The sequence below is a fragment of the Oncorhynchus nerka genome, linkage group LG3 (assembly GCF_034236695.1).
Source record: "Oncorhynchus nerka isolate Pitt River linkage group LG3, Oner_Uvic_2.0, whole genome shotgun sequence".
Lineage (NCBI taxonomy): Eukaryota > Metazoa > Chordata > Actinopteri > Salmoniformes > Salmonidae > Oncorhynchus > Oncorhynchus nerka.
The window spans coordinates 72,028,313-72,172,491 of record NC_088398.1 but is presented as its reverse complement, the minus strand read 5'-3'; the positions used below and the strand labels follow the sequence as shown (position 1 = coordinate 72,172,491).

General features: G+C 44.7%; 3 protein-coding genes, 1 long non-coding RNA gene and 1 pseudogene across 5 annotated transcripts in view; 2 read left to right on the top strand and 3 right to left on the bottom strand.

The window, feature by feature from the left end:
- Positions 1–64,527: 64,527 nt before the first annotated feature.
- On the bottom strand, positions 64,528–82,203 carry LOC115118135 (transmembrane protein 182-like; annotated as a pseudogene).
- A 1,284-nt stretch (positions 82,204–83,487) lies between these two features.
- On the bottom strand, positions 83,488–85,391 carry LOC135568571 (uncharacterized). Its single transcript, XR_010462690.1, has 3 exons — positions 84,970–85,391; positions 84,631–84,790; positions 83,488–84,461 (listed from the first exon to the last, which is right to left on the bottom strand). It is a non-coding gene; the product is annotated as an uncharacterized LOC135568571 (long non-coding RNA).
- Positions 85,392–85,591: 200 nt separating this feature from the next.
- On the top strand, positions 85,592–96,734 carry LOC115118138 (major facilitator superfamily domain-containing protein 9-like). Of its 2 annotated transcripts, XM_029646676.2 has the most exons (6): positions 85,592–85,801; positions 88,771–88,858; positions 89,325–89,368; positions 90,033–90,162; positions 90,433–90,642; positions 93,607–96,734. In XM_029646676.2, exons 1-6 carry the CDS (start codon positions 85,715–85,717, stop codon positions 94,485–94,487), a joined length of 1,440 nt encoding a protein of 479 aa, XP_029502536.2. In that variant the 5' UTR covers positions 85,592–85,714; the 3' UTR covers positions 94,488–96,734. The 2 variants fall into 2 exon arrangements, with proteins under 2 accessions (XP_029502536.2, XP_064871434.1); XM_065015362.1 differs by lacking the exon at positions 85,592–85,801 and having other exon boundaries at positions 88,825–88,858; positions 90,038–90,162.
- A 594-nt stretch (positions 96,735–97,328) lies between these two features.
- On the bottom strand, positions 97,329–131,358 carry slc9a2 (solute carrier family 9 member 2). The gene is made up of 13 exons (XM_029646675.1): positions 130,717–131,358; positions 122,440–122,654; positions 121,605–121,853; positions 108,332–108,582; positions 107,901–108,118; positions 107,530–107,729; positions 107,357–107,446; positions 107,142–107,212; positions 105,859–106,026; positions 103,485–103,590; positions 101,651–101,767; positions 98,957–99,044; positions 97,329–98,839 (listed from the first exon to the last, which is right to left on the bottom strand). The coding sequence occupies exons 1-13, from the start codon at positions 130,994–130,996 to the stop codon at positions 98,403–98,405; spliced, it is 2,490 nt and encodes an 829-aa protein (XP_029502535.1). The 5' UTR covers positions 130,997–131,358; the 3' UTR covers positions 97,329–98,402.
- A 9,456-nt stretch (positions 131,359–140,814) lies between these two features.
- LOC115126122 (inositol polyphosphate-4-phosphatase type I A-like) overlaps positions 140,815–144,179 on the top strand; it is a 73,332-nt gene continuing 69,967 nt past the window's right edge. The window contains exon 1 of the mRNA XM_065015345.1: positions 140,815–141,756. Within this exon, the coding sequence (XP_064871417.1) occupies positions 141,695–141,756 (62 nt within the window). The 5' untranslated portion in view covers positions 140,815–141,694. The remainder of the gene's footprint in view (positions 141,757–144,179) is intronic.

The window sequence follows — 144,179 nt, the reverse complement described above, 5'->3', positions numbered from 1 at the left end:
TATATCTCTCTCTCCTTCGAGTCCTTTCTTTGTCTTCTACCAATGGGACATTTACTGTGACCACTTAGTCTCTCTCTATTTATCCCTTTCTCTCTCTCTCTCTCTCTCTCTCTCTCTGTCTGTCTGTCTGTCTGTCTGTCTGTCTGTCTGTCTGTCTGTCTGTCTGTCTGTCTGTCTGTCTGTCTGTCTGTCTGTCTGTCTGTCTGTCTGTCTGTCTGTCTGTCTCTCTCTCTCTCTCTCTGTCTGTCTCACTCTTTCCTCTCTCTTCATTCTCTCACCTTCATGCTCCTAGGGTCATGGCTATCTTGTTGGGTAGAACATAGACCACACCTTCCTCGTCAGCCCCAGCCCCACTCTGTAATGTCTGGAGCTTCTCTGCGACCACGGATATAACAACAGAATGGAGCTGTATTGTTTGGACAGTGTTTCTTATTAAAAAGGCCTCTCCTTTATATTCACACGGGTGCGTTCTCCGTCCCATAGCAGTGAGAGGCAATTATCCACATGACTAGTCTTGGAGCCAGAGGAACAAACGCAGTCTTTATCACAGAGCAATGGGAGTCCAGAGGAGCTCTCTGTATTTCTGTAGTCGTCAGCATTTCCATTATTAAAAGTAGACCAATACCCTTTCTTTCATTGTATTGACAAGCTGTGAGGAAAGTTCATAGTGAAAAGAAAGCCAGGTCATTCTTCAATTAGGGATAGTTGAATAAGTGCCCAACTTTGGAGAAACCGTCATATGTAGAGCCAAGAAAGCATCTCCACAGAAAAACACATTACAGAGAACTTCGTAGGCCTATAGGGAGTGTGGCTAACCCAATGTAGATCAGTAATGGTCAAATACTCCAGCCACCCAAGTCATAGACCGTGCTCTCTGTTACCGCACGGCAAGCAATACCGAAGTCTGGAACCAACAGGACCCGGAACAACTACTACCTTCAAGCCATAAGACTGCTAAATAGTTAGTCTGGGTATCTATTTGGTTAACTATTTAACTATCTGCAATGACCCCCCCCTTTTGCACTAACTCTTTTAACTCATCACATACACTGCTGCTACTGCTTATTAAATATCTACATATGTACCTCAATTACCTCGTACCCTTACACATCGACTCGGTACAGGTACCTTGTGTATATAGCCAAGTTATCATGGACTCGGTACTGGGATCTTGTGTATAGCGCCAAGTTATCATGGACTCGGTACTGGGATCTTGTGTATAGCGCCAAGTTATCATGGACTCGGTACTGGGATCTTGTGTATAGCACCAAGTTATCATGGACTCGGTACTGGGATCTTGTGTATAGCGCCAAGTTATCATGGACTCGGTACTGGGATCTTGTGTATAGCACCAAGTTATCATGGACTCGGTACAGGTACCTTGTGTATATAGCCAAGTTATCATGGACTCGGTACTGGGATCTTGTGTATAGCGCCAAGTTATCATGGACTCGGTACTGGGATCTTGTGTATAGCGCCAAGTTATCATGGACTCGGTACTGGGATCTTGTGTATAGCACCAAGTTATCATGGACTCGGTACTGGGATCTTGTGTATAGCACCAAGTTATCATGGACTCGGTACTGGGATCTTGTGTATAGCACCAAGTTATCATGGACTCGGTACTGGGATCTTGTGTATAGCACCAAGTTATCATGGACTCGGTACTGGGATCTTGTGTATAGCACCAAGTTATCATGGACTCGGTACTGGGATCTTGTGTATAGCACCAAGTTATCATGGACTCGGTACTGGGACCTCGCGTATAGCACCATGTTATCCTTACTCATTGTGTATTTATTCCTTGTGTTCTCTTTCTTTTAAAAAATGTTTCTCTCTGCATTGTTGGGAAGGGCCCGTAAGTAAGCCCTTCACTGTTAGTCTACATCTGTTTACAGAGCATGTTACAAATAAAATGTCATTTTCATTTTTATTTGTGGCATGATTGCTCTGTACTGCTCTGCTATCTTGGGAAAGATTCAACAGAGTCAATATAATAGGTCTAATAGATGTATGTGCCGACAAGCTAACAGGCCAATAAAGCTTTGCCTGGAGGAGACAGGGGACAGTTGATTAGCAGAAGGCTAGCTGTTAGTGGTTGCTAAATGATTGATGTATATTTTCACCTCTCTCACTCTTTCTACTGCTCTCTCTCTCTTGGGCTCCCAAGTAGCGCAGCAGTCTAAGGCACTGCATCTCAGTGCTAGACGTGTCACTGGTTCAAATCCAGGCTGTATCACAACTGGCTGTGATTGGCAGTCTCATAGGGCGATGCACAATTGGCCCAGCGTTGTCTGGAAAAAGTAATTTGTTCTTAACTGACTTGCCTAGTTAAATAAAGATTTTTCTCTCCCTACTCCCCTTTCTATTTACGTCACATTACAGAGCACTCTTAATTAACAGAGACATAAGCCCTACTCCAGCTCATTATCATGCCTGTTAAACAGCATTACACTTCACTGTGTATCCAACTTTTCTCTGTACAGTAGGTGACTGACATCCAAGACTGCCTCATACTGGACTGGCTGCAGGCAGTGTCCCCTCCCTCCCAGGATTGTCCTTGGGGAAATGCAGTGAGAAATCCTGAGTCATCCATATCCCCACTACGACTGCATGCAGACAGCCCAGCTGAGCTCTCAGATGAAGGGGTAAGGAGGAGGTGTTTGAACCCCCTGTCTACTGCCCCAGTGTGTGTGGGGGTACATATACAGTTGAAGTCGGAAGTTTACATACACCTTAGCCAAATACATTAAAACTCAGTTTCTTAGGTTTTTATTTTAGCTCCTTTTCTCCCCAATTTCGTGGTATCCAATTGTTAGTAATTACTATCTTGTCTCATCGCTACAACTCCCGTACGGGCTCGGGAGAGACAAAGGTCGAAAGCCATGCGTCCGCCGAAACCCAACCCAACCAAGCCGCACTGCTTCTTAACACAGCACGCCTCCAACCCGGAGTGCACCTGGCTACCTTGGTTAGCGCGCACATTTACATTTACATTTAAGTCATTTAGCAGACGCTCTTATCCAGAGCGACTTACAAATTGGTGCATTCACCTTATGACATCCAGTGGAACAGTAGTGCATCTAAATCTTTTAAGGGGGGTGAGAGGGATTACTTTATCCTATCCTAGGTATTCCTTAAAGAGGTGGGGTTTCAGGTGTCTCCGGAAGGTGGTGATTGACTCCGCTGTCCTGGCGTCGTGAGGGAGTTTGTTCCACCATTGGGGGGCCAGAGCAGCGAACAGTTTTGACTGGGCTGAGCGGGAACTGTACTTCCTCAGTGGTAGGGAGGCGAGCAGGCCAGAGGTGGATGAACGCAGTGCCCTTGTTTGGGTGTAGGGCCTGATCAGAGCCTGGAGGTACTGAGGTGCCGTTCCCCTCACAGCTCCGTAGGCAAGCACCATGGTCTTGTAGCGGATGCGAGCTTCAACTGGAAGCCAGTGGAGAGAGCGGAGGAGCGGGGTGACGTGAGAGAACTTGGGAAGGTTGAACACCAGACGGGCTGCGGCGTTCTGGATGAGTTGTAGGGGTTTAATGGCACAGGCAGGGAGCCCAGCCAACAGCGAGTTGCAGTAATCCAGACGGGAGATGACAAGTGCCTGGATTAGGACCTGCGCCGCTTCCTGTGTGAGGCAGGGTCATACTCTGCGGATGTTGTAGAGCATGAACCTACAGGAACGGGCCACCGCCTTGATGTTAGTTGAGAACGACAGGGTGTTGTCCAGGATCACGCCAAGGTTCTTAGCGCTCTGGGAGGAGGACACAATGGAGTTGTCAACCGTGATGGCGAGATCATGGAACGGGCAGTCCTTCCCGGGAGGAAGAGCAGCTCCGTCTTGCCGAGGTTCAGCTTGAGGTGGTGATCCGTCATCCACACTGATATGTCTGCCAGACATGCAGAGATGCGATTCGCCACCTGGTCATCAGAAGGGGAAAGGAGAAGATTAATTGTGTGTCGTCTGCATAGCAATGATAGGAGAGACCATGTGAGGTTATGACAGAGCCAAGTGACTTGGTGTATAGCGAGAATAGGAGAGGGCCTAGAACAGAGCCCTGGGGACACCAGTGGTGAGAGCACGTGGTGTGGAGACGGATTCTCGCCACGCCACCTGGTAGGAGCGACCTGTCAGGTAGGACGCAATCCAAGCGTGGGCCGCGCCGGAGATGCCCAACTCGGAGAGGGTGGAGAGGAGGATCTGATGGTTCACAGTATCGAAGGCAGCCGATAGGTCTAGAAGGATGAGAGCAGAGGAGAGAGAGTTAGCTTTAGCAGTGCGGAGCGCCTCCGTGATACAGAGAAGAGCAGTCTCAGTTGAATGACTAGTCTTGAAACATGACTGATTTGGATCAAGAAGGTCATTCTGAGAGAGATAGCGGGAGAGCTGGCCAAGGACGGCACGTTCAAGAGTTTTGGAGAGAAAAGAAAGAAGGGATACTGGTCTGTAGTTGTTGACATCGGAGGGATCGAGTGTAGGTTTTTTCAGAAGGGGTGCAACTCTCGCTCGCTTGAAGACGGAAGGGACGTAGCCAGCGGTCAGGGATGAGTTGATGAGCGAGGTGAGGTAAGGGAGAAGGTCTCCGGAAATGGTCTGGAGAAGAGAGGAGGGGACAGGGTCAAGCGGGCAGGTTGTTGGGCGGCCGGCCGTCACAAGACGCGAGATTTCATCTGGAGAGAGAGGGGAGAAAGAGGTCAGAGCACAGGGTAGGGCAGTGTGAGCAGAACCAGCGGTGTCGTTTGACTTAGCAAACGAGGATCGGATGTCGTCGATCTTCTTTTCAAAATGGTTGACGAAGTCATCTGCAGAGAGGGAGGGGGTGGGGGGAGGAGGATTCAGGAGGGAGGAGAAGGTTGCAAAGAGCTTCCTAGGGTTAGAGGCAGATGCTTGGAATTTAGAGTGGTAGAAAGTGGCTTTAGCAGCAGAGAGAGAAGAGGAAAATGTAGAGAGGAGGGAGTGAAAGGATGTCAGGTCCGCAGGGAGGCGAGTTTTCCTCCATTTCCGCTCGGCTGCCCGGAGCCCTGTTCTGTGAGCTCGCAATGAGTCGTCGAGCCACGGAGCGGGAGGGGAGGACCGAGCCGGCCTGGAGGATAGGGGACATAGAGAGTCAAAGGATGCAGAAAGGGAGGAGAGGAGGGTTGAGGAGGCAGAATCAGGAGATAGGTTGGAGAAGGTTTGAGCAGAGGGAAGAGATGATAGGATGGAAGAGGAGAGAGTAGCGGGGAGAGAGAGCGAAGGTTGGGACGGCGCGATACCATCCGAGTAGGGGCAGTGTGGGAAGTGTTGGATGAGAGCGAGAGGGAAAAGGATACAAGGTAGTGGTCGGAGACTTGGAGGAGTTGCAATGAGGTTAGTGGAAGAACAGCATCTAGTAAAGATGAGGTCGAGCGTATTTCCTGCCTTGTGAGTAGGGGGGAAGGTGAGAGGGTGAGGTCAAAAGAGGAGAGGAGTGGAAAGAAGGAGGCAGAGAGGAATGAGTCAAAGGTAGACGTGGGGAGGTTAAAGTCGCCCAGAACTGTGAGAGGTGAGCCGTCCTCAGGAAAGGAGCTTATCAAGGCATCAAGCTCATTGATGAACTCTCTGAGGGAACCTGGAGGGCGATAAATGATAAGGATGTTAAGCTTGAAAGGGCTGGTAACTGTGACAGCATGGAATTCAAAGGAGGCGATAGACAGATGGGTAAGGGGAGAAAGAGAGAATGACCACTTGGGAGAGATGAGGATCCCGGTGCCACCACCCCGCTGACCAGAAGCTCTCGGGGTGTGCGAGAACACGTGGGCAGACGAAGAGAGAGCAGTAGGAGTAGCAGTGTTGTCTGTGGTGATCCATGTTTCCGTCAGTGCCAAGAAGTCGAGGGACTGGAGGGAGGCATAGGCTGAGATGAACTCTGCCTTGTTGGCCGCAGATTGGCAGTTCCAGAGGCTACCGGAGACCTGGAACTCCACGTGGGTCGTGCGCGCTGGGACCACCAGATTAGGGTGGCCGCGGCCACGCGGTGTGGAGCGTTTGTATGGTCTGTGCAGAGAGGAGAGAACAGGGATAGACAGACACATAGTTGACAGGCTACACAAGAGGCTACGCTAATGCAAAGGAGATTGGAATGACAAGTGGACTACACGTCTCGAGTGTTCAGAAAGTTAAGCTTACGTAGCAAGAATCTTATTGACTAAAATGATTAAAATGATACAGTACTGCTGAAGTAGGCTAGCTGGCATTGGCTGCGTTGTTGACACTACACTAATCAAGTCGTTCCGTTGAGTGTAATAGTTTCTACTGTGCTGCTATTCGGGGCTAGCTGGCTAGCTAGCAGTGTTGATTACGTTACGTTGCGTTAAAAGAACGACAATAGCTGGCTAGCTAACCTAGGAAATCGCTCTAGACTACACAATTATCTTTGATACAAAGACGGCTATGTAGCTAGCTATGTAGCTAGCTACGATCAAACAAATCAAGCCGTTGTACTGTAATGAAATGAAATGAAAAACGTGATACTACCTGTGGAGCGAAGCAAAATGCGACCGGATTGTTGAGTGCAGAAGTTCTGTTCGGTAGACGTTGGCTAGCTGTTGGCTAGCTAGCAGAGTCTCCTACGTTAAGGACGACAAATAGCTGGCTAGCTAACCTCGGTAAATTAAGATAATCACTCTAAAACTACACACTCTAAACTACACAATTATCTTGGATACGAAGACAGCAAAGACAACTATGTAGCTAGCTAACACTACACTAATCAAGTCGTTCAGTTGAGTGTAATAGTTGTGCTGCTAATCGGTAGACGGTGGACTAGCTAACGGTGGACGTTAGCTAGCTGGCTAGCTGCAGGGCAGTGTAGACTGCGTTAGGACGACGAAATACGATAATTACGCAATTATCTATGATACAAAGACGGCTATGTAGCTAGCTAAGAAGAAATTGCTAAGATTAGACAAATCAAACCGTTGTACTATAATGAAATGTAATACTACCTGCGGACCGAGTGCAGATGCGACCGCTCGCTCCAACCCGGAAGCCACGCACTGCGCCCGGCCCGCCACAGGAGTCACTGGTGCCCGATGAGACAAGGATATCCCTACCGGCCAAACCCTCCCTAACCCGGACGACGCTAGGCCAATTGTGCGTCGTGCCGGCTGCGACAGAGCGCGAACCCAGAGTCTCTGGTGGCACAGCTAGCGCTGCGATGCAGTGCCCTAGACCACTGCGCCACCGGGGAGGCCCCTTAAACTCAGTTTTACATACACTCAATAAGTATTTGGTAGCATTGCCTTTAAATTGTTTAACTTGAGTCAAACGTTTCGGGTAGCCTTCCACAAACTTCCCACAATAAGTTGGGTGAATTTTGGCCCATTCCTCCTGACAGAGCAGGTGTAACTGAGTCAGGTTTGTAAGGCCTCCTTGCTCGCAAACACTTTTTGAGTTCTGTCCACACATGTTCCATAGGATTGAGGTCAGGGCTTTGTGATGGCCACTCCAATACCTTGACTTTGTTGTCCTTAAGCCATTTTACCACAACTTTGGAAGTATGCTTGGTGTCATTGTCCATTTGGAAGACCCATTTGCGACTAAGCTTTAACTTCCTGACTGATGTCTTGAGATGTTGCTTCAATTCATCCACATAATTTTCCTACCTCATGATGCCATCTATTTTGTGAAGTGCAACAGTCCCTCCTGCAGCAAAGCACCCCCATAACATGATGCTGCCACCCCTGTGCTTCACGGTTGGATTGGTGTTCTTCAGCTTGCAAGCCCCCCCCCCCTTTTTCCTCCAAACGTAACGATGGTCATTATGGCCAAACAGTTCCATTTTTGTTTCATCAGACCAGAGGACATTTCTCCAAAAAGTATGATCTTTGTCCCCATAAGCAGTTTCAAACCGTAGTCTGGCTTTTTTATGGCTGTTTTGGGGCAGTGGCTTCTTCCTTGCTGAGTGGTCTTTAAGGTTATGTCAATATAAGACTTGTTTTACTGTGGATATAGATACTTTTGTACCTGTTTCCTCCAGCATCTTCACAAGGTCCTTTGCTGTTGTTCTGGGAATGATTTGCGCTTTTCGCACAAAAGTATGTTCATCTCTAGGGGACAGAACGCATCTTGTTCCTGAGCGGTATGACAGCTGCGTGGTCCCATGGTGTTTATGCTTGTGTACTATAGTTTGTACGGATGAACGTGGTACCTTCAGGCGTTTGGAAATTGCTCCCAAGAATGAACCAGACTTGTGGAGGTCCACATTTTTAATTCAGAGCTCTTGGCTGATTTCTTTTTATTTTCCCATGATGTCAAGCATCATGGGAAGAGGCACTGAGTTTGAAGGTCGGCCTTGAAATACATCCACAGGTACACCTCCAATTGACTCAAATTATGTCAATTAGCCTATCAGAAGCTTATAAAGCCATGACATCATTTTCTGGAATTTTCCAAGCTGTTTAAAGGCACAGTCAACTTAGTGTATGTAAACTTTTGACCCACTGGAATTGTGATACAGTGAATTCTAAGTGAAATAATCTGTCTGTAAACAATTGTGGGAAAAATTACTTGCGTCATGCACAAAGTAGATGTCCTAACCGAGTTACCAAAACTATAGTTTGTTAGAATGGCATTAATGTATTATTTAGAGTCTAAGCTGTCTTTGTGTGTGATCACGTCTTGATGAAGAGAGAAACTTACTATAGAGGTTTTTTTATTTTCCTTTATGTACACAGAGGATGACTAAAACTTTGGATGTGTAACGGTTTTCTTCTGGGGAAAGAGAGGCGGACCAAAACGCAGCGTGGTTACTTGTAAACATCTTTAATAAAGATGAACAATGAACAATCTACAAAACAAGAAATGTGAAAAAACAAAACAGCCCTATCTGGTGCAACAAACACAGAGACAGGAACAATCACCCACAAAACCCAACACAAAACAGGCTACCTAAATATGGTTCCCAATCAGAGACAATGACTAACTGATTGAGAACCATATCAGGCCAAACATAGAAATAGACAAACCAGACACACAACATAGAATGCCCACCCAGCTCACGTCCTGACCAACACTAAAACAAGGAAAACACACACGAACGATGGTCAGAACGTGACAGGATGGATTAACATTTGACTACTGTACTCCAAAATAGTGTTGCTATCGGACGATGAACTGCTACAAGGCATTAATGTCATCGTGGGATTAAATGAGAGTTCACTCCAAAAATCGACGTTTTCAGACATTATTGAACCTGGAGAATGGTGTAATGTTTAGTGTCCACCTCTATGTTGTAGATTCAGCTTATATGCCTCTTTACTAAATTAATGAGGAAAATGAGCATCGTCTAATTTCATCAGCGCTTATCTTTTTCCATTGATTTGTGGTTGAGGCATATCAACAGCAGTATTAGACCACTAATAAATGATTGGCTCTGATAACTGGTCTTAATGATAATGACACTGTAGGTATTGATTGGGGACAACATCGTCTTACAGCCCTGTACCAGTCTGGTGAAGTGGCCAGGAGAAAACACTAATTGCCAGACAAGCTATGGCTAATATGATGGGGTCATGGGGACCTGTTTCTAAGTCATTCCCTAATTAGACTACATGCCCCCACACCATTCTCTCTCTCTCTCTCTCTATCAAACGAGCCATAGCTGATCCACCATTTAAATCATTACCAGAGCTAATGCACAGATGCCCAACAGAGTACAATATGCTGGACTGTCATGCTTTACATTCATTAGAGTTGCTGCCCTTACATAGGATTTCACTACTCTAATCCAAAACCTAGCCACTAGAGTGAAGAACAAATATCTGACCAAGGGTCAAATTCTTAAAAGAAAGTTGTTTAGAGCTCTTCAGCTAAATGTTTCATATTTTATATCTAATTCCCCAAATAGGTATTCAGCTCTCAACATCGTTGGGTAAGGACCAATTAAAATCATCACACAGACAAACTTTTAATGTATCACCAGTAATGAAATTGTGAATTTGATTAATTTCTTTCTTGTTAATTAAACAATGCATCTAATTATTCCAGCTCAAATAGACAGAGGCAAACTCAGAGTCAGTATCGCTGTGCAAGAGGGAGATATCTAACCTGAAAAACCTCTACTATGTCCTCCATCCTTAACCCCCTCCTCATATCTCTCTCTCCCTCCTCCTCCCCTTCCTCCACCTTGTTTTACCATTACTTTATTCATGGTGTCTTTTGTATGTTCTAATACCCACAACCACCCATTCCCATTACCCCCCCCCGATACATACACACCAAACCTCATCAATTCAGTTCTCTTTCATCCAGCCCATTCTTTAGAGATCCAATGGGTTTTTAGCTTTCAAGTAGATGTTGTTACGACCAGGTTGTATGACCTTTTGATTACAGCAAGACAGTTCTGATGCTGATAACATGATGTATTATCACTAGATAAAGGCCACTGTCTCGTCAGAATAAAACAACGGGCATCTCTTTCATTCTGTGGCCCTGTTGTTTCAAAAGCAGCTCCTAGTCCCACATTAATTAGACTCCTATTTGGTCGGCCGGGGAATGAATCGCCTGCTCTCTCCCTCTATTCTCTGGCTGGTGAAGAGTTAGCCACTCACATGAAAGACTGTTTGAAGATGACATTCATGCTAGGACACAGGGAGACTGGGGAGGCACTCAGGGCTCCATTCAATCTAACCTGCACTGCAAGAAATAACTTGGCTATATACACAGGGTTCCAGTACAGAGTCGATGTGCCGGGGTACAAAGTAATTGAGGTAGATATGTACATATAGGTAGGGATAAAGTGACTAGGCAACAGGATAGATATTAAACAGTTGCAGCACAGTTAGTGGAAAAAGGGTCAATAGTCCGAGTAGTAAATTAAACAGTAAAATATTTGAGTAAGATATGATGATGAAATGCTAAGTATATATGCTTATATGCTGATTATATTGTTTTGATGGCAGAAGCTGAACAAGACCTGCATAAAATGTTATTATGTACAGTAAAGTGGTGCAAAAGATTGAAAAAAATTAAGATAATGCATTTTAGAAAACCAGGTACTAAGAGAAGTGTTTTTCAGTTTTGTTTTGGTGAAGAAATGATTGAGTATACTAGCATTTTGTTATGAACATATGCCCTTTCTATTAGGCATATCTGCCAAACATAGCTCTTGGGGGAGTTATAGGAAAAACAAAAACACTCAAAGACATTGGTTATGCTACATATTCCAAACTGTATCAGACGTGTGTGTCCTGTTCTGAACTATTCAACAGGACTGCGAGGTGCTGAGAGGTATCTCAAAAACAAACGTGTCCATAACAGAGCAGTGACATATTTTTTTGGTATCCATAAGTTTGCGCCTATACTGGCAATAACTGGGGACATGGGCTGGGAACCCTGTGAGGTGAGATGGAAGGCGTGTATGACAATAACTGGGGACATGGGCTGGGAACCCTGTGAGGTGAGATGGAAGGCGTGTATGACAATAACTGGGGACATGGGCTGGGAACCCTGTGAGGTGAGATGGGGAACATGGGAACCCTGTGAGGTGAGATGGAAGGCGTGTATGACAATAACTGGGGACATGGGCTGGGAACCCTGTGAGGTGAGATGGAAGGTCTGTATGACAATAACTGGGGACATGGGAACCCTGTGAGGTGAGATGGAAGGCCTGTATGACAATAACTGGGGACATGGGCTGGGAACCCTGTGAGGTGAGATGGAAGGCCTGTATGACAATAACAGGGGACATGGGAACCCTGTGAGATGGAGGTGAGATGGGGACATGGGCTGGGAACCCTGTGTGAGATGGACAATAACAATAACTGGGGACATGGGCTGGGAACCCTGTGAGGTGAGATGGAAGGCCTGTATGACAATAACTGGGGACATGGGCTGGGAACCCTGTGAGGTGAGATGGAAGGCGTGTATGACAATAACTGGGGACATGGGCTGGGAACCCTGTGAGGTGAGATGGAAGGTGTGTATGACAATAACTGGGGACATGGGCTGGGAACCCTGTGAGGTGAGATGGAAGGCGTGTATGACAATAACTGGGGACATGGGCTGGGAACCCTGTGAGGTGAGATGGAAGGTCTGTATGACAATAACAGGGGACATGGGAACCCTGTGAGGTGAGATGGAAGGCGTGTATGACAATAACTGGGGACATGGGCTGGGAACCCTGTGAGGTGAGATGGAAGGTCTGTATGACAATAACTGGGGACATGGGAACCCTGTGAGGTGAGATGGAAGGCCTGTATGACAATAACTGGGGACATGGGCTGGGAACCCTGTGAGGTGAGATGGAAGGCCTGTATGACAATAACAGGGGACATGGGAACCCTGTGAGGTGAGATGGAAGGCGTGTATGACAATAACTGGGGACATGGGCTGGGAACCCTGTGAGGTGAGATGGAAGGCGTGTATGACAATAACTGGGGACATGGGCTGGGAACCCTGTGAGGTGAGATGGAAGGCGTGTATGACAATAACTGGGGACATGGGCTGGGAACCCTGTGAGGTGAGATGGAAGGTCTGTATGACAATAACTGGGGACATGGGAACCCTGTGAGGTGAGATGGAAGGCGTGTATGACAATAACTGGGGACATGGGCTGGGAACCCTGTGAGGTGAGATGGAAGGCCTGTATGACAATAACAGGGGACATGGGAACCCTGTGAGGTGAGATGGAAGGCGTGTATGACAATAACTGGGGACATGGGCTGGGAACCCTGTGAGGTGAGATGGAAGGCGTGTATGACAATAACTGGGGACATGGGCTGGAAACCCTGTGAGGTGAGATGGAAGGCGTGTATGACAATAACTGGGGACATGGGCTGGAAACCCTGTGAGGTGAGATGGAAGGCGTGTATGACAATAACTGGGGACATGGGCTGGAAACCCTGTGAGGTGAGATGGAAGGCGTGTATGACAATAACTGGGGACATGGGAACCCTGTGAGGTGAGATGGAAGGTGTCTATGACAATAACTGGGGACATGGGAACCCTGTGAGGTGAGATGGAAGGCGTGTATGACAATAACTGGGGACATGGGCTGGGAACCCTGTGAGGTGAGATGGAAGGCGTGTATGACAATAACTGGGGACATGGGCTGGGAACCCTGTGAGGTGAGATGGAAGGCGTGTATGACAATAACTGGGGACATGGGCTGGGAACCCTGTGAGGTGAGATGGAAGGCGTGTATGACAATAACTGGGGACATGGGCTGGGAACCCTGTGAGGTGAGATGGAAGGCGTGTATGACAATAACAGGGGACATGGGAACCCTGTGAGGTGAGATGGAAGGCGTGTATGACAATAACTGGGGACATGGGCTGGGAACCCTGTGAGGTGAGATGGAAGGCGTGTATGACAATAACTGGGGACATGGGCTGGGAACCCTGTGAGGTGAGATGGAAGGTCTGTATGACAATAACTGGGGACATGGGAACCCTGTGAGGTGAGATGGGACAATAACTGGGGACATGGGCTGGGAAGGTGAGATGGAAGGTCTGTATGACAATAACTGGGGACATGGGAACCCTGTGAGGTGAGATGGAAGGCCTGTATGACAATAACTGGGGACATGGGCTGGGAACCCTGTGAGGTGAGATGGAAGGCCTGTATGACAATAACAGGGGACATGGGAACCCTGTGAGGTGAGATGGAAGGCGTGTATGACAATAACTGGGGACATGGGCTGGGAACCCTGTGAGGTGAGATGGAAGGCGTGTATGACAATAACTGGGGACATGGGCTGGGAACCCTGTGAGGTGAGATGGAAGGCGTGTATGACAATAACTGGGGACATGGGCTGGGAACCCTGTGAGGTGAGATGGAAGGTCTGTATGACAATAACTGGGGACATGGGAACCCTGTGAGGTGAGATGGAAGGCGTGTATGACAATAACTGGGGACATGGGAACCCTGTGAGGTGAGATGGAAATGACCAGGGGACATGGGAACCCTGTGAGGTGAGATGGAAGGCGTGTATGACAATAACTGGGGACATGGGCTGGGAACCCTGTGAGGTGAGATGGAAGGCGTGTATGACAATAACTGGGGACATGGGGAAACCCTGTGAGGTGAGATGGAAGGCGTGTATGACAATAACTGGGGACATGGGCTGGAAACCCTGTGAGGTGAGATGGAAGGCGTGTATGACAATAACTGGGGACATGGGCTGGAAACCCTGTGAGGTGAGATGGAAGGCGTGTATGACAATAACTGGGGACATGGGAACCCTGTGAGGTGAGATGGAAGGTGTCTATGACAATAACTGGGGACATGGGAACCCTGTGAGGTGAGATGGAAGGCGTGTATGACAATAACTGGGGACATGGGCTGGGAACCCTGTGAGGTGAGATGGAAGGCGTGTATGACAATAACTGGGGACATGGGCTGGGAACCCTGTGAGGTGAGATGGAAGGCGTGTATGACAATAACTGGGGACATGGGCTGGGAACCCTGTGAGGTGAGATGGAAGGCGTGTATGACAATAACTGGGGACATGGGAACCCTGTGAGGTGAGATGGAAGGCGTGTATGACAATAACTGGGGACATGGGAACCCTGTGAGGTGAGATGGAAGGCGTGTATGACAATAACTGGGGACATGGGCTGGGAACCCTGTGAGGTGAGATGGAAGGCGTGTATGACAATAACTGGGGACATGGGCTGGGAACCCTGTGAGGTGAGATGGAAGGCCTGTATGACAATAACTGGGGACATAACTGAGGGACATAACTGGGGGCTGGGAACCCTGTGAGGTGAGATGGAAGACTGGAACTGGGGACATGGGAACCCTGTGAGGTGAGATGACAATAACTGGGGACATGGGAACCCTGTGAGGTGAGATGGAAGGCTGTATGACAATAACTGGGGACATGGGAACCCTGTGAGGTGAGATTTCGTGTATGACAATAACTGGGGACATGGGAACCCTGTGAGGTGAGATGGAAATGACAATAACTGGGGACATGGGCTGAAACCCTGTGAGGTGAGATGGAAGGCGTGTATGACAATAACATGGGCTGGAAACATGATTTACCCTGTGAGGTGAGATGGAAGGTCTATGACAATAATGACATGGGGATAACTGGGGACATGGGACAATAACTGGGAACCCTGTGAGGTGAGATGGAAGGCGTGTATGACAATAACTGGGGACATGGGCTGGGAACCCTGTGAGGTGAGATGGAAGGCGTGTTTGACAATATTAATGGGGTGAGGGAACCCTGGGGACATGGGTGAGATGGAAGGCGTGTATGACAATAATAACCTGTGAGGTGAGATGGAAGGAATGACAATAACTGGGGACTGGGAACCCTGTGAGGTGAGATGGAAGGCGTGTAATGACAATAAGATGGGGACATGGGCTGGGAACCCTGTGAGGTGAGATGGAAGGCGTGTATGACAATAACTGGGGACATGGGAACCCTGTGAGGTGAGATGGAAGGGGAAACCCTGGGGACATGGGAAGATGGATGGAAGGTGTATGACAATAACTGGGGACATGGGGTAAACCCTGTGAGGTGAGATGGAAGGGTGTATGACAATAACTGGGGACATGGGCTGGGAACCCTGTGAGGTGAGATGGAAGTATGACAATAACTGGGGACATGGGCTGGGAACCCTGTGAGGTGAGATGGAAGGTCTGTATGACAATAACTGGGGACATGGGAACCCTGTGAGGTGAGATGGAAGGCGTGTGACAATAACTGGGGACATGGGCTGGGAACCCTGTGAGGTGAGATGGAAGGACATGGGCTGGGAACCCTGTGAGGTGAGATGGAAGGCTGTATGACAATAACTGGGGACATGGGCTGGGAACCCTGTGAGGTGAGATGGAAGGCCTGTATGACAATAACTGGGGGGACTGGGAACCCTGTGAGGTGAGATGGAAGGCGTGTATGACAATAACTGGGGACATGGGCTGGGAACCCTGTGAGGTGAGATGGAAGGTCTGTATGACAATAATGGGGACATGGGAACCCTGTGAGGTGAGATGGAAGGCGTGTATGACAATAACTGGGGACATGGGCTGGGAACCCTGTGAGGTGAGATGGAAGGCGTGTATGACAATAACTGGGGACATGGGCTGGGAACCCTGTGAGGTGAGATGGCTGTAGACAATAACTGGGGACATGAACCCTGTGATAACTGGGGATAACTGGGACATGGGAACCCTGTGAGGTGAGATGGAAGGTCTGTATGACAATAACTGGGGACATGGGAACCCTGTGAGGTGAGATGGAACTGTATGACAATAACTGGGGACATGGGCTGGGAACCCTGTGAGGTGAGATGGAAGGCCTGTATGACAATAACAGGGGACATGGGAACCCTGTGAGATGGAGGTGAGATGGAAGGGAACCCTGTGAGGTGAGATGTATGACAATAACTGGGGACATGGGCTGGGAACCCTGTGAGGTGAGATGGAAGGCGTGTATGACAATAACTGGGGAACATGAATGCTGGAAACCCTGTGAGGTGAGATGGAAGGCGTGTATGACAATAACTGGGGACATGGGCTGGAAACCCTGTGAGGTCTGCAGGATGACAATAACTGGGGACATGGGCTGGAAACCCTTGAGGTGAGATCCTTCAATAACTGGGGACATGGGAACCCTGTGAGGTGAGATGGAAGGTGTCTATGACAATAACTGGGGACATTTGAGGTGAGATGGAAGGCGTGTATGACAATAACTGGGGACATGGGCTGGGAACCCTGTGAGGTGAGATGGAAGGCGTTTGACAATAACTGGGGACATGGGCTGGGAACCCTGTGAGGTGAGATGGAAGGCGTGTATGACAATAACTGGGGACATGGGCTGGGAACCCTGTGAGGTGAGATGGAAGGCGTGTATGACAATAACTGGGGACATGGGCTGGGAACCCTGTGAGGTGAGATTATGACAATAACAGGGGACATGGGAACCCTGTGAGGTGAGATGGAAGGCGTGTATGACAATAACTGGGGACATGGGCTGGGAACCCTGTGAGGTGAGATGGAAGGCGTGTATGACAATAACTGGGGACATGGGCTGGGAACCCTGTGAGGTGAGATGGAAGGTCTGTATGACAATAACTGGGGACATGGGAACCCTGTGAGGTGAGATGGAAGGCCTGTATGACAATAACTGGGGACATGGGCTGGGAACCCTGTGAGGTGAGATGGAAGGCCTGTATGACAATAACAGGGGACATGGGAACCCTGTGAGGTGAGATGGAAGGCGTGTATGACAATAACTGGGGACATGGGCTGGGAACCCTGTGAGGTGAGATGGAAGGCGTGTATGACAATAACTGGGGACATGGGCTGGGAACCCTGTGAGGTGAGATGGAAGGCGTGTATGACAATAACTGGGGACATGGGCTGGGAACCCTGTGAGGTGAGATGGAAGGTCTGTATGACAATAACTGGGGACATGGGAACCCTGTGAGGTGAGATGGAAGGCGTGTATGACAATAACTGGGGACATGGGCTGGGAACCCTGTGAGGTGAGATGGAAGGCCTGTATGACAATAACAGGGGACATGGGAACCCTGTGAGGTGAGATGGAAGGCGTGTATGACAATAACTGGGGACATGGGCTGGAAACCCTGTGAGGTGAGATGGAAAGCGTGTATGACAATAACTGGGGACATGGGCTGGAAACCCTGTGAGGTGAGATGGAAGGCGTGTATGACAATAACTGGGGACATGGGCTGGAAACCCTGTGAGGTGAGATGGAAGGCGTGTATGACAATAACTGGGGACATGGGAACCCTGTGAGGTGAGATGGAAGGTGTCTATGACAATAACTGGGGACATGGGAACCCTGTGAGGTGAGATGGAAGGCGTGTATGACAATAACTGGGGACATGGGCTGGGAACCCTGTGAGGTGAGATGGAAGGCGTGTATGACAATAACTGGGGACATGGGCTGGGAAACCTGTGAGGTGAGATGGAAGGCGTGTATGACAATAACTGGGGACATGGGAACCCTGTGAGGTGAGATGGAAGGTGTCTATGACAATAACTGGGGACATGGGAACCCTGTGAGGTGAGATGGAAGGCGTGTATGACAATAACTGGGGACATGGGCTGGGAACCCTGTGAGGTGAGATGGAAGGCGTGTATGACAATAACTGGGGACATGGGCTGGGAACCCTGTGAGGTGAGATGGAAGGCCTGTATGACAATAACAGGGGACATGGGCTGGGAACCCTGTGAGGTGAGATGGAAGGCGTGTATGACAATAACTGGGGACATGGGCTGGGAACCCTGTGAGGTGATATGGAAGGCGTGTATGACAATAACTGGGGACATGGGAACCCTGTGAGGTGAGATGGAAGGCGTGTATGACAATAACTGGGGACATGGGCTGGGAACCCTGTGAGGTGAGATGGAAGGCCTGTATGACAATAACAGGGGACATGGGAACCCTGTGAGGTGAGATGGAAGGCCTGTATGGTGAGACTTTGGAATAGACTGTTGGATATGCCTATTGCCAGAAACAGATGGAATCTTCCATAGGAGGAGCCTGGGCAATTGAAATGCCTGACCTTTTCTAACAGTCCGACTGTGAACAGCTGTACGAAAACCAAATTAAAGGAGACATATTTATTAAAAAACTATGGATGGTGCAATATGGAAAGAAATGGGTGGAGGAGATTAGACATAAACCCAAATTGGGAACCTTTTGTTTGATTTATGGTGAATTCGTGTGTGAGAGATATTATTTATAACCTACCTAGAACCAGGAGATCACTATGTGCACAGGTAAGATCAGGGATATTGCCCCTGCGTAATGAAACGGTCTAATTATGAAATGTTAGATGAAATACTATGTAAATCAGCCACGCCGGAGGGACTCTACTCACGCTGCGTGTTCACCCTGCTCGTTCCGCGGGTAAGCTAATGCTCCTACCACTATCTCTCCCAAGCATCTTAAGTAAAGTGCAGCCAGGATCCATACAGTGCGCAATTCTCCGCTTTCTGTTTATCGTATGTACTGGTGCATGTGTGTGTTGCTTTTCTGTGTTTACCATTTCACCGGCGAAGCTTGTTTTCGGGAGGCAGGTTGTGGGTTGTGTTTGCGAACTAATTTTAGCTCATAACAATCTTGTTGCATGGCCCAAAAAAATACACTTTTTTAAGCGTGTAGCATGGCTAATATGAGCTAATATTACAGAGGCGCAGAGCGGAAGAGGAATGCCTATCGAGCACTACATAATTAACTATCCGATCAACAAAAAGAGGTATATAAAGATATAATAGATCTGCAGGAAAATAACTTTTAAGTCCTTCCTGCAACTCTAACATGGATTCTACCAACTTTTTAAGGATGTAATTGAATTTAAACACAGTTTGGAGGAGAAATTTTCCAAAAGGAGACTTACGTCGAGAACCAATCGAGGCGCAATAACATTTTAATCTCATGGAATTGAAGACGTAAAGACTGAAATTTAGAGGATGAATAGGAATGGCACTTTCTTCCCTGATGGACGGCCAAGATCTACACTGCATACCTGAAGTATGATCAGTTGGTCATTCACCCCCTCCCCTCTCCTAGGCTTATGGCAAGTGACTTCGCTATAGTCGACTGATTTGACACACACACATGCACAAATATATATACTCTACTTTGTTCATGTGTTTCACCTAACCTCATGACGTAAAACACACATTGTTCTAAATGCCATAATCCTCTGAAGTCTTCAGTGGTGTTATGTGGACTGTGTCGATGTGCATTCCACAGGAAGTGCACCCCTATTGATAAAACTAACACAAATGTATGGTTGTATTGGACATGTGAGACATGTACTTCTATGTTTCTGTTCCACTCTCTGGATGATTCCCACTGTGTATCTCTCTAAGTTGAGCAGGATATCAACCCTTATAACATGGTCTTTAACCCATTAGATATTAACGAAGCCAAGGATATCAACACTGATAACATGGTCTTTAACCCATTAGATATTAACGAAGCCAAGGATATCAACCCTTATAACATGGTCTTTAACCCATTAGATATTAACGAAGCCAAGGATATCAACCCTTATAACATGGTCTTTAACCCATTAGATATTAACGAAGCCAAGGATATCAACACTGATAACATGGTCTTTAACCCATTAGATATTAACGAAGCCAAGGATATCAACCCTTATAACATGGTCTTTAACCCATTAGATATTAATGAAGCCAAGGATATCAACACTGATAACATGGTCTTTAAGCCATTAGATATTAACGAAGCCAAGGATATCAACACTGATAACATGGCCTTTAACCCATTAGATATTAACGAAGCCAAGGATATCAACACTGATATCATGGTCTTTAACCCATTAGATATTAACGAAGCCAAGGATATCAACACTGATAACATGGTCTTTAACCCATTAGATATTAACGAAGCCAAGGATATCAACACTGATAACATGGTCTTTAACCCATTAGATATTAACGAAGCCAAGGATATCAACCCTTATAACATGGTCTTTAACCCATTAGATATTAACGAAGCCAAGGATATCAACACTGATAACATAGCCTTTAACCCATTAGATATTAACGAAGCCAAGGATATCAACACTGATAACATGGTCTTTAACCCATTAGATATTAACGAAGCCAAGGATATCAACCCTTATAACATGGTCTTTAACCCATTAGATATTAACGAAGCCAAGGATATCAACCCTTATAACATGGTCTTTAACCCATTAGATATTAACGAAGCCAAGGATATCAACCCTTATAACATGGCCTTTAACCCATTAGATATTAACGAAGCCAAGGATATCAACACTGATAACATGGCCTTTAACCCATTAGATATTAACGAAGCCAAGGATATCAACACTGATAACATGGTCTTTAACCCATTAGATATTAACGAAGCCAAGGATATCAACACTGATAACATGGTCTTTAACCCATTAGATATTAACGAAGCCAAGGATATCAACCCTTATAACATGGTCTTTAACCCATTAGATATTAACGAAGCCAAGTATATCAACCCTTATAACATGGCCTTTAACCCATTAGATATTAACGAAGCCAAGGATATCAACACTGATAACATGGTCTTTAACCCATTAGATATTAACGAAGCCAAGGATATCAACCCTTATAACATGGTCTTTAACCCATTAGATATTAACGAAGCCAAGGATATCAACCCTTATAACATGGTCTTTAACCCATTAGATATTAACGAAGCCAAGGATATCAACACTGATAACATAGCCTTTAACCCATTAGATATTAACGAAGCCAAGGATATCAACCCTTATAACATGGTCTTTAACCCATTAGATATTAACGAAGCCAAGGATATCAACCCTTATAACATAGCCTTTAACCCATTAGATATTAACGAAGCCAAGGATATCAACACTGATAACATGGCCTTTAACCCATTAGATATTAACGAAGCCAAGTATATCAACACTGATAACATGGCCTTTAACCCATTAGATATTAACGAAGCCAAGTATATCAACACTGATAACATGGTCTTTAAACCATTAGATATTAACGAAGCCAAGGATATCAACCCTTATAACATGGCCTTTAACCCATTAGATATTAACGAAGCCAAGTATATCAACCCTTATAACATGGCCTTTAACCCATTAGATATTAACGAAGCCAAGGATATCAACACTGATAACATGGCCTTTAACCCATTAGATATTAACGAAGCCAAGTATATCAACACTGATAACATGGCCTTTAACCCATTAGATATTAACGAAGCCAAGTATATCAACACTGATAACATGGTCTTTAAACCATTAGATATTAACGAAGCCAAGTATATCAACACTGATAACATGGTCTTTAACCCATTAGATATTAACGAAGCCAAGGATATCAACACTGATAACATGGCCTTTAACCCATTAGATATTAACGAAGCCAAGGATATCAACCCTTATAACATGGCCTTTTAACCCATTAGATATTAACGAAGCCAAGGATATCAACCCTTATAACATGGTCTTTAACCCATTAGATATTAACGAAGCCAAGGATATCAACCCTTATAACATGGTCTTTAACCCATTAGATATTAACGAAGCCAAGGATATCAACCCTTATAACATGGTCTTTAACCCATTAGATATTAACGAAGCCAAGGATATCAACCCTTATAACATGGTCTTTAACCCATTAGATATTAACGAAGCCAAGGATATCAACCCTTATAACATGGTCTTTAACCCATTAGATATTAACGAAGCCAAGGATATCAACCCTGATAACATGGCCTTTAACCCATTAGATATTAACGAAGCCAAGGATATCAACCCTGATAACATGGCCTTTAACCCATTAGATATTAACGAAGCCAAGGATATCAACCCTTATAACATGGTCTCTAACCCATTAGATATTAACGAAGCCAAGGATATCAACACTGATAACATGGCCTTTAACCCATTAGATATTAACGAAGCCAAGGATATCAACACTGATAACATGGCCTTTAACCCATTAGATATTAACGAAGCCAAGGATATCAACACTGATAACATGGTCTTTAACCCATTAGATATTAACGAAGCCAAGGATATCAACACTGATAACATGGTCTTTAACCCATTAGATATTAACGAAGCCAAGGATATCAACCCTTATAACATGGTCTTTAACCCATTAGATATTAACGAAGCCATGGATATCAACACTGATAACATGGTCTTTAACCCATTAGATATTAACGAAGCCAAGGATATCAACACTGATAACATGGTCTTTAACCCATTAGATATTAACGAAGCCAAGTATATCAACACTGATAACATGGCCTTTAACCCATTAGATATTAACGAAGCCAAGTATATCAACCCTTATAACATGGTCTTTAACCCATTAGATATTAACGAAGCCATGGATATCAACACTGATAACATGGTCTTTAACCCATTAGATATTAACGAAGCCAAGGATATCAACACTGATAACATGGTCTTTAACCCATTAGATATTAACGAAGCCAAGGATATCAACACTGATAACATGGCCTTTAACCCATTAGATATTAACGAAGCCAAGTATATCAACACTGATAACATGGCCTTTAACCCATTAGATATTAACGAAGCCAAGTATATCAACCCTTATAACATGGTCTTTAAACCATTAGATATTAACGAAGCCAAGTATATCAACACTGATAACATGGTCTTTAACCCATTAGATATTAACGAAGCCAAGGATATCAACACTGATAACATGGCCTTTAACCCATTAGATATTAACGAAGCCAAGGATATCAACCCTTATAACATGGCCTTTAACCCATTAGATATTAACGAAGCCAAGGATATCAACCCTTATAACATGGTCTTTAACCCATTAGATATTAACGAAGTGACCGATAAATATAATGATTGTGTTGATCCAGATTGAAATTTGCTGAAATGAACCAGAGATGAGTCTATCTACTATAATGTTAAGACATTTAACGACCTCTATATCACTTCATCTAATTCCAATTCCAAGGCAAGTTTATATTTTCTATATCTTTCATTTGAACAATCGCAGTGTTCCATTTTGTTCATTATCTGTCGTCTCTCAGTCATGAATGTTCCATTGTTGCCCTTCCAGAAACAAGGTTGACTGAAGAGAGAACCAGGCTTTATGACACGTCTCCTTATCATGCTGTTCACCGCTGTAGAACAGTAGTTGTAGTGTCCATTTTCCTTCATACACATTTTCCATTATTTGTGAGAGGACCTCTCACTTTCATCTGATGACATTGATGTTGAATCTCTTTTCATAGAAATTCCCTCCTGTTGATTTTTTTGGTGGTAAAAAAGTGGTGATTGGATGCATCTATCAGCCACCCGATTCTGACATTGCTAGTTTTACTGATATCCTTGCATCACCCTGGGATTCATAATGAAGATAACATTTGTTTTCTATTGGGTGATTACATATTTAAAAGTGAGAACCACTCACTGACATCTGACTTTATGAGTGGTTTATACTCCAGCAATCTGTATCCCCTCATATATAAACCCACAGACTGACCAGCTCATCTGTATCCCCTCGTATATAAACCCACAGACTGACCAGTTCATCTGTATCCCCTCATATATAAACCCACAGACTGACCAGTTCATCTCATCTGTATCCCCTCATATATAAACCCACATACTGACCAGTTCATCTGTATCCCCTCATATATAAACCCACAGACTGACCAGTTCATCTGTATCCCCTCATATGTAAACCCACAGACTGACCAGTTAATCTGTATCCCCTCATATATAAACCCACAGACTGACCAGCTCATCTGTATCCCCTCATATATAAACCCACAGACTGACCAGCTCATCTGTATCCCCTCATATATAAACCTACAGACTGACCAGCTCATCTGTATCCCCTCATATATAAACCCACAGACTGACCAGTTCATCTCATCTGTATCCCCTCATATATAAACCCACATACTGACCAGTTCATCTGTATCCCCTCATATATAAACCCACAGACTGACCAGTTCATCTGTATCCCCTCATATGTAAACCCACAGACTGACCAGTTAATCTGTATCCCCTCATATATAAACCCACAGACTGACCAGTTCATCTGTATCCCCTCATATATAAACCCACAGACTGACCAGTTCATCTGTATCCCCTCACATATAAACCCACAGACTGACCAGTTCATCTGTATCCCCTCATATATAAACCCACAGACTGACCATCTCATCTGTATCCCCTCATATATAAACCCACAGACTGACCAGTTCATCTGTATCCCCTCATATATAAACCCACAGACTGACCAGTTCATCTGTATCCCCTCATATATAAACCCACAGACTGACCAGCTCATCTGTATCCCCTCATATATAAACCTACAGACTGACCAGTTCATCTGTATCCCCTCATATATAAACCCACAGACTGACCAGTTCATCTCATCTGTATCCCCTCATATATAAACCCACAGACTGACCAGTTCATCTGTATCCCCTCATATATAAACCCACAGACTGACCAGCTCATCTGTATCCCCTCATATATAAACCCACAGACTGACCATCTCATCTGTATCCCCTCATATATAAACCCACAGACTGACCATCTCATCTGTATCCCCTCATATATAAACCCACAGACTGACCAATTCATCTGTCACCCTTATTGAATAATGTGGCAAATACAGGTATACTTAATACTGACATTTCTCTTCTCTTTGGCAGCTGGAAATGAACAGATGGGAATGATTAGTAGCATTAAATATAGAATATTTAACAATAGTAATTGTGAGCGTAAGAGCGTCTGCTAAATGACTTAAATGTAAATGTAATGTAAATGAGCGCTTTAAAAAGTTGATTGATCATATTTTGTGGGAATGTTTTAATAATTAGGCCGATGTGGAGTCTGCTTACCAGACTTTTCTCACATCTTTCAATTCTTTATGTCACGGGTGTCATAAGAAGTGGACCAAAGTGCAGCGTGGTGGGCGTACATATTCCTCTTTATTAGAATGACGGTACCCCTCCCCCCAAAGGTGCGGACTCCGGCCGTAAAACCTGAACCTATAGGGGAGGGTCCGGGTGGGCATCCATCCGCGGCGGCTCTGGTGCGGGACGTAGACCCCGCTCCACCTCTGGCTCACCCCTCTTTGGTAGCACCTCTGGTGTGGGGACCCTCGCCGCCGACCCCGGACTGGGGAACCTCTCTGCGGGCCCCGGACTGGGGAACCTCTCTGCGGGCCCCGGACTGGGGACCCTCGTTGCTGGCCCGGACTGGGGACCGTCACTGCGGGCCACGGACTGAGCACCCTCGATGCAGGCCCCGAACTGGGCAACCTCGTTGCGGACCCCAGACTGGGCACCCTCGTTGCGGGCCCCAGACTGGGCATCCTCGTTGCGGGCCCCAGACTGGGCACCCTCGTTGCGGGGACTGGAGACCGTCGCTGGAGGCTCCGGACTGGAGACCGTCACTGCAGGCTCCGGACTGGAGGCGCCATGACTCCTCACTGGAGGCTTCGTGCCATGGATCTCACTGGAGGCTTCTTGCCATGGATCATCACTGGAGGCTTCGTGCCATGGATCATCACTGGAGGCTTCGTGCCAATGATCATCACTGGGCTGGAGAGACACACAGGAGGTCTGGTTCTGGGAGCGGGCACAGGATACACTGGGCCGAGGAGGCGCACTGGAGGTCTCGAGCGTAAAGCCTGCTCAACCCGTCCTGGCTGGATGGTTACTTTGGCCCGGCACGTGCGGGGCACAGGCACAGGACGCACTGGGCTGTGCAGACGCACCGGAGACACAGTGCGCAGAGCTGGCGCAGGATATCCTGGGCCGAAGAGATGCACTGGAGACCAGGCGCGCTGAGCCGGCCCATCCTTCCTGGCTGGATGCTCACTCTAGCCCGGGGAGCTGGGATGTAGCGCACCGGGCTGTGAACGCGCACTGGAGACACCGTGCGCTCCACCGCATAACACGGTGCCTGACCAGTACCACGCTTCTCCCCACAGTAAGCACGGGGAGTTGGCTCAGGTCTATAACCCGACTCCGCCAATCTCCCCGTGTGCCCCCCCCAAAAAAAAAATCTTGGGGGGGCTGCCTCTCCTTCTTCCTTGCTAGCTGTGTTCCCTCGTAATTATGGGCCCCTTTAACAGTTGCCTCCAACTTCCTGGCTGCTTCCACCTGTTCCCATGGAAGGCGATCCCTTCCGGCCAGGATCTCCTCCCATGTCCAGGATCCTTTGCCATCCAGGATGTCATCCCATGTCCAGGATCCTTTGCCATCCAGGATGTCATCCCATGTCCAGTCCTCCTTTTTACCACGCTGCTTGGTCCTTTTGTTGTGGGTAGTTCTGTCACGGGCGTCGTAAGAAGTGGACCAAAGTGTAGCGTGGTGAGCGTACATATTCCTCTTTATTAGAATGTCGCCAATAAACGATACAAAACTACCGTGAAGCTTAACAGGGCTATGATGCCTCTAACAAAGTTAACTACCCACACTGAAGGAGGGAAAAAGGGCTACCTAAGTATGATTCCCAATCAGAGACAACAATAGACAGCTGTCCCTGATTGAGAACCATACCCAGCCAAAACATAGAAATAAAGAAACATAGAAAACAAAACATAGAATGCCCACCCAAATCACACCCTGACCAAACCAAAGTAGAGACATAAAAAGGCTCTCTCAGGTAAGGGCGTAACACTGTATTTCACCACTGCTTTGCCTTAGTTCAACCACGTAAGAGAGTAACAGAAGGGGTCTGCAAACCTAACTGGTCTAAAAAAATCCACAGTTAAAAAAAAAAGTATGAAAAGTTTCTCACAAATCCTTCTCCCCTGTATTTTGCAAATTACAAAACGTATAAGAGCAAATATACTCACCTACTTCAGATATCCACAAAAATATATTTTATGAACAAATTCCAAGAATCCTGAAATAATATAAAGTCAACTTGGAAAATCATCAATCAACTATTGAAAAAGAAAAACACATCTACAACTATTCCATCTCAATTTATTGGAAATAAGAACTAAAGTGATCCTGATGTTATTTATTGTGAATTTAATAACTTTTTGGTAAATATTGGTTCCTCTCTGTCAAATAAAATAGAGAAAACAGAGGGAAATGCTTTGGATTACATTAAGGGACATTTCCTTTCTCTACTTCAGTTTGATCCTCCTGATGCAATGTAGGTGATGGAGGTAATTGGTAACTTAAAGATATTAGCAGCAGGTCAAGATGAGATTGGTGAAATCAGTGTCTTCCTCGATTACTGAGCGTCTAACGTATATCTTCGCCAAATCTATGCAAACTGCTATTGTTCCTAAAGATTTGAACATTTCCAAAGTTATCCGCCTCTGTACATTATCACCCAATATCTGTACTACCATGTTTTTCTAAAATCCTAGAAAAATTGGTGTATAAGAGAAATAGAGAATGAAATTCATTGGATCCTCTATTGCCCTTTATACCACGATATACGCTTGTCCTTGTTCCAGAAAGCCCACCAGATATACCCTGGCTTTATGAGGAGAAACTTAAATGTCTTTTTGTCCATTGTGTATTTCCATTAGCAGAATGTTTAGATCAAGCCTGGGATAAAAGAAAAAGGGCGACGTGTAATTCAATTATACAAATATTTAGCTCCTATATAGGAAATGGCACGTATGTATGTAGATTGTGTGTATCTTCTTGAATCTTCTCCTTTTGCCAGACTTTTATTATTCATTTTACTGCTCTCAGGATGTAATTATTACTTGGATAACCTTATTTACTATTAGGTATTGATTTGTTTTTCACTCTTTGTGCAGTCTGCACTGCACAGAACACCAGAATTATTATCACTGAATTAACACAGTGAATTATTGTAATTTTGTTGTAATTGTAACTGGCGATTTGACACGAAAATAAAAGATCATTCCTTCCCAGGGTCCTTAGCTTTGTGACTGGCTTGGAGGGCACTATGGTGTTGACTGCTGAGCTGTAGTCAATGAACAGCATTTTCACATAGCTGTTCCTTTTGTCCAGATGGAAAAAGGCAGTTTGGAGTGCAATAGAGATTCCATCATCTGTGGATCTGTTGGGGCGTATGCAAATTGGAGTGGGTGTCTGGGATGATGGTGTTGGTGTTGATGTGAGCCATGACCAGCCTTTCAAAGCCTTCCATGGCTACAGATGCGAGTGGTATGGGGCGATTGTCATTTAGGCAGGTTACCTTGGCGTTCTTGGGCACAGGGCCTATGGTGGTCTGCTTGGACCATGTAGATATTACAGACGGGGTCAGGTTGAAAATGTCAGGGAAGAGTACGAGTCCTAGAGGCGTAGAGAATTTCTTATAAGTGTCCAGATTACCAAAACCTGCGGACTCTCCTTCACTGCAGCCTACGTGAGTAAAACATTTAAACGTGTTAACCCTCGCAAGGCTGCAGGCCCAGACGGCATCCCCAGCCGCGTCCTCAGAGCATGCACAGACCAGCTTGCCTGGACATATTCAATCAATCCTTATCCCAGTCTGCTGTTCCCACATGCTTCAAGAGGGCCACCATTGTTCCTGTTCCCAAGAAAGCTAAGGTAACTGAGCTAAACGACTACCGTCCCGTAGCACTCACTTCCGTCATCATGAAGTGCTTCGAGAGACTAGTCAATGACCATATCACCTCCACCCTACCTGACACCCTAGACCCACTCCAATTTGCTTACCGCCCCAATTGGTCCACAGACAACGCAATCGCAACCACACTGCACACTTCCCTAACCCATCTGGACAAGAGGAATACCTATGTGAGAATGCTGTTCATCGACTACAGCTCAGCATTTAACACCATAGTACCTTCCAAACTCGTCATCAAGCTCGAGACCCTGGGTCTCGACCCCGCCCTGGACTTCCTGACGGGCCTCCCCCACGTGGTGAGAGTAGGTAACAACATCTCCACCCCACTGATCCTCAACACTGGGGCCCCACAAGGGTGCGTTCTGAGCCCTCTCCTGTACTCCCTGTTCACCCACGACTGCGTGGCCATGCACGCCTCCAACTCAATCATCAAGTTTGCGGATGACACTATAGTGGTAGGCTTGATTACCAACAACGACGAGACAGCCTACAGGGAGGAGGTGAGGGCCCTCGGAGTGTGGTGTCAGGAAAATAACCTCACACTCAACGTCAACAAAACAAAGGAGATGATTGTGGACTTCAGGAAACAGCAGAGGGAACACCCCCCTATCCACATCGACGGGACAGTAGTGGAGAGGGTAGAAAGTTTTATGTTCCTCGGCGTACACATCACGGACAAACTGAATTGGTCCACTCACACAGACAGTGTTGTGAAGAAGGCGCAGCAGCGCATCTTCAACCTCAGGAGGCTGAAGAAATTCGGCTTGTCACCAAAAGCACTCACTAAGTTCTACAGATGCCCGATCGAGAGCATCCCGTCGGGCTGTATCACCGCCTGGTACGGCAACTGCTCCGCCCACAACCGTAAGGCTCTCCAGAGGGTAGTGAGGTCTGCACAACGCATCACCGGGGGCAAACTACCTGCCCTCCAGGACACCTACACCACCCGATGTCACAGGAAGGCCATAAAGATCATCAAGGACAACAACCACCCGAGCCACTGCCTGTTCACCCCGCTATCATCCCGAAGGCGAGGTCAGTACAGGTGCATCAAAGCAGGGACCAAGAGACTGAAAAACAGCTTCTATCTCAAGGCCATCAGACTGTTAAACAGCCACCACTAACATTGAGTGGCTGCTGCCAACATACTGACTCAACTCCAGTAACTTTAATAATGGAAATTGATGGGAATTGATGTAAAAATGGAACACTAGCCACTTTAAACAATGCCACTTAATATAATGTTTACATTCCCTACATTACTCATCTCATATGTATATGTATATACTGTACTCTATACCATCTACTGCATCTTGCCATCTTTATGTAATACATGTATCACTAGCCACTTTAAACTAAGCCACTTTATGTTTATATACCCTACATTACTCATCTCATATGTATATACTGTACTCTATATCGTCTACTGCATCTTTATGTAATACATGTATCACTAGCCACTTTAAACTATGCCACTTTATGTTTATATACCCTACATTACTCATCTCATATACTGTACTCTATACCATCTACTGCATCTTGCCTATGCCGTTCTGTACCATTACTCATTCATATATCTTTATGTACATATTCTTTATCCCTTTACACTTGTGTGTATAAGGTAGTAGTTGTGGAATTGTTAGGTTAGATTACTCGTTGGTTATTACTGCATTGTCAGAACTAGAAGCACAAGCATTTCGCTACACTCGCTTTAACATCTGCTAACCATGTGTATGTGACAAATCAAATTTGATTCGATTTTTTTATTTGATTTGATTAGTGCCCCGCTCCTTGAAAGCGGTAGCTCTAGCCTTTAGCCTGTAATCCATGGCATCTAGTTGGAATATGTACGTCCGGTCACTGTGAGGACTTCATCGTTGATACACTTATTAATGACAGACGGGGTGAACTCCTCAATGCCATCGGATGAATCCTGGAACTTATTCCTGTCTGTGCAAACCAGTCCTGTAGCTTAGCATCCACTTAATCGAACCACTTCCATATTGAGTTTTTGCTTGTAAGCAAGAATGAAGTGGATAGAGTTATGGTCAGATTTGCCAAATAGAAGGCGAGGGAGAGCTTTGTATGCTTCTCTGTATGTGGAGTAAAGGTGATCTAGAGTTTTTCGCCTCTAGTTGCACAGGTGACATGCTGGTAGGTAAAACGGATTTCAGTTTTCCTGCATTAAAGTCACTGGCCACTAGGAGCACCGCCTCTGAGTGAGCATTTTCTTGTTTGTTTATGGCCCTATACAGCTTGTTGAGTGTGGTCTTAGTGCCAGCATCAGTTTGTGGTGGTAAATAGACAGCTAAGAAAAATATACATGAAAACTCTCTTGGTAAATAGTATGGTCTGCAGCTTATCATGAGGTTATCTAACTCAGGCAAGCAGAACCTCGAAACTTCCTTAATATTAGAAATTGCCCACCAAATAAAAAAACACACACCACCTCCCCTGAGCTTCCCCGACGCCACCTTTCTGTCCTGCTGATGTATAGAAAAACCAGCTAGATTTATATTTACTGTGTCTTTGTTCAGCGATGACTCTGAGAAACATAGGATATTACAGTTCTTCAGATCAGATTGATAGGATAGTCTTGAACAGAGCTCATCCAGATTATTCTCCATTGATTGCATGTTTGCCAATAGAATGGAGGGTAGAAGTGATTTATCCACTCTCCGACGTAGTCTTGTCAGGTATCCCAGCCTCTATGGTGCCGTCTCCTCCTTCTTCTAGAGTCAGGGATTTGGGGCTGGTCCGCGATAATCATTATGTCTTTCACCTCCGACTCATTGAAGTAGAAGTCCTCATCAAGGTTAGTGATAGCTGTTCTAATGTCCAGAAGCTCTTTTCGGTTATAGGAAACAATGGCGGAAACGTTATGAACAAATAAAGTTTTAGATCAGCAGAAAAAAATACACAAGATTTAACATAATTGGTCAGGAGACCATAAACCAGCCACTATTTCTCCAGCACCATCCTAGGTGGACTCCCTTTAACAGGGTAATGCTTCCAGTATTCAGTAAAACAAGAAGTTTGTGTGAGGGCAGTAGAATCATAGAATTAGAAATTAGAACCTAATCATTTAATCAGATCTTTATGAGTAAAATGCATCATCCAAAGGAGGTTTCAGGTAGGAGTTTGCCATGACACCGTGTTAAACAGTGTATGTGGGTCCTCCTGAGTGGCGCAGCGGTCTAAGGCTTTGTCACTACAGATCCTGGTTCAATCGCAGACCGGCCACATCCGGGAGACCAATGAGGCGCCGCACAAATGGCCCAGCGTAGTCCAGGTTAGGGGAGAGTTTGTCCGGCCGGGATGTCCTTGTCCCATCTCGCTCCAGCGACTCCTGTGGCGGGCCGTGCGCATACTCGCTGACACGGTCACCAGGTGTACAGTGTTTCCTCTGACACATTGGTGCGGCTGGCTTCCGGGTTAAGCGGGCATTGTGTCAAGAAGCAGTGCGGCTTCGCGGGGTCATGTTTTTCGGAGGATGCACGGCTCTCGACCTTTGCCTCTCTGGAGTCCGTACGGGAGTTGCAGCGATGGGACAAGACTTTAACTACCAATTAGATATATCACGAAATTGGGGATAAAAAATAAAGTGTACGTGAATGACTCACGTCGGAGAGTTACTTGATAGGATGCATAATCCTTTACTCCAGACATGTTCCAGGTCATGAGGTCCTGATTAGTCACTGATAATGCACCTGTGTAGATACTGTATGTGGCCTACTCGCGCCTTCTCTGGGTTTGCATTTCCATTACCTCAACACAGGCGACTTCTCTACACATGATGATAAGGTGATGTGAACCTATAAAACATTGTGAGATTCATTGATTTGAATGAGACACACTGGGCACATACTGGTTGAATCAATGTTGTTTCCACGTCATTTCATTGAAATGTGGGATTTACATTCAATTTGACGTCTGTGCCTAGTGGGGGGGGGGGGGGGATCTACTGTGTTTTGGATTTTATAATGGTTTTATACAGTATATAATATACAAATTGCTGAGTTCATTCTTGTGGTCATTCAACATTTAATTTAATTTTTGCTCTCTGAGAATCACTGAACCATGAGTTATATTGCCGTGGAGGTACAAAGACTAAAGCACAAAGCCCGCTGAATTTAAAAAGCAAATTCAATCACAATGCAGGTTAACCTTCAAGCTATAGTGTGTTTTGATTCACTGTTAAATATGCATTCAGAAGATGTATTGTTTAGCAGGGGGAAGATTGTAACTAATAAACTCCCCAATCTACGTTTTCATCCTATTTATCCCCTCTTTTACCTACACTCTTGTCAACGCTATGATTTAAAATCAGAACTATCCGTCATTTTGGCATATGAAACAAAAATAAATGAAGTCACGGTTTAAGCGTTTAGTGAAGGCTAAGAAAAGGACAAGACCATTGGTAACGCATACAGCTTAAAATGTAAAACTTTTTAAACGACTGTTTTTAGAGTAGTTATCGTTAAAAAAAGAATAATAATTTGATGTCATTGATGTTAGGTCACACAATTCATTTTTGTTTAGCTAGTGTACATTAACTTCACAAAGGAAAATAATAATCTATTTAAAAAATAAATAAACAATTTGAAGACCAATACTACAGTTGAACATTTTCTTAAATTCATACTCGTGTGAAACATGTAAAAGTTAGAGTAAAAGTTTCTCTTAGAGAAAATAGTGCAAAAGAAAAAAGGAAATAAAAATCAATAAGAAGTGCATCTAAAAACAGATCTTCATGCAGAAATGTCAATCACATTTTTAAAGAATTTATTCTATAAATAACTGCAATAATACAGTGAGTGTACAAAACATTAGGAACACCTGCTCTTTCCATGACATGGACTGACCATGGATGTCAAGCCAGGCTTCCCAAAAATATTTACCAATATATATTTTTTAAATCATTAAATAATTTTTAATTCGTCTCTCTGTCTTTCCTCATTTTCCTTCAATTCGCAAGAGGCTGAATGTAACTCACAGATTGAAGAATCAGAGCGAGCGAAACAGTGCCCCCTCTGTCTCTTTACGTGTAGGCCATCTATCTGATGCTGTCTGGTCCAAACGAGCATTTGGCCTCCCTTGTTAAAAAGGGAGGCCAAGCCAAACTGAGCATTGAGCTAAACTGATCTAAGGTCAGCTGTGAATGATCCTGACGCACCAAAATAAAGTGTCAAGGGAAGCCAGCTTGGATTTTGGCGTCACTCCTATCAAATCCCAGTGAGAACATACGTCATTGACAGAAAAACTTGAATTGTTGCATCTCATAGTGTTGTTGTCGTCTGGTGGCTAGCGAGCTAGCTAAAATTGTCCCTTTCCTAAATTAGCCTTGGATGGAGATAGGGATTTGGACTTTGTGGTTTTACTTAATTCTCCATATTGGCCAAGATAATAAGGGCAATTCTGGTCCGGCCATTAATTCATACATTGTTGTGCCCCTGGCCAGAGAAGTTCAATATGTAGCTAGATGTAGAAGGCTAATGTTAACTAGCTAACATTGCCAATGAATGGAAGTTAGGCTAGCGAGCAAACATTTTAGCCATGTAGCCAAAGACAACAAATCAAAGTGTGTACTGTATGACAGAGTGATAGACTGTTTCTTCAACATGAAAGAGAGGAGGATGGCATTGGCGTTCAAACATGTTATTCTACTTTCATGAACGCGCGCACACACAGAAATCAGAACCATGGAAAGCCACACACTTAGCTTACGTTGATTGAACTAAATTGTTTTTGGTATCTTTTAGTTGTCACTGTATTGTCACTGTATTGGACTAAGCAGAGGGGGTTCGATGATGTTGAAATGGTGCTGGAATAGTGGAGGCAGCTCCTGTTTTCTTTGCGACTTGCGGTAACTCTCTGTGGTTGTACTTTTTAACATTTTTTCAATAATTGTTTAGTGGTCCGAAATATTGTCTGAAACATTAACTTGCTTGTCCATGCTGTATGTCAGGTTACATGCATCTGTTACATGCAATATGCTTTGTGGACAGAGGTTGCTCTCCGGTTTTGTGATAAAACAAAGGTGTGGTTGATTTTCTCGTTCTTTAGGCCTATATGTCACGTTTGCAAGGCATATGAATCCACAGGTTATGGCTTCTCCAGTGATTTTACCCATGCATCTCTACTGCTGACCAAGTGAATCCAGGTGAAGCTTATTAATGTTACCTGTTAAATCCACTTCAATCAGTGTAGATGAAGGGGAGGAGACAGTTTAAAGAAGGATTTTTAAGCCTTGAGACAATTGAGACATGTATTGTAATAATTAACATCAAGGCGGTGGCCTGTTCTTGTAGGTTCATGCTCTACAACATCCGCAGAGTACGACCCTGCCTCACACAGGAAGCAGCGCAGGTCCTAATCCAGGCACTTGTCATCTCCCGTCTGGATTACTGCAACTCGCTGTTGGCTGGGCTCCCTGCCTGTGCCATTAAACCCCTACAACTCATCCAGAACGCCGCAGCCCGTCTGGTGTTCAACCTTCCCAAGTTCTCTCACGTCACCCCGCTCCTCCGCTCTCTCCACTGGCTTCCAGTTGAAGCTCGCATCCGCTACAAGACCATGGTGCTTGCCTACGGAGCTGTGAGGGGAACGGCACCTCAGTACCTCCAGGCTCTGATCAGGCCCTACACCCAAACAAGGGCACTGCGTTCATCCACCTCTGGCCTGCTCGCCTCCCTACCACTGAGGAAGTACAGTTCCCGCGCAGCCCAGTCAAAACTGTTCGCTGCTCTGGCCCCCCAATGGTGGAACAAACTCCCTCACGACGCCAGGACAGCGGAGTCAATCACCACCTTCCGGAGACACCTGAAACCCCACCTCTTTCAGGAATACCTAGGATAGGATAAAGTAATCCTTCTCACCCCCTTAAAAGATTTAGATGCACTATTGTAAAGTGGCTGTTCCACTGGATGTCTTAAGGTGAACGCACCAATTTGTAAGTCGCTCTGGATAAGAGCGTCTGCTAAATGACTTAAATGTAAATGTAATACTGTATGTGTGCCATTCAGAGGGTGAATGGGCAAGACAAAATATTTAAGTGCCTTTAAACGGGGTATGGTAGTAGGTGCCTGGCACCTGGTCTGAGTCAAGAATTCCAATGCAGCTGGGTTTTTCACACTAAACAGTTTCCCGTGTGTATCAAGAATGGTCCAACAACCAAATGACATCCAGCCAAGTTGACAAAACTGTGGGAAGGATTGGAGTCAACATGAGCCAGCATCCCTGTGGAACGCTTTCAACACCTTGTAGAGTCCACGCCCTGATAAATCGAGGCTTTTCTGTGCACATACGCCAGACAGAGACAGAGCAGGGGCCAGGAGACAAGAGTAATGGAGAAAGAGATAACCTATTGACTCTGGTTAAGTATAGTGCATCCTACAGGGAATAGGATGCCATTTGGGATTCATCCTAGGTGTGCCAGGAGGAGCAGGAGGCCAATGCGTTTCTCCCTCACACTGAGCTCCCTGCTTCTCTACCCATGATGCCTTGTGCCCATGCCAGGGTCTGTTCAGAACACAGTTGCCAAGGGCAACCCATTCACCCCTCTCCTCTCTGTCGAGCAGATGCCCCCTGGCCCGTCCCAGAGGCACAGATGTCGCCATGCCAACAAGCAGGTGTTCAACATTCAATTGGGCAGGCGTCAACGAGCGTGTGTGAGGAAACGGTCATTGTGGGGCATGGAGAAGATGTATTACACACATTCTATTCACCTGGACACACTGACAAAAACATGTGCCCTCTGATAGACAACGACACACACACAAACATCAACACACTCTTCAACAAGACACACCTGTATATATTATATCCAAAAGCTGGTCAGAACGAGTTTACTGATAGTTGAGGAATACAGCAGGAGATAACTATTCATACATTGTTATTCCTCCAGTTAGATTTCATTTTTAATTTGACCTTTATTTTACTAGGCAAGTCAGTTAAGAACAAATTCTTATTTTCAATGACGGCCTAGGAACAGTGGGTTAACTGCCTGTTCAGGGGCAGAACGACAGATTTGTACCTTGTCAGCTCGGGGATTCAAACTTGCAACCTTTCGGTTACTAGTCCAACGCTCTAACCACTAGGCTACCCTGCCGCCCCAGATACCAGAGGGGTGAAGGGAGGATTTTGTATGCACATATGAATCACACATGCACATGTCCCCCATGCACTGCTGCCTGGTGGCTGTTAGGAAATTGACTTGATGATTATTCATTTCATTCAGTGTGTTAATTAAATATTCTTTACCCTGAGAGCAATGGATCGAATCAACCACGATGGTGAACGGGAACTTCTAACGGGACCTGACAGATCTTTAAAAAAAATGTAAATAACGTAAAATAATGTTTATTTATCAATGCAGAAAAATTTCACAAACCCTTAACACATGTACCCCCACAGGCAGCTGACCGGCTTTCCTGCATGGCCTCCTAGTTTGGCTTGTCTGGATAGATGTTCTCTGTAAAAGTTTGTGAAAGCGAGGAGGACATATAGTTGGTGTTTGGAGTGGCTATGAATTATTTTCAATTGTTCGAATCAATTGTTCGAATCAGGTAGAACGTGTGCTCTTAGGAAACAATGGTCCTCCTGCAATACATTGAAAAACTCCCAAGTCAATTCCAGTATATTCTGTTAAAATGATGAAACTCAAAAAGGAGAAAGATCTGCGAATTCACCAGAGAGAGATTGAATGGTACATCTTGTGACTTGCAAAAAGTCTTAACTAAACAACTATCCAAATGTATAAATTAATATATGAACATATTAATTTATAATCTGCGGTTATGAGTTGCATTATGTGTTGACCCAACGAACATAAAGCTCAGGCTATTATTATACTTCAATTAATACTATTTGGCTTTACCATTGAAAACCAGTAAACTACATACTGTGTAACATATTTTACTTTCAAGAAATATCTATCCCACTTAGGGTCATGGGTATATTTGCAAGTCGACCCCTGCATTAAAACACTTCAGCTCCGAGGAGGAGATACCACTTGTAGTCTTTTGAGAGACAATGCAGGATTTGAATGGATTGTATTGGGAAGAAGACGTGAACGAGTGGATTGTCTACTACCCTTAGGTACTGCTCCAGTAAAGCCAACAAAGGAAAAGACCAACAACCAATACCTACAAGGACCTTCACCTCATCAGGTCTGTCTGTCTCTGTCTGTCTATTGCTGAAGATGCTCAGGATTGTTTCCTTTTGGAAGATCATTTATTTGGTTTGGTTTTCTCAGTTAATCAGGATGCTCAGGTGAACCTGTAGTCTGTCCCTGTTCTCTCCTCATGTCTGCTACCTCTTTTTCCTCCACACTCTCCCACTAATTCTTATACGAGTTGGAATGTGAAGAGAAGACAAAAAGAACCTCGCTCATAGGGATTTCTTCAAGTGATGTTAATAGCAGATTCACCAGTGGGCCTGTTCTGTTCTACAGTCCTGTACTGTATCTTAGTGACCCCCCCCCCCATAAAAAGCCTGAGTGTGTTGTTCTAACTTCAGAGAGATGTCACCTAGATTATCCACACTGTGTGACTCTCATGCCTGTACTGTATCTTAGTGACCCCCCCCATAAAAAGCCTGAGTGTGTTGTTCTAACTTCAGAGAGATGTCACCTAGATTATCCACACTGTGTGACTCTCATGCCTGTACTGTATCTTAGTGACCCCCCCCATAAAAAGCCTGAGTGTGTTGTTCTAACTTCAGAGAGATGTCACCTAGATTATCCACACTGTGTGACTCTCATGCCTGTACTGTATCTTAGTGACCCCCCCCATAAAAAGCCTGAGTGTGTTGTTCTAACTTCAGAGAGATGTCACCTAGATTATCCACACTGTGTGACTCTCATGCCTGTACTGTATCTTAGTGAGTGTGTTGTTCTAACCCCCCATAAAAAGCCTGAGTGTGTTGTTCTAACTTCAGAGAGATGTCACCTAGATTATCCACACTGTGTGACTCTCATGCCTGTACTGTATCTTAGTGACCCCCCCCATAAAAAGCCTGAGTGTGTTGTTCTAACTTCAGAGAGATGTCACCTAGATTATCCACACTGTGTGACTCTCATGCCTGTACTGATGTAGTTCAAGCATTAGTAATATGCCTGTTTTCTTTTGTTTAATTCCAATACATAATAAATAGTGATTTTCATAAATGTTACCCTAATGAGGTTAGAGTCGCATATGAAGTAACTCTTATGAATACACATGAAGAACAAAACAAAGAAAATGTTATGCATCTGAATAAACACATTAGAATTGTATATTTATGTAATAAAATATGCTAAACAGTGTTTGTCTGTGTATATATTTTTTTTATCCAATTTCGCAAGCTGACCTTACTGAGAATGATAGATGACAGCCTTGTGGAAGATTGCATTAATAAGCATGTAAACTATAAAGTCACAAAAAGAATGGTTCCGCGACTTGAACACGTAGAAGACAAACTGGATCCACAGTTGAAGGAATGAGAAATTATTTAGTTTGGGACCTAGTAGAAGAATGCCTCCATCAGACGGGAAAGACCGACGTTGCACTATGTAATATTTTCACATGTTCTCTGCTGTACAATGTGTGTGTAGTAGTAAAATCATTCAAATCCTTAAGAGAAAACAATATTGTTTCATTTTTCTCAGCAGTTGAAAAGATAACCATTATTAACAATATTTAACATCCTTGGAAACACGTTTTTGGGGGATTGGTTGTAAGATACAGTAGGCTATGTCATGTATTTATACAGCATAATCTTCAAACACCAAATCGTTAATTAAATGTTACAAACTGCACCTTTAAGCTTCAGTGCATCAAGCCTGTACCCCTGAACCCCAGCCCCACAACACTGAATAAAATAGTGTTATTTAAGTGTCATTTGAATATTCATGATTGTGGTTCAATGGCATGAATAACTGCTGGAAGGGAAACTAAGACCAAATCATGACTGAATAATGTCCCTCAGGCCCAAATAAGGAGATTTATTTGAACACTGAATTCTGGACTCTTCCATAGCTACAATATTAATACATGTTCTGTATGGATGAGCTTCACAAGGCAATGTATTTACTGATAATTAATAAAGGAGAATTAACAGATTACTCTGCAAATATTTGCCGACTACCTTTGCCATTTCTATATTTATAACAAGATGGCGTGTTGTAATGGAAAAAGCATATTTGATGATGAAAAACCAAACATACTTGCTTGTGTTGAAATAGCATCATGGAACTGTAATATATATATGAATATATAACGATATCCTGGTGGGATTAAAGGGGATGTGTGTAGTCTGTATACAGTATATAATAATGTACACTGCTCAAAAAAATAAAGGGAACACTAAAATAACACATCCTAGATCTGAATTAATGAAATATTCTTATTAAATACTTTTTTCTTTACATAGTTGAATGTGCTGACAACAAAACCACACAAAAATTATCAATGGAAATCAAATTTATCAACCCATGGAGGTCTGGATTTGGAGTCACACTCAAAATTAAAGTGGAAAACCACACTACAGGCTGATCCAACTTTGATGTAATGTCCTTAAAACAAGTCAAAATGAGCCTCAGTAGTGTGTGTGGCCTCCACGTGTCTGTATGACCTCCCAACAATGCCTGGGCATGCTCCTGATGAGGTGGCGGATGGTCTCCTGAGGGATCTCCTCCCAGACCTGGACTAAAGCATCCACCAAATCCTGGACAGTCTGTGGTGCAATGGAGGTGGATGGAGAGACATGATGTCCCAGATGTGCTCAATTGGATTCAGGTCTGGGGAACGGGCCGGTCAGTCCATAGCATACCTTCCTCTTGCAGGAACTGCTGACACACTCCAGCCACATGAGGTCTAGCATTGTCTTGCATTAGGAAGAACCCAGGGCCAACCACACCAGCATATGGTCTCACAAGGGGTCTGAGGATCTCATCTCGGTACCTAATGGCAGTCAGGCTACCTCTGGTGAGCACATGGAGGGCTGTGCGGCCCCCAAAGAAATGCCACCCCACACCATGACTGACCCACCGTCAAACCGGTCATGCTGGAGGATGTTGCAGGCAGCAGAACGTTCTCCACAGCGTCTCCAGACTCTGTCACGTTTGTCACATGTGCTCAGTGTGAACCTGCTTTCATCTGTGAAGAGCACAGGGTGCCAGTGGCGAATTTGCCAATCTTGGTGTTCTCTGGCAAATGCCAAACGTCCTGCACGGTGTTGGGCTGTAAGCACAACCCCCACCTGTGGACGTCGGGCCCTCATACCACCCTCATGGAGTCTGTTTCTGACCGTTTGAGCAGACACATGCACATTTGTGGCCTGCTGGAGGTCATTTTGCAGGGCTCTGGCAGTGCTCCTCCTGCTCCTCCTTGCACAAAGGCGGAGGTAGCGGTCCTGCTGCTGGGTTGTTGCCCTCCTACGGCCTCCTCCACATCTCCTGATGTACTGGCCTGTCTCCTGGTAGCACCTCCATGCTCTAGACACTACGCTGACAGACACAGCAAACCTTCTTGCCACAGCTCGCATTGATGTGCCATCCTGGATGAGCTGCACTACCTGAGCCACTTGTGTGGGTTGTAGACCATGCTACCACTAGAGTGAAAGCACCGCCAGCATTCAAAAGTGACCAAAACATCAGCCAGGAAGCATAGGAACTGAGAAGTGGTCCTTTATTGGGGGTGTCTTGCTAATTGCCTATAATTTCCACCTGTTGTCTATTCCATTTGCACAACAGCATGTGAAATTTATTGTCAATCAGTGTTGCTTCCTAAGTGGACAGTTTGATTTCACAGAAGTGTGAATGACTTGGAGTTACATTGTGTTGTTTAAGTGTTCCCTTTATTTTTTTGAGCAGTGTATAAATAACTACATAAGAGATGGGGAACTCATCTCCCAGACACAAGCAACTCTGTTCTGCCTCATTGGAGAGCAAGCAATGAGAGGATGATTGGCTTTTGTGAAATAGACTCCACAGTTAATCCATCAGAGACAAAGCATGTGAAACATATCCTAAAATACACATATTTCATTTGATTTTAAATCGTATACAAGTTTTAAACTCAGTGTTGGCAATTGAGGAGGAGGATGTTAGAACGAGGCTCTGTCCCTGCATTATCAATATATTCACTAATACTACTGCTACTACTACTGGTACTACTACTACTACTACTAGTACTACTATTATTACTGCTACTACCACTACTGGTACCACTACTGGTACTACTACTGGTACTGGTACTACTACTACTGATGGTACTGCTACTACTACAACTACTGGTACTGGTACTACTACTACTAATGCTACTACTGGTGTTACTATTACTACTACTACTAGTATTACTGCTGATACTACTGTTACTACTACTACTGTTATTACTACTACTACTACTACTTCTACCGGTACTACTACTACTGGTAATATTAATACTGCTACTGGTTTTACTACTGATGACACTACTACTACTGCTACTGGCGGTACTACTACTACTGGCACTACTACTATGCAGCTTGGCTCAGCAGACAGACAAACTGTTCTGAGATCATCGTTGAAAATATTAAGAGAACAAAATGGAACCCTCATTAACTAAATGGAGCTCACTCCATTAAACATGTAGATACACTGTTGGCCTATATGTCCATTTTGGCAGCAAATTAAAAGGAACTTCTGAGAGGTTATTATAGAAGACATTAGTTTCCTTTGAAGAGAGAGGCCTTAAGTTGGTGAAGAGGGCTATCCTCTACGGCTGCTCAGTAGCCCCATGTAGAGAATACATATGCTTGAAGAGAATAGACAAATTAAACCAAAGAATATACATAAAAAACTACATATGGTGGCTGGGTTTTTTCCATAATGAACTAATACAATGTGTTAGCAGCATTGGCATTGGCAGTATCATGAAAGATGTGTGTTTTCCATGTTTAAAATAGCTTTTATATTACTACTTTGAAAGTAAAATTTAGTTTGCGTTCTCATCGAAATGCTGGAATGTTACACCTTTTGTACCACCATGAAGGACTTGCCTGACGACTCAAGCTGAACCTTCCATTACTCTATTGTTCGCTACACCCTTCAGTCCAATGACACATTTTCAGAACACTGCCTTACCCACCTGTGTTCTGGCTCTGACCCAACACATCGGTTTCTTGGACCAATCAAAACAGTTACAATGTGTTTGCATTCTAGAAATCATGGGGAGGTACTCAAATTCAACCTCATTGAGGAGAAGAAACGAATGTAAGTGGGTGTGGCGTAGCTTTTGGCCGGAGTTTGGGTAGCCAGGCAAATGAGGGACCACCAGCCCTGCCTGAACGCCCCTGAGTTATGAGTCGTAGTAATTATACGACCCTGTGTTCTGAATTGTAAATTCTCACATTAACATAGGCCCATTGTCTATTCATTATTTCAAATGGAATGGGACATTATGTAAAACTATCTCTAAAGAAGAGTGCAGCCTGTAACAGGACATGCCATCTTGTTCATGCAATTCAAATGCATCCAGTGTCTGAGGGGAAAGTCATCAGATTTAAATGAAATCAGACGTTAATGTCTTCTGGGATTATGAGTTATTAGGATGATAATCTGTTTTAAGAGGCCTGGATGAGCCGTGAGGTGATAGTGCACGCTGGGAAATAGCAGTTTAGCTTTTTATTAACTTAAAACATTCCTAAAGATGTTCAAATAAATGCAGAAGTTTCTTGTTTGAGTCTGTTTTTACTATTCAGAATACATTGGAGAATCTTTGACTTCACCTCAATGAATCCCCATTGGTCAAGCAGCAGTCTAACAACTTTGACAGTTTAAAGTACCACTAGGCTACTGTTCCCCCCTTTCCCTCTCTCCCCCATTTCCCTCCTTTATAGTTTTTTACCTCTTGCCACCTCTACCCTTCACTTTCTCACCCCCTTAATTCCATCTCCTCCTCATCCCTTCACCCCGTTTTGCCATCACCCCCTCACATCTTATTCCCTCTCATCCTCAACCCCTCATCCCTTATCCACTCACCCTCAGCTCCTCACCTTACCACTTCCTCCCTCTCACATCCTCCCTCAACCTGCCATCCCCTCTACTCCTCTCCTCCTTCCTTCTTCCTTCCATCCATTTGCTGAGCACAGGTATTTGTTTAGGAATCTCGAGGTGGAAATTATATTCCATCTCCCTCACTCGCTATCATCACGCAATTATCATGGGCAACCATGCAGAACAGAGCTGAATTCAGTTGGGTCCCGCTCCGATGGCATTACTTTCTGCTAGGCCTGGTTGTGGAAGAATTGGCCTAGCACCTGCAGCACACACACACACACACACACACACATATGCACACACACACATATATATGCACGTACACACACACACATATGCACACACACACACACACACTGGCACGCATGCACACACAAACACATCTCGGAGATAAGGAGATAGAGAACTTTCTAGTTATGTTATCTTTTCTATACTTTCATTTAAACTAGGAAATCACATTTAGATAAATAATCTCTTTATCAAGAGAAAGCATGCACAGTAGGTTCTATATAAAACTCAGGACAATCCTTTTGGTCTCCATATTGTCACGTTCTGACCTTAGTTCTTTTATTATGTCTTTGTTTTAGTATGGTCAGGGCGTGAGTTGGGTGGGTTGTCTATGTTAGTTTTTCTATGATTTGCTATTTCTGTGTTTGGCCTGGTATGGTTCTCAATCAGAGGCAGCTGTCAATCATTGTCCCTGATTGTGAACCATATTTAGGGAGCCTGTTTTCTATTGTGTTGGGTGGGGGATTTCTTTCTGTTTTCTGTTGTTTGTCTGCACCAGCCAGAACTGGTTTCGGTCGTTTCTCTTTGTTATTTCCGTGTTCATTTAATAAATATGGACACATACCATGCTGCACCTTGGTCCTCACCTTCTTCCACCGACGACGGCCGTTACACATCACGTTTTACAGTTTTTTACAATCACTTTGGCACTAATTTCAGAACCTTGTGGTCATTTTTCAAAACTCAAAATGGTCATCACTTGTAACACAGGCTGTCCAATGTTCAAAACATTGCATAGTGCATTCATATCTGTAACGAAACCTTGCATTTGCAGAATCATTGGTTTAAATAACAAATTTATCATGAAATACCATAGGAACATTAATTTAGGTCACTCACACACAAGATACCGATAGTTTCACTGTGTAGTTGTTCGTCAACCGATCGCTGCCCGCACCCGCCCGACTAGCATCACTACTCTGGACAGTTCTGACTTAGAATATGTGGACAACTACAAATACCTAGGTGTCTGGCTAGACTGTAAACTCTCCTTCCAGACTCATATTAAACATCTCCAATCCAAAATTAAATCTAGAATCGGCTTCCTATTTCACAACGAAGCCTCCTTCACTCACGCTGCCAAACATACCCTAGTAAAACTGACTATCCTACCGATCCTCGACTTTGGCGATGTCATTTACAAAATAGCCTCCAACACTCTGCTCAGCAAACTGGATGCAGTCTATCACAGTGCCATCCGTTTTATCACCAAAGCCCCATATACTACACACCACTGCGATCTGTATGCTCTCGTATCTCACTGGTCATCCCCAAAGCCAACACATACTTTGGCCATCTTTCCTTCCAGTTCTCTGCTGCCAATGACTGGAACGAATTGCAAAAATCTCTGAAATTAGGGACTTATATCTCCCTCACTAACTTTAAGCATCAGCTATCTGAGCAGCTTACCGATCACTGCAGCTGTACACAGCTCATCTGTAAATAGCCCATCCAACTACCTACCTCATCAAAATATTATTTTTATAAACTTTTTTTGCTCTTTTGCACACCAGTATTTCTACTTGCACATCATCTGCTCATCTATCACTCCAGTGTTCATTTGCTAAATTGTATTTACTTTTCTACTACGGCCTATTTATTGCCTTACCACCTCACGCCATCTGCACACACGGTATATAGACTTTTTCTATTGTGTTATTGGCTGTATGTTTGTTTATTCCATGTGTAACTCTGTGTTGTTGTTTGTGTCGCACTGCTTTGCTTTATCTTGGCCAGGTCGCAGTTGGAAATGAGAACTTGTTCTCAACTGGCCTACCTGGTTAAATAGAGATGAAATTAAATGTAAAAATTAAAAGTACAATCATTAAGTATTGTAGTACAAAAATAGGTGACACATGTTTCATTATGTACTACACGTAAATACATCACGGTAAAAGGACTAGTAGAGAGAATACTACAGACACAGTGGAACCAAATCTGAAATGTATTGATGAAATACAATAAAATCGCAACAGGTTTCTTTGAATCAAAGCAAAAATAATTAGCTACAAAAAAGAAAAAAACTACAGTAAAACATCAACTGCATCTTGGGAAGAATCTTCAGGCGAATCCAGGCCTGACACTGGTCTGCTGTGATGTCATTGCATGCGTCATCCATGGCCTGTAGAAGGGTGGTTTGTTTGTGAGGTCGTCTATTATATACCTTCCACTTCCATGTGGAGAAAAATGAAGGAAAGGAGAGTATGGGGGTAAGTACAGGGTGGTAAATTGTGGATGGGCCTGAAACCATGCCTGCACCATTTGATCATGGTGGAACCTGACATTATTCCACACAATGACATATGTCACACCATCAGCTCTACAGACCTGATTTAGCTCATCAAGGAAGGTTACAAGGAGAGCTGCATTATATGATCCAATACGAGGTCTGATTCCCACCACATCATCTTCCGATATAGCTGCACACATGGTGATGTTGGCCCCACGTTGTCCAGGTACTTGGATGGCTGCCCGCTGGCCAATAAAATTCCGACCTCTCCTCCTTGTCTTAGCCAGGTTGAAGCCAGGCCATCCAAAAAGAAGAATTTGTGATGGTTTTCATCAGAATCCAGCTCCATCACCCTCTAAAAATACATTTTGTAAAGATAATTACTGATTTCAATGAATTTTTCACAACAGGAATCTTGAAACTGAACATACCTAAACATACTCAGTCCTCAGTTGCGTCACTCTGCATTTCTTTCAAAAGGCCAACGGTATAGCTGTTTTAGAGACACCTGGTGCCTTTTCAGCATGCGTGATATAGTCAGAAAACTTATGGCTTCCACATTGTTGAACATCATTGTCCAAGATGTGCTGCCGAATTTCTGTAAGGCGAATATCATTTCTGTCCCGAACCAAATTGACCACAGCCAGCTCTTGTTGGTCAATCTGAATGTTGCCTCTGCCTCCCCTATTTGGCCTAGTCTCAATTCTGCACCTACTTCACACCTACTCTGTGGTACACCTTGGCATGCAGTATACAGTCATATGACAATTGAGAGTAGCCTAATGTTTAGTGCATGCTGAAGACTTACCGGTTCTCATTGAGGAAAGTTCTGATGATTGAGGCCACGGAATGATCTTCTGAGGTTTGGTTGAATCATTGTAGCTGCCTCAGTCATTGTCATACCATGATTTACGACATGGTCTATAACTATTGCTCAGATTTCATTGGAGACTCATTGCTCTTGCTGCTGCTGTCTTGGTCCCTGGCCTTGTCCTCTGTCACGTTCGCTCACACATCTCAAACGAGGCCCACGACCACCTCTCAGAAGGGGTGCTTGTCCTCTGTCACGTTCGCTCACACCTCTGAAACGAGGCCCACGACCACCTCTCAGAAGGGGTGCTTGTCCTCTATCACGTTCGCTCACACCTCTCAAACGAGGCCCACGACCACCTCTCAGAAGGGGTGCTTGTCTTCTGTCACGTTCGCTCACACCTCTGAGACGAGGCCCACGACCACCTCTCAGAAGGGGTGCTTGTCCTCTATCACGTTCGCTCACACCTCTGAGACGAGGCCCACGACCACCTCTCAGAAGGGGTGCTTGTCCTCTATCACGTTCGCTCACACATCTCAAACGAGGCCCACGACCACCTCTCAAAAGGGGTGCTTGTCCTCTATCACGTTCGCTCACACCTCTCAAACGAGGCCCACGACCACCTCTCAGAAGGGGTGCTTGTCCTCTGTCACGTTCGCTCACACCTCTGAGACGAGGCCCACGACCACCTCTCAGAAGGGGTGCTTGTCCTCTGAGACGAGGCCCACGACCATCAGAACGTCCTCTATCACGCTCACACCTCTCAAACGAGGCCCACGACCACCTCTCAGAAGGGGTGCTTGTCCTCTATCACGTTCGCTCACACCTCTGAGACGAGGCCCACGACCACCTCTCAGAAGGGGTGCTTGTTCCCTGCCATTCCTTTGACTACCATGCCTTCCTCGTCTTCCTCCTCCCACTGCTTGACCTCTATTGTGACCTGGTTCACCTGCAGGTTCCACGTTATCACTATGTTGTTGTAGGTGGATACCACTCATTTCACTATACAGCTCCATGTTATCACTATGTTGTTGTAGGTGGATACCACTCATTTCACTATACAGCTCCATGTTATCACTGTGTTGTTGTAGGTGGATACCACTCATTTCACTATACAGCTCCATGTTATCACTATGTTGTTGTAGGTGGATACCACTCATTTCACTATACAGCTCCATGTTATCACTATGTTGTTGTAGGTGGATACCACTCATTTCACTATACAGCTCCATGTTATCACTATGTTGTTGTAGGTGGATACCACTCATTTCACTATACAGCTCCATGTTATCACTGTGTTGTTGTAGGTGGATACCACTCATTTCACTATACAGCTCCATGTTATCACTATGTTGTTGTAGGTGCATACCACTCATTTCACTATACAGCTCCATGTTATCACTGTGTTGTTGTAGGTGGATACCACTCATTTCACTATACAGCTCCATGTTATCACTGTGTTGTTGTAGGTGGATACCACTCATTTCACTATACAGCTCCATGTTATCACTATGTTGTTGTAGGTGGATACCACTCATTTCACTATACAGCTCCATGTTATCACTGTGTTGTTGTAGGTGGATACCACTCATTTCACTATATACTCGTACCACAATGTGAAAACAATCATCAGTAACGAATTGGCAGTATTGGAAAAGCAATTACGTGGTCCTGCATACATACACTTACCGGACACTTTATTAGGTACACATGCGTGTTACCGCAAATAGCCTGTTCCTTTGAACAGCGAATCATGTGGCTGCCTGCAACTCAATATATCAAGTATATAGATTAGAGAGCTTTAGTTATTCGACCAAACATTAGAATGGGCAAGATGCGTAATCTAAGCAATTTAGACCTTTGAACTTTGAGAGAGGTAGGGGGAGAACTCATTCAAGCTCATTCAAGCTAACAGAAAGGCCACAAATGCTCAGATAACAGACATTTAAGACAGTGGTGTGCAGAAGGGCATCTCTTAACGTACAACACCGTGAATAATTCAGGCTGTTGTGGAGACAAAAGGGGGTCCTACCCAGTACTAGATAGGTGTACCTAATAAAGTGTACAGTAATGTCAAAACATGGTCTGGAAAAGTGATACATGAGACAGTAGAAACAGTGTCTGATAAAGAATGATGATGAAATATTACATCCATAGATAATGTAGTCCAATTGTTCCACGGTAATTGGTGTCAATGGATCTCGTTATCCTGAAACTTTCATGATCTAAACATGGAATATTGTTCGTCAGTTTCCATAAAACTGCATTAAGAGTAATGCAACAGTTACTTATCATTTTGAGCAGTTGTATCAATTGATAGTTAGATCATTGTAATGAAATGAATAGACAGTCATCTCAGATGTAATGTGTAAATTGCATTTTGAAATAGTAATAATTTGATGTTAAATTGTGTCATTTTGATTTTAGTTCAATGAACAGATTATCTTTAGCTTTATGTGTATTGTATCCAAGCAATTGGAAAAAGTATTAAAGTTCTGAAAAATATGCATTTTGATCATTGGTTGTGAATCTTGTGTCTAGAGTTTTGAAAAATGACATCAAGGTTCCGTAATTAGAGCCAAAGTGATTGTAAAAAACTGTAATTGTATCTCACACTATACTTTCCATTAACCGTGTCACTCATCTATACTGTCCTCTGTCGTTGACTCCCTATGATCATCTCAGTAAGGAAGTTACATCTGGTTCCTTCAGCCAACCCTATGGGGAAAATTAATGGGGCAAGAATAGGGTTTTGGGATAAAGTCCAAAAATAAGGTCTGAGGTTAACACTTAGGAGATGTTATACGTTTTGTTCTATGAGATAATATCAGTCAGTTAACATGACCTTTATGAATTATGACGCCTTTGTGCTTTTCTAAAATTACATAAACGCTTCCAAATTCTCAAAAAGTTACATTAGCTGATGAAGATTATCTCATAGAACAAAATCTATCAGATCTCCTAAGCCTGTGTTAACCACAGAACTTATTATCAGCGTCTATCCCAAAACAGCATTCATTTCCCCATAGGCTTTGTCCAACGAACCAAGGCGGAGTTAGTGCCTGCTATTTCTTTCTATTGAGGTTTGTGACTTGTGTGGCGTCTATCCCTGGAAACTCTTAGAGAAGGAGGTACTGTAGAATGTCTGCATGAGGAAAGGCAGCTTTTTCTGACACATTGGTGGTTTTACCTTTGAATAAATCATGGGCATCTGCACAAGAGTGTTAGTCACTTTGACCAGCTCGGGCCTATGTGTTTTCCTTATTCTAGAGAAAAGGATTGTGTCTCAGCTTTATTCACCCCAAACATCAGGGCCAGAAGGTCATTCTCTCTGAATAATCACACAGTAATATCGTGGCACTCTGGTCTTACAGGAAGTCACACTCTGTTCTGACAATAAGTCACACTCTGTTCTGACAATAAGTCACACTCTGTTCTGACAATGAGTCACACTCTGTTCTGACAATAAGTCACACTCTGTTCTGACAATGAGTCACACTCTGTTCTGACAATAAGTCTCACTCTGTTCTGACAATAAGTCACACTCTGTTCTGACAATAAGTCACACTCTGTTCTGACAATAAGTCACACTCTGTTCTGACAATAAGTCTCACTCTGTTCTGACAATAAGTCACACTCTGTTCTGACAATAAGTCACACTCTGTTCTGACAATAAGTCACACTCTGTTCTTACAATAAGTCACACTCTGTTCTTACAATAAGTCACACTCTGTTCTTACAATAAGTCACACTCTGTTCTGACAATAAGTCACACTCTGTTCTGACAATAAGTCACACTCTGTTCTGACAATAAGTCTCACTCTGTTCTGACAATAAGTCACACTCTGTTCTGACAATAAGTCACACTCTGTTCTGACAATAAGTCACACTCTGTTCTGACAATAAGTCACACTCTGTTCTTACAATAAGTCACACTCTGTTCTTACAATAAGTCACACTCTGTTCTGACAATAAGTCACACTCTGTTCTGACAATAAGTCACACTCTGTTCTGACAATAAGTCTCACTCTGTTCTGACAATAAGTCACACTCTGTTCTGACAATAAGTCACACTCTGTTCTGACAATAAGTCACACTCTGTTCTTACAATAAGTCACACTCTGTTCTTACAATAAGTCACACTCTGTTCTTACAATAAGTCACACTCTGTTCTACAATAAGTCACACTCTGTTCTGACAATAAGTCACACTCTGTTCTTACAATAAGTCACACTCTGTCTGGAATGGTAAATCTATGGATGCACTTTGTTTAAAAGTAAATGTATTATGATGTATGGCAGGGTATTTCTTCAACACAGACTCAGGAGAATCATCAGCAGCACAGGACACTGATCAAGTCCTCCATTCATGAGTCAAATGGCCCTCCTGCTGTCAGACAAGGTGTGAACACCTTCATATCCATCTTCACATACACAGGATCTCTATACAAATCCTCCCTCTGAGGGAACGCATAAGCCATAAAACACCAGGTGATTAGAAATCCAGATGAACAATAGTATAGTTTGTTTCTCAGCAGAGGCTAAATTAGCAGTAGGACAACACTGCTCTCTAGTGGTTAGGATATGAATAGATCAGTGTGTTGAGTTCATTCTTTTCATTTACTCCACATTTTAAAGTTGGGATTTGGGTCTGTCATTTTACAAAAAAATGGGGCATGTGTTTTTATTTGTTTGTTTGGACAGATTTACATAACAAATGATGGCATACAGACCAAGCAGGCATATAATGAAGTTGACATATCTGACTAGAAGTCATACAGGACCACAAGGAGATGAAATAGAAAGGATAGAAACACACGTTTAAAGTTGACTGTGTTAAGCCTTCTCTCTATGTTTGGCATTTTCTGTACTTTGGTTCAACTGACCGTGAAATAGCAAGATAGGCCAACACAGCACAAGGTCTCACACACAACAATCTCACACACAAAGATCTCACACACAAAGATCTCACAGACAAAATTCACACAGACATCATAAGAACACATCAAAATAAAGATAAAACTCCTTAGCAGGTTTTGTTGCAAAAGTAATTATGATATTACACTAACATTACATTTGTATTACATACAGTATTACAAATAGCTGAAGTAAAATGAACCCTTACAATGTACTAACATTATCAAGTTTAAAGTGGAAATCTGCAGTTCAAAGTTAAATGAAGCGGTCACCCAGCCACCCCTGAGAAATGTAACCACTCTCAAGTTTATAGACAGAGCTATGGATGCAAGGACTGGCCATCCATATCAAAAATGATAGTTTTAACCATTTTACCAGTGTTCTTTTACATTTACCTTATTTACAAACATTGGAGTAAGATAAGCTTATATTTCAGGTTCTGATGGAGTAGCACAGTTGAACTAATCTCTCATGAGGCATGCTGTATCACAACCGGCTGTGATTGGGAGTCCAATAGCGCGGCGAACAATTGGCCCAGCGTCGTCCGGGTTTGGCCGGGGTACGCCGTCATTGTAAATAAGAGTTTGTTCTTAACTGACTTGCCTAGTTAAATAAAGGTTCAATTTTTTAAAAGTCTCTCTTTTGTGGTTGAGAATTTTCCTGCATAGCAGGAAATGCAAATGTCTATTGAAGGTTTAAAAAGGCTTCTAACGTTTGTAATTTCCACTTCATAATTGATTTGCCCTAACGAAAAATGTAACAACCCATACAATTTTTTTTCTCAATTAATTATGATCCACATAATGATTCACATTTACGGTTATTTTTCTGCTATAACAAACTGGCTCAAATTAAGATCCTACAACTGTATCTATAATTAATGTCATTCAATACAATTTAATTAACCAGGCAACCTTTCCTCCAAAGTAGGGCTATCATCCCTCTCTTTTCCAACAGACAGAGGGTAGTTTTCCAGCCCTGGTTAGGTAGAGAAGGGGCTGAGTGAAACTCCCAAAAACAGTAAACATCAAAGTGATAGGAACCACGACACACAACGCTGTCACTGAACCATCAGGGAGACAACGTACCAGGACACCTCCGATGATGGAAGGAGTGTAATTCACCAGCAGAGTCAGCAGAATGATCTGAACGGTACGGGACGCTCTTCTCTTCATCAAGTTCCCTCCCTCTTCTTTCTCCCCCTGTCTCTCCTTCCCTCCATCCCCTGGACCGGACTTGCCCAGCACCCTCAGGATGGAAACACAGCAGAAGAAGTCGATGGCCAGAGTGATTGAGAAAACACCGGCATTGACTATCACGCCGCCTATTAAGCCGATCACAACACAGAATACGAGAGACAGGATCCAAGCCAGAGTCACACACACCACCCTGTACCTCAGAGGCCTGTACTTCAGGAAGAGCAGTGGGTGGACCACCGCCAGGTAGCGCTCCACACATATAAAGCACTGGAGCAGAGGGCGGCCGGCGCTGACCAAGCCGAACGTATAGCCGCTGAATTGGAAGATGGTCTGGCTTTTGATGAAGAGGGTGTTGAAGACGGTCAGTGGTGAAATAATGCAGTAGATGAGCTCCATGATGGCCAGGTTGAGGGCGAAGATCTCCTTGATGACCTGGACCAGAGGGCCGCCCGCAACCAGCCACAGGTACCAGCTGTTGGTGACCAGACCCAGGAGGCAGTTGAACACCTCAACCCCCAGGTAGAACGGCAGACCGGTGGGCCACTCCCAACAGCCGTACCACTGAGACATGGTAGTGTGGTTCATAATGCCGGGATGGGCCATCGATGCACCTTCTAGTTTCACTCTGTCTCGGGTGAGTCGGTCGATCTGGTTAGCTGCAGTAAGTCCTTATCTGATAAGAACATCCATCTAGAGCACTGTCTAGATGTGAAGAGTGGTGCTCGGAGAGTACACAGAGTACACAGAGTACACACTACAGACCAAAACAGACCATACCACAGACAGTCATTAGACACATTTGACTAGATGGTATTTTCAATGAGGCACACCTGTAGATTCAAATAGCCATTGTAATCATTAGATGTGTCTAAGTTTACCCAGTGCTTTTGGCATGGTGGGGACAGTCTAGGTTTGAATATTCTCTAATGATGATCTTCTTAGCCAAATCGAATGCACAGCTGCCACTAAAGAGAGAAAGGCAGTAGCTAATATTATAAAATGTGGATATTGGTTTAGAGAACAGTGATTAGACCTGTCTGTGTCACGTCCAAAACATACATTTTCTTGCCATGTTAAATGCGGAAGACTGCATTTAAATTGAAGGCATTCAGTTGAACAACTGACTAGGTATCCCCCTTTCCCTTTCTGTTGTACAACTGACGAGGTATCCCCCTTTCCCTTTCTGTTGAACAACTGACTAGGTATCCCCCTTTCCCTTTCTGTTGAACAACTGACTAGGTATCCCCCTTTCCCTTTCTGTTGAACAACTGACTAGGTATCCCCCTTTCCCTTTCTGTTGTACAACTGACGAGGTATCCCCCTTTCCTTTCTGTTGAACAACTGACTAGGTATCCCCCCCTTTCTGTTGAACAAATGACTAGGTATCCCCTTTCCCTTTCTGTTGAACAACTGACTAGGTATCCCCCTTTCCCTTTCTGTTGAACAACTGACTAGGTATCCCCCTTTCCCTTTCAGTTGAACAACTGACTAGGTATCCCCCTTTCCCTTTCTGTTGTACAACTGACTAGGTATCCCCCTTTCCCTTTCTGTTGAACAACTGACTAGGTCCTTTCCCTTTCTGTTGAACAACTGACTAGGTATCCCCCCTTTCTGTTGAACAAATGACTAGGTATCCCCCCTTTCTGTTGTACAACTGACTAGGTATCCCCCCTTTCCATTTCTGTTGTACAACTGACTAGGTATCCCCCTTTCCCTTTCTGTTGTACAACTGACTAGGTATCCCCCTTTCCCTTTCTGTTGAACAACTGACTAGGTATCCCCTTTCCCTTTCTGTTGTACAACTGACTAGGTATCCCCCTTTCCCTTTATGTTGTACAACTGACTAGGTATCCCCCTTTCCCTTTCTGTTGTACAACTGACTAGGTATCCCCCTTTCCCTTTCTGTTGAACAACTGACTAGGTATCCCCCTTTCCTTTCTGTTGAACAACTGACTAGGTATCCCCCTTTCCCTTTCTGTTGAACAACTGACTAGGTATCCCCTTTCCCTTTCTGTTGAACAACTGACTAGGTATCCCCCTTTCTGTTGAACAACTGACTAGGTATCCCCCTTTCTGTTGAACAACTGACTAGGTATCCCCCTTTCCCTTTCTGTTGAACAACTGACTAGGTATCCCCCTTTCCCTTTCTGTTGAACAACTGACTAGGTATCACCCTTTCCCTTTCTGTTGAACAACTGACTAGGTATCCCCCTTTCCCTTTCTGTTGAACAACTGACTAGGTATCCCCCTTTCCCTTTCTGTTGTACAACTGACTAGGTATCCCCCTTTCCCTTTCTGTTGTACAACTGACTAGGTATCCCCTTTCCCTTTCTGTTGAACAACTGACTAGGTATCCCCCTTTCCCTTTCTGTTGAACAACTGACTAGGTATCCCCCTTTCCCTTTCTGTTGAACAACTGACTAGGTATCCCCCTTTCCCTTTCTGTTGAACAACTGACTAGGTATCCCCCCTTTCTGTTGAACAAATGACTAGGTATCCCCTTTCTTTCTGTTGAACAACTGACTAGGTATCCCCTTTCCCTTTCTGTTGAACAACTGACTAGGTATCCCCTTTCCCTTTCTGTTGTACAACTGACTAGGTATCCCCCTTTCCCTTTCTGTTGTACAACTGACTAGGTATCCCCCTTTCCCTTTCTGTTGAACAACTGACTAGGTATCCCCTTTCCCTTTCTGTTGAACAACTGACTAGGTATCCCCCTTTCCCTTTCTGTTGAACAACTGACTAGGTATCCCCCTTTCCCTTTCTGTTGAACAACTGACTAGGTATCCCCTTTCCCTTTCTGTTGAACAACTGACTAGGTATCCCCCTTTCTGTTGAACAACTGACTAGGTATCCCCCTTTCTGTTGAACAACTGACTAGGTATCCCCCTTTCTGTTGAACAACTGACTAGGTATCCCCCTTTCTGTTGAACAACTGACTAGGTATCCCCCTTTCTTTCTGTTGAACAACTGACTAGGTATCCCCCTTTCTGTTGAACAACTGACTAGGTATCCCCCCCCTTTCTGTTGAACAACTGACTAGGTATCCCCCTTTCCCTTTCTGTTGAACAACTGACTAGGTATCCCCCTTTCCCCCTTTCCCTTTCTGTTGAACAACTGACTAGGTATCCCCCTTTCTGTTGAACAACTGACTAGGTATCCCCCTTTCCCTTTCTGTTGAACAACTGACTAGGTATCCCCCTTTCTGTTGTACAACTGACTAGGTATCCCCCTTTCTGTTGAACAACTGACTAGGTATCCTTTCCCTTTCTGTTGAACAACTGACTAGGTATCCCCCTTTCTGTTGAACAACTGACTAGGTATCCCCCTTTCCCTTTCTGTTGAACAACTGACTAGGTATCCCCCTTTCCCTTTCTGTTGAACAACTGACTAGGTATCCCCCTTTCTGTTGAACAACTGACTAGGTATCCCCCTTTCTGTTGAACAACTGACTAGGTATCCCCCTTTCCCTTTCTGTTGAACAACTGACTAGGTATCCCCCTTTCCAACCTTTCCCTTTCTGTTGTACAACTGACTAGGTATCCCCTTTCCCTTTCTGTTGAACAACTGACTAGGTATCCCCCTTTCCCTTTCTGTTGAACAACTGACTAGGTATCCCCCTTTCCCTTTCTGTTGAACAACTGACTAGGTATCCCCCTTTCCCTTTCTGTTGAACAACTGACTAGGTATCCCCCCTTTCTGTTGAACAAATGACTAGGTATCCCCTCTTTCTGTTGAACAACTGACTAGGTATCCCCCTTTCCCTTTCTGTTGAACAACTGACTAGGTATCCCCCTTTCCCTTTCTGTTGTACAACTGACTAGGTATCCCCCTTTCCCTTTCTGTTGTACAACTGACTAGGTATCCCCCTTTCCCTTTCTGTTGTACAACTGACTAGGTATCCCCCTTTCCCTTTCTGTTGAACAACTGACTAGGTATCCCCCTTTCCCTTTCTGTTGAACAACTGACTAGGTATGTTGAACCCTTTCCCTTTCTGTTGAACAACTGACTAGGTATCCCCCTTTCCCTTTCTGTTGAACAACTGACTAGGTATCCCCTTTCCCTTTCTGTTGTACAACTGACTAGGTATCCCCCTTTCCCTTTCTGTTGTACAACTGATTAGGTATCCCCCTTTCCCTTTCTGTTGAACAACTGACTAGGTATCCCCCTTTCCCTTTCTGTTGAACAACTGACTAGGTATCCCCCTTTCCCTTTCTGTTGAACAACTGACTAGGTATCCCCCTTTCCCTTTCTGTTGAACAACTGACTAGGATCCCCCTTTCTGTTGAACAAATGACTAGGTATCCCCTTTCCTTTCTGTTGAACAACTGACTAGGTATCCCCCTTTCCTTTCTGTTGAACAACTGACTAGGTATCCCCCTTTCCCTTTCTGTTGTACAACTGACTAGGTATCCCCTTTCCCTTTCTGTTGTACAACTGACTAGGTATCCCCCTTTCCCTTTCTGTTGTACAACTGACTAGGTATCCCCCTTTCCCTTTCTGTTGAACAACTGACTAGGTATCCCCCTTTCCCTTTCTGTTGAACAACTGACTAGGTATCCCCCTTTCCCTTTCTGTTGAACAACTGACTAGGTATCCCCCTTTCCCTTTCTGTTGAACAACTGACTAGGTATCCCCCTTTCTGTTGAACAACTGACTAGGTATCCCCCTTTCTGTTGAACAACTGACTAGGTATCCCCCTTTCTGTTGAACAACTGACTAGGTATCCCCCTTTCTGTTGAACAACTGACTAGGTATCCCCCTTTCTGTTGAACAACTGACTAGGTATCCCCCTTTCTGTTGAACAACTGACTAGGTATCCCCCTTTCTGTTGAACAACTGACTAGGTATCCCCCTTTCTGTTGAACAACTGACTAGGTATCCCCCTTTCCTTTCTGTTGAACAACTGACTAGGTATCCCCCTTTCCCTTTCTGTTGAACAACTGACTAGGTATCCCCCTTTCTGTTGAACAACTGACTAGGTATCCCCCTTTCCCTTTCTGTTGAACAACTGACTAGGTATCCCCCTTTCTGTTGTACAACTGACTAGGTATCCCCTTTCTGTTGAACAACTGACTAGGTATCCCCCTTTCTGTTGAACAACTGACTAGGTATCCCCCTTTCCCTTTCTGTTGAACAACTGACTAGGTATCCCCCTTTCCCTTTCTGTTGAACAACTGACTAGGTATCCCCCTTTCCCTTTCTGTTGAACAACTGACTAGGTATCCCCCTTTCCCTTTCTGTTGAACAACTGACTAGGTATCCCCCTTTCCCTTTCTGTTGTACAACTGACTAGGTATCCCCCTTTCCCTTTCTGTTGAACAACTGACTAGGTATCCCCCCTTTCTGTTGAACAAATGACTAGGTATCCCCTCTTTCTGTTGAACAACTGACTAGGTATCCCCCTTTCCCTTTCTGTTGTACAACTGACTAGGTATCCCCCTTTCCCTTTCTGTTGAACAACTGACTAGGTATCCCCTTTCCCTTTCTGTTGTACAACTGACTAGGTATCCCCTTTCCCTTTCTGTTGAACAACTGACTAGGTATCCCCCTTTCCCTTTCTGTTGAACAACTGACTAGGTATCCCCCTTTCCCTTTCTGTTGTACAACTGACTAGGTATCCCCCTTTCCCTTTCTGTTGAACAACTGACTAGGTATCCCCCTTTCCCTTTCTGTTGAACAACTGACTAGGTATCCCCCTTTCCCTTTCTGTTGAACAACTGACTAGGTATCCCCCTTTCCCTTTCCAAATACTTTGTGATAAATTCATGGCTCTTGATTGAATGAGTAAAAGCCAGAAAAAACACTGAAGGAGAGAGTATGTTTTAATCATGAAATCAGACCTTGTTATGTAAACGTTCAAGTAATTAACTTAACAACTACACTTTCATTTTGATGAAATGTATCCAGAAAACACATTCACAAAAAATATGTTATCCATTTATTAGTGTTTTAACCTGAATATTTAGTAATTGACATGGTTCAATAAATAATCTACTACACTGAACACAAATATAAATGCAACATGTAAAGTGTTGGTCCCATGTTTCATGAGCTAAATGATTCCAGAAATGTTCCATACGTACAAAAAGCTTTTTTCTCTCATATTTTGTGCATAAATTTGTTTGCATCCGTGTTAGTGAACATTTCTACTTTGCCAAAAGAATCCATCCACCTTGGCATATCAAGAAGCTGATTAAACAACATTTTTTAATTTTTTTTATTTTACTAGGCAAGTCAGTTAAGAACAAATTCTTATTTTCAATGACGGCCTAGGAACAGTGGGTTAACTGCCTGTTCAGGGGCAGAACGACAGATTTGTACCTTGTCAGCTCAGGGATTTGAACTTGCAACCTTCCGGTCACTAGTCCAACGCTCTAACCACTAGGCTACCCTGCCGCCCCAACATGATCATTACACAGGTACACCTTGTGCTGGGGACAATAAAAGGTCACTCTAAAATGTTTTTTTCACACAACACAATGCCACAGATGTTTTGAGGGAGCAGGCAATTGGCATGCTGACTGCAGGAAAGTCAATCAGAGCTGTTGCCAGATAATTGAATGCTAATTTCTCTACCATAAGCCAGCTACAACGTCGTTTAACAGGATTTGGCAGTACGTCCACGTCCACAACCAGCCACCCGGACAGCTGATGAAACTGTGGGTTTGTACAACAGAAGAAACCGTCTCAGGGAAGCTCATCTGTGTGCTCCTCGTACTCACCAGGGTCTTGACTGCACTTCGGCGTCATAACCGACTTCAGTGGGAAAATGCTCCACTTAAATGGCCACTGGCACGCTGGATAAGTGTGCTCTTCACAGATGAATCCTGGTTTCAACTGTACTAGACAGATGGCAGACAGCGAGTATGACGTTGTGTGGGTGAGTGGTTTGCTGATGTCAACATTGTGAACAGAGTGCCCCATGGTGGCGGTGAGGCTATGGTAATGGTGATCACACCAGATACTGACTAGGTTTCTGATCCACGCCCCTACCTTTTTTTTAAGGTATCTGTGACCAGATGCATATCTGTATTCCCAGTCATGTGAAATCCATAGATTAGGGCCTAATGAATTTATTTCAATTGACTGATTTCCTCATATGAACTGTAACTCAGTAAAATCTTAGAAATTGTTGCGTTTGTATTCTTGTTCAGTGTGTTTACAAAGCAAACAAGTACTTTACTCAAACATTTTAACCAGAGCCATACAGTATATTCATATATTCTAAATATATGGCTCTTATATTAACCATTAATTCACTATAACACACGTTTTTCTCAGAACGCACTAAGATATCTGATTGGCTGGTTTGACCAGAAATAAGGACTAAACTGACAGTGCAGTGTCAAGAAGGCTGAATATCAAAATCTAAATTAAAATCACACAGTGAAATGCCCCGATCATTAATATGAATCACTTTATGGTGATCTAATCTCCACTTCTACGGCTTATTTCTAACTCTTCACGCAGCATGCTTCTATCACGGTGAGGCATTCACATTTATTTCTAACTCTTCACGCAGCATGCTTCTATCACGGTGAGGCATTCACATTTATTTCTAACTCTTCACGCAGCATGCTTCTATCACGGTGAGGCATTCACATTTATTTCTAACTCTTCACGCAGCATGCTTCTATCACGGTGAGGCATTCACATTTATTTATATGCTTCTATCACGGTGAGGCATTCACATTTATTTATATGCTTCTATCACGGTGAGGCATTCACATTTATTTATATGCTTCTATCACGGTGAGGCATTCACATTTATTTCTAACTCTTCACGCAGCATGCTTCTATCACGGTGAGGCATTCACATTTATTTCTGACTCTTCAAGCAGCATGCTTCTATCACGGTGAGGCATTCACATTTATTTCTAACTCTTCACGCAGCATGCTTCTATCACGGTGAGGCATTCACATTTATTTCTAACTCTTCAAGCAGCATGCTTCTATCACGGTGAGGCATTCACATTTATTTCTAACTCTTCACGCAGCATGCTTCTATCACGGTGAGGCATTCACATTTATTTCTAACTCTTCACGCAGCATGCTTCTATCACGGTGAGGCATTCACATTTATTTATATGCTTCTATCACGGTGAGGCATTCACATTTATTTCTAACTCTTCAAGCAGCATGCTTCTATCACGGTGAGGCATTCACATTTATTTATAACTCTTCACGCAGCATGCTTCTATCACGGTGAGGCATTCACATTTATTTCTAACTCTTCAAGCAGCATGCTTCTATCACGGTGAGGCATTCACATTTATTTCTGACTCTTCAAGCAGCATGCTTCTATCACGGTGAGGCATTCACATTTATTTCTAACTCTTCACGCAGCATGCTTCTATCACGGTGAGGCATTCACATTTATTTCTAACTCTTCAAGCAGCATGCTTCTATCACATGCTTCTATCACGGTGAGGCATTCACATTTATTTCTAACTCTTCACGCAGCATGCTTCTATCACGGTGAGGCATTCACATTTATTTATAACTCTTCACGCAGCATGCTTCTATCACGGTGAGGCATTCACATTTATTTCTAACTCTTCAAGCAGCATGCTTCTATCACGGTGAGGCATTCACATTTATTTATAACTCTTCACGCAGCATGCTTCTATCACGGTGAGGCATTCACATTTATTTCTAACTCTTCAAGCAGCATGCTTCTATCACGGTGAGGCATTCATTTATTTATAATTTATTTCTAACTGAGGCATTGAGCATGCTTCTATCACGGTGAGGCATTCACATTTATTTATAACTCTTCACGCAGCATGCTTCTATCACGGTGAGGCATTCACATTTATTTATAACTCTTCACGCAGCATGCTTCTATCACGGTGAGGCATTCACATTTATTTCTAACTCTTCACGCAGCATGCTTCTATCACGGTGAGGCATTCACATTTATTTCTAACTCTTCAAGCAGCATGCTTCTATCACGGTGAGGCATTCACATTTATTTATAACTCTTCACGCAGCATGCTTCTATCACGGTGAGGCATTCACATTTATTTCTAACTCTTCAAGCAGCATGCTTCTATCACGGTGAGGCATTCACATTTATTTCTAACTCTTCACGCAGCATGCTTCTATCACGGTGAGGCATTCACATTTATTTCTAACTCTTCAAGCAGCATGCTTCTATCACGGTGAGGCATTCACATTTATTTCTAACTCTTCACGCAGCATGCTTCTATCACGGTGAGGCATTCACATTTATTTCTAACTCTTCAAGCAGCATGCTTCTATCACGGTGAGGCATTCACATTTATTTCTAACTCTTCACGCAGCATGCTTCTATCACGGTGAGGCATTCACATTTATTTCTAACTCTTCACGCAGCATGCTTCTATCACGGTGAGGCATTCACATTTATTTATAACTCTTCAAGCAGCATGCTTCTATCACGGTGAGGCATTCACATTTATTTTAACTCTTACGCAGCATGCTTCTATCACGGTGAGGCATTCACATTTATTTCTAACTCTTCACGCAGCATGCTTCTATCACGGTGAGGCATTCACATTTATTTCTAACTCTTCACGCAGCATGCTTCTATCACGGTGAGGCATTCACATTTATTTATAACTCTTCACGCAGCATGCTTCTATCACGGTGAGGCATTCACATTTATTTATAACTCTTCACGCAGCATGCTTCTATCACGGTGAGGCATTCACATTTATTTCTAACTCTTCACGCAGCTTGCTTCTATCACGGTGAGGCATTCACATTTATTTCTAACTCTTCAAGCAGCATGCTTCTATCACGGTGAGGCATTCACATTTATTTATATGCTTCTATCACGGTGAGGCATTCACATTTATTTATAACTCTTCACGCAGCTTGCTTCTATCACGGTGAGTCATTCACATTTATTTATAACTCTTCACGCAGCATGCTTCTATCACGGTGAGGCATTCACACTTATTTCTAACTCTTCAAGCAGCATGCTTCTATCACGGTGAGGCATTCACATTTATTTCTGACTCTTCAAGCAGCATGCTTCTATCACGGTGAGGCATTCACATTTATTTCTGACTCTTCAAGCAGCATGCTTCTATCACGGTGAGGCATTCACATTTATTTCTGACTCTTCAAGCAGCATGCTTCTATCACGGTGAGGCATTCACATTTATTTCTAACTCTTCACGCAGCATGCTTCTATCACGGTGAGGCATTCACATTTCCTCTCAAAATGTGTTAATAATTGAAAAAGTTATACACATGTTTTCCATTTATAAAAGTGGTAACCATCTACAGCATATAAAGTGACTTGTTCGCCTCTCATTTATGTTAAATGACAACTCAACACACTCAGGATACCAAGGATACCAATACAAAGAGAAAGAACTCCCAAACAAAACACTCTTCCTGATCTCTTATCATCGTCATTTCCTACTCGCTGCTACGGCAACATCTGACATGTGACTGCAGACAGCCTGCATAAGCAAATCACCAACATCCACTGGCGCGTTTCAAGCAACCAATCCTGTGTCTCCCAGTACTGTATGTGTCAGGTGAAGAACATGTAGTGATGGGGAATTTAGGACTTGGCTGTTTCTCAAATGGTGCCCTATTCCCTATAGAAACTCTGGTGAAAAGTAGTGCACTAATATGGGGGTATAGGGTGTCACTAGGTGGAACTCTGTCAAACACTGGCAGTGACTGAAACATGTCAATGTAACCAGTCAAATCAGTGACACCACAGAGTTCATTCTATTGGTGTATGATTGACAGAACGCAGAGATTTTCAACACATTCTTGAAGTTACAGAGCAGGGTTGGGGTCCATTATTTGTAAATTCAGTCAATTCAGGAAGTAAACTGAAATTCCAATTCAAATGTATCTCAATGCCTCTCTACGAGAGGAATGTGGAATTTCAGTTGACATACTGAATTAAAGGAATGGAAATAGAATTGGCCCCGAACCTGTTGCAGAGTTTCGGAAGCCTCCCCCTATCGTCACGGCAACACCAATCAGTGATACTGCATCTGTACGAACCGGCCAATGAGGAGGAAGAGGAGTCCGGCCAGCAGGCAGAAGGAGATGCCGACGAGGGCGAAGAAGAAGGACAGGCCGTAGTGGATGGTGAGGTCAAAGGTGGGGCACAAAGAGGAGCGCTGGTGGTCCACGGAGAACTGCACCACGTCCATCAACTCCACCCACAGCACAGACATCCACACCACACCCAGCAGGAACAGAGCTGAGAGAAGGGAGGGGAGGGGGAAAGAGAGATAGGCAAGGTTGAAGAGGTGTGTGTGTGTGTGTGTGTGTGTGTGTGTGTGTGTGTGTGTGTGTGTGTGTGTGTGTGTGTGCGTGTGTGTGTGTGTGTGTGTGTGTGTGTGTGTGTGAGAGAGAGAGGGATGATGGCAGAGAAAGGTAGGCAGAGAGGAGGTGATTGGGAGAAGAAACAGAGAGAGATAGAGAGACCGTATCAGACTGGCTGCAGCAGGTATTTGTATTATTGATGGTATTCATGAGCTTTTCATCTTTGTACATCCGTTCAACAGAGGGAAACTGTTTAGCTCAATCCTATCCTATGTTGTGTATCCTGAAATGTATGATGTTATCGGCCAATGACTCACCGGACATCAGGAAGAGGCCGCCCCCAGCCTTATATAGACGGTGACTGGCGAATGGGGCAACAGATGATAAAAAACCCGCCCATTACAACGGCAGTCACACCAATTAGCATGAAGATACTCCAGAAGCCTCTGTAGACTGTATGAGACGAATGTCAATCATTGTTAGAACCATGAGTAACAGAATGATAGGCTGACATGAATTTGAATATACCAACACAAACACATGTGGACAATCTCAGAATCTCATAGTAGGCTACATATATTATATGTCAATTACATATAATATACACACACACACAGATAAGCACTTACTGATTGCAGAGTCATATGTAGTGGCATTGTGAGTCTGTTGAGCCACTGGAAATGGGAAGAGGTAGGCGTGTGTGCAAACTTTGGCATGTGGCTGATTGGCTAGTGAGTGAGAGACATACAAGCACATTGTTACATACATTAAATCATATATATATTATACAGTGGGGAGAACAAGTATTTGATACACTGCTGATTTTGCCGGTTTTCCTACTTACAAAGCATGTAGAGGTCTGTAATTTTATCATAGGTAGACTTCCACTGTGAGAGACGGAATCTAAAACAAAAATCCATTAAATCACATGTATGATTTTTAAGTAATTAATTTGCATAATTTGAGTCAATTGGAGGTGTACCTGTGGATGTATTTCAAGGCCTACCTTCAAACTCAGTGCCTCTTTGCTTGACATCATGGGAAAATTAAAAGAAATCAGCCAAGACCTCAGAAAAAAATGGTAGACTGGGTCATCCTTGAGCAATTTCCAAATGCCTGAAGGTACCACGTTCATCTGTACAAACAATAGTACGCAAGTATAAACACCATTGGACCACGCAGCCGTCATACCGCTCAGGAAGGAGATGTGTTCTGTCCTCCAGAGATGAACATACTTTGGTGCGAATCTTTTGGCCATAATGACCATCGTTATGTTTGGAGGAAAAATGCTTGTAAGCCGAGGAACACCATCCCAACCGTGAAACACGGGGTGGCAGCATCATGTTGTGGGGGTGCTTTGCTGCAGGAGGGACTGGTGCACTTCACAAAATAGATGGCATCATGAGGGAGGAAAATGATGTGGATATATTGAAGCAACATTTCAAGACATCAGTCAGGAAGTTAAAGCTTGGTCGCAAATGGGTCTTCCAAATGGACAATGACCCCAAGCATACTTCCAAAGTTGTGGCAAAATGGATTAAGGACAACAGAGTTAAGGTATTGTGGCCATCACAAGCCCTGACCTCAATCATACAGAAAATGGGCCAAAATTCACCCAATTTATTGTAGGAAGCTTATGGAAGGCTACCCAAAACGTTTGATCCAAGTTTAAATTGTTTAAGGCAATGCTACCAAATACTAATTGAGTGTATGTAAACTTCTGACCCACTGGGAATGTGATGAAAGAAATTAAAGATGAAATAAATCATTCTCTCTACTATTATTCTGACATTTCACATTACTAAAATAAAGTGCTGATCCTAACTGACCTATGAGAGGGAATTTTTACTAGGATTAAATGTCAGGAATTGTGAAAAACTGAGTTTAAATGTAGTTGGATGTAGTGAATGGAGTAGTACACATCGTTGTACGAGATCTTCAGTTTCTTGGCAATTTCTCGCATGTAATAGCCTTAATTTCTCAGTACAATAATAGACTGACAAGTTTCAGAAGAAAGTTCTTTGTTTCTGGCCATTTTGAGCCTGTAATCGAACCCACTACCTCCATGTACAAATTACCTCGACTAACATGTACCCCTGCACATTGATTCGGTACCAGTACCTCCTGTATATAGCCTCCACATTGACTCGGTACCGGTACCTCCTGTATATAGCCTCATTATTGTTATTTCATTGTGTTACTTTTTAATTCAATTTTTTTACTTTAGTTTATTTAGTAAATATTTAACTATATTTTCTTAAAGGGGCTTGTAAGTAAGCATTTCACGGTATTCTGCACATTTGACAAATAAAACATTTGATTGATTGATTGATTGAACCAGTTTTTGCCCAGGGGTTTGTGACAATGGCTTTCTCATCCTCTCCTCATCAAGGGCCCTTATAATACAAAGACAGCATGTACTAGTGGAATCTATACAGAGAACAAGCTGGCATGGTCTTACAGTTTTATCAAATGCATAAACATTTGATAATTGCATTAAATGTTGTTCATTTCCACTCTCTCTTTTTTCAATTTCTTCTAACTCTCTTTCTCCTCTCTCACTCTCCTCTGCCTTGTGGAATTCAGCAGACCCTCTCCAGGTCATTCTCAAAGTTTGAGGGTGTTTGGGACAATGACCCTCCCTGGAAGTTGCCTATTAGAGACTGTCAACAAATCTCATCAGATGACAACGGAACTGAATGACAGCACATGCAGCCTTTCCATTGAGTCACATGACCCAAGAATAATATCACATGATAGGGGTCTCATACCACTTCAAGGCATCAAGAAGTCACATTAGATAAATGAGTGAGGCTCATGTCTCCGCCCTAACATTTGGAGTCGTTGTCCCAAAGGTGGGAAGGCAGGCGACAAGCTTAGGTCCAAAATAAACCCATAGAAACGCATTGGGCTTATTTTGGACAGATTTTGATGAGAGTGAAGCCTCTCGCTTCGTCTCTTCTTCTCTGCTGTCATGAACTGTTTGCATTGTTTCATTCTGGCCCTGTACTGGCCAACATGTCAATTAAAGAAAGTAGTAGGATTGAAAGACCCCAGTGTTCTACTTTATACAAGAGGTGAATAAGCGCAGTGCAATATTATCTGACTTACTGATCCAGAACTTCAAGAGGGTGTGGTCGTCCAGGTTTCCCCCGAAGGAGCACCTCCAAAAGAAGCCCTTGTGGTAGAAGGTGGTGTCTGGACGACGCTGGGGGGAAGATAATGATAGTAACACATTAGTAGAACACTCCATCATAAAGCCTTCATGTTACAGTTATAACAATGACATAATAACACATCATAAACTTCTTCTATCTTATTCTTTACATTCTACCTGTTATTTTCTTAGAAAATACCTAGTGAATCAGCTAATGACTTCTCAGCCCCACGCCAGCTGGTTCAGGTGAATGTTGTCAGAGTATATGGTGCTACTACTAAAGCTGGTGACTCTAAGGTGAAGGGTCACACTGAGGGAGCACCCTTAACTTCCTATGGGGTTGTGAGAAGTTTGTTGAGTCAGCATGGAGAGTCCCCTCTACTCACTAAACAGCTGCTCTCATTCCCCCTTTCTCTCCTATTCCCCCTTTCTCTCCTATTCCCCTTTCTCTCATATTCCCCTTTCTCTCATTCCCCCTTTCTCTCATTCCCCCTTTCTCTCCTATTTCCCCTTTCTCTCCTATTCCCCTTTCTCTCATATTCCCCTTTCTCTCATATTCCCCCTTTCTCTCCTATTCCCCGTTCTCTCCTATTCCCCGTTCTCTCATATTCCCCCTTTCTCTCATACTCCCTTTCTCTCCTATTCCCCTTTCTCTCCTATTCCCCGTTCTCTCCTATTCCCCGTTCTCTCATATTCCCCCTTTCTCTCATATTCCCCTTTCTCTCCTATTCCCCTTTCTCTCATTTCCCCTTTCTCTCCTATTCCCCTTTCTCTCCTATTCCCCCTTTCTCTCCTATTCCCATTTCTCTCCTATTTCCCCTTTCTCTCCTATTCCCCTTTCTCTCCTATTCCCCTTTCTCTCCTAGTCCCCCTTTCTCTCCTATTCCCCTTTCTCTCCTATTCCCCTTTCTCTCCTATTCCCCCATTCTCTCCAATTCCCCTTTCTCTCATATTCCCTTTTCTCTCATATTCCCTTTCTCTCCTATTCCCCTTTCTATCCTATTCCCCTTTCTCTCATTCCCCCTTTCTCTCATTCCCCCTTCTCTCCTATTCCCCTTTCTCTCATATTCCCCTTTCTCTCCTATTTCCCCTTTCTCTCCTATTCCCCTTTCTCTCCTATTCCCTTTCTCTCCTATTCCCCTTTCTCTCCTAGTCCCCCTTTCTCTCCTATTACCCCTTTCTCTCATATTCCCCCTTTCTCTCATATTCCCCTTTCTCTCCTATTCCCTTTCTCTCCTATTCCCCCTTTCTCTCCTATTCCCCTTTCTCTCCTATTTCCCCTTTCTCTCCTATTCCCCTTTCTCTCCTATTCCCATTTCTCTCCTATTCCCCCTTTCTCTCCTGTTCCCCTTTCTATCCTAGTCCCCCTTTCTCTCCTATTCCCCTTTCTCTCCTATTCCCCTTTCTCTCCTATTCCCCCATTCTCTCCTATTCCCCTTTCTCTCATATTCCCCTTTTCTCTCATATTCCCCTTTCTCTCCTATTCCCCTTTCTATCCTATTCCCCTTTCTCTCATTCCCCCTTTCTCTCATATTCCCCTTTCTCTCATATTCCCCTTTCTCTCATATTTCCCATTTCTCTCCTATTCCCCTTTCTCTCCTAGTCCCCCTTTCTCTCCTATTACCCCTTTCTCTCCTATTCCCCTTTCTCTCCTATTACCCCTTTCTCTCCTATTCCCCGTTCTCTCCCATTCTCCCTTTCTCTCCTGTTCTGCTGTCCTACTATAGACTATACCTTTCTCTGTTTTGACCTTTACCCTTCAGAAAAAAACAGGTTTCTGAAGTTTAATAACCGGATCCTGCGTAAGATCCTGATCAGGGATAACCGGGCAGAGTCTAGCATTGTGGCTCTGTATAAGAAGCTGGAGCTGCAGAACGCAATGGAGATACTGGACAGTGTCCGGGGACATCAACGCTGGTTCCTCCATTGTCTCTCTACAGTACGTTTATCCTCTCTCTTCCTCTAGCTCTTGCTCTCTCTCTCCACATATCTCTCTCTCTCTCTCAATTCAATTCAAGGGCTTTATTGGCATGGGAAACATCTCTCTCTCTCTATCCACATCTCTCTCTCTCTCCCTCTCTCTCCACATATCTCTCTCTCTCTCTATCCACATCTCTCTCTCTCTCTCTCTCTCTCTCTCTCTCTATCCACATCTCTCTCTCTCTCCCTCTCTCTCTCCACATACCTCTCTCTCTCTCTCTATCCACATCTCTCTCTCTCTCTCTCTCTCTCTCTCTCTCTCAATTCAATTCAATTCAAGGGCTTTATTGGCATGGGAAACATGTGTTAACATTGCCAAAGCAAGTGAGGTAGACAACATACAAAGCGAATATATAAGGTGAAAAACAACAAAAATGAACAGTAAACATTACACATACAGAAGTTTCAAAACAGTAAAGACATTACAAATGTCTTATTATATATATATATATATATATACAATGTACAAATAGTTAAAGGACACAAGATAAAATAAATAAGCATAAATATGGGTTGTATTTACAATGGTGTTTGTTCTTCACTGGTTGCCCTTTTCTCGTGGCAACAGGTCACAAATCTTGCCGCTGTGATGGCACACTGTGGAATTTCACCCAGTAGATATGGGAGTTTTTCAAAATTGGATTTGTTTTCGAATTCTTTGTGGATCTGTGTGATCTCTCTCTCTCTCTCTCTCTCTCTCTCTCTCTCTCTCTCTCTCTCTCTCTCCACATCTCTCTCTCTCTCTCTCTCTCTCTCTCTCTCTCTCTCCACATATCTCTCTCTCTCTCTCTCTCTCTATCCACATATCTCTCTCTCTCTCTCTCTCTCTATCCACATCTCTCTCTCTCTCTCTCTCTCTCTCTCTCTCTCTCTCTCTCTCTCTCTCTCTCTCTCTCCCTCTCTCCACATATCTCTCTCTCTCTCTCTCTCTCTCTCTCTCTCTCTCTCTCTCTCTCTCTCTCTCGGTGCATGCTGGGTTTTTGGAGTTTGAGTGTTTGGTGTGGAAAGCTCTATCCTAACTAACTTTCTTGATTCTTTTCTTTACATGTTATTTTCTATGGTGGAGGGTTAATGCAATATTTGTTTTTAGCGGTATCCAAAGTTTTTTTTTCAAAGTTAGGGTGGAAGAGGACAGAGTAACTTTCCGGGGGTGGAAGGTGTAGTGTGCGCAATGGCTTCTCAGCCTAGCGGACGAGACGCTGTCGATACAGCATGGATTCAGGTGTGTTCCTGAGAACGGAGTTAAGGTGGAGGAGGTTCTGCTCGCGGTCGGTGAACAGGTAGGAGCTGAGTTTATACATTCTGCTTCTAGAATGAACAAAGCTGTGGTTGTGTTCATGAAAAGGGCAAATTTGGTCGGTAGGCTAATTGCTAGCGGAATATTTGTAAGAGATGTGTTGGTGTCAATTTCACCTCTCTCTACCCCTTCAACAAGAGTTGTAGTGGCAAATTTGCCTCCGTTTATTACGGACGATCAAATTAGGAAAGAGCTGAGTCGTTTTGGTAAGTTTGCTAGCGGTTTCCGTGTACTGTCAGCAGGTTTTCAGGCAGATGCCGTTAAGCACGTTGTTTCGTTCAGGAGGCAAGTGTTTATGTTTCTGAACAATAATGAGCAACAGCTAAATGTGCATTTCAAAGTGAGGCATGGGGAGGGGCTCTATGCAGGTTTTGCCAGCACAGATAGTCTACGGTGTTTTGAATGTGGGGATTTGGGGCACAAGAGCTTTGCGTGCCCACATAAAGGCCATAGACGGAGTGAGGGTGCAAGTGGGGAAATCGAGGTCAAAATGCAGGGGGTAAGGAGATGCAGACAGCAGAGGCTGGGCCTAGTCAGTCTAGAGATGGTGGTGTAGATGAGGCTGGGTCTAGTCAGGCTAGAGATGGTGGTGTAGATGAGGCTGGGGCTAGTCAGGCTAGAGATGGTGGAGAAGCAGAGGCTGGGTCTAGTCAGGCTAGAGATGGTGGGGTAGCTGAGGCTGGGCCTAGACATGCTATGGAGGGTGGTGCAGATGATGCTGGGCCTAGTCATGCTATGGAGGGTGGTGTAGCTGAGGCTGGCCCTAGTCATGCTATGGAGGGTGGTGTAGCTGAGGCTGGCCCTAGTCATGCTATAGAGGGTGGTGCAGATGATACTGCGTCTAGTCAGGTTATTCTAGTGGATGAGGAGAGTATAGTGGGGAAGTGTAAGAGATTAGGGGGAGGAGGAGGGTGTCAAGAGGAAAAGGAAAAGGATGTGGATAAAGGTACCATGGAAATGTTGCCTGTTGCTGTGGGTGAGGCCCTAAACAGAGAGAAAGGGCAGGTGGTCAGGGTGGGAGATAGAGAAGAGGAGGAAATTGAGTCTGAGGAAGAGGATGAGGAGTTATTTTTTTCAGACTCCTCTTCAATTGGCCCGGAGCTGACAGCCAGTCAACCAGAGGGGTCTAAGTACACGTTGAGAGAACTGACAAGGTTCTTGAATGAGACTAAGGGGAAAAAAGTTAATCTTGAGACTTTTTTTCCTGATCCTAGAAAGTTTGTAAGATCAGTACAACATGCTATGAGAAATGAGGGGCATGGTGTCCTCTCACCCAGGAAACGGTTTAGGTTGAGGAAGTGGGTCACAATAGTGCGTAAAGGTTTACCTTCAGACACTGTTTAAATGTTTAATTTCTTACTGACACTGGGGCTTTTTGAGCTTTGCTATTGGTCTATTTCTCTGCTGGCTTTTCTCCCACTTCTTATGGAGACTCTTCGGGTAGGCTCGCTCAATATAAATGGCGCCAGAGATGCGGGAAAGAGGAGTGTGTTGGGTGAATATGTAAAACAAAAAAAAAAAAGTACAGGTGTTGTTTCTGCAGGAGACTCATAGTGATGTGGTGAATGAAGTTGATTGGGGGCTCTGGTGGAAAGGGGCAAGTGTGTTGAGCCATGGGACAAATCTTAGTGCAGGGGTGGCAGTCCTTTTTGCACCGGGTCTGGCTGTAAAAATTTGCTCCTCAAAGGAGGTGTGTAGGGGTAGGTTGCTTGTTGTTAAAGCAGAAATTAACAACATGGTTTTTGTCTTTATAAATGTGTATGCGCCTAACACAGGGAGAGAAAGAGGGGTTCTATTTGGGAGTCTTAGACAGGAACTCTCACAAGTAGCGCCTGAGGAGACGCTGGTGATCGGAGGTGACTGGAACTGTACAATGGATTTTACAAAAGACAGAAATGGGGAAGAGCCTCATTCAGTGTCAGTGGGAGTGTTAAGGGACATCTTTAATCAGTTTGACCTAGTGGATGTTTGGAGAACTAAACATCCAAACACAAGACAGTATACGTGGGTGAAGGTTTTGGGGCTAGGGTGAGTGCAGCTCGACTTGATCGTTTTTACATGTCCAGGAATCAGAGCAATAGGCTGATGGGTGCTACCATTCTCCCAGTGGGGTTTCGGATCACCACATAACCATGGCTCGGCTGTCTATTTCACCAGGCCCCGGCAGGCATCTTATTGGAAGTTCAATGTAAAGCTCTTACAAGATGCCACCTTTTGCTCAGGTTTCCAGACTTTTTGGGAAAGATGGGGGCAGCGAAGAGAGGAGTATGAGTCTCTGAGTCAATGGTGGGATGTGGGGAAAGTGCAAATTCGGCTTTTCTGTCAACAGTACACAGCTCTCTCATCCTCAGAGGCTAGGAGAGTATTGGGGGAACTAGAGCGGTGTATTAGTGAGATGGAGGTAGAGATGGTGGGGCAAGGCAATGTAGGCCTCCAGGCTAACTTAGCCGATTACGTAGGGACCTGGGCAGTTTTTTCCAGGTTAAAGCAAAGGGAGCACTTGTAAGAGCTAGGTTCTCCATGCTCAAGGAGATGGATGCTCCCAGCTCCTTCTTCTTTGGTTTGGAAAGACAGAGCAGTGAAGCCAAGGGTATGCATTGTCTACGGCTGTCTGATGGGCGGGTGACCTCTGTGGTGGGGAGATGCGGGAGCGGACTGTGGAGTTTTATACTGAATTGTATAGGGCAGAAATGTGTGATCCTATGTGTGCTCAGGTCTTGTTTCGAAGGACTCCCTAAGCTCTCTCGGGCACAGAGGGATGAAATGGACATTCCTCTGTTGTCACATGAACTGGCAGAGGCAGTAACCCAGATGTCCCCGGTCGTGCACCCGGGGTCGATGGACTTCCAGTGGAATTTTACAAAAATTCTGGGGAACAATTGGACAGGATTTCTTTTGCGTGTTGCGTGAATGCGTCAGGGTAGGAGAGTTGCCGATGAGCTGCCGTCGGGCGGCTCTGACTCTCCTGCCCAAAAAGGGGACTTGTGTGAACTTAAGAACTGGAGGCCTGTGGCATTACTCTGTGCGGACTACAAGATTTTTGCCAAGGTCCTCTCTAACAGACTGAAGTCCCATCTGGACTCTATAATACACAAGGACCAGACATATTGTGTACCGGGACGCTCAATCACGGACAACTTGTTCTTGATTAGGGACATGTTGGACTTGTCGAGAGGTTCTAATGTGAACTTTGGACTGGTCTCTTTAGATCAAGAGAAGGCTTTTGATAGAGTGGATCATGAGTATCTGTTTAATGTGATGTCTGTGTTTGGGTTTGGGAAGAGTTTTGTGACCTGTGTGAAGCTGTTGTATGCTGGGGCGTCATGTATGGTTAAGGTGGGAGGGGGCTCAGTAGGCCAGTCTGGGTGAGACGGGGATTAGACAAGGATGCCCTCTATCTGGGCAGCTGTACACACTAGCCATTGAGCCTTTTTAGGACTGCTACGCAGGAGACTGCGGGAGTGTGCTGGACAGGCATGGATGTGGTGACAGGAATAGCAGTCTCAGCATATGCAGATGATGTTTCTGTGATGGTCAGGGATGGGCAAGATATGCAGGAACTAGAGACCAGTCTGAAGGTGTACGAGGGAGCTTCATCAGCTAAGGTAAACTGGGGAAAGAGCAAAGCTCTGTTATGTGGGGCATGGGGGATAGGGCTCCTCCTCTGCTTCCAGGGGTTTGCAGTGGGGTTGTGAAGGGCTTAAAGTGTTGGGGGTGTACCTGGGCTCGGAGAGGTGGGTCAGCAAGAACTGGGAGGGGCTGTCACAGGCAGTGGTGTCAAGACTGGCCAGGTGGAGGTGGCTCCTGTCCCAAGTGTCATATAGAGGGAGGGTGCTGATAATCAACAACCTGGTGGCATCTTCCTTGTGGCATAAACTGGCTGTCCTCAACCCCCCCGCCGGTCTGCTTGCAGACCTGCAACGCAAGCTGGTGGACTTCTTTTGGTCGGGACATCACTGGCTGAAGGCAGCAGTTTTGTACATGACCGTCCACGAAGGAGGACAGGGCCTGGTGGAACTGGAGAGCAGGATGGCTGCTTTCCGACTAAAGGCGGTGCAGAGACTGCTGTACCACACTGATGTTGGCTGGAGGGAACCAGCATGCGCTGCTGAGGAGAGCTGGCGGATTAGGGTTGGACCGGCAGCTGTTCCTCATGAAGCTGGAGAGGCTGAGTACAGCAGGTCTCTCAGAGTTTTACTCTGCGGTGCTGAGGGCCTGGCAGCTGCTAAGACCCACACGAGAAGGGGGTGTGGAGCCTGGGCAGTGGGTGTGGGAGGAGCCTATCTTCCACAACCCAGCCATCCCTTTGAGATCGGTTCAGTCGGCCAACCTGCAGAGGCAACTGATGGCAGGGGGTTTACAAAGGCTGGGTGACCTGAGACTGCTGGGAGAGGAGGGGTGGAAAACCCCGGAGGTCTTGGCGCAACAAACAGGAATAACGTCTCTTAGGCTGCTGGAGAGATTCCTGGAGGAGGTCCAGGAGGCACTGTCTGAGCCGGTAAGGGGGTGTTTGAGAGGCCAAAGGGAGAGGGGCCACCAATGTTCCCGCCACTGCAGGTGACGGCAGAGACTGGAGACTGGCAAGGGGTCTGGAGGACTTGTTAGATTTTAACACTCCGAGCCTGGGGGAGTTTGAGGGGGTGGGAGGTAAAGCCCTCTACAACCTCTGTGTTAAGGTTAGGAGCATTAGAAGCCTAACAGGAGTGAAGGCACATCAGTGGCAGGGGGTATGTGGGGCGGAGAGTATGGTGGGTTTTAGATGGAGGGCGCTCTACAAACCCCCAGTACCAAAGAGGTCAGGGGACCTCCAGTGGAGGGTTCTTCATGGAGCCCTGGCCACTAACAGCTGGTTGGCACGGGTTGATCCGGGAATTGGGCAGGGGTGTCCTTTCTGTCAAATGAAAGAAACTGTAATTCATGTGTTTTCTGTGTGCACCAGGTTAATGCCATTAATGTCTCTGTTGGAATGTCTGTGTGACAGGTTGGGGGTGGTTTTGCTGTTGGGATGTTTATAATGGGATACAGGTATTCGAGTAAGAAGAAAGAAAAATGTGTTTTGTTGAATTTTCTGTTTGCTCAGGCAAAGTTAGCTATTTGGCTAACAAGGAGGAACAGGGTCAAAGGTGGGGGGATAACAGACCCTTTACTACTGTTTAATGGGATGGTCTCTGCGCGCCTTAGGGTTGAGTTTGAGTTCTATAAAATGATCAAATGTGTGGAGATGTTTGAGGAGATATGGTGTGTTGGGGGGGCTGTCTGTATTGCTGGGGAAGATGTTTTGGATATACGGTTGTAGGAGAGTTTTTTTGTGTATGGTGATTTGTACAGGATATATTTTTATTTTTTTATTTTAGGAGTGGGGGGGTGAGTTTTAAATGAATTGAGAATGTTTCAATAAAGAAAGACCAAAAGTCAAAAGTCTCTCTCTCTCTCTCCACATATCTCTCTCTCTCTCTCTCTCTCTCTCTCTATCCACATATCTCTCTCTCTCTCTCTCTCTCTCTCTCTATCCACATCTCTCTCTCTCTCTCTCTCTCTCTCTCTCTCTCTCTCTCTCTCTCTCTCTCTCTCTCTCTCCCTCTCTCTCTCCACATCTCTCTCTCTCTCTCTCTCTATCCACATCTCTCTCTCTCTCTCTCTCTCTCTCTCTCTCTCTCTCTCTCATTAGGACACTGATGAATGATGATATGTCTCTGTGTAGTAGTGTGCATGGTATATTATATGCAGTGCATGTGGTTTGATAGTGTAGATATCATGCAGACATTCCTGTGTCATTGCTTATCGTGATGACCTGTACCTGCTATAGTGGGTGATATTGGGGGTTGTAAATACTGATGTTTGTATTTCTATTACTTGCGAATCCAATATGTCTCAATCGCTGGATGGTTGAAGAGCAAGTACATTAAAAAGGGTCTGATTACACTAGCAGCCCCTTTTATTTTATTTTTTATTTCACCTTTAATTAACCAGCTAGGCTAGTTGAGAACAAGTTCTCATTTGCAACTGCGACCTGGCCAAGATAAAGCATAGCAGTGTGAACAGACAACACAGAGTTACACATGGAGTAAACAATAAACAAGTCAATAACACAGTAGAAAAAAAAGAGGAGTCTATATACATTGTGTGCAAAAGGCATGAGGAGGTAGGCGAATAATTACAATTTTGCAGATTAACACTGGAGTGATAAATGATCAGATGGTCATGTACAGGTAGAGATATTGGTGTGCAAAAGAGCAGAAAAGTAAATAAATAAAAACAGTATGGGGATGAGGTAGGTAAAAATGGGTGGGCTATTTACCGATAGACTATGTACAGCTGCAGTGATCGGTTAGCTGCTCAGATAGCAGATGTTTGAAGTTGGCGAGGGAGATAAAAGTCTCCAACTTCAGCGATTTTTTGCAATTCGTTCCAGTCACAGGCAGCAGAGAACTGGAACGAAAGGCGGTCAAATGAGGTGTTGGCTTTAGGGATGATCAGTGAGATACACCTGCTGGAGCACGTGCTACGGATGGGTGTTGCCATCGTGACCAGTGAACTGAGATAAGGCGGAGCTTTACCTAGCATGGACTTGTAGATGACCTGGAGCCAGTGGGTCTGGCGACGAATATGTAGCGAGGGCCAGCCGACTAGAGCATACAAGTCGCAGTGGTGGGTGGTATAAGGTGCTTTAGTGACAAAACGGATGGCACTGTGATAAACTGCATCCAGTTTGCTGAGTAGAGTGTTGGAAGCAATTTTGTAGATGACATCGCCGAAGTCGAGGATCGGTAGGCTAGTCAGTTTTACTAGGGTAAGTTTGGCGGCGTGAGTGAAGGAGGCTTTGTTGCAGAATAGAAAGCAGACTCTTGATTTTCGATTGGAGATGTTTGATATGTGTCTGGAAGGAGAGTTTACAGTCTAGCCAGACACCTAGGTACTTATAGATGTCTACATATTCAAGGTCGGAACCATCCAGGGTGGTGATGCTGGTCAGGCGTGCTGGTCAGGCGTGCGGGTGCAGGCAGCGAACGGTTGAAAAGCATGCATTTGGTTTTACTAGCGTTTAAGAGCAGTTGGAGGCCACGGAAGGAGTGTTGTATGGCATTGAAGCTCGTTTGGAGGTTAGATAGCACAGTGTCCAAGGACGGGCCGGAAGTATATAGAATGGTGTTGTCTGCGTAGAGGTGGATCAGGGAATCGCCCGCAGCAAGAGGAACATCATTGATATATACAGAGAAAAGAGTCGGCCCGAGAATTGAACCCTGTGGCACCCCCATAGAGACTGCCAGAGGACCGGACAGCATGCCCTCCGATTTGACACACTGAACTCTGTCTGCAAAGTAATTGGTGAACCAGGCAAGGCAGTCATCCGAAAAACCGAGGCTACTGAGTCTGCCGATAAGAATATGGTGATTGACAGAGTCGAAAGCCTTGGCAAGGTCGATGAAGACGGCTGCACAGTACTGTCTTTTATCGATGGCGGTTATGATATCGTTTAGTACCTTGAGCGTGGCTGAGGTGCACCCGTGACCGGCTCGGAAACCAGATTGCACAGCGGAGAAGGTACGGTGGGATTCGAGATGGTCAGTGACCTGTTTGTTGACTTGGCTTTCGAAGACCTTAGATAGGCAGGGCAGGATGGATATAGGTCTGTAACAGTTTGGGTCCAGGGTGTCTCCCCTTTGAAGAGGGGGATGACTGCGGCAGCTTTCCAATCCTTGGGGATCTCAGACGATATGAAAGAGAGGTTGAACAGGCTGGTAATAGGGGTTGCGACAATGGCGGCGGATAGTTTAAGAAATAGAGGGTCCAGATTGTCAAGCCCAGCTGATTTGTACGGGTACAGGTTTTCCAGCTCTTTCAGAACATCTGCTATCTGGATTTGGGTAAAGGAGAACCTGGAGAGGCTTGGGCGAGTAGCTGCGGGGGGGGCGGAGCTGTTGGCCGAGGTTGGAGTAGCCAGGCGGAAGGCATGGCCAGCCGTTGAGAAATGCTTGTTGAAGTTTTCGATAATCATGGGTTTATCGGTGGTGACCGTGTTACCTAGACTCAGTGCAGTGGGCAGCTGGGAGGAGGTGCTCTTGTTCTCCATGGACTTCACAGTGTCCCAGAACTTTTTGGAGTTGGAGCTACAGGATGCAAACTTCTGCCTGAAGAAGCTGGCCTTAGCTTTAGCTGACTGCGTGTATTGGTTCCTGACTTCCCTGAACAGTTGCATATCGCTGGGACTATTCGATGCTATTGCAGTCCGCCACAGGATGTTTTTGTGCTGGTCGAGGGCAGTCAGGTCTGGAGTGAACCAAGGGCTATATCTGTTCTTAGTTCTGCATTTTTTGAACGGAGCATGCTTATCTAAAATGGTGAGGAAGTTACTTTTAAAGAATGACCAGGCATCCTCAACTGACGGGATGAGGTCAATGTCCTTCCCTACAGTAGGTAGGTATATATATCAAAGCCCTACACAGTTCAAAGGTCAAGTCTTACCGAAAGAGTTATTGGACCATCCACCCATGAGAAACTACCACCAAAATAAATTGATTAATTGAAATGTGCGCAGGTTTGGAGGGTTTTTCATGAGAAACACTAATAGGGTTGGCACTAAGGTGAGGACCTTAATCTCCAATAGCCAATGTAATGGACGATGGACTCTATCCGAGTCCGAACCACAGTATTGACAGATGTTGAAGCAACGTTACACCACACTGACCATAGAAGGATCTAAAGCTAGGTTTCTTCATTCTCTTCCTGGGGACAAACAGGGGTGGACATTTTGATTGGTGGAATCAGGTGCGTTGGAGCACACAACCGTGTTAGACCTTGACACCACTTGACACCCCAAAGCCACTTCCTCTAAGAAGACTTCAACCAGAAGAGGAACAACTTGCCTTGCCCTCCATGGTCTCACCTAACCCTTAACCCTCAATTCAGCAAACAAGACAATAGTTTTATCCAATGTTACCACCAATATTACACCAATGGCCACGTTCCTCAGCTCCTTTGTCTTTCATGACCACATATACAGTGGGGAGAACAAGTATTTGATACACTGCCGATTTTGCAGGTTTTCCTACTTACAAAGCATGTAGAGGTCTGTCATTTTTTATCATAGGTACACTTCAACTGTGAGAGACGGAATCTAAAACAAAAATCCAGAAAATTACATTGTATGATTTTTAAGTAATTACTTTGCATTTTATTGCATGACATAAGTATTTGATACATCAGAAAAGCAGAACTTAATATTTGGTACAGAAACTTTTGTTTGCAATTACAGAGATCATACGTTTCCTGTAGTTCTTGACCAGGTTTGCACACACTGCAGCAGGGATTTTGGCCCATTCCTCCATACAGACCTTCTCCAAATCCTTCAGGTTTCGGGGCTGTCGCTGGGCAATATGGACTTTCAGCTACCTCCAAATATTTTCTATTGGGTTCAGGTCTGGAAACTGGCTAGGCCACTCCAGGACCTTGAGATGCTTCTTACGGAGCCACTCCTTAGTTGCCCTGGCTGTGTGTTTCGGGTCGTTGTCATGCTGGAAGACCCAGCCACGGCCCATCTTCATTGCTCTTACTGAGGGAAGGAGATTGTTGGCCAAGATCTGGCAATACATGGCCCCATCCATCCTCCCCTCAATACGGTGCAGTCGTCCTGTCCCCTTTGCAGAAAAGCATCCCCAAAGAATTATGTTTTCACCTCCATGCTTCACGGTTGGGATGGTGTTCTTGGGGTTGTACTCATCCTTCTTCTTCCTTCAAACATGGCGAGTGGAGTTTAGACCAAAAAGCTATATTTTTGTCTCATCAGACCACATGACCTTCTCCAATTCCTCCTCTGGATCATCCAGATGATCATTGGCAAACTTCAGACGGGCCTGGACATGCGCTGGCTTGAGCAGGGGGACCTTGCGTGCGCTGCAGGATTTTAATCCATGACGACTTAGTGTGTTACAAATGGTTTTCTTTGAGACTGTGGTCCCAGCTCTCTTTCTTCAGGTCATTGACCAGGTCCTGTCGTGTGTTTCTGGGCTGATCCCTCACCTTCCTCATGATCATTGATGCCCCACGAGGTGAGATCTTGCATGGAGCCCCAGACCGAGGATGATTGACCGTCATCTTGAACTTCTTCCATTTTCTAATAATTGCGCCAACAGTTGTTGCCTTCTCACCAAGCTGCTTGCCTATTGTCCTGTAGCCCATCCCAGCCTTGTGCAGGTCTACAATTTTATCCCTGATGTCCTTACACAGCTCTCTAGTCTTGGCCATTGTGGAGAGGTTGGAGTCTGTTTGATTGAGTGTGTGGACAGGTGTCTTTTATACAGGTAACGAGTTCAAACAGGTGCAGTTAATACAGGTAATGAGTGGAGAACAGGAGGGTTTCTTAAAGAAAAACGAACAGGTCTGTGAGAGCCGGAATTCTTACTGGTTGGTAGGTGATCAAATACTTATGTCATGCAATAAAATGCAAATTAATTACTTAAAAATCATACATGTGATTTTTTGGATTTTTGTTTTAGATTCCGTCTCTCACAGTTGAAGTCTACCTATGATACAATTACAGACCTCTACATGCTTTGTAAGTAGGAAAACCTGCAAAATCGGCAGTGTATCAAATACTTGTTCTCCCCACTGTATAAAGAGACAAGAGGAACCGGATAAGGAACATCCAAGAGAGGCCTTGCCTTGCCTTGCACAGGTAATTAGTGGGCTACTACTTGGCTATATACACAGGGTACCAGTACTGAGTCAATGTGTAGGGGAACGAGGTAATTGAGGTAGATATGTACATATAGGTAGGGATAAAGTGTTCCTTACCTCTATGGCGGAGGCCCAAGGTCCCATAGTTCCGTTAGTTTCTTTGTTACACGTCTCTGAAGCCAGGAACCAGTAATCCGTCCCGAAGGAGAGGAGGACAAACATGGTCGCCAGAGTCCCAAACAGCCCCGCGAAGAACAGAGCCACACTCAGCTTCATAGTGCTGTACTGGCCAGACACACTGTCACTCTATGGAGACCAATCAACTAGCCCTGTGTGTGTAATCCTCTGAGAAATCAAAAACTGTATTGTCACGTAGTCGGAGTGAGTGTGTCTATGCTAAGTCCACTTAGACACTTTAGGTATGTGTGTCTATGCTGGGTCCACTTAGACACTTTAGGTATGTGTGTCTATGCTAGGTCCACTTAAGACACTTTAGGTATGTGTGTCTATGCTGGGTCCACTTAGACACTTTAGGTATGAGTGTCTATTCCTAGTGTTGCAATAGTCCAAGCTATGATTCTTCTTCCATGGAAGAATGCCACTTTACTGTGTATTGTCCAACAGTGGTCTTATCCTGGCTCCTCTCTTCTCTGTTTGTGGGCTGCTGAGGACAGGAATGGGCTGGACCGGGCTGGACTGGACCGGGCTGGGCTGATCAAGACAACCGGGAAACTGACAGTGGCGTGGATCCCTCCCCTGTGCTACTTTGAGGGGCTGATTGAAGGTGCCTGCTGCACACACTGTCACAGGAGTGGTCTGGGGAAAGGTAGGGGTGGGGGATTCAGGCACAGAAATATCTACCAGCAACTGGCCACTCCCTTCATGCACAAGAGAATCTGGGAGGGAGGGGGTGCAGGAGTAAGGCATTCCTGCGTCCTGCAAATTTGAACCCAACAGACACACACTCAGAACTCCAAGCCACCACCCCATGGTGGGACCAACACACACACCCACCCACACACCCACACACACACACACACACAACCCCAAGCCACCACCCCCATGGATAAGCCGAACATCTCTGAGTTCTGGCTGACAGGACGACCAGGGCCTCTAACATTTTCATTAAGGACTACACTGGCATCCATACTGTTTCATTGGCCTTGGCAGCACAGCCAACTGCAATGTAATGTCACACTTAACACATTAGCACAGGTAGAGTAGTGAGTGACAACTCTGATTGGAGGATGGTTATTACCGACACACAATGCAAAGTGATTTGAGCACTTGGAAAAGCACTATATAATTGGAAGGCATTATTACTCTACAAACAAAACACATGACACACACAGGGTTTTATTTTCAAAGCTAGTCTGTAGCTATTGGTCTCGTTGAGTATGAGAGTGGAACTGAGGAGAGCTTGCTGCTCATTAGCATGTAAGAGGGATATATAACACATAGACACACAGACTGCCATATACACACACACACACACACACACACACACACACACACACAGGGATATTTAGCACATCGCCCATAGGAAGACAGCCTAATTAGCACAGTGCTATCGACTTTTATTTCATCTCCTCTAATAAGGAAATAAACATATATTTTTATCCCCCATTTTCCCTCTTTGAAAGTAACTGGATTAAAAAAAACAGTCGTAGCCAAAAGTGTTGAGAATGACACAAATATTAATGTTCACAAAGTCTGCTGCTTCAGTGTCTTTAGACGTTACTATGGAATACTGACGTATAATTACCAGCATTTCATAAGTGTCAAAGGCTTTTATTGACAATTACATGAAGTTGATGCCCAGAGTCAATATTTGCCGTGTTGACCCTGCAATCCACCCCGGCATGCTGTCTGTAACTAACTTCTTCTTCGTCTGATGAGGAGTAGGAAGGATCGGACCAAAATGCAGCGTGGTACGTGTCCATGTTAAATTTATTATATCAGAACAGGAAAAATACAAAATAACAAAGTGAGGGAAAGAAATGAAAATCGAAACAGTTTTTTATGGTGAAAACACAAATACAGAAAAACAACTACCCACAAACACCAGGTGGGAACAGGCTACCTAAGTATGGTTCTCAATCAGAGACAACGATTGACAGCTGCCTCTGATTGGGAACCATACCAGGCCAAACACTTAGAACTATAACACACAGAACAAACATAGAATATCCACCCCAACTCACGCCCTGACCAAACTAAAATAGAGATATAAAAAGGAACTAAGGTCAGGACGTGACACTGTCAATTAACTTCTGGGCCACATACTGACTGATGGCAGACCATTCTTGCATAATCAATGCTTGGAGTTAGTCAGAATTTGTGGGGTTATGTTTGTCCACCCGCCTCTTGAGGATTGACCACAAGTTCTCAATGGGATTAAAGTCTGGGGAGTTTCCTGCCCATGGACCCAAAATATCGATGTTTTGTTCCCCGAGCCACTTAGTTATCACTTTTGCCTTATGGCAAGGTGCTCCATCATGATGGAAAAGACATTGTTCGTCACCAAACTGTTCCTGGATGGTTGCGAGAAAAGGATGTGTTGGAACAATTCTTTATTCATGGTTGTGTTCTTAGGAACAATTGTGAGTGAGTCCACTCCCTTGGCTGAGAAGCAACCCCACACATGAATGGTCTCAGGATGATTTACTGTTGTCATGACACAGGACTGATGGTAGCGCTCACCTTGTCTTCTCTGGACAAGCTTTTTTCCGGATGCCCCAAACAATCGGAAATGGGAATCATCCGAGAAAAGGACTTTACCCCAGTCCTCAGCAGTCCAATCGCTGTACCTTTTGCAGAATATCAGTCTGTCCCTGATGTTTTTCCTGCGATTAAGGACACGCTAGAAAAGTGGAATGCGTAGTGAGAATGGGAAGCATTTAATGTTCCAGCCACGTCCAGTAGGTGGACTAGAAGCAACCATAAAACATCCTTATTTAAACATCTACTACACCATCACAAACGAAAGCCTTTATAGGCCTATTGCATACTATTAATGCCGTTAATAATCAGTGCATCTACCTGTGACGATGTGACTTTGCGCCAGCCTTGCACAGTCAGAACATGTCCTTTTTCAGCAAAAGCAGCACAAAGATAAATAGCTGTAGTACAGTGAGAATAGTTTTTACTAGAAAAGTGTATTCTAGTTTATGCTTAATATTCTGGATCTATTTGTTTTCAAGTCGACCGCTGAACACTGAACACCGACCTGTAAATAATACACATGACTTCACGCGCCTGCCATCTCCCTCAGCCGTGTGACACACGTTACTTTCACACTAACTGTTAAAGTAATGATTTAATAACTGCAGATACGTTTACGCAGTCATAGCAAGACACACAGAAGGTATGCATACTAGCACAGAGTCCAGCTGAGAGTCTTGCTGAGAGAGTTGCTGTATTAGATCGACTGACAGATATTAAATACAGCGCTTGCCTTACTGTCTGACATCAGGTCGATACCACCTGGTAGATCTCTCGGTGCGCCAAATGGGACGAGACTAGAACCCAGCAGGTCAATCATCCACATGACGCTTCAATGAATCCACTTTGATTAAATGGACACTATTTTCTGCCAAATATGACAATATCGGTACATCCTCAAAAGTTTGAATTGAGGTGGTTGGAAGTTAAATTGAACACGAACACCCCTGAAGAGAGCGAATATTTCCGAGACTGCAGGGTGTTTTTTGCTATGGTTGATCGGCACTGTAGATGACAGTAAGCGCTTCCGCATCGACCCGTAGCGTGCTGTCATTGCGGGAGAATGAATAACGCAAAATGTTGCGTATTAAATCAAACACCAAGGAGACGAACACGGATTATACAATGTATCTATGTGGTGGGGTTCATGGTAAGTGCAACATTGTAACCTTTTTTGAAGGTTACATTTGAACACGAAAGTATTGAAGTCACGCTTTAAAAACGTCACTTTTTGGGCGACCCGACCAAATTCACATAGAAATACAGTATGAGTTATAAATATGTAATTGCCATTGAAAGCAAGTTTAAGAAGCGGTATATCTGTTCTATGTGCGATATTTTTATGTCTCTTATTCTTAAGTTTAGTTTTTTCTTAAGTTTTAGTTTAGTTTTTACTTTCAGTTTTGTACAGCAGCTTCAAACAGCTAACAATACTATATATTTGGTTATGGAAAAGATCATTCACAGCAGTTTAGATGGTAAAATGATTATCTACACGATATATTATTTGTCACATAAACTGAAATTAGACAAACTATTAGAATTTTAGCAACAGTGTATCTTATGGAGTCTAAAAGGGAGAGAGAGAGAGAGAGAGGGACACAGAGAGAGAGGGGGACAGAGAGAGGGGGGGGGCAGAGAAAGAGAGAGTGTGTGAGAGAGAGAGAGTGAGAGAGAGAGAGAGAGCAGTGCTCTCACATTGGACATTGAACCTGATAGTTGAGGTAAATGCTTGCTGATGACATCAGTTTTTTTAACTTTACAGGGGCTATATCATGACATTAGGGGCTTTTATGCTATGTCAAATATTGATTACGGTTTAGGCGGTTCCATCATATATGAAATTTGAGACCCTGACATGCAGACTACCACAACATACATCAAATGTATTAAAAATTGTGCCTCTGCATTTGCCAAAAAATGAATGAATGGATTGTTCTGCAGGCAGTCACTCTAATGCTGATCCAGCTGATCATAAGAGACGGGTTGAGTCCCATCACAGCACTGTCAAAAAAACCTGTCCAGCACAATCCAATCCTTGGAAATCTGTGTTTTGCTCTGAAGGACTTGTTATTCTGAGAAGATCAGGGTCTTCACATCTGCCACATTGTAGTAGGGTGAAGCGCCCCTGTGCACATGTGCAAATACTCTTTTACTGTGTGAGAGCAAATTCTTGCATAGTGCACATCTCAAATCGGGTCACTAACTTTCAAAGTGTGTTACATTCTGGGCATAAAAGGTAAGGCAGAAGCAACCGACTGCAGTGTTGCCATTGTTTATAATGTTGACATAAACATGTCTCCAACCACCATACCCCACATTAGCAAACTGAACATATACAGTATGTGTGTACATCACATGAGTTTTGTAATGTTCACACAAGTCAGACATGTAGGCACAAGTCAGACATGTAGGCACAAGTCAGACATGTAGGCACAAGTCAGACATGTAGGCACAAGTCAGACATGTAGGCACAAGTCAGACATGTAGGCGCAAGTCAGACATGTAGGCACAAGTCAGACATGTAGGCACAAGTCAGACATGTAGGCACAAGTCAGACATGTAGGCACAAGTCAGACATGTAGGCACAAGTCAGACAATTGTTATCCTCATAGAAAGGCGGTGACCCGACTTCACAAAAGTGATCGTTTTGAAACCGCCAACAGACTGCATTAACTTTTTTTTAAAATGAAGTGATCAAAGGTCATGAAGTTTTCACTGCAGTCAAATGCAAGTTCTCAGCAGCAGCTCTTCACCAACATCAACTCTTCACCAACATCAACTCTTCACCAACATCAACTCTTCACCAACATCAACGCTTCACCAACATCAACGCTTCACCAACATCAACTCTTCACCAACATCAACCCTTCACCATTGTGGGAGATTTTATTGTCAACCAATCATAAGGGTCTCACTAAATGATTGTACAATGTGTACACCCATACACCCATCATTGTGTTTACTTGATAGCTACCTACACAGATAGCTAGCAGGAACAAAGTGTTAATAAGATAAATTCATTAAAAAGATTAAAAGCAATACAAATAAATATTATGATTTCAGTTTGTGATTGTGTGATATAAGGGTTAGATACATGTTTACTTCGACATTATAAAGAAAATCTTTTATTAAACAATGGCAACATTGCCATGTTGATCTGAACCTTTGCTGTTGGAAATCCATAGTAGTGTCTGACATTGTTGCTTTAGTTTTACCACCACACAATGACGTAGTCGCTGAGTCTACCTTTAAATTATAAAGTCAATCTCAATGTCACCCAAAGCTTGAAAACTTCATTCGATTTCTTCCCCCAAAAGCTAAAACTGTACATAATTCATGATGGTTTTAATTTAGTTTGTTTTGAAGTCAAAGATAATAGTTTCAGTATAGTTTTAGTTTTTCAAACGGGTTTGTTAATTATTTTATTTCAGTTTACTAAATTGTTTTTGAATTATTATTTTTCTTCTCAGTTTTTGTTTACTATAATAACCCTCGATTTTTGACACTCATTTGTGTACTGGTTGAAGGTCACTAGACTGAAGGTACAAGGACTGATCAGACAGTACCAAATGTTCAAGACAAAAGACAGTGATTTTTCCACCTGCTACAGAATCACAGTGTTCACAATGTCATCAGTACAATAATAATCCGTTTGTCCTCAGTCCTGGTACCTTCAGTAGCTCTGGCGTCAATTACTATCAAAGGAAATGAGAACAACCCATAGCAGTCAGTGACAAGTCTAATGACCGCCAAACAACACACAAACAAGTGTCACAAATAGATCACTGGAAATCATGTGTGTTACAGAAAGGGAAAACGAAAATACAAGCATTGTGTTAATCACTCTAAACTGAATGAGAACTTAATTCACCTTACATTTCCCCACTACAAACATCTTCCTGGGTGTTTGTTGTGGTTGTTGTTTATGTGTTGTCTATGACAGTGTCGTTGCTGTAGCTCAACAGTGTTTGAACTAAAAGAACACCTGCTCTCTCTCTGTCTCTCTCTCTCGCTCTCTCTCTCTGTCTCTCTCTCCCTCTCTCTCTCTCTCTGTCTCTCTCCCTCTCTCTCTCTCTCTCTCTCTCTCTCTCTTCTGTCTCTCTGTCTCCTCACCAGGACCTGTTTGGGGTGAGCTTGATCATTCCCCTGCTGAGTCACCATGTCAAGGCCCTTGGGGCCAGCCCCACCGTGGCAGGCTTAGTAGGTATGAAGATGATGAAGATATAATACCAGAAAAAACAGGAGAGTTCACATCAGTGTCATATGTTTTCATACATCAGAAGTGGTGGTATAATTTAGCTGTAGCTGGCAACCTGGGAAATTCTAAAAAATACTTTTATTGCATGAAATATTGTATGAAACAAATGGATAGGGACCTGTGAGGACAACAGATGAAGGAATTGTCTTTTTCTGCTAAATAAGCTTTCTCTCTGCGTGTGAAATCACCAGCTGATATACTTACTCATTTCATATCACTGTGAGCACTGATTGAGTTCACAGGGTCTGATAGCTTATGCAAAGTGCTACTGCGGCTTACATCGTAGGCAAGCTGTAATCATAAATATCTCTAGCGGCTAGCGGCTCACCACTGTTAGCATTGGTCTATAAACAACAGTTCAACATTCAGAATGGGTCATAATCTGTACCTAATGCATTGGTTTATGTTTCAGGCTCCACATATGGGATCCTACAACTCTTCTCTAGCACTATAGTGGTAAGTACTGACGGTGTTCTGAAGACAGACAGTAGTATTGTGGTACTGTATGTCTTGTTGAACGGCAGTGTGTTGCTGGTATGACAGCATAGAACAGTTACACACACACACACACACACACACACACACACACACACACACACACACACACACACACACACTACCCTAAGACCTCACCTGACATGGTGTTTGTGTCCTTTGGTCTCCACAACGATGTCAACATCTGAGGTTCTGATAGGACGTCAGCAGTGACCTGGAGTTTGATGCACTAACCACTAACACTCCATGAACATCCACAAATTCCTCTGAATCTACGTCTCTTAACAAGGTTGATATTGTATGCTGAGAGAGGTCTCCTCTGAAGAGAGACAGAGGTTCTCAGAGTAGAGTTGTGAGAGGCACTTCCCCTTCCCCCACAGTCTCCTGAAATTGGTTTAAATCTCAGGGGTCATGAGACGAATTAAAGGAGGCGAAGGACTCGTTTGTGGCCCCAGTGAACAGACAGACAGGGAGGGATGGGTTGATGGAGGGAGGAAGGAAGGAGGGAGGAAGGGTACAGCCAGGTCTCTGTGGTAATCTCCACAGGACACATCCAGAAAACAGCTAATTCAATTGACTCTGATTTCATTGTACTATGTGTGATGATGGTGGTTGTGATCGGCAGGGCAGCTGGAGTGACGTGGTCGGGAGGCGGTACTCTATGCTGATGTGTCTGCTGCTGAGTGCTCTGGGCTACGGCCTGCTGGGGATGTCCACCAGCATCGCCCTGTTTCTCCTGGCTAGGATCCCTGTGGGTGAGTCAAACTGGGGGGGAGAGGGGGAGGTAGAAACAATTAGGTGAGTCAGGGAGGAGACTTCTTTCTTCAGAGGCTTTAGCCTCGAAAGACCTCTACCATATATCTGAGTCTGAATCGTTCAGGTATGTAAAAACAAAAAAATACTTAGATGTTTTATATGCACCCTGACTGTCAGTAAAAACATAATTGATCATTAACATTCTGTTAACACAAACATAAAAACAACTTCTCTGTCATGTGTCCGCTCCCTCTCGCTCTGTCCTCCAGGGCTGTTCAAGCACTCCCTGTCCATCTGCCGGGCCCTGCTGTCTGATCTGGTGTCTGAGGTGGAGCGCCCCCTAGTGATGGGACACTTCAACGTGGCCTCCAGCATGGGCTTCATCTTGGGACCCGTGGTGGGGGGCTACCTCACTGAACATGACGGAGGCTTCTACACCGCATCCTTCACCTGTGCCTCCATCTTCCTCCTCAACGCAGGTAGGTGGGGGTTCTCCTGCGCCTCCATCTTCCTCCTCAACGTAGGTAGGTGGGGTTTCTCCTGCGCCGCCACCTTCCTCCTCAACGCAGGTAGGTGGGGTTTCTCCTGCGCTGCCATCTTCCTCCTCAACACAGGTAGGTGGGGTTTCTCCTGCGCCGCCACCTTCCTCCTCAACGCAGGTAGGTGGGGTTTCTCCTGCGCTGCCATCTTCCTCCTCAACGCAGGTAGGTGGGGTTTCTCCTGCGCTGCCACCTTCCTCCTCAACGCAGGTAGGTGGGGTTTCTCCTGTGCCTCCATCTTCCTCCTCAACACAGGTAGGTGGGGTTTCTCCTGCGCCTCCACCTTCCTCCTCAACACAGGTAGGTGGGGTTTCTCCTGCGCCTCCACCTTCCTCCTCAACACAGGTAGGTGGGGTTTCTCCTGTGCCTCCATCTTCCTCCTCAACAGAGGTAGGTGGGGTTTCTCCTGCGCCTCCACCTTCCTCCTCAACACAGGTAGGTGGGGTTTCTCCTGTGCCTCCATCTTCCTCCTCAACGCAGGTAGGTGGGGTTTCTCCTGCGCCTCCATCTTCCTCCTCAACGCAGGTAGGTGGGGTTTCTCCTGCGCCACCACCTTCCTCCTCAACACAGGTAGGTGGGGTTTCTCCTGTGCCTCCATCTTCCTCCTCAACACAGGTAGGTGGGGTTTCTCCTGCGCCTCCACCTTCCTCCTCAACACAGGTAGGTGGGGTTTCTCCTGCGCCGCCACCTTCCTCCTCAACGCAGGTAGGTGGGGTTTCTCCTGCGCCTCCATCTTCCTCCTCAATAGAGGTAGGTGGGGTTTCTCCTGCGCCTCCATCTTCCTCCTCAACACAGGTAGGTGGGGTTTCTCCTGCGCTGCCACCTTCCTCCTCAACACAGGTAGGTGGGGTTTCTCCTGTGCCTCCATCTTCCTCCTCAACGCAGGTAGGTGGGGTTTCTCCTGCACCTCCATCTTCCTCCTCAACGCAGGTAGGTGGGGTTTCTCCTGCGCCTCCATCTTCCTCCTCAACACAGGTAGGTGGGGTTTCTCCTGCGCTGCCATCTTCCTCCTCAACGCAGGTAGGTGGGGTTTCTCCTGCGCCTCCATCTTCCTCCTCAACACAGGTAGGTGGGGTTTCTCCTGCGCCTCCACCTTCCTCCTCAACACAGGTAGGTGGGGTTTCTCCTGCGCCTCCATCTTCCTCCTCAACAAAGGTAGGTGGGGTTTCTCCTGCGCTGCCATCTTCCTCCTCAACGCAGGTAGGTGGGGTTTCTCCTGCGCCTCCATCTTCCTCCTCAACACAGGTAGGTGGGGTTTCTCCTGCGCCTCCACCTTCCTCCTCAACACAGGTAGATGGGGTTTCTCCTGCGCCTCCATCTTCCTCCTCAACACAGGTAGGTGGGGTTTCTCCTGTGCCTCCATCTTCTTCCTCAACGCAGGTAGGTGGGGTTTCTCCTGCGCCTCCACCTTCCTCCTCAACACAGGTAGGTGGGGTTTCTCCTGCGCTGCCATCTTCCTCCTCAACAGAGGTAGGTGGGGTTTCTCCTGTGCCTCCATCTTCCTCCTCAACACAGGTAGGTGGGGTTTCTCCTGCGCCTCCATCTTCCTCCTCAACGCAGGTAGGTGGGGTTTCTCCTGCGCCTCCATCTTCCTCCTCAACGCAGGTAGGTGGGGTTTCTCCTGCGCCTCCATCTTCCTCCTCAACACAGGTAGGTGGGGTTTCTCCTGCGCTGCCACCTTCCTCCTCAACACAGGTAGGTGGGGTTTCTCCTGCGCCTCCACCTTCCTCCTCAACACAGGTAGGTGGGGTTTCTCCTGTGCTGCCACCTTCCTCCTCAACACAGGTAGGTGGGGTTTCTCCTGCGCCTCCACCTTCCTCCTCAACACAGGTAGGTGGGGTTTCTCCTGCGCTGCCACCTTCCTCCTCAACACAGGTAGGTGGGGTTTCTCCTGCGCCTCCATCTTCCTCCTCAACACAGGTAGGTGGGGTTTCTCCTGCGCCTCCACCTTCCTCCTCAACACAGGTAGGTGGGGTTTCTCCTGCGCTGCCATCTTCCTCCTCAACAGAGGTAGGTGGGGTTTCTCCTGCGCCTCCATCTTCCTCCTCAACGCAGGTAGGTGGGGTTTCTCCTGCGCCTCCATCTTCCTCCTCAACACAGGTAGGTGGGGTTTCTCCTGCGCTGCCACCTTCCTCCTCAACACAGGTAGGTGGGGTTTCTCCTGCGCCTCCACCTTCCTCCTCAACACAGGTAGGTGGGGTTTCTCCTGCGCCTCCACCTTCCTCCTCAACACAGGTAGGTGGGGTTTCTCCTGCGCCTCCACCTTCCTCCTCAACACAGGTAGGTGGGGTTTCTCCTGCGCTGCCACCTTCCTCCTCAACACAGGTAGGTGGGGTTTCTCCTGCGCCTCCACCTTCCTCCTCAACACAGGTAGGTGGGGTTTCTCCTGCGCTGCCACCTTCCTCCTCAACACAGGTAGGTGGGGTTTCTCCTGCGCCCCCATCTTCCTCCTCAACGCAGGTAGGTGGGGGTTCTCCTGCGCCTCCATCTTCCTCCTCAACACAGGTAGGTGGGGTTTCTCCTGCGCCCCCATCTTCCTCCTCAACGCAGGTAGGTGGGGGTTCTCCTGCGCCTCCATCTTCCTCCTCAACACAGGTAGGTGGGGGTTCTCCTGCGCCTCCATCTTCCTCCTCAACACAGGTAGGTGGGGTTTCTCCTGCGCTGCCACCTTCATCCTCAACACAGGTAGCTGGGGGTGAGGATGAGGACAGGAGATGGGGGAGGGAGGGAGAGGCAAGGAGAGAGGGGAGGAGCAGGAGAGTAGGCAAAGGGTATGCAAGGCACTTATGTTGGTATTCCCAATTCTAACCAATTCTACATCACACCTTAACTCTTAGCCACTTTGTGGATGTGGAAGGATGGGATGTGTGCTGTCTAACCTTGTGTTTGTTGTGTTCCATCCAGGTCTAGTTTGGCTGCTTCCCTGGAGCGATGCACTAACCCCATGCACCGATGCTAACTCCAACAGCAGCGCTAGCAATGCCAGCTGCCACGACAACGACAACCACTTCACGTCAACACATCAAAACTGCTCCCAAGGCAACAGCGACAACCAAACGACAGCGCCGGCGGCAGCGGTCACGGGATCCGTGGCTCCAGAGAAGAACCAGAGGAGCTGGGGCTGGTATCTGGACTGGGGGGAGGTGTCCCTGCTCCCTTCTGCCTGGCGTCAGCTCTCTTCGGTGGGCTCCAAGATTAGCATTGTGGCCTCCTCAGACATGTGGGACCTGTTCCTGGTGCGTCTGCTCATGGCCATGGCCATAATGCTGTACTACAGTAACTTCTCCCTGGCCATGGAGGAGCGCTTCATGCTGAAGCCCAAAGCCACAGGTTATCTAATCAGCTACAGCTCTACCCTGGGGGCCCTAGCCGGGTTCTTGGTGGGACCCATCAATAAACTGTGTGGTAACAACATGTCGGCGCTGTTGCTACACTCTTCGGTCCTCACGTGTTGCCTGATCCTGCTCTACGCCGCAGCTCCCAGTGTCTGGCACGTGTTGTTAAGTTCCACTTTCATCGCCATCTCTACAACCATCGGACGCACCTGCATCACTGACCTGGTACTGCAGAAAGGGGGCGCTCACGCCAGCGGCACACTCATCGGGGCGGGGCAGTCAGTGACCGCGGTGGGGCGCGTGCTCGCACCCCTACTCTCGGGGCTGGCCCAGGAGTTTAGTCCCTGTGGGCCCCCGATTCTGGGGGTAGGGCTGGCGTTAGCGGGCATCGTCCTGCTGTTGGTCAGGGTGCCAAAATGGGATGAGAGGGGCAAGAGGAAAGAGGCATAACTCTGAGTCACTCACAGTGAGAGAGTGAATAAATGAGAGAGTGAATGAATGAGAGAGGGTCAAAACTACCACAGCACTGGAGACAGAACTGATGCAGAACTGTTGGGGTTTTTGTTGACGTGTCAGCTGGGGGTTGTTTCATTGTTTGTTTTTTTAGCCACAACTCCAGCTCTGTTGGTTGGGTCTCGATGTGATGACATCACAGCACCGATAGGACCCAGGTCATCATCAGCATCGCTCTTCCCCCCACTTCAGTCCCCCAAACAGACCGGGTCATCATCAGCATGGCTATTCCTCACTTCAGTCCCCCAAACAGACCGGGTCATCATCAGCATGGCTATTCCTCACTTCAGTCCCCCAAACAGACCGGGTCATCATCAGCATGGCTATTCCTCACTTCAGTCCCCCAAACAGACCGGGTCATCATCAGCATGGCTATTCCCCACTTCAGTCCCCCAAACAGACCGGGTCATCATCAGCATGGCTATTCCCCACTTCAGTCCCCCAAACAGACCGGGTCATCATCAGCATGGCTATTCCCCACTTCAGTCCCCCAAACAGACCGGTCATCATCAGCATGGCTATTCCCCACTTCAGTCCCCCAAACAGACAGGGTCATCATCAGCATGGCTATTCCTCACTTCAGTCCCCCAAACAGACTGGGTCATCATCAGCATGGCTATTCCCCACTTCAGTCCCCCAAACAGACCAGGTCATCATCAGCATGGCTATTCCTCACTTCAGTCCCCCAAACAGACCAGGTCATCATCAGCATGGCTATTCCCCACTTCAGTCCCCCAAACAGACCAGGTCATCATCAGCATGGCTATTCCTCACTTCAGTCCCCCAAACAGACCAGGTCATCATCAGCATGGCTATTCCCCACTTCAGTCCCCCAAACAGACCAGGTCATCATCAGCATGGCTATTCCCCACTTCAGTCCCCCAAACAGACCGGGTCATCATCAGCATGGCTATTCCCCACTTCAGTCCACCAAACAGACCAGGTCATCATCAGCATGGCTATTCCCCACTTCAGTCCCCCAAACAGACCAGGTCATCATCAGCATGGCTATTCCTCACTTCAGTCCACCAAACAGACAGGGTCATCATCAGCATGGCTATTCCTCACTTCAGTCCCCCAAACAGACAGGGTCATCATCAGCATGGCTATTCCCCACTTCAGTCCCCCAAACAGACCAGGTCATCATCAGCATGGCTATTCCTCACTTCAGTCCCCCAAACAGACCAGGTCATCATCAGCATGGCTATTCCCCACTTCAGTCCCCCAAACAGGGGAGAATGCAAAAAGTTCAGTGTTGCCAAGGCGACCGTGAACAAAGCCAGCAACCCTCTGTAAAAGGCATGGGAAGTTGTCCATGCTAAGTTAGCTTAGCGTAGGTCAACAGCATGCCAGTGGCTCATTAGGTTCTTATAACCTAGAAATATTCAAATGTTTATGTCTCTAGTGAGAGGCAATAATTCAATTAAAAACAACAACATATAAGTCTAATGTTACTCTAATGTAATCCTGCTCTTCCTTAATAACCACTACGGATAGTCCAGGAAAGTATTGGTACTGAGAATGCTAATTTCCCCCCCAAATGCTCTGTTTCTGACCTATCTTATGAGGGTGGACAGCAGGTGAAGGAGCTCCTCTTTCCTCTCTGGCGCCACATTCTATTTTCTCTCCCTTGTCACAGAAGTGTGCACTCCGTCACCCTCCCTTATAAGGGTTGAACATATTTGGATTGGTGTCAGTGATCTAGTACACACTGGGGAAACGGATCAAGAACCTTACCTGAGCTTGAGTACTGGTTGTCCACAGGCACATATCTAGGATTCATTTACCCTTCCTAAACCCTAACCACGTGTGGGGAAGTAAAACACATTTCCCAAGGATCTTAGGTCAGTGTCTGTGGGTAACATCATCGTACTTCCTTTAACCACTACGGTATCAGGGCCTTTTCAATGGAAATGTTTACTTTTATACAAATATATCATTTATTTTTAATTTTCAATCATTTATTTTCCCTTATTCTACATCGTCCATGTTGAGTTTAGTCTAATTCATAAATGTACTGTTCACTATTATTTATATATGAATGATCTTATTTTGAATGGAGTTGCCTTTACACTGATACAAATGCTACTGAATGTAATGAAGACACTTATTGTGCTGAATGATTCATATGAAGGAAGTAAAGATCATACCATTTGACAATCAAATAAATATATTCCTAAACAAGTGAATGTTTTGAATGTAAATGTCAGTTCCATAACTTCAGTTGAATTTTTTTTCAATTTGATGATGGATGACTGATAGTTTGAGATTTCTTTCTCCTACAAGGTGTTTTTAGAGTTCGTGACATCTCATAAATTCATAAATATGAGCATATGACTGGAGAGAATCCACTTGAACGCCCCTCCAACTAGTAATTACTAGTGTCAAACTCTTCTAACATCCCTGAGCTCCGACTTCTCCCACATGTTGAACTCTGACCTCACCTACTAAGGAAATGACCTCGATAGCGTTTTCAGCAGCTAATACAACACAACAAAAATACAATAAACCAAACCTATTTATTTATATATATATATTATTTAACACTATAACTTGATTACAAGCATGATAGCTGTACTTTTCAGTTATAGTTGTAGCAGCTTGTTTGCCATTAGCCAATCTGCTTTCTCAAAGAGTTCAATGCTCGTGAATGCACACAACCTGTTGCTCCCGGTTTACCAGTATTATTTTCAGAGTCTTTCATGAGTGCAGCATCAGACTTTAAACACTGATCCATCTCTGCAATACAGCAACTAGAACGACCATTTTGACAAGAAATAAGGTGTCATTTCAACATTATACATCAAGATTTTATTACTTAACTCAAGCAACACAGATAGTCAGAGCAGTGTTCATGAAGACCCTGTTAAGATATTACTGGTCTGAATATCAGACACAAGGAGAAACAAAAAAACAGAAAAGCTAGAAGATAAGAAGTGTCTTTCCTGAAAGTGTCTTCACTTGCATAGAGATATACCAATGTATTAAAATCTATTAAATAATGTAATTGAAATCTTGCAGGTAAATACAGGGGTGAAAGTAAATCAAATGTCTTCCTGGTATGGTACAAGCGTGTGTCCACATAAACATAATGTAGAACGACACATAGAATCTCTATTAATTTAATAGGATCTCTGTGGGTCTAATAGTGAAGATAAGTATTTTAGAATTGTTTTACTTGATATCTTATTTAGAGGGTTGTGTTGCAAGAGTCTTTGTTCTTCAGAGAGTGGTTGGTTGTAGACCAGTGGTTCCTAGGGACCCAAATTCAACCAGGTTGTCTCAGTCATGATCCAATATTGGCATGACAAATATTTGGGGGGCAAAATGCAATCTGGAAAACTATTTTTAATACTATATTGATAGTAAATGTACAAATTATATGACAAGGGAACAACAGTCCCACTTTTGTCATTGTCAATAATTCAATTTTGCATATATTCTTGATGAAGAATGTTATGCTCACTGGTTTTAAGATCACAAAAGCAACCAAATCTGCTAATAACTCAATATGGAACACTGTTTTAAAGAAAAATAGTTCAGTGGTTAAATTATTAAAAAATATAGGTTCATTATCATTTCTGCACACGTTCTACCTGGTTTTAGTTGTTTAAGTTCAGACTAGGGTATTTTTTCCTTTTCTTTTTGACACTGACCCATTAAAAAACTCCCAGTTGAGAATCACTGTAGAAAATCCAATTATCCATTCCCCCCTGGCTTGTAGGGCATTTTAATCTTGTGGTTTGACACTTCAAAGTTCTGAGATTCTGGAGTCGTTGTAGATTAGAACTCAAGACAGCCTATAGCAGTCCTCCTGCTACTTTCCTGACAGCTGATTAGTCCTCATGGGTTCTAGGGTTTCCGATTCTTCCACTGTGGCCTGAGCAGGGGTTTCTGCGTTCCGCTGTCGTCACGGTCACCAGGCTCTGCAGCCCAGGCTGGGGTCGGGGACAAGGGCTGCTGCTCCCCCTCTGGCCCGTTGTCACCGCTGCCATGGTGACCTGAGGAGCCATTATCAGGGCCGTTGGAGGGGTCGTGGTGACGGCGAGGGGCGGGTATCCGGGAATCACTGGAGGAGGAGTTTAGTCGGGACATGCCACGCCCCCAGGCACCTCTTCCTCCACTCCTCTCATCCACCAGGTCCACAACAGAGCTAGAGGGCACCTCTGTCAGTGTGTTCAGCCTGCGTAGGGGCAACATTGCTCGGGATGAGGAGCGACTGGGCTGGTTAAACCTGGAGCGCGCTGATGGGTAATCCATCTCCGACATGGTCTCATCATCATCATTACCTGAGTGAAAGATTGAGACATCAATTTAGTTTAGGATCCAAGCATTGATGTGCAAAGAGCCTAAATATTGTAGAGATTATAGAGTGACACACACACACACTTCATTTTGTGCATCACCTGTATGCCTCAGTCTCTGAGGAGGGAACTTTGAGTCCAGACTCTTCCCTGGAGGCAGAGAAAAGTACTTCTGGGATTTGGCCTCATTCTGAGAGAAAGAAAAAGGGAGGAGGTGAGAGGGGAATAAAGAGAGAGATAAGAGGTGTACACTTTGATCACAACAAAGGGTTTTCCTGTAACATATATTTTTTTATCGAATCATGAAATGCTGTGCATAGACTTGACCTGCATTACTAACATTACTACTAAAATATTTAGATTCATATCTATTCTAACATTACTACTAAAATATTTAGATTCATATCTATTCTAACATTACTACTAAAATATTTAGATTCATATCTATTCTAACATTACTACTAAAATATTTAGATTCATATCTATTCTAACATTACTACTAAAATATTCAGATTAATATCTATTCTAACATTACTACTAAAATATTTAGATTCATATCAAATCAAATCAAATCAAATGTATTTATATAGCCCTTCGTACATCAGCTGATATCTCAAAGTGCTGTACAGAAACCCAGCCTAAAACCCCAAACAGCAAGCAATGCAGGTGTAGAAGCACGGTGGCTAGGAAAAACTCCCTAGAAAGACCAAAACCTAGGAAGAAACCTAGAGAGGAACCAGGCTATGTGGGGTCTATTCTAACATTACCACTAAAAAATGTAGATTAATATCTATTCTAACATTACTACTAAAATATTTAGATTCATATCTATTCTAACATTACTACTAAAATATTTAGATTCATATCTATTCTAACATTACTACTAAAATATTTAGATTAATATCTATTCTAACATTACTACTAAAATATTTAGATTCATATCTATTCTAACATTACTACTAAATGATTTAGATTAATATATGTTCCTAACGTAGAGTAACAGTCAAACATGTGGACATACCTGCAGTACTCATTCAAAGGTTATTCTTTATTTTTACTATTTTCTACATTGTAGAATAATAGTGAAGACTTCAAAACTATGAAATAACACATATGTAATCATGTTGTATGAAAAAAGTTTTAAACTAATCAAAATATATTTTATATTTGAGATTCTTCAAGTAGCCACCCTTTGCCTTGATGACAGCTTGGCACATGCGGCAGGGTAGCCTAGTGGTTAGAGCGTTGGGCTAGTAACCGAAAGGTTGCAAGTTCATATCCCTTAGCTGAAAAGGTACAAATCTGTCATCCTGCCCCTGAACAGGCAGTTCCCCTGAACAGGCAGTTCAATGACGGCTGTTCCTAGGCCATCATTGAAAATAAGAATTTGTTCTTAATTGACTTGCCTAGTTAAATAAAGGTTAAATTAAATTCTCTCAACCAGCTTCATGAGGTAGCCACCTGGAATGCATTTCAATTAATGCCTTGTTAAAAGTTTATTTGTGCTTTCTATAATTCTTAATGCATTTGAGCAAATCAGTTGTGTTGTGAGAAGGTAGGGGTGGTATACAGAAGATGGCCCTATTTGGTAAAAGACCATGTCCATATTATGGCAAGAACAGCTCAAATAAGCAAAGAGAAACGACAGACCATCATTACTTTAAGACATGAAGGTCAGTCAATATGGAACATTTCAAGAACTTTGAACATTTCTTCAAGTTCAGTCGCAAAAACCATCCTGCGATATGATGAAACTGGCTCTCATGAGGACCTCCACAGGAAAGGAAGACCCAGAGTTACCTCTGCTGCAGAGGATAAGTTTATTAGAGTTACCAGCCTCAGAAATTGCATCCCACAGAGTTCAAGTAACAGACATATCTCAACATCAACTGTTCAGAGGAGACTGTGTGAATCAGGCCTTCGTGGTCGAATTGCTGCAAAGAAACCCCTACTAAAGGACACCAATAAGAAGAAGAGACTTGCTTGGGCCAAAAAACACGAGCAATGGACATTAGACCGGTGGAAATTTGTCCTTTGGTCTGATGAGTCCAAATTTGAGATTTTCGGTTCCAACCGCCGTGTTTTGTGAGACGCAGAGTAGGTGAACGGATGATCTCCACATGTGTGGTTCCCACCATGAAGCATGGAGGAAGAGGTGTGATGGTGTGGGGTTGAGTTGCTGGTGACACTGTCTGTGATTTATTTACAATTCAAGGCACACTTAACCAGCATGGCTACCACAGCATTCTGCAGCGATACGCCATCCCATCTGGTTTGAGCTTAGTGGGACTATCGTTTGTTTTTCAACAGGACAATGACCCAACACACCTCCAAGCTGTATAAGGGCTATTTGACCAAGAAGGAGAGTGATGGAGTGATGCATCAGATGACCTGGCCTCCACAATCACCTGACTTCAACCCAATCGAGATGGTTTTGGATGAGTTGAACCGCAGAGTGAAGGAAAAGCAGCCAACAAGTGCTGAGAATATGTGGGGACTCCTTCAAGACTGTTGGAAAAGCATTCCAGCTGAATATGGTTGAGAGAATGCCAAGAGTATGCAAAGCTATCATCAAGGCAAAGGGTGGCTACTTTGAAGAATCTCAAATCTCAAATATATTTAGATTTGTTTAACACTTTTTTGGTTACTACATGATTCCATATGTGTTATTTCGTAGTTTGTATGTTTTCACTATTATTCTACAATGTATAAAATAGTAAAAAATAAAGTAAAACCCTTGAATGAGTAGGTGCGCCCAAACTTTGGACTGGTACTGTAAGTCCGTGTGTTCTGTACCGGTCCTTTGAAGCTGCCGGGTCGGAGGCTGCGTCGGATGCTGGTGTGCCGTCGGATCAGGATCTCTTTTGTCCGGCTGTCGTTGGGCAGGGAGTGCTTGGTGGTGTACGCCGTGGTCTGGAAAAACACACAGAGAAACATACCATACATAAGACACACCCACCTTCTGATAACACGCACTATAACACACAACACATGACATAAAACACACACCGCATAGAAAATCGGATAAAATGCCATAGTGTAGCAGAGGCCAATATATTGCAGGAAACACCCCCAATTTAACATGAGGTTTCTACATACAGTAGCTCTATCTGTACCACCCTGCTTTAATCTCCTAACGACACACACACTAATGACACACACACACTAATGACACACACACACTAATGACACACACACACTAATGACACACACACTAATGACAAACACACACTAATGACACACACACTAATGACACACACACACACACACTAATGACACACACACTAACGACACACACACTAATGACAAACACACTAATGACACACACACTAATGACACACACACTAACGACACACACACTAATGACACACACACACTAATGACACACACACTAATGACACACACACACTAATGGCACACACACACTAATGACACACACACACACTAATGACACACACACACACACTAATGACATAGACACACTAATGACACAGACACACACACTAATGACACACACACACACACTAATGACACACACACACTAATGACACACACACTTGCACCTGTATTCTCTTAATAACACAATGACACAGCAGTCCTTACAGAGAGACTGCTGCTATAGCCTACACTACTGATTACACAACAAGAGTGGATTTTACACACCCCAGCTTTTATGTTTTACCACAATACCCTCTTTCTGTGGCTCTGGGCAGTCACCCAAACGTAGCTGGCCACACCCTGAACTGTCTGAACCATGATGCTTATCTAAATGATACCTGGCTCTGTTTGTGTCTAACGAGCTGCCGTACCTCCCTCTCTCCTGGAAAACACTCATCACTACAGAGACACGCCCAATGCCCTTAATAAACCCATTGCCCCTAATCCAATATACTTCTGTAGATCTGAGAGGATTGGATAGGTATAAGCATCCCTAGGTTATTTGTGTAATGGGTAGATCTAGTACACGGGGTTGGTGATCAACAGACACTCTAACCGGGGCGGCAGGTAGCCTAGTGGTAAGAGCGTTGGACTAGTAACCGAAATGTTGCAAGACCAAATCCCCGAGCTGACAAGGTAAAACATCTGTTGTTCTGCCCCTGAACAGGCAGTTAACCCACTGTTCCTAGGCCATCATTGAAAATAGGAATTTGTTCTTAACTGACTTGCGTAGTTATTAAATAAAGGTAAAATATTTTTTGTTTAAATGATGGCCGCATGGTGGGACAAGGAGCTGTCAAACCTGTTTTGGGGCTTAGGAGAGTGGAAGTCAAACGGTTCCAATAGAAAGGCAACACATCACATGATCTAATGTCGAAACCAATGATACAATGAGATCTGTGACAGTAACAGGTGTGTTTGTGTTTGTGTTGTGGGGGGGGGGGGGGGGGCTGTGAAGGAGTGGGTAGGTAATAAGATAAGGTCACAGAGAGAATCCCATCACATGATAACACAAACACACTCCCTGTGGCTCGTTTTCAAAAGGTGAGGTCACTTATGGAAATGTACTGCCGACCACAGGCATTATGCAAAACAGCACGTGAGGTACAGCACACACAGGTATGGAAGAACACACTTTCATGTAACAAACAGGGCTCTGCGTAAGGTAAACCTTGTTAAGGAATCGACTCACCCGTTGTCTGATCTTGTACATGTTCTTGGACAGAATGTCATGCATGTTCATCAGGTCTGCAGCCACAAACTTCCTCTTGGGTTTACCAGAGCCCTTCTTCTCCTCGCTAGAGGAACAAACGCAGAAATAACAGAATGTTTAAAAACGGTATCATTTTTGTAAATGATATCAGAAATAGGACTGGTGGAGTTACACATGCAGCTAACAAAAATACATGGAAGTGTCTGCTCTACCCAAAATTACAACCAACTGATTGCAGCATTACCGCAAAACTGGAAGAGGCAAGTAGAAGGGGGAGAAAGTAAGGAACTAGTTTGTTGGCCCTGCATTAAGGACCGAAATTGATTAAAGAAGATTTTGATAAGTAAAAAAGTATACCAGTTTCATTTAAGGACCAAAAAATGTACAACTGTGACATATAGATGGCAAAATAATAATCTCTCAAAAGAGATTATTGATGTACAGATTCCATGGCAACATGGTGTATGAACTGATACACAAATACAACCATGCCAGCTCTGCAAGAGACAGGATCATCAGATCACTTGTTTTGGTACTGTCCATGTGTAGCTTATTTTTGGTCGCAGGTTCAGGAATGGCTGAAGAATTGGACCATTTATTCGGAGCTAACAGTGGAAATAGCACTGCTGGGTGGTTTGAAAAGCCATAGTCAATCGATCAATAATATAATAACACTCTTAGTAAAAATGTTCATTTTTAATGTACAACCTGTAGAAACTATGAGAATAGAAAGGTTCAGAACTTTTGTGAAACATCACAGCACAGTTGAAAAATAGATGGCGAATAGAAATCAAAACTGGATGGTTTTCAGAGATGGATGGGAGGGGTTGAGTGGAGCACAAGGGTGGGACTAAAAATAACAAGACAACTAATATAAAATATACTGTGTTCATAAAATGTATATACAGTGCATTCAGAAAGTATTCACACACAGCAAAACTGAGCAATCGGTGGAGAAGTTTGCCAAAATGCACCTAAAGGACTCTCAGACAATGAGAAGCAAGATTCTCTGGTCTGATGAAACCAAGATTGAACTCGTTGGCCTGAATGCCAAGCGTCACGTCTGGAGGAAACCTCCAGACCAGCATCATCCTGTGGGGATGTTTTTCAGCAGCAGGGACTGGGAGACTAGTCAGGATCGAGGGAAAGATTAACGGAACAAAGTACAGAGTGATCCTTGATAAAAACCTGCTCCAGAGCGCTCAGGACCTCGACTGGGGACGAAGGTTCACCTTCCAACAGGACAACGACCCTAAGCACACAGCCAAGACAACGCAGGAGAGGCTTCAGGACAAGTCTCTGAATGTCCTTGAGTTGCCCAGCCAGAGCCCGGACTTGAACCCAAACATCTTTGTGCCCAACGCTCCACATCCAACCTGACGGAGGTTGAGAGGATCTGCAGAGAAGAATGGGAGAAACTCCCCAAATACAGGTGTGCCAAGCTTGTAGTGTCATACCTAAGAAGACTCGAGGCCTTTACTGAGTAAAGGGTCTGAAATCTTATGTAAATGTAATATTTCATTCTTTTTTTTGCAAACATTTTTCAAAAGCGGCTTTTGCTTTGTCATTATGGGGTATTGTGTGTAGATTGATGAGGGGGAAAAAAAAACATTTAAAATGTTAATTTAATTCATTTTAGAACAAGGCTGTAACATAACAAAAAGTCAAAAAATTCAAGGGGTCTGAATACTTTCCCGAATGCAATGTATATATTTGATATACCGTATAAATATTTACACCAAAAAATATTTGGGGAATTGGAAATGATGCAGACAATTAAACTGATGGAAGCCACAATCTATCTGCAATATTAAAGCGGATCTATCCCCTAAAAAAAGAAAGAAATTACAGAATGCTTAGGTATTACCCATTATAATCTGGGTGGTTCGAGGCCTGATTGCTCATTGGCTGACAGCCGTGGTATACCATGGGTATGACACATTACTTATTTTTACTGCTCTCATTAAGTTTGTAACCAGATTATAATTGCAATAATGCACCTCAGGGATTTGGTGTATATGGCTGAGGGCTTTATCCAGGCACTCTTAGTTGCATTGTGCTTAAGAACAGTCATTAGACTTGGTATATTGACCATATACCACACCCTTCTGGACTTATTGCTTAAATACCCATCTGACCAGTTGAGGTTAAAAGGGTCATGTGTGAGGGATGATGGGTGGATAAGATGTAAAGAAGTGTATGAGAGACAGCAAGGGGGACAGAGAGAGTTACAGAGAGAGACACAAGGCCACAGTGTGTGTGTCCTTAGTGCACAAAGACAGAGAGAGAGAGAGAGAGAGAGAGAGAGAGAGAGAGAGAGCAAGAGCTAGAGGGAGAGAGAGGATAAACGTACTGTAGAGAGACAATGGAGGAACCAGCGTTGATGTCCCCGGACACTGTGTCCAGTATCTCCATTGCGTTCTGCAGCTCCAGCTTCTTATACAGAGCCACAATGCTAGACTCTGCCCGGTTATCCCTGATCAGGATCTTACGCAGGATCCGGTTATTAAACTTCAGAAACCTGACATAGGGGTTGGAGAGACGGTTATTATACTTCATAAACCTGACAAAGAGGGCAGATACTAAACATTATCACAGACACTCACAGACAGAAGCATTTCATAATACCCATGGAAGCAATATTAAAATGATACCTTGGTGTTCACATAGAGTTATAGAAACTGGATAGATGTAAGCTCCTCCCAAAGCCCTCCAAAAGGCTAAGTGGCTTATGTTCATGGAAACAAAAGAAGAGAGGGAATAGAGCTGTGCTTTGCTTCATGGGATGAAGACAAGTTCTGACTAGCAGAGTTGACCTAAGATGACTTAAAAAGGACTCCAGACGAACTCGTTCTGGTGTAGAGAGGGGGGTAGTGAGGATATGGGTCATAGAGGGGGTGGGGGTGTATTGTTACAGTGGAAGGACTGTACATTTCTTTGGGGCATAGTGGGAAGTAGAAGCCACTCATGAGGATGTTGCAGCTCAAAGGAACACAACACTGAATTCTGGCTTTCACAGCCAGAACAATGGCAACAACAAAACAAAGGCGGCAGACAGGAAAATCTAGAACGCAAGTTGATCTACAGAAAAACTTTAATCTCACCATCAGTTCACTAGGGAAACAGGTAGGGACTGAGCTATCAAATGCAATGTTAAAAGGAAAGTAAATATACAACTGGTGACATTTGATTAATATGAAGCAGCAGAAGTCACTTCCTCCATGTCATCTTTACTGCTCGTTAAACACAGGTTACGTGAAGGCAAATGATGCCCCTAAGGAAGTCACTTTCAAGTAAGTAGACAGCAGATGGATGAAAGGAGATGAGGAAGACACATAATAAAAAGAAAAACACATACAGTACCAGTCAAAAGTTTCAAGGGTTTTTCTTTATTTTTACTATTTTCTACATTGTAGAATCATAGTGAAGATATCAAAACTATGAAATAACACATATGGAATCATGTGGTAACCAAAAAAGTGTGTGTCCAAACTTTTGGCTCGTACTGTATATAACAGTTTTTCACCTTGTCGGCCCGTGTATTCGACCTGCCGCCCTAAACTATGCTACCCTGGGAGTAAATGGACAGGAAGTCACAGGACAGGAAGTGATGAAACAGGAAAAGGAAGCTCTTACTTGTCCTTCCAGTAGTAGTGGCTCCACTGGCCACAGAGGTCCTCTACCCCAGCGATGGTGTGCTCTATGAGCTGAGGGATGAAAGGGGTTACAGGTGGCTACACACACAGTGAGCCAGAACATAGCGCTACACTGCAGACCTGAACTGTGTACTGTACAGTAAAAACAACAAGCCACTGACAAGAAAAACAAACAAACGCTAGTTATTGACCTACCCTGGAGTGGATCTCTACGTTTATGGTCTCCAGGTTGCGGTTGGTTCTGCGGACGTTGATGAACTCGATCAGGGGCCGTATGCTGATTCCCTGAGCAGGAGATGAATGGTTCTGATCAGGTAGATAGTACTAAACCAGGCGTCTAGATGCCTTTTGGATGACTTGTCTCCTACCTGGATGAAGACTGTGAACATGATCATACAGATGGTGGTGGTGACAAAGAGTTTCTTGCGGCCGATGCTGTCTGGCAGGGTGAAGACCAGGGCAAAGGAGATTGCCCCTCGCAGGCCACCATAACCTAGAATAAACTGGTCCTTGAAGTTGAAGGGGATGGTTCGGAAAGGGTTAATGATCTGGGTCAGCACCAGGACACCTGGGAGGAGTAGAGGTAAAGGGCGAAAGGTTAAAGGTGAGAATCAGGATCTTTCACTCCATATTCAAACTGATAAGCCTGAGTAAGGCATTGCACAGATTGGCTCATCTTTGTAAGTTAACTCACAACACACTTTGCCACACACACACACACACCCTCTCCCCCTCGTACCCAGGCCTCTCCACACTAAGGCCAACAGTAGCGTGAACATGATGTAGCCCCAGTTCCACTCGTGTTCTGTTGTTATGGTGACCACACCCAGGAAGAAGAAGATGAGGGTTTCTGAGATGGTGCCCAACATCTTGACCACATGGCGGATAGTGGTGCAGGACCGCTGGGAGACATTCTCCTCCACATAGTACTTCATGGTCAGGGCACAGGTCACAATGCTGTGGACAGACAACACAGAGTCGTCAGTGCTGTGTGTGTTTTACTGTATGCATGTGTGTTTTCATGCGTGTATACATGTGTGTGTGTGTGTGTGTGTGTGTGTGTGTGTGTGTGTGTGTGTGTGTGTGTGTGTGTGTGTGTGTGTGTGTGTGTGTGTGTGTGTGTGTGTGTGTGTGTGTAGGCCCAATGTGCATGCTCATTCGTCCACTCACGCCATAATACTGGAGATGGAGAACAGCTCTGCTACCAGGTAGGCCAGATAGCTGTACATGAAGATAAAGAGGGGTTCTATCTCCCTGACGTTAGAGGTGAAACGTGTGGTGAAGGAGGCTACGAAGCCAAAGATGACACCAAAGCCCATACCCCCCAGGCCCACCACGAAGAACCTAGCCACGCCCAGAAATACATCGACCGGCTCCACCACTGGCATATCTGCTACGAAGGTAAACATGTTGTACAGCACCTGCAGAGAGAGACATAGAGAGAGACATAAATATATATAGAGAGAGAGACATAGAGAGAGACAGAAACATAGTGAGAGAGAGAGAGAGAGAGAGAGAGAGAGAGAGAGAGAGAGAGAGAGAGAGAGGGACCCACACAAAGAGAGGGGGAAATGGAAGTTAGACATTGCAGAACATAATTACATGTGCTCACAATCACACACACATGGAGAGAGAGATGGAGAGGAAGAGTCAGTCAGACAGACAGAGGTCTGACCCATGCCTGAGGTCATAGGTCAGACACAAGGGTCAAAAACTCCAATGACTTTATTGTCCTGATAAAGTTGTGTGTTTGAACTGCTGTGTTTACTGTGTGATATTTACACAGCACCTAGCATGGCTCGTGAACAAAAGAACACAGTGGCAAGAAAGAGCCTTCAATTGTTTTTGTGACTGTTCCAACTTCAATATTAATGATAAAGGAAACCTGGGTGGAACTTCACCCTACCGTTCATAAATAGGAAATCATCATACAGAGCCTTTGGAAAGTATTCAGACCCCTTGACTTTTTCCACATTTTGTTAAGTTACAGGCTTATTCTAAAATGTATTAAATCTTTATTTCCCCCCTCATCAATCTACACACAACACCCCATAATGACAAAGGTTTTTATGCATTTATAAAAAAATATATATAAAAAATTGCCCCAGTCTGAGGTCCTGAATGCTCTGACAGAAGGTTTTCATCAAGGATCTCCCTGTACTTTGCTCCGTTCATCTTTGTCTCGATCCTGACTAGTCTCCCAGTCCCTGCCGCTGAAAAACATTACCACAGCATGATGCTGCCACCACCATGCCTCACCGTAGGGATGGTGCCAGGTTTCCTCCAGATGTGACGCTTGGCATTCAGGCCAACAAGTTCAATCTTGGTTTCATCAGACCAGATAATCTTGTTTCTCATGTTCTGACAGTCTTTAGGTGCCTTTTGGCAAACTCCAAGCGGGCTGTCATGTGCCTTTTACTGAGGAGTGGCTTAAGTGTGAACATTCTACATAAAGGCCTGATTGGTGGAGTGCTGCAGAGATGGTTGTCCTTTTGGAAGGTTCTCCCATCTCCACGGAGGAACTTTGGAGCTCTGTCAGAGTGACCATCGAGTTCTTGGTCACCCCCCTGACCAAGGCCCTTCTCCCCTGATTGCTCAGTTTGGCTGGGCGGCCAGCTCTAGGAAGAGTCTTGGTGGTTCCAAACTTCCTCCATTTAAGAATGATGGAGGCCATTGTGTTCCTGGGGACCTTCAATGCTGAAGAAATGTTTTTGGTACCCTGCCCCACATCTGTGCCTCGACACAATCCTGTCTCGGAGCTCAATTCCCTTGACCTCATGGCTTGGTTTTTGCTCTGACATGCACTGTCAACTGTGGGACCATATATAGACAGATGTGTGCCTTTCATAATAATGTCCAATCAATTGAATTTACCACAGGTGGAATCAAGTTGTAGAAACATCTCAAGGATGATCAATGTAAACAGGATGCACCTCAGATCAAAGGGTCTGAATATTTATGTAAATAACTTATTTCTGTTTTTTATTTTTAATACATTTGCAAACATTTCTAAAAACATGTTTTCGCTTTGTTATTGTAGAGTATTGTGTATAGATTGCTGAGGAAAATGTTTCATTTAATTCATTTTAGAATAAGGCTGTAACGTAACAGACAAAATGTGGAAAAAGTCAAGCGGTCTGAATACTTTCCAAAGGAACCGTATATTATATACAACATGTAAAGTGTTGGTCCCATGTTTCATGAGCTGAAATAAAAGATCACAGAAATGTTCCTTACGCACAAAAAGCTTGTTTGTCTCAAATTTTGTGCACAAATGTGTTTACATCCCTGTTATTAGTAAGCATTTCTACTTTGCCAAGATAATCCATCCACCTGACAGGTGTGGCATATCAATAAGCTGATTAAAGAACATTATCATTACACAGGTGCACCTTGTGCTGGGAACAATAAAAGGCCATTCTAAAATGTTTTTTCACACAACACAATACCACAGATGTTTTGAGGGAGCATGCAATTAGCATGCTGACTGCAGGAAAGTCAACCAGAGCTGTTGCCAGAGAATTGAATGTTCATTTATCTTCTATAAGCTGCCTCCAACGTAATTTTAGAGAATTTGGCAGTATATCCAACCGGCCTCACAACCGCAGACCACGTGTAACCACGCCAGCCCAGGAACTCCACATCCGGCTTCTTCACCTGCGGGATCGTCTGAGACCAGCCACCTGGACAGCTGATGAAAATGTAGGTTTGCACAATCAAGGAATTTATGCACAGGTTGTCAGAAACCGTTTAGGGGAAGCTCAACTGCGTGTTCGTTATCCTCACCAGGGTCTTGACCTGACTGCAGTTCGGCATTGTAACCAACTTCAGTGGGCAAATGCTCACCTTCAATGTCCATTGAAGGAGAAGTGGAAGTCCATTGAAGCTGGAGAAGTGTGCTCTTCACGGATGAATCCCAGTTTCAAGTATACTGGGCAGATGGCAGACAGAGTGTACGGCGTCGTGTTGGCGAACAATTTGCTGAAGTCAATGTTGTGAACAGAGTACCTCATGGTGGCGGTGGGGTTATACTGTAGTATGGGCAAAGCATCAGCTATGGACAACGAACACAACTGCATTTTATGGATGGCAATTTAAATGCACAGAGAGACCGTGATGAGATCTTGAGGCCCATTGTTGTTCCATTCATCTGTCACCATCACCTCATGTTTCAGCATGATAATGCACAGACCCATGTCACAAGGATCTGTACACAATTCCTGGAAGCTGAAAATTTTCCAGTTCTTCCATGGCCTGCATACTCACCAGATATGTCACCCATTGAGCATGTTTGGGATGCTCTGGATCGACGTGCATGACAGCGTGTTCCAGTTCCAGTTCCAGCCAATATCCAGCAAATTCGCACAGCCATCGAAGAGAATGTGGGACAACATTCCACAGGTCACGATCAACAGCTTGATCAACTTTATGTGAAGGAGATGTGTCGCGCTGCATGAGGCAAATGGTGTTCACACCTAGATACCGACTGGTTTTCGTTTGTATTCTTGTTCAGTGTACTTCAGAATCCTTCATTTCTGAGAGTTGATAGACGTTAGACCTATTGATCAGTACGGTGTTTATAGATGTTAGACCCGTTGATCAGTACGGTGTTTATAGATGTTAGACCTGTTGATCAGTACGGTGTTTATAGACGTTAGACCCGTTGATCAGTACGGTGTTTATAGACATTAGACCTGTTGATCAGTACGGTGTTTATAGATGTTAGACCTGTTGATCAGTACGGTGTTTATAGATGTTAGACCCGTTGATCAGTACGGTGTTTATAGATGTTAGACCTGTTGATCAGTACGGTGTTTATAGATGTTAGACCCGTTGATCAGTACGGTGTTTATAGATGTTAGACCCGTTGATCAGTACAGTGTTTATAGACATTAGACCTGTTGATCAGTACGGTGTTTATAGACGTTAGACCCGTTGATCAGTACGGTGTTTATAGACATTAGACCTGTTGATCAGTACGGTGTTTATAGATGTTAGACCCGTTGATCAGTACGGTGTTTATAGACATTAGACCTGTTGATCAGTACGGTGTTTATAGATGTTAGACCTGTTGATCAGTACGGTGTTGATAGATGTTAGACCTGTTGATCAGTACAGTGTTGATAGATGTTAGACCTGTTGATCAGTACGGTGTTTATAGACATTAGACCTGTTGATCAGTACGGTGTTTATAGATGTTAGACCTGTTGATCAGTACGGTGTTGATAGATGTTAGACCTGTTGATCAGTACGGTGTTTATAGACATTAGACCTGTTGATCAGTACAGTGTTTATAGATGTTAGACCTGTTGATCAGTACGGTGTTTATAGATGTTAGACCTGTTGATCAGTACGGTGTTGATAGATGTTAGACCTGTTGATCAGTACGGTGTTGATAGATGTTAGACCTGTTGATCAGTACGGTGCTTATAGATGTTAGACCCGTTGATCAGTACGGTGTTTATCGATGCTAGACCCGTTGATCCTGTAATGCCATCCTGCTTTGACCCGAATTGTGTAGACTTGCCCCCAGGACACTGAAGTTAGAATTAGCTGATCCTAGACCTGTACCCCTGGTACAGTTCTGTGTTTGTACTGAGAATGTGACAGACAGGGGAACGGATGGAGCTTTCTAAGCTCATTTGTTTATCAGCTTTCTGTTGATGTTTCTGACTGTGTTAGTTCCTTATTGAATGGTATGTTTGCAGATGTGTCTGGAATTCAAGACACATATTCCAGGACTGACAGATGAATGTATGCATACACTCATTGATGTCAGGATTTGGCCAGGGTTGTTCCGGTTTTTGGTCACTAGATGCCCCCATTGTGCCTTTTGACCTTTTGTTTTCCCTTGATCCCCATTATTATTTGCACCTGTGCCTCGTTTCCCCTGATTGTATTTAAACCCTTTGTTTTCCTCAGTCCTTTGCTCTGTGTTTGTATGTTAGCACCCAGCCCTAGTATTCTGTTAACTCTTGTTGATCCCGGTGGACGCTCTTGTGGAGTTCTGTTTTTTGTTCTTGTTTATTTATTTTTGAGTATCTTTTGAGGCTTTTTGTGCTATACCTACCACCTTGTGGATTTACCTTTTTTGTCTTGGAGGATTACCTTTGTTCTTGTGGAATTCCTTTTGAGGTTGTGGAGTTACATGTGTTCCTGAAGGACTTCACTTTTTACTACATTAAATACACCGTCTCAAGTACTGCTGTGTCTGCCTCATCATCTGGGTTCTGCCGACTATTCGTGGCTCAGTTGGTTAAGTGACTGTTTCTCACTCCGGAGACCCGGGTTCGTAACCGGGTCCTGACAGAAACACAGAGACAAAAATGAACCCAGAGGCAGCCAGTTCCCAGGACCTTGTTGCCATGCTGTCCCACCACCAGGAGACTGTCCAACGCCACGAAGCCGCCCTGGTTCAGCAAGAGGCCTTAATGGCTAGACATTCTCATCTTCTGTCGGAGATGCTGACTTCCATAAAGCAGATATCTGATCGACTTACCTCGGCAACAGTTCCCGTCCCAGTACCTCAGATTCACGTACCCATGGCAGTTAACCCTCTGGCTGAACCTCGCCTTCCACCTCCCCAACGGTTCTCAGGTGATCCAAGTGCTTGTAAAGGGTTTCTCACCCAATGTTCTCTCTCCTTCGAGCTGCAACCCTCGTCGTTCCCCACCGACCGGTCTAAGATCGCATATATCATCACCCTGCTGTCGGAAAAAGCCCTGGCCTGGGCTACTGCTGTGTGGGATGCCCATAGTTCCTGCTGTGCCAGCTACTCTGCCTTTGCTGAGGAATTCAAACGAGTGTTTCAAGGCCCAAGCAGTGGTCCTGACTCAGCCAAACAGCTCCTGACTCTCCACCAAGGTCGGGCGCAGCGTGACGGACTATGCCATCCAGTTCCGCACGGTGGCAGCAGCGAGTGGTTGGAACAACGAGGCGCTCACTGTGTGCTTTCTGAAAGGCCTTTCCGACACTATCCAAGATGAACTGGCCACTCGGGAACCACCGGACAATCTCGAGTCCCTGATCAAGTTGGCCTCACGCATTGACCAGCGTCTGAGAGAGAGAGAACTCAACCGTAGACCTCTAGCCCCTATCAGTCCCAGCTCCGAGTCCCCACCTTTATCCTCGCTGGCTCCACCGGAACCCATGCAGATTGGACGCATCTCCCAGGCTGAGAGAGACCGCCGGATGAGGGAGCGACGCTGTCTATATTGCGGCAAACCGGGCCATTTCCGTTCCACGTGTCCCGGGCTCCAGGGAAACGCTCTGTCCCGTACAGACCGGGGGAACTGTAACGGGAAACATAACCTCCTCCCATCCGTCCAACTCCCGTCTGCTCATTCCAGTCACCCTTTCCTGGGACAACCACAAGCTTCACCTTCAAGCCTTGGTAGACTCTGGAGCCGCAGGTAACTTCATGGATGGTGTCTGGGCGAAGGAGAATGGCGTTCCCTTTGAACCTCTAAGTGACCCCATGAGGGTTACTACATTGGATGGAAGCCCTTTGGGATCTGGACTTGTCACTCATGTCACTACCTCCTTGCGACTTTCAGTTTCACAACACAAGGAATTGATGAACTTTCATTTGATCTCCTGTTCCGAGTTCCCTCTCGTCCTTGGATACCCCTGGCTTCACAGCCATAACCCTCACATCGACTGGTCTGTGGGCACTATCAAGCAGTGGGGTCCTACGTGCCAAGCTACATGTATTTTCCCGAATTCCCCGAGTTCTACTCCCGAGTCTTTAGAATCCATCAACCTGACCCGAGTTCCCAAGTGTTACCATGACCTCAAACTGGTATTTAGCAAACAGAGGGCCACCATGCTACCACCCCATAGACCTTATGATTGCCCCATCGAACTGTTTCCGGGCACTTGCCCCCCAGGGTCGGATCTTTTCCCTATCTCCACCCGAACGAGCTGCTATGGATACCTACATCAAGGACGCTCTGGAAGCAGGCCTCATGCGTCCATCCACCTCCCCGGCGGGAGCAGGGTTTTTCTTTGTGGCCAAGAAAGACGGTGGATTACGTCCTTGCATCGACTACCGGGGACTCAATGCCATAACCGTCCGTAACCGTTACCCGCTACCCCTTATGGCCACAGCCTTCGAGCTGCTCCAGGAAGCAGTTGTTTTCACTAAGCTTGACCTGCGGAACGCATACCATCTTGTGCGGATCAGACCTGGTGACGAGTGGAAGACCGCGTTCAACACGCCTACTGGTCACTATGAATACTTGGTGATGCCCTTCGGCCTGACCAACGCCCCAGCGGTGTTCCAAGCGCTCATAAACGATGTGCTTAGGGATATGCTTAACATATTTGTGTTTGTTTACTTGGATGACATCCTCATCTTTTCGAGCTCTCTTCAAGAACACACAAAGCATGTCAGACAAGTACTCAAACGCCTCCTAGACAGCCATCTGTACGTTAAGCCGGAAAAATGTGAATTCCATTCATCCCGAGTACAATTCCTGGGATTTGTAGTGGAACCCGGTCGAGTCCAAATGGACCCCAGGAAGGTAGGGGGCGGTAGCGGATTGGCCCACCCCAAATCCGTTAAGGAAGTTCAGCGTTTCCTGGGCTTCACAAACTTTTACCGCAAGTTCATCAAGAACTTCAGCTTGGTGGCAGCCCCTCTCTCAGCTTTAACCAAGGGTGGCAATGCAAGGTTTTTGTGGGGAAGAGAAGCTGACGGCCTTCCCAGGACTCAAGCAGCGCGTCCTCTCTGCTCCCATCCTGATACTACCGACTACGGATGAACCGTTTGTGGTGGAGGTAGACGCCTCAGAGGTTGGTGTTGGAGCTGTCCTGTCTCAGAGGGGTGAAGACAAGAAGCTTCATCCGTGCGCTTTCTTCTCACACCGGCTTACCCCGGCTGAGAGGAACTACGATGTGGGGGATCGTGAACTCCTAGCGGTTAAGATGGCATTGAAGGAATGGAGACACTGGCTCGAGGGGGCTTCTCACCCGTTTCAAGTGCTTACGGACCACAAAAATCTGGAGTATATCCAGCAGGCGAAGCGGTTGAACTCTAGACAAGCTAGATGGTCTCTTTTCTTCAATCGATTCCAGTTTATCCTCACCTATCGGCCCGGGTCGAAGAATCTCAAACCGGATGCCCTGTCCCGAGTCTACGCTCCTGCCATTCGAGATGACACGGACATGCCTGTCCTTCCTGCTGCTAAGATCGTGGCTCCGATTTCGTGGCAAGTTGAGGATACCGTGAGACGAGCTCAAGCTATCGAACTGGACCCGAAAGGGGTCCTGCCAATCGGTTGTTTGTCCCCAAGGCAGTGAGGACTCAGGTCCTTCTGTGGGGGCACTCCTCTCGCCTCACCTGTCACCCGGGCGTAGGTCGCACCTTGGAGTTCATCCAGCGTAAGTTCTGGTGGCCTACCATAAGAGAAGACGTTGCCTCTTTCGTCAATGCCTGCCCCGTGTGCTGCCAGGGCAAATCTTCTCACCTCCGCCCTCAAGGACTCCTTCACCCTTTACCTATTCCCCACAGACCCTGGTCCCATATCTCGTTGGACTTTATTACTGGCCTTCCTCCATCCCATGGCAATACTACTATCCTAGTCATAATCGACAGGTTTTCAAAGGCGGCCAGGTTCGTCCCTCTGACTAAGTTACCTTCTGCCAAGGAGACGGCTGAGTTGGTAATTAATCATGTGTTCCGAGTCTTCGGCATTCCTCAAGATATGGTTTCTGACAGAGGTCCCCAGTTCGCCTCAAGGTTTTGGAAGGCCTTCTGCCAACTCATGGGTGCTTCTGCCAGTCTATCTTCAGGGTACCATCCGGAGTCCAACGGCCAAACAGAGAGGATGAATCAAGAGCTGGAAGCCACCCTCCGATGTATGACTCGTAACAACCCGTCCACATGGTCGTCCTTCATTGTTTGGGCCGACTACGCGCACAACACCTTGCGCTCCTCCTCCACTGGTATGTCCCCGCACGAGTGTCAGTTTGGCTATGCCCCTCCATTGTTCCCGGACCAGGAGGCAGAAGTCAGAGTGCCTTCAGCCTTGAAGTTCGTCAGACGCTGTCGGCTTATGTGGAGGAAGACCCGTCTTAATCTTATGCGTTCCTCACAGAGGTACCAACAACAAGCCAACAGACGTCGCCGTCCCGGGCCTACCCTGCGCCCGGCCAGAGAGTCTGGCTCTCCACAAGAGACTTACCACTACGGGTGGAGTCTCGCAAGCTGTCCCAAAAATACATCGGCCCCTTTAAGGTTGCCAGGAGAGTTAACCCAGTTTCTTATCGCCTACACTTACCCAGATCCCTTAAGATTAATCCCACATTTCACATTTCCTTATTAAAACCTGTTGTTTTTTCTCCCCTCCGCCTCGTGTCATTGGAGGCCAGCCGGCTTATACCGTCCATCGGATACTGGATTCCCGCCGGGTGCAGCGGTCCTGGCAGTATCTGGTGGACTGGGAAGGCTACGGTCCCGAGGAGCGCTCCTGGGTTCCTGCCAAAGACATACTGGACCCTGACCTCATTCGTCAGTTCAGGGCTCTCCACCCTGAGAGAGCTGGTAGGAACGTCAGGAGCCGTTCTAGGGGGATTCTGTCAGGATTTGGCCAGGGTTGTTCCGGTTTTTGGTCACTAGATGCCCCCATTGTGCCTTTTGACCTTTTGTTTTCCCTTGATCCCCATTATTATTTGCACCTGTGCCTCGTTTCCCCTGATTGTATTTAAACCCTTTGTTTTCCTCAGTCCTTTGCTCTGTGTTTGTATGTTAGCACCCAGCCCTAGTATTCTGTTAACTCTTGTTGATCCCGGTGGACGCTCTTGTGGAGTTCTGTTTTTTGTTCTTGTTTATTTATTTTTGAGTATCTTTTGAGGCTTTTTGTGCTATACCTACCACCTTGTGGATTTACCTTTTTTGTCTTGGAGGATTACCTTTGTTCTTGTGGAATTCCTTTTGAGGTTGTGGAGTTACATGTGTTCCTGAAGGACTTCACTTTTTACTACATTAAATACACCGTCTCAAGTACTGCTGTGTCTGCCTCATCATCTGGGTTCTGCCGACTATTCGTGGCTCAGTTGGTTAAGTGACTGTTTCTCACTCCGGAGACCCGGGTTCGTAACCGGGTCCTGACAATTGATCTCTATTTCCTGCTTTGTGCTGGCTAATCCTGTCTGAGTGATCTGTTTAGTAATGTTGCCACTGGTCAGTAATCTAATTATAGTGACCTAGTATCCTGGTTTGTGCCTCTCTGGTTATTTAACTATTTGTCCTGGCAGAGGCAGGTGCACTCATTAGTTTGCTGGCTAGTGACCTGGTTAGTGCCCTGGTTAGTGCATTACAACCCTGGCTAGTGCCCTATTACCACACCTTGTCTCTCTCTCTTTCTCTCTGTGTGAACCAGCAGTACTACTCCCTCAGTAGGGGCCACACCCCATCTCTCTCTCTCTCTCTCTCACTCACTGTGTGTGTGTTCAGATACTGACTACACACACACACAACACATACAAATCAAGAAACACTCTGACAGTCTTTTATATTTGGACTTCCCTGGACACATAAGCTGCTAGAGCCAAAGAGCCTGGGAGTGGATAGATACTACGGCACCACTGAAACCAGAGCTCAGTCTTTACAGAGAACACAATCACCAGAGAGGTGAAATACAGACAGAGGTTTGACTCAGTTCAACACACTGTTGTATCTTGTTTCGTCTCTATTGCCATCGTTGTCCTGGCTGGAAGACTGTTCAGTGAAGGGGTACCCTAAGTCCATAGAAAGTCCATAGGGCTAACTGGCTAGCTGGCTAGCTAGCCACAAAGAATTGGTAGCTACACACGAAACCTTGCATAACCTTCGTTTTAGGTCATTTTTTCCTGTTTAACGAGCTGGTTAGCCAGATTATTACGATTCACATATCTATCTGATAGTTATGAAGTAAGTATATCTTGTTTGGTCTCTATTGTTGTCATTGTCCTGCCTGGAAGAAGGGTCCGTGGCTGGAAGAAGGGTCAGTGAATGAGGAGGTGCAGCGTGAGGTAATACAGTAGGGGGAGGTGCAGCATGAGGTAATACAGTAGGGGGAGGGGGCATGAGGTAATACAGTAGGAGGAGGTGGAGCGTGAGGTAATACAGTAGGGGGAGGTGCAGCGTGAGGTAATACAGTAGGGGAGGTGCAGCGTGAGGTAATACAGTAGGGGGAGGTGAGCGTGAGGTAATACAGTAGGGAGAGGTGAGCGTGAGGTAATACAGTAGGGAGAGGTGAGCGTGAGGTAATACAGTAGGGAGAGGTGAGCGTGAGGTAATACAGTAGGGGGAGATGCAGCGTGAGGTAATACAGTAGGGGAGGTGAGCATGAGGTAATACAGTAGGGAGGTGCAGCGTGAGGTAATACAGTAGGGGAGGTGCAGCGTGAGGTAATACAGTAGGGGGAGGTGCAGCGTGAGGTAATACAGTAGGGGAGATGCAGCGTGAGGTAATACAGTAGGGAGAGGTGAGCGTGAGGTAATACAGTAGGGGAGATGCAGCGTGAGGTAATACAGTAGGGGAGGTGCAGCGTGAGGTAATACAGTAGGGGAGGTGAGCGTGAGGTAATACAGTAGGGGGAGGTGAGCGTGAGGTAATACAGTAGGGGAGGTGCAGCGTGAGGTAATACAGTAGGGGGAGGTGCAGCGTGAGGTAATACAGTAGGGGAGGTGAGCGTGAGGTAATACAGTAGGGAGAGGTGAGCGTGAGGTAATACAGTAGGGGGAGATGCAGCGTGAGGTAATACAGTAGGGAGAGGTGAGCGTGAGGTAATACAGTAGGGGGAGATGCAGCGTGAGGTAATACAGTAGGGGGAGGTGCAGCGTGAGGTAATACAGTAGGGGAGATGCAGCGTGAGGTAATACAGTAGGGGAGATGCAGCGTGAGGTAATACAGTAGGGGAGATGCAGCGTGAGGTAATACAGTAGGGGAGGTGCAGCGTGAGGTAATACAGTAGGGGGAGGTGCAGCGTGAGGTAATACAGTAGGGGGAGGTGCAGCGTGAGGTAATACAGTAGGGGGAGGTGAGCGTGAGGTAATACAGTAGGGGGAGGTGCAGCGTGAGGTAATACAGTAGGGGGAGGTGCAGCGTGAAGTAATACAGTAGGGGGAGGTGCAGCGTGAGGTAATACAGTAGGGGGAGGTGCAGCATGAGGTAATACAGTAGGGGGAGGTGCAGAGTGAGGTAATACAGTAGGGGAGGTGCAGTGTAAGGTAGTGTACATATTGAGAAACATCCAGTGACTCAGGGGGAGCACGGTAGTGAACATATTGAGAAACATCCAGTGACTCAGGGGGAGCCCGGTAGTGAACATATTGAGAAACATCCAGTGACTCAGGGGGAGCACGGTAGTGAACATATTGAGAAACATCCAGTGACTCAGGGGAGCACGGTAGTATACATATTGAGAAACATCCAGTGACTCAGGGGGAGCCATGTAGTGTACATATTGAGAAACATCCAGTGACTCAGGGGGAGCCATGTAGTGTACATATTGAGAAACATCCAGTGACTCAGGGGGAGCCATGTAGTGTACATATTGAGAAACATCCAGTGACTCAGGGGGAGCACGGTAGTATACATATTGAGAAACATCCAGTGACTCAGGGGGAGCCATGTAGTGTACATATTGAGAAACATCCAGTGACTCAGGGGGAGCCATGTAGTGTACATATTGAGAAACATCCAGTGACTCAGGGGGAGCACGGTAGTATACATATTGAGAAACATCCAGTGATTCAGGGGGAGCCCGGTAGTGTACATATTGAGAAAGAACCTATTATTAACACTAAGCAGGCAGTTCAGTGACTGGTCCTGATACTTCCTTCTGTCCTCTCATCCATGTTAAGACCTAGTTTGAACAAGAACATTGTGTTGACATGGGACTGGAAGGATCAGCAGTATGGGTGTTTGTTTGAGTGTTGCATGTGGTTGGAAGGGCTACCGGTCTGTCAAAGCTTTGAATTACGCTGACTAAACTGTGCCACTAGCACCAGCACATTAGGAACGGTTTAAGTGTCTTGTTTCTGGTGCTTTGCTGACCTATAAAACAGCACTCAGCCTGGGGTGTGTGATGTCATTGGCATGTTATGAGAACAATCAGTCGAAGGCACAGAACCAAAGAATGCAGTTATCCAGACAGGCTGACTTCACATGTAGCAACATGTGTCTCTTCGTAACACTCTATCTCTCTTCTGTCTGCACCTGCATGTACACTTATTCACTCTGCCAAGCATCATGATGTACTACTGCTCACAACAGGGACACCTTGTTGAATAGGCATTTCCAGAACACAACAATGTACTCATTGGGTGCTGCACATCTGACACACACACACACGCGCACATGCACGCACACGCACACACACACACACATGCGCACACACACACACACACACACACACACACGCACACGCACACACACACACACACACACACTCACCACAGTGACAGCATCGTTGAACAGGCACTCTCCAAACACCACGATGTAGAGCTGCTCGTTGACAGAGACATCCTCGAACACGCTGAGCACGGCCACTGGGTCCACAGCTGAGATGATGGCTGCAAACAGCATGTTCTCCTGAAGGTTAATGTCCTGCACCTCAAACGCCTCGATCTGACACACTGCATACAGAGACATCCCTATCCCAATGCTGTTCCACAGGGTGCCCACCACCGCAAACCAAAGCACCTGTAGGCAGAAGATGGTATGGGAACTTCCATTGTTCAATGAGGCATAACGTGAATCATTATATGGCAAATGGTTCACCTAACAGAATGGAATAAAGCAAGTATATTTCTGTATTGGTTGAAATGTACACTAATTCTTAGAGTCAGTTTTCCCAGACACAGATGAAACCTATTCCAGGAATAAAAAGCACTAGAGCCCTTTCTTTATTTTTTATTTTTTCATTTTACCCCCTTTTCTCCCCAATTTCGTTGTATCCAATTGTTAGTAGTTTCTATCTTGTCTCATCGCTACAACTCCCGTACGGGCTCGGGAGAGCCGAAGGTCGAAAGCCATGCGTCCTCCGAAACACAACCCAACCAAGCCGCACTGCTTCTTAACACAGAGTGCATCCAACCCGGAAGCCAGCCGCACCAATGTGTCGGAGGAAACACTGTGCACCTGGCGACCTGGTTAGCGTGCACTGCGCCCGGCCCGCCACAGGAGTCGCTAGTGCGCGATGAGACAAGGATATCCCTACCGGCCAAACCCTTCCTAACCCGGATGACGCTAGGCCAATTGCCCATAATTAATATTGGTATTAGCGCACCGTTCCCACGTTCTCGAAGAACGGTCGCGTGGGCATAAAGTATCCAGACTCCAGTACGATGGGAGGCAGCATGAAGAGGAAGAAGACATTGTAGCTGAGCACAGCAGGGGGCTCCTCGTGGACAGAGTGCATGATGGCCCCTACGATCAGCCCAATACTGATCAGGAGACATGACTCTGGGACCCAGAAGGTAATCTTGTGGTACACATGGAAACCTGTGAGAGAAAGAGGTTGAAGGTCAGATACTGTACATGACAGATACACTATATATACAAACGTATGGGGACACCCCTTCAAATGAATGGATTCGGCTATTTCAGCAACATCCGTTGCTGACAGGTGTATAAAATCGAGCACACAGCTATGCAATCTCCATAGACAAACACTGGTAGTAGAATGGCTTTACTGAAGAGATCAGTGACATTCAACGTGACACCTTCATAGGATGCCACCTTTCCAACAAGTCAGTTCGTAAAATTTCTGTCCTGCTAGAGCTGCCCCTGTCAACGGTAAGTGCTGTTATTGTAAAGTGGAAACGTCTAGGAGCAACAGTGGCTCAGCCGTGAAGTGGTAGGCCACACAAGCTCACAGAGTGGGACCGCCAAGTGCTGAATCGTCTATCCTCGGTTGCAACACTCACTAGCAAGTTCTAATCTGCCTCTGGAAGCAACGTCAGCACAAGAACTGTTCATCGGGAGCTTCATGAAATGGGATTCCATGGCCGAGCAGCCGCACACAAGCCTATGATCACCATGCGCAATGCCAAGCGTCGGCTGGAGTGGTATGAAGCTCATCACCATTGGACTCTGGAGCAGTGGAAACGCGTTCTCTGGAGCAATCAATCACGCTTCACCATCTAACAGTCTGACAGACGAATCTGGGTTTGGGGGATGCCAGGAGAACGCTACCAGTCCGAATGCATAGTGCCAACTGTAAAGTTTGGTGGAAGAGGAATAATGTTCTGGGGCTGTGTTTCTTGGTTTGGGCTAGGCCCCTTAGTTCCAGTGAAGAGAAATCTTAACGTTACAGTATACAGTGCCATTCTGGACGATTCTGTGCTTCCAACTTTGTGGCAACAGTTTGGGGAAGGCCCTTTGCTGTTTCAGCATAACAATGCCCCAGTCCACAAAGCGAGGACCATACAGAAATGGTTTGTCGACATCGGTGTGGAAGAACTTGACTCGCCTGCACAGAGCCCTGACCTCAACCCCATCGAACACCTTTGGGATGAATTGGAACGCTGACTGCGAGCCAGGACTAATCACCCAACATCGGTGCCTAACCTCACTAATGCTCTTGTGGCTGAATGGAAGAAAGTCCCTGCAGCAATGTTCCAACCTCTAGTGGAAAGCCTTCCATATTAATGCCTATGATTTTGGAATGAGATGTTCGACGAGCAGGTGTCCACATACTTTTGGTCATATAGTGTATATGCCAGGCTCTAGAACACCCTGTGGTCTTTATGGGCCTACACATGAGACAAACATAGATGGGTTTACAGGTTTACATTTAAGCAATAAGGCACGAGGGGGTGTGGTATATGGCCAATGTACCATGGCCAAGGGGTGTTCTTATGTAACACGCAACGCGGAGTGCCTGGATACAGCCCTTAGTCATGGTATATTGGCCATATCCCACAAACCCCCGAAGTGCCTTATTGCTATTATAAACTGGTTACCAATGTAATTAGAGCAGTAAAAATACATGTTTTGTCATACCCGTAGTATATGATATAACACGGCTGTCAGCCAATCAGCATTCAGGGCTCAAACCACCCAGTTTATAAGTACACATATAGCATGTGGTACTTTGTCCTCTGTAACTCAAGAGTTGTTGATAGAGCATGGTGCTTGCAACACCAAGATAGTGGACTCGATTCCCAGGACTACCCATACCTAAAGAAAGTAGAGCATGGTGCTTGCAACGCCAGGATAGTGGACTCGATTCCCAGGACTACCCATACCTAAAGAAAGTAGAGCATGGTGCTTGCAACGCCAGGATAGTGGACTCGATTCCCAGGACTACCCATACCTAAAGAAAGTAGAGCATGGTGCTTGCAACGCCAGGATAGTGGACTCGATTCCCAGGACTACCCATACCTAAAGAAAGTATGCATGCATAACTGTAAGTTGCTTTGGATAAAAGCGTCTGTTAAATGGAATATATTACATTATATTATATTATGAATGGTATACATGGCATGGGAGATGTCTCCTCTAGAGGTTATGGTAAGTTTTGAATTTCCCCCTCAAATGGTTAAGGTTAGGATAGATATATGAACCCTAGATCTGTGTCAAAGGGCAACTTCTACTACTGCCAATATGTTTTTCATTCCCATCAGCAAGGGTGTAGGAGCCGGGGGAACAGTGGGAACTGTTCACTAAGGTTACGGTTAGGGTTAGCTTTAGAATAAGACTTAGGGTAAGGGTCAAGGTTAGGGTTAGGGTTAAGTCTAGTGTTAGAATAAGGGTTAAGGTTAGGGCTAGAGCTAGAGCTATGGTTAATAGATAGTTAGTTGAAATGTTACTGACAATCTATAGAGCATCTACAGATGGACTATGCACATAAAGTGTTACTGTAATTGTTGTTGGCAACGACAAAGTTTAAGTATAAAGTGTATGAATGTTAGAATGAACGTGAACAACTATAGGCTTTCTCCTGGCTAGTAGCTATTTAGTTAGCTTTATATTTACAGTTGAGTTATTTTTTAGCTGTGTCAGGTTTTATCTAACTAGCTAAAGCTGGGTAGTTCTGGCTGTGTGAAAAACCGATAGTGAATGCTTTGAAACCATGAATACTTGCTTGCTAGTACAGAATTACTTGCACAATTACTTCCTAGGGGAAGATCTTAATTTCATACTCCTTGCGTACTCTCTCTTCGTAGCCTTCTCAAAACCCATTGGAGGAGGTCAGAGGGGAGGGATTTCTGGCTTTCTCATCCAATGGGTTTTGAGAAGGAGATGAGGAGAGAGGACGCTTAGAGTATGAAATGGGGATCTTCCCTTAGTCTTCATCATGGATGTACCACTAGTCAAGCTTTTCATACTGCATCCCCCAGCATCCGCCCGCACCGCTCCCACCCACTACTGCAAGAACTGGTCCCAAACCCACCCTCAGTCCCGCAATGTTATTGTAGGTGTATGTGACACAGCTCACTTGCCAGCCATGGTCCCAGCAAAATCAAAATGCACAAAAATAAACATAGAAATAGGTAGCATTCCCAGAAATTCTCACATGGCCCATTATATTAAGCTATCAGTATTACCTGCTGTATCAGCCAATAGTCTAGACGTAGTTTGAAGAGAGCAGACACTCTCGAGCTCCCTTTTAGAAGGATGATTTTCAGACAGAGACAAATAAATATGTAATCAATCTATTTAGTAAATAAAAAGGTGCAATGCTCGTTCACCATGGTAGCATATGCGCGCGTTGGGCCTTTTCCTTTTCAATGATGAATAAATATCAATATTTATTTACAGACACTGTAGTAAACTATAATCTATTCATATTTAAGTTAATTTCCTTGGAAAGATAACTGCCACGTGATTCTCCGCCCATGCATAGGCAGCCTACTCTATTTCATTCAGACCACACACATACTAGGCACACTTGATCTCACACCCTCAACTAAGAGAGGAGAGGTAGTCTACTGAACATGAAGCAGCAAATTCTGAGTGTGTGAATAATGATACAAAGTGGTACATTTAATAACAACAGGTAGGCTAGGCTAACGCATACAAAGGTAACAGAGACACAGTGCAACATACCGGCACCATGAGACCGCACTCATCCAACTCTATAAGGCCATAAGCAAACAAGAAAATGCTCACCCAGAAGCGGCCCTCCTAGTGGTCGGGGACTTTAATGCAGGCGAACTTTAAAAAGTTTAACCAAAGTTTAACCAGCATGTCCATGTGAGGGAAAAAAACTCTAGACAACCTTCACTCAATACACAGAGAGGCATACAAAGCTCTCCACCGCTCTCCATTTGGCAAATCTGACCATAATTCTATCCTCCTCATTCCTGCTTACAAGCAAAAACTAAAGCAGGAAGTACCAGTGAATCGTTCAATACGAAAGTTGTCAGATGACGCGGATGCTACGCTACAGAACTGTATTGCTAGCACAGACTGGACTATGTTCATTCATTCAACGGCATTGAGGAGTATACCACCTCAGTCATTGGCTTTATCAATAAGTGCATCGACGACGTCGTCCCCACAGTGACTGTACGTACATATCCCAACCAGAAGCCATGGATTACAGGCAACATCCGCATTGAGCTAAAAGTTAGAACTGATGCTTTCAAAGAGTGGGACACTAATCCGAACACCTATAAGAAATCCCGCTATGCCCTCAGACGAACCATCAAACATGGAAAGCGTCAATACAGGATTAAGACTGAATCCGACTACACCGGCTCTGATGCTCGTCGGATGTGGCAGGGTTTGAAAACTATTACGGACTACAAAGAGAAACCCACACGCGAGTTGCCCAGTGACGCGAGCCTGCCAGACACGCTAAATGCCTTTTATGCTCGCTTCGAGGCAAGTAACACTGAAGCATGCACGAGAGCACCTGTGTTCAGTGTTCAACACCGTTGTGCCCATGAAGATCATCACTAAGCTAAGGACCCTGGGACTAAACACCTCCCTCTGCAACTGGATCCTGGACTTCCTGACGGGCCTCCTCCAGGTGATAAGGGTAGGCAACAACACGTCTGCCACGCTGATCCTCAACAATGGGGCCCCTCAGGGGTGTGTACTTAGTCCCCTCCTGTACTCCCTGTTCACCCATGACCACGTGGACAAACACGACTCCAACACCATCATTAAGTTTGCTGATGACACAACAGTGGTAGGCCTGACCACCAACAAGGATGAGACGGCCTATAGGGAGGTGCTCAGAGAACTGGCAGTGTGGTGCCAGGACAACAACCTCTCCCTAAATGTGAGCAAGACAAAGGAGCTGATCGTGGATTACAGGAAAAGGCGGGCCGAACAGGCCCCCATTAACATCAACGGGGCTGTAGTGGAGCGGGTCGAGAGTTTCAAGTTCCTTTATGTCCACATCACCAACGGTCTATTATGGTCCAAACACACCAAGACAGTTGTGAAGGGAGCACAACAAAACCTATTCTCCCTCAGGAGACTGAAAATATTTGGCATGGGGCACCAGATCCTCAAAAAGTTCTTCAGCTGCACCATCGAGAGCATCCTGACCGGTTGCATCCACCCACTGATATGGCAACTGTTTGGCATCTGACCGTAAAGCACTACAGAGGATAGTGCATACGGGACAAGTGCATCACTGAGGCAAAGCTTCCTGACATCCAGAGTCTATATAATAGGCAGTGTCAAAGGAAAGCCCATAAAAATGTCAGAGACTCCAGTCACCCAAGTCACAGACTGTTTTCTCTGCTTCCGCATGGCAAGCGGTACCAGAGCGCCAAACATAGGACCAAAAGGCTCCTTAACAGCTTCTACCCCCAAGCAATAAGGCTGCTGAACAGCTAATCAAATGGCCACCGGACTATTACATTGACCCCCTAATTTGTTTTGTACACTGCTGCTACTCACAGTTTATTATCACTTCACTCCTACCTACATGTACAAATGACCTCTAACCTGTACCCACACACGCTGACTCGGTACCAGTACCCCTGTATATAGCCTCGTTATTGTTATGTTATTGTGTTACTTTTTTAAAATTTTTTTACTTTAGTTTATTTTGTAAATATTTTCTTAACTCTTCTTGAACTGCACTGTTGGTTTAGGGCTTGTAAGTAAGCACTTGTTGTATTCAGCACATGTGACAAATAAAGTTTAATTTGATTTCTGTATTTTGAAAGTTATACAGTGGGGAGAACAAGTATTTGATTCACTGCTGATTTTGCAGGTTTTCCTACTTACAAAGCATGTAGAGGTCTGTAATTTTTATCATAGGTACACTTCAACTGTGAGAGACGGAATCTAAAACAAAAATCCAGAAAATCACATTGTATGATTTTTAAGTAATTAATTTGCATTTTATTGCATGACATAAGTATTTGATCACCTACCAACCAGTAAGAATTCCGGCTCTCACGGACATGTTAGTTTTTCTTTAAGAAGCCCTCCTGTTCTCCACTCATTACCTGTATTAACTGCACCTGTTTGAACTCGTTACCTGTATAAAAGACACCAGTCCACACACTCAATCAAACAGACTCCAACCTCTCCACAATGGCCAAGACCAGAGAGCTGTGTAAGGACATCAGAGATAAAATTGTAGACCTGCACAAGGCTGGGATGGGCTACAGGACAGTAGGTAAGCAGCTTGGTGAAAAGGCAACAACTGTTGGCGCAATAATTAGAAAATGGAAGAAGTTCAAGATGACAGTCAATCACCCTCGGTCTGGGGCTCCATGCAAGATCTCACCTCGTGGGGCATCAATGATCATGAGGAACGTGAGGGATAAGCCCAGAACTACACGGCAGGACCTGGTCAATGACCTGAAGAGAGCTGGGACCACAGTCTCAAAGAAAACCATTAGTAACACACTACGCCGTCATGGATTAAAATCCTGCAGCACACGCAAGGTCCTCCTGCTCAAGCCAACGCATGTCCAGGCCCGTCTGAAGTTTGCCAATGACCATCTGGATGATCCAGAGGAGGAATGGGAGAAGGTCATGTGGTCTGATGAGACAAAAATAGAGCTTTTTGGTCTAAAATCCATTCGCCGTGTTTGGAGGAAGAAGAAGGATGAGTACAACCCCAAGACACCATCCCAACCGTGAAGCATGGAGGTGGAAACATCATTCTTTGGGGATGCTTTTCTGCAAAGGGGACAGGACGACTGCACCGTATTGAGGGGAGGATGGATGGGGCTATGTATCGCCAGATCTTGACCAACAACCTCCTTCCCTCAGTAAGAGCATTGAAGATGGGTCGTGGCTGGGTCTTCCAGCATGACAACGACCCGAAACACACAGCCAGGGCAACTAAGGAGTGGCTCCGTAAGAAGCATCTCAAGGTCCTGGAGTGGCCTAGCCAGTCTCCAGACCTGAACCCAATAGAAAATCTTTGGAGGGAGCTGAAAGTCCGTATTGCCCAGTGACAGCCCCGAAACCTGAAGGATCTGGAGAAGGTCTGTATGGAGGAGTGGGCCAAAATCCCTGCTGCAGTGTGTGCAAACCTGGTCAAGAACTACAGGAAATGTATGATCTCTAATTGCAAACAAAGGTTTCTGTACCAAATATTAAGTTCTGCTTTTCTGATGTATCAAATACTTATGTCATGCAATAAAATGCTAAGTAATTACTTAAAAATCATACAATGTGATTTTCTGGATTTTTGTTTCAGATTCTGTCTCTCACAGTTGAATTGTACCTATGATAAAAATTACAGACCTCTACATGCTTTGTAAGTAGGAAAACCTGCTAAATCGGCAGTGTATCAAATACTTGTTCTCCCCACTGTATATCTTGAAAACTTCATCGCTGACATGCAAACCATTTTGGCAATATGTCAACAATGGACTAATGAAACAAATACCAAAAGATAGCTTCGGGGTGGAACTGTCCTTTAAGTCTAGTGGGTCTGTTGCATGTGTTAACTTCATGCAAGGAAGAGGCACCCATGATTATATATTTATTGTGTAGTGGAGGTTGATTCATTTCCGTTAGACCTTTCATGTCTACCTTTGTTTTTGTATTAAAATATTTTTAAACTGTGCATGTTGCTGGTTATTATCACAGTATAATAACTGTATTATACATTGAAAATATTATGTTAAGGCTCAACCCATACAGTATGTAGAGGGGCAGTAGTAACAACCTGACATAGGGGAACTGAGAAAAATACTAGTAAATGAATCATACGGTAGCAGAGAAAGAGTACAAAATGGATGTTTAATCCAATATATATAACAGTCACACTGGTATTCCATCCAGTATGAAAGGCTATGGCCCCAAGACTGATTGGACTGTACCAGTGTAAGTGCCCCTCTGCAAGGTCCCCGTTAGCCCTGTAAATGTGCCCAATTGTAAGTTACTAATTGTCTGTATCCTTTTCTCAAAATTCACTAGAAAAAACATGGGATCTGCATGCCAGCCGAACCCCATAGCAAAATGTGTCCCCCATAATGTCTGAGTCAACCCTACAGTATGCCCTTGCCCATCAGGAATGTCACACCTTACCACGAAACTGAGGTGACTTGAAGATTGAACGGGCAAATACCTTACCTCGTATTATTTCTCACTGAGTTGTTTGTCCATGGTTGTTTACTTTGCTTACCAATCTTGGCGAATGACGCGAGCAGCACCCAAAGCGTGACCTCAAACGGCACCTGTATACGGGCATAATCCATTGTGAAGACCGGGAGATTCGAGTTCTCCGCGTCGGGAAACGCTTGTGGACCCCCCGCTGGCTTGACAGGGGGTAGGACGGTCACGGAACCAGGGGGTTTGGGTGGAATCTCCGTGTATGATCCACATGGTAGACTAAGGATAACCAATCCGATGGTTAAAAAGTGAACTGCCAGTTTCATCTGGCTAAATCCTCCCATAGTACTCATACAACCAATATATTTAAAACCTACTTGATTGAGAATTGATAAGCAGCTTTGAGCTATAGGAAGTCTACAGAAGTCGGGTGGGTGGCTGAGCCCCTCACGCACGCACTCACTCCATCCAAGGCTACGGAGTCAAAAGCCCGAGAACAGCGGTGGCACTTCATGAACTCCAAACTTCACCAAATGCCATTATTTATTATAAAGTCAAGAGTGCAATCCACAATAAAACAATGATACAATATACTATACTTCTATGCTTAAAATCAACACTGTAGGATAGAACACATTCCAGTTTGCCAAACAAAGTGTTTCTCCCAAACGGACTGTTTTTGGTGATGACAGCCCTTGACTACTACCTATCTGCTACCTGCACCTGTGGCGCGTGAACGCACATTCCGATAGGGGCTGGGCGCGGCCCGGAACAGTTCTGATTGGAGCAGCGCTCAGGAAAATTACAAAAGACCGCCTGATTGTCTTTCGGTCACTGAAGTTTCGGTAGGCCTATAGGCTATTCAATGGGCACTTTCCTTTTCCTCATAGTTTCGGGACCTGGGTTTCAAGTTTCAACTGTACAGCTGCTAAACAAAGGAATGGAATAATATAAACCAAATGAAAGAAAGCTCCAAGAGGGCCTCACAACCTCAGCTGTAGCCTGGAGTGGAAGGACTTAACTGGGTATGCCTTTTTCAGGCTGATATTCATATTGGCCATATTAAGCTCTTATTAGCCTACAAATCATTGTTTTGATTTGATAATAGCACTTACAGCTTTCCAAACAAAAAATGTAGACATTTATTGTCTGTTCACATATATTTTAAGGATATTTATACAGACATTTTTATAAAACCTGTGTAAACTGTATTTATAATTATATGGCAATATTTTAGATTGACAATAATTAGCTATTTAATAATTAGCTACAATAATAATAATAGGACCATTTTCACCCCATTTTGGAACTTCGGGGGTTTATGACATAGTCCCTCTAGCAATTTAATGGTCACCCTGTCATAAACCATGTCAAAAATGTTAAGAATTGCAGGAGATTAGCTGTAAAACTGCACATTTTACTCACTGCCTCACAGCAATATGTGTAGAATTGCAGTGCATTTTCTTTAAAAATACAACATTTTCTCAGCTTCATGGCAAAATGTGTAGAATAGCATGAGATTAGCTATAAGCAGTGGAGGAAAAAACACCCAATTGTGATACTTGAGTAAAAGTATAGATACCTTAATAGAAAGTTACTCAAGCAAAAGTGAAAATCAGCCAGTAAAATACTACTTGGATAAAAGTCTAAAACTAGTTGGTTTTAAATATACTTAAATATAAAAAGTAAATGTAATTGCTAAAATATACTTAAGTATCAAAGTACAAGTATAAATTATTTTAAAAAAATCATAATATTAAGCAAAGCAGACAGACACATTTTCTTGTTTTTAAGGATAGCCAGGGGCACTCTCCAACACTCAGACATTATTTACAAAATATGTGTTTGTGTTTAGTGAGTCTGCAATGATGTGTGTGAATTTTATAATTTTTCTGTCCTGCTAAGTGTTCAAAATGTAACAAGTACTTTTGGTTGGCAGGGAAAATGTATGGAGTAAAATGTACATAATTTTCTTTAGGAATGTAGTGAAATAAAAGTTGACAAAAATATAGATAGTAAATGAATGTACAGATACCCCCAAAAACTTCTTAAGTAGTACTTTAAAGTATTTTTACTTTAGTACTTTACATCACTGGCTATAAGACTGCAACTGTTTTTCTTTGTGTATAATGTGTAGAATTCTGTAGGCTTTCTCAGATCTTGCAGGGGTCGCGGTATGCCACTGCTACAAGTGGGGGGTAAAAATTTAAATCCGTGCATCTTTGTAGGACTGCGCATTGCCTGTGATAGAATAGCAATAGCCAACATACACCACCAGATGGCTGTAGAATTGCAGATGTCATCTAGTGGGCAAAACACTAGTGATGCCCAGAAAGAGAAAACATCCCTTTCCCCCAGAAGTTTAATATTTGTCAATCATCAAATGTTGCCCGGAAAACAATAAAATTGCTACAAACGAATAAGCAACATATTTTTCATTTAATCTCATTTAGGCCTGTAGTAAATGTGGAATTTCCATCCAACCATTTCATGTAGTTTAATTACTTAACGCATGAAAAGTCTGATGGAAACAGGAAATGCCGGTTCAATTGTATGAATGCCAACAGGCAATTTGTTTATTCGACATGAGAGAAATGGCGGTGGAAACGCATTTAAGCGCAAATATTGATATAATAACCATCATATCGAAGTACATCTGGAGTCATTCGATGATATGCTGTGTGGTCCTCCCACTATGACTTGGGAAAGCATGCAGTTTATTAGGCTACAGATGAAATAAATGATGATGAACTTCAGAGGTGGTGAATGTGGAAGGTGGTGCTCCTTTCCAATGAATATCGAGGGTATTTTTCTGGTGACATGATGATCGATGCTTGGCTGCCGTTTGACAAATACAAATAATATTGCTCTTATCCATAATAATCTCATACTGTTGGTACCCTACCCGCACTATATCTTTGAGTTGTTGGCTAGAGCGCATGTACCAAGACCAGAGTGGGCAAAAGTTTCTGTGACTAAAACATCATTCGAGTTGAATGACCATTGAACTTGTATTTTTCATTCAGTACATGGGAATTTAAACGCAAAAGTTTTTTATGTGCACTACGTCATCACGCACAGCCTTTTATCGGAAATAAGTCCGTTTGATGGAAACATCTCTGGTGGGAAAATATGCATATTGTTTTATGCAGATTTTAGAATATTGACACGGAAATCTGTGGCAAATTGGATGGAAACCTAGTTTATGTCAGTCACAACATCACCATAATGTATTATGCACAAAACTGACTGCAGACGTTAAATCGAGAGCGTTAAATCGAAATGTGTCAGTTGGAGCTTGGGCTAGGGCGAGTCCTGTACATAAACCCTGGACTGCAGGTGCTATGTATTGACTATTGAGAGGCTTTGAAGCCACCGGTCGGCCATATTGGAACTTGCCAGAAGGCACAGTCCTCCATAGGAACGAATAGAATTCTACAGTATTTCAATTAAATATTTCAAGGACAAAATTACATGTATTTAAGTATTTTTGTTGTTGTAGCGGGGACAGTAACATTAGTAATCTAAAAAAAAGCTATACTTTAAGGAAAATGTTTTCAGTCAAAAGTTTGGACACACCTACTCATTCAATGGATTTTCTTTATTTTTACTTTTTCTACATTGTAGAATAATAGTAAAGGCATCAAAAAATATGAAATAACACACATGGAATAATGTAGTAACCAAAAAAGTGTTAAACAAATCTAAATTATTTTATATTTGAGATTCTTCAAAGTAGCCACCCTTTGACTTGATGACAGCTTTACATACTCTTGGCATTCTCTCAAACAGCTTCACGGGGTAGTCACCTGGAATACATTTCAATTAACAGGTTAAAAGTTCATTTGGGGAATTTCTTTCCAATCAGTTGTGATGTGACAAGGTAGGGGTGGTATACAGAATATGGCCCCATTTGGTAAAAGACCAACTCCATTTTATGGCAAAAACAGCTCAAATAATCAAAGAGAAATGACAGTCCATCATTACTTTAAGACATGAGGGTCAGTCAATCTGGAAAATGTCAAGAACTTTGAAAGTTTCTTCAAGTGCAGTCGCAAAAACCATCAAGTGCTATGATGAAACTGGCTCTCATGAGGACCGCCACAGGAAAGGAAGACTCAGAGTTACATCTGCTGCGGAGGATAAATGTATTAGTTACCAGTCTCAGAAATTGTACCCCAAATAAATGCTTCACAGAGTTCAAGTAACAGACACATCTCAACATCAACTGTTCAGAGGAGACTGTGTGAATCAGGCCAACATGGTTGAATTGCTGCAAAGAAACCACTACTAAAGGACCCCATTAATAAGAAGAGACTTACTTGGGCCAAGAAAAAAGCAGCCAACTAGTGCTCAGCATATGTGGGAACTCCTTCAAGACTGTTGGAAATGTATTCCAGGTGAAGCTGTTTAAGAGAATGCCAAGAGTGTACAAAACTGTGATCAAGGCAAAGGGTGGCTACTTTGAATAATCTCAAATATACACTTTTTTGGTTACCACATGATTCCATATGTGTTATTTCACAGCTTTGATGTCTTCACTATTATTCTACAGAAAATGTAGAAAATAGTACAAATAAAGAAAACCCATGAATGAGTTGGTGTGTCCAAACTTCTGACTGGTACTGTATAAATATATATTTTATGTTTAGTTCACATAATATAATTTAAAAGTATGCATTAAGGTGTCTGTGATATATTACATGTGGTAAAACAAATGTAGACATAATTAAATGCATTTTCATAGCTTCCAAAATATATTTTCAAGGTTGGGCAGTGCCAAGATGGAGGCACGGCGGCATCAGCCTAGTGCCCCTTAAATACATCTAGTGTATATATAAATCATTGGTCCTGTACGGCCGCAGACTCCGTCGATTCAAGGAGGAACTGAGATGAGCATCACTGGGCTATCAAATAAACAGCACACATAGACCTACCGTTTCAATAGGGAGCCGTTACCCGTCTCTTGAAGTAAGTCTATTTAAATGCATATGTTTTTATCTCTGAAATATAATATCTGTTTAGAAGAAAAGGATGGGTTTGCAAAGGCGTATATTGACAACCCACAATAAACACTGCTGAGTTGAACCGCTATTCTATCCAAGTAGAGAATTTCTGTTTGCATGACATGACAATCCCGTTGTACCCGAGTTTTCGCTTGTTTTGTGTTCGCTGTCTTTATAATGGGTTATGGGAATGTGTAGACGTAACGGGAATGCTCATATAAACCTGCGCTGCCAACAACTGGTTCCCATTGAATGAAGGATAGCAGATTTCATCATGACGCAATCTGTGTTATTGTCGGAGCATCATAGCCAATAACACGCTCATTGAGACTAATATAATGATACTAATTGGATGATTGATTCACATAGTAGCCTATATTTTTCCAATGATAGGTTATGTATTTTTTTCATGTCTGCATCCTATAGCCTATAGTCTTAGACAGAAGGCGGTTTGTTGACGCCTCGATCAGTTTTACAAAGAACAGCATCACTTAGGCCTACAGCAAGGGCAGTGGGTGGTTTTGCGTGTTTGTTAACTGTGGGCTATGTCACTGCATGGACAACACAGTCTCACAATCAATTCGTGTATATATGTACAAAATGCATTTCAGCAAATTTCGTGCGTTTTTGTGCGTTTTTCTGGCTTAATTCGTGAGAAAAGACACAAATTTAACCAGTAGGCTACACACAAGCCTTTTCAACAACCATGTAGACGCGATAGTTTATATTTAATTTTTGTTCGTAAACTCGATGTAGGATCAGGCAAAATCCCTTGAGTTGCGCACCTTATGCAGGTTTGGTCCTCGGTTGGTTGCCATGTATTTACTTTTTGTTCTTAAACTCGATGTAGGATCAGGCAAAATCCCTTGAGTTGCGCACCTTATGCAGGTTTGGTCCTCGGTTGGTTGCCATGTATTTACTTTTTGTTCTTAAACTCGATATAGGATCAGGCAAAATCCCTTGAGTTGTTGCACTTAAACTCGATGTAGGATCAGGTTTGGTCCTCGGTTGGTTGCCATGTATTTAATTTTTGTTCTTAAACTCGATGTAGGATCAGGCAAAATCCCTTGAGTTGCGCACCTTATGCAGGTTTGGTCCTCGGTTGGTTGCCATGTGTCCATATCGAGAGGTGTGGTCATGATGTCTAGGTCCGCTTGTCAACGGATGTGGAAAGCATAGTGCAACCGAGGAGTTTGGTTTCTAGTTTTGAGTGGGTTGATCCACTTCCATCTCTGACACGTGGAAACCGGAGGGAGGAAGGGAGGGCACACATATGCGCGTAGGCGGGAGGGATCCGGGCGCGGCCGGCCAAAGTTGTGGGCCCCGTGGTTGGCCACTTGTAGACTGACCCATTGGTTGGGTTAAAGAGTCGTCTGTCCGTAGGGTGGGGGTTAGGGTTAGGTCCAGTTGGAGTTAGGGTTAGGTATAGTTAGTAGAATGGTTAAGGTTAGGGTAAGCTATAGTCGCGTATATGGTTGTTGCAAAGGCTTGTGTGCCTACTGGTTAAATTCGTGTCTTTTTGCAGGAATTAAGTAGCACATAAATTCGTGTATTTTCGAACGAATTGAACCACACAAAAACGCACGAAATCTGCTGAAATACATGTTGTACATATATGCGCGAATTGGATGTGAGGCTGGGCTGGCATGGACGACATGCTCATAAAACGCTGTGCTTCTAGAGAGCCTTAGCTTTGATCTGTTTGATCTTTTAGGTGTTTATTGTGTGAGTGTGTGTGTTCGTGTGGTGAGTGCAAACTGATTAAAGGCATTGATCTAAGCAGGGCAAGGCTATCTCTGTCACTATCCAGGCATTAACATACACCCCAAGTCTACAAAGCAATAATTTATAGCTTCAACATTATTGAATTATCCCTGACCAGTAGTGTGTGTGTGTGTATGTGTGTGTGTGTGTGTTTGACCGTGAGTCAGACTCAGATCAGCATAGTTATGAAAATCAAGGTCTTTCTCTTCCTCATCTTCCTCATCCTCTTCCGCCTCCTCCTCTTCCTCATCATCCTTTTCCTCCTATTACTCATGTTTATGCTCATCCTCCTCTTCCTCCTCATCCTCTTCCTCCTCTTCCTCATCATCCTCTTTCTCCTCCTGCTCCTCCTCCTCATAATTAAAGGTCACTTTCTCATGCTTTCTGACAGTGTGGGAGTCTATACAGTTTCCTTGTTGTCAGGGTAACAAGAGCTTCTTTGTCCTGGGTTCCTTCCTGGTTGTGTGTCAGGTTTATCTGTCCGAGTAGCATCCTGCTCCAGTGTGCTCTTGGTCTGCAAAACAGCCAAAAATCTCTTAAAAGTGGCACCAACTGTCAGAGCATCTCAATGCAGTCTCTATAAAGTCCAAACAACTACCTCTTTCTTTATTTATTTATCTTTCATTATTTTTATTTTACCAACACTGACTGATCTAAGACTGTGTTTCACATCAGTTCAGATGAAGGAAAGGATAGAAGGATAGTCATCTTTTTATATTGGGACCTATGTACAACTGAACTCCTTAAAACCTCTTAGATGTAAAGTCCCCTGTTTAGGGGACCTTCATGGTTCTGGTACCGGTTCTAACTGACATTTTCGATTATAAATCGATCTGTGGACACCGTAGATCGAAATGGCTTGCACTGAGCGTAAGCCCTGGTTCCCACAGACCCGGTAGTATTTCTGAGCCTGTGTTACCTAGGATGTGAAATCTAAAACCATCTGAAACTGTCCATCAACTCCTGGCTGAATCCTAAGTCACTGCCACTGACAAAGCACTGCAAACTATACACCGTAGTGCAGCAGGAGGGAGTGGTTTCATCACTGTAGCACATTCAGAGATCCATTTATAGCCAGAAATCTAAAACAATTCATAGATTTGTAAGAAAAAAACACTTTCTGTTGTCATAGACAGACAAGATGAATATGAGATGAAAGGTGAGTTCCTAACAAGTCCAGGAAGCCAAGCTAGAGCTCTGTGTGATGTTCACATCGATGGGAGCAGAAGTTTTGATCAAGAGAGACCTTTAGAAATATGCCATTTTTCTCTCACACTAAACATACAAATATGTATTTTACAGTTATGAGGAAGGTGAAATTGTATAGTTAGTCGTTTTGATTATACTATATTTACTATACTATATTTAGAAAGCATTTCAAGCCTTATTCATACAGTTTTGTTGAATAGGAAATACACCATAGCAAATATTTGATATTTTCACATTTGTATCGTATTTGTACTGTTTACTTGAGCTTGTCGTCAAAAGTGACTACACCTCGGAAATGTATTGAAAAAAATATCAGAAAGGTGAGATTTGAACCTTCTTGGAGTATGCAGCATTACTAGTTATTGTTATGTAGATTATATTTATTTACATTTAACTAGTTAAGAGCTAAAGGATGTAGGAGAGAGTGGGGTAGGTTAAGAGATTTTTGATTTTTAGCATCACTTCTTCAAGGGAAATGTATTCTTTCTAACAAATATATCTACGTATATTTCAGGATGTTGTGTATCCCAGTAAATAATCTAAATTCATCTAAACGTTACAGTTTTGAAAACATAGCTGGTCCAAAAAAAGTGGTCTCTTGGCACAGCTTACCTGGGTTTGGGGTAAGTTGAGTCATGGAACAAGGTAAGCATCCTTTCTGTACTGAATGAAATATTATCACTACATTTTTAAAACCATGACTATCTTCATTACCCAAACACAATTCAACACAATCACAATTGCTTTTTTGTCTTTTATACAGTAACAAAACACTTTGTAATTTAAAAAAAAACATTTTAACATACAGTAGGCCAGGCCCTGTTGTTACCTCATATCCCAGCATTAATGTCTTGCATTACGCCTGGGAAGAAAACACTTCAATTTGCTCAACTTGTCATTGGCTCAACCATTTGCTCAACTTGCCATTGGCTCAACCATTTGCTCAACGTACCCCATGGTCATTGGCTCAACTTACCACAAGGCAAACATCATTGTAGCCCATGCAGCTACAATGATGCCCTTACATGCTAGGTTTAGGTCCTCTTATTGAAGCTGATAGAGAATCCAAATGATGTATGGAACCATCTTAAACTGATCTACTTTGGTTTAGACACTTGCATTATGAACATCTAACACAAATTAAATTGACTTGCTGAAAACCTTCTTCTTTTTTTACCTAACCACTTTTCCAATGTGGCTTCTTGCCTCACGGACTCCATGAAATTATGACCTCTTCCTAAATATTTGGTCAAATTATTAATTTTGTGAATGATTTCCTAGAAACAAGGGTGGCTCAACTTACCACATTGGCTAAACTTACCACACTTTCCCCTATAGTGTTGTTTGATGTTGAATCTCAGCTAGTACTTGATCAATGAAAATAATTGCTTGGTTAGGCCTGGGAGTGCAGAGTAGTCAGGACAGACTTCGGAACCATGTTTACCACCTACATTCTCCTACACATAGACAATACATCAGTTATATCAGAGTTCTATAGCTCCTACATATGTGTGTGTCAGATAGAGATTCCTAATCTCAAATGATACACTGCGCTACTGTTCACCAAAAACACATAGTCCAATGAGGATGGAGGTTGGCCAGGGATACTGTAGGAGAGAGAAGGAGAAGAGAGGATAGGAGAGGGGAAAAAGAGAGGGGAGGGAGAGAGAGGAGGGGGGAAAGAGAGGAGAGGAGAGGAGAAGAGAGGAGAGGAGAGGAGTGGAGAGGAGAGGAGAGGAGAGGAGAGGAGAGGAGAGGAGAGGAGAGGAGAGGAGAGGAGAGGAGAGGAGAGGAGATGTGAGGGGGGAAAAGAGAGAGGAAGAGAGGAGAGGAGAAGAGAGGAGAGAGAAGGTGAAGAGAGAAGATGAGAGGGAAAAAAGAGAGGGGACGAGAAGAGAGGTGAGGAGAGGAGAAGAGAGGAGTGGAGATGGAAAAAGAGAGGGGAGGTGGAGAGAGGAGAGGAGAGGAGAAAAGAGAGGGGAGGTGGAGAGAGGAGAGGAGAGGAGAAGAGGGGAGACAAGAGGAAAGGTGAGGGGGAAAGATAGAGAAGGAGAGGAGAGAGGAGAGGGAAAAACGAGAGGGGAGGTGGAGAGAGGAGAGGAGAGGAGAAAAGAGAGGCGAGGTGGAGAGAGGAGAGGAGAGGAGAAGAAAGGAGAGGAGAAGAGGGGAGACAAGAGGAAAGGTGAGGGGGAAAGATAGAGAAGGAGAGGAGAAGAGAGGAGAGGGAAAACCAGAGGGGAGGTGGAGACAAAGAGCAAGAAAGAAAGGAGAGGAGATGAGAGACAAAGACACATGGGAGCAGATAATAGAGACAGAGAGACAGAGAGAGAGAGAGAGAGACAGGGGAGCAGACAACAGAGAGAGAGAGAGAGAGAGAGACAGGGAGCAGACAACAGAGAGAGAGACAGAAGCGATGGACAGTAGACAGGGAGACAGGGAGGAGAAGGCACACAAGGGCAGGTGAGGAAAGGGGGAAAGTGGAGGACAGAAGGGGAATAGATTAGGACAGGATGAGAGATGCTCTAGTCCAGCTGGTAGTGACAGTCTCAGCACGGTGTCTGGTGTACTATGCAGCCAGTGCCAGGCCCTCCTTGCTGGGTCACTCTCTCTTCCTCACCATCTCGCCATCCCTGGAGAGGAGTGTTTGGCTGTCTAAGCAGTTGTCTGAGCTAGCCTCCCCCAAACCCTGACCCCTTCTCTCAGCCTCTCCATCTCCAACATAAGTACCTCCACCCCTGTAGAACCCCGTACTCTACCTGTCTCTCAACCCCCACCCCATTCTCCCTTTGAAAGGCAACAGAAATTTGTCCCACCACTTTCTGTTCTCAAAAAGCAGGAGGCCTCTTTTCCCCATCACTCTCCCAACCTCCACCACAAAGCAAAATCCATTCCTTCATCCTCCCTGTCCTGTCTTAAAAGGCACCATCTCCTTCAAAAGTCTAAGCCTCCCACCCACCAGATTCCCCCATCCTTATGCCCATAAAGTGATTCCTTCTCTCAGTAGCAGAAAGTGAATATCTGATTTCTGATAGATCTCCATGTTTCTCATGTCTCAATCTCCTTAGCTGCTTGATGCAACGCCAGTGTTGTGGGTTTGATCCCTCCTGCTGGGCCACATACTCTGTTAATGAACAGTAAGTTATCTGTGATGGAGATCTGATTGGCTCCCGTGGCTAAGCCTCACATCCAGAGAGACGGGGTGTCACACAGTCCTTCTCCCAGAGCCCCAGGGTCCCAGGCAATGAGGCTTACAGCATGTTAAAGCCTGTTCCCACTGACAATGACTCATAAAGCTTAATGATACCAGTGGGCCATCAGACGAGTAGTGGTGCTAATGGCCCACTGTTTGGTTTCATACAGAGCTGCCAGCATAGAGATGACTCTGTCAGTGATGGAATGGGAGGGTAGGAGTGTTTATGTCTGTATGCTGGTGAATGTGCACTTCTCTGTGCCTAAGTTTTCATGAGTGGGAACACGTGTGTGTGTGTGTGTGTGTGGGGGGGGGTCTGACATCAGCACATGATGTAAAAATAGACTTGCATACATAGAAGCCCTCTGGACGGATGCACAGGCACAACCAGCAGTGTCTTTATATATGTATCGTACACAATCACAACAGTAGCTGCACACACACACACACACACACACACACACACACACACACACACACACACACACACACACACACACACACACACACACACACACACACACACACACACACACACACACACACACACACACACACACACACACACACACACACACACACACACACACACACACCTGCCCTTAAAAGGTTTGGCTTAACTTCCTTTCCCCTTTTGTCCCAGTACTAATATATTATTTACCAGATCAACAGATCTGGAAGACAGATGGAGCACCTGGCCCTGTGTGTATGTGTGTGTGTCTGGTGTGCGTGTGTGTCTGTGTGTTTGTGTGTGTGTGTGTCTATGTGTGTGTGTGTGTGTGTGTGTTTGTGTGTGTGTGTGTCTAAGTGTGTGTATGTGTGTGTGTGTGTGTGTCTGGTGTGCGGGTGCATTCATGTGTGTGTATACGTGAGTTTGTGTATGAGGAAATGCCAAGTTTGTCAAACATGCCACAGGAAATGTAAACGTCTCAGGGCGAGCGCAAGACCCATTCAGGTTACATCAGTCATTCTCCACGCATCGCGCCGACAGAAACAAACATCTTTCTGGTAAGAAGAGGGGCGGGGGCGTATGCCTTATGGCTAACGAGATGTGGTGTGATCAAAGAAACATACAGAAACTCAAATCCTTCTGTTCACCTGATTTAGAATTCCTCACAATCAAATGTCGACCGCATTATCTACCAAGAGAATTCTCTTCGATTATAATCACAGCCGTATATATTCCCCCCCAAGCAGACACATTGATGGCTCTGAACGAACTTTATTTGACTCTTTGCAAACTGGAATCCATACATCCTGAGGCTGCATTCATTGTAGCTGGGGATTTTAACAAGGCTAATCTGAAAACAAGACTCCCTAAATTGTATCAGCATATCGATTGCGCAACCAGGGCCGGAAAAACCTTGGATCATTGTTACTCTAACTTCCGCGACGCATATAAGGCCCTGCCACACCCTCCTTTCGGAAAAGCTGACCACGACTCCATTTTGTTGATCCCTGCCTACAGACAGAAACTAAAACGGGAGGCTCCCACGCTGAGGTCTGTCCAACGCTGGTCCGACCAAGCTGATTCCACACTCCAAGACTGCTTCCATCACGTGGACTGGGATATGTTTCGTATTGCGTCAGATAACAACATTGACGAATACGCTGATTCGGTGTGCGAGTTCATTAAAACGTGCGTTGAAGATGTCGTTCCCATAGCAACAATTAAAACATTCCCTAACCATAAACCGTGGATTGATGGCAGCATTTGCGTGAAACTGAAAGCGCGAACCACTGCTTTTAATCAGGGCAAGGTGACTGGTAACATGACCGAATACAAACAGTGCAGCTATTCCCTCCGCAAGGCTATCAAACAAGCTAAGCGTCAGTATAGAGACAAAGTAGAATCTCAATTCAACGGCTCAGACACAAGAGGCATGTGGCAGGGTCTACAGTCAATCACGGACTACAAGAAGAAAACCAGCCCAGTCACGGACCAGGATGTCTTGCTCCCAGGCAGACTAAATAACTTTTTTGCCCGCTTTGAGGACAATACAGTGCCACTGACACGGCCTGCAACGAAAACATGCGGACTCTCCTTCACTGCAGCCGAGGTGAGTAAAACATTTAAACGTGTTAACCCTCGCAAGGCTGCAGGCCCAGACGGCATCCCCAGCCGCGCCCTCAGAGCATGCGCAGACCAGCTGGCCGGTGTGTTTACGGACATATTCAATCAATCCCTATACCAGTCTGCTGTTCCCACATGCTTCAAGAGGGCCACCATTGTTCCTGTTCCCAAGAAAGCTAAGGTAACTGAGCTAAACGACTACTCACTTCCGTCATCATGAAGTGCTTTGAGAGACTAGTCAATTACCATATCACCTCCACCCTACCTGACACCCTAGACCCACTCCAATTTGC

Excerpts from the sequence above, each read along its gene's own strand:
- LOC115118138 (XM_029646676.2), top strand. The coding sequence starts at position 85,715 with ATGAATAACGCAAAATGTTGCGTATTAAATCAAACACCAAGGAGACGA. Across the intron at positions 85,802-88,770 it reads TCTATGTGGTGGGGTTCATG|GACCTGTTTGGGGTGAGCTT; the intron begins GTAAGTGCAACA and ends TCTCCTCACCAG. Across the intron at positions 90,163-90,432 it reads CCTGGCTAGGATCCCTGTGG|GGCTGTTCAAGCACTCCCTG; the intron begins GTGAGTCAAACT and ends TCTGTCCTCCAG.
- slc9a2 (XM_029646675.1), bottom strand. The coding sequence starts at position 130,996 with ATGAGTACTATGGGAGGATTTAGCCAGATGAAACTGGCAGTTCACTTT. Across the intron at positions 122,655-130,716 it reads CGCGTCATTCGCCAAGATTG|GTTTCCATGTGTACCACAAG; the intron begins GTAAGCAAAGTA and ends TTTCTCTCACAG. Across the intron at positions 103,591-105,858 it reads TCCTCCATTGTCTCTCTACA|CGAGGAGAAGAAGGGCTCTG; the intron begins GTACGTTTATCC and ends TTGTTCCTCTAG.